General features: G+C 49.0%; 4 protein-coding genes across 12 annotated transcripts; 2 read left to right on the top strand and 2 right to left on the bottom strand.

The window, feature by feature from the left end:
- The first annotated feature begins 2,708 nt into the window (after nucleotides 1–2,708).
- On the top strand, nucleotides 2,709–11,285 carry SIGLEC11 (sialic acid binding Ig like lectin 11). The gene is made up of 9 exons (XM_060083787.1): nucleotides 2,709–2,748; nucleotides 2,836–3,219; nucleotides 3,338–3,667; nucleotides 3,866–3,913; nucleotides 7,841–8,098; nucleotides 8,188–8,472; nucleotides 8,710–8,806; nucleotides 9,284–9,350; nucleotides 11,094–11,285. Exons 1-9 carry the CDS (start codon nucleotides 2,709–2,711, stop codon nucleotides 11,283–11,285), a joined length of 1,701 nt encoding a protein of 566 aa, XP_059939770.1.
- Nucleotides 11,286–16,588: 5,303 nt separating this feature from the next.
- VRK3 (VRK serine/threonine kinase 3) lies at nucleotides 16,589–60,260 on the bottom strand. Of its 6 annotated transcripts, none has more exons than XM_060083067.1 (15): nucleotides 60,157–60,260; nucleotides 58,567–58,629; nucleotides 53,358–53,491; nucleotides 48,237–48,386; nucleotides 46,710–46,904; nucleotides 38,695–38,759; nucleotides 37,311–37,377; nucleotides 35,897–35,981; nucleotides 35,515–35,620; nucleotides 33,713–33,805; nucleotides 31,100–31,232; nucleotides 29,783–29,903; nucleotides 23,179–23,237; nucleotides 19,751–19,899; nucleotides 16,589–16,931 (listed from the first exon to the last, which is right to left on the bottom strand). In XM_060083067.1, the coding sequence occupies exons 3-14, from the start codon at nucleotides 53,488–53,490 to the stop codon at nucleotides 19,751–19,753; spliced, it is 1,356 nt and encodes a 451-aa protein (XP_059939050.1). In that variant the 5' UTR covers nucleotide 53,491; nucleotides 58,567–58,629; nucleotides 60,157–60,260; the 3' UTR covers nucleotides 16,589–16,931. The 6 variants fall into 6 exon arrangements, with proteins under 6 accessions (XP_059939050.1, XP_059939047.1, XP_059939052.1 ...); XM_060083064.1 differs by having other exon boundaries at nucleotides 19,763–19,899; XM_060083069.1 differs by lacking the exon at nucleotides 19,751–19,899.
- Nucleotides 60,261–60,523: 263 nt separating this feature from the next.
- ZNF473 (zinc finger protein 473) lies at nucleotides 60,524–75,724 on the top strand. 4 transcript variants are annotated; one of them, XM_060084640.1, is made up of 5 exons: nucleotides 60,524–60,617; nucleotides 64,500–64,554; nucleotides 66,297–66,423; nucleotides 69,619–69,708; nucleotides 71,207–75,724. In XM_060084640.1, exons 2-5 carry the CDS (start codon nucleotides 64,546–64,548, stop codon nucleotides 73,561–73,563), a joined length of 2,583 nt encoding a protein of 860 aa, XP_059940623.1. In that variant the 5' UTR covers nucleotides 60,524–60,617; nucleotides 64,500–64,545; the 3' UTR covers nucleotides 73,564–75,724. The 4 variants fall into 4 exon arrangements, with proteins under 4 accessions (XP_059940623.1, XP_059940625.1, XP_059940627.1 ...); XM_060084641.1 differs by lacking the exon at nucleotides 60,524–60,617 and adding an exon at nucleotides 60,661–60,786; XM_060084642.1 differs by lacking the exon at nucleotides 64,500–64,554 and having other exon boundaries at nucleotides 60,535–60,617.
- An 8,011-nt stretch (nucleotides 75,725–83,735) lies between these two features.
- On the bottom strand, nucleotides 83,736–114,113 carry LOC132479547 (zinc finger protein 250-like). The gene is given in 13 exon segments (XM_060083094.1): nucleotides 83,736–84,514; nucleotides 84,516–86,182; nucleotides 89,511–89,606; nucleotides 92,586–92,712; nucleotides 93,648–93,722; nucleotides 95,039–95,092; nucleotides 97,951–98,116; nucleotides 105,615–105,741; nucleotides 107,998–108,078; nucleotides 109,242–109,328; nucleotides 113,607–113,649; nucleotides 113,651–113,682; nucleotides 113,882–114,113. Coding segments are annotated over 13 exon segments (2,994 nt in total). The 3' UTR covers nucleotides 83,736–84,307.
- Between the last annotated feature and the right edge of the window lie 894 nt (nucleotides 114,114–115,007).

Genomic DNA, 115,007 nt, shown 5'->3' with positions numbered 1-115,007 from the left:
AGTCGCCCCCACTTAGGTAAATGGTGGCTTTCTGCACCACAGTCTGAGGAGGAGGAGGGAAACAGACTGTTCTGGGGATCCCCAAGACCACCTGAAGTTTGATGATTCATTGGAAGGACTTAAGGAATTCAGAGAAACTGTTATACTCAGGATTTGTTACAACAAAAGGATACAGATTACAATTTGCCAAGGAAGGAATTCCCCAGCCATCCAGTGGTTAGGACTCTGCACTCTCACTGCTGGGGCCCCGGCTTCCATCCCTGGTGGAGGAACAAAGATCCTGTAAGTCACGCTGCATGGCCAAAGAAATTTAGAATAGAATAGAATAAAATAAAATCTGCAAAGTTCACAGGACAGGGTCCAGGGGAGGCCAGGCACAAGGTTCCAGTGGTCTCTCCCAGTGGAGTCATGTGGACAGTGCTTAATTGTCCGAGTGCTATGGACTGAATCCCCCATCCCCAATTCATATGTTGAAGCCCTAACCCCCTCAATGTGACTGTATTTGGAGATAGAAACAAGGGGGTAATTAAGGTTAAATGAGGTCATAAGGGTGGGACCCTTATGCAATAGGATTAGTGCCCTTATAGGAAGAGACACAGAGACACCAGAGTTCTCTCTCTCTCCCTCTGTCTCTGACATGTGAGGGCACAGTGAGAAGGCAGCTATCTGCCAGCCAGGAGGCAGACCCTCGCCAAGCTAACACCTGGATCTTGGACTTCTGGCCTCTAGAACTGTGAGAAAGTGTTGACCAATACACCCAGCAATGATGTATGACAGCATTTGTGGAGTATAACCCTTGGTGTCCAGCGTTTTTATTGGGGGCCTGTTATGGGTTGAATTGTGTCCCCCCAAAAAAGATGTTCAAGACCTAACCCCCAGTACCTGTGAATGTGACCTTATTTGGAAACAGGGTCTTTGCAGGTGATCAAGTTAAGGTGAGGTCATTAGGGTGGGCCTAATCCGATACGACCAGTATTCTTATTAAAAAATAAAAAGGAAATGTGGACACCGAGATACACATGCCAAGGGCTTAGGATTCCCTCCCAGGAGCTGGGTAAAGCCCATGCCTCTCTTTGGATGAGGTTAATTCTTTACTACATGTATTGCCAGTCACTTGAGAAGTTGGGTTGGATGCCAGCAGAGTGGTCCCAGATATGTGTCCTTCATTCCTATGTTGTCCCAACCCTCAGGAGAGGGACAGATGCTCATCAACCCAGCCCCTGGGCAGTGCTGACCACGCTCTCCTCTTAGGGCAGGTCTGAGTCTGGAAGCTTCTTACAAGTGCTGCCTAAATCCTTTGCAGGCCCCTGAGCAAAATGAAAATGTGAGGTCCCTTTGACCAAAAAAAAAAAAAAAAAAAAAAAAAAGCAGGAAAAACCTTTATTCCTTTTTTCCATGGACTCTCTCTCAATCAGTCATGTTTTGTTTTTCTCTTAACATTAAAAAAAATTGTCTTAAAATACCCATAACATAAAATTTACCATTTTAACCATTTTTAAAATAGATTTATTATTTAGTTATTTAATTTATTTTTGGCTGCAATGGGTCTTAGCTGTGGCATGCGGGATCTTTCATTGCAGCGCACGGGTTTCTCTCTAGTCGTGGCGTGGGCTCCAGAGCGCGTGGGTTCTGTAGTTGCAGCACTTGGGCTCTCTAGTTGCAGTGCACGAGCTTAGTTGCCCCAAGGCACATGGGATCTTAGTTCCCCGACCAGGAATCGAACTGGCATCCCGTGCATTGCAAGATGGATTCTTATCCACTGGGCCACCAGGGAAGTCCCTGTTCATAGTGTTTATATTTGCTAGTTAATGTCCAATCCCTTGGGCTTGACTGGGGGGATGGGCAGTGCAGACCTTCACAGGCACCCACTCAACTCAGCACACTCCAGACCCTCTCTGTGCCCAAGTGGTGGGATGGGGGTGCGAGGGTGGGCCCAGAAGCTGTCTCCAGATCCAGGACGTCCCCGGATGGACCGCATGTGATTCAAAGTTCCAATCCCCCTGGCATGTGGTCCTTATCACATTAGACTTCACTTACAAAATGCAAACTTATTAGGAATTTCAAGATGGCAACCTCAGAGCATCAAAGCCCAGGCGGGAAGCCCTTCTGAGCATGAAGCCCTGTGCAAATAGTCCACTTCTTACTGTGGAGCTGGGATCCTTGTGTGGACACATACATGGCCCCAAGACAGGTAGGGAGGTGAGTAGAGTTTGGAGAGCCTGGGTGGGGGCACTGGGTTTGGGGTCACGCAAAAGTGAGGCAGGATTTGTGAGGTCATGCCCTCCTCTGCCTACAGGCCCTGCGTGCAGTAGATGTTTGTCTGGCAAATGAATGAATGAACGAATAAATGAATGAATGAATGAATCCCTGCCTCCAGCACCTCACCTGGAGCCTTCCCCCGCCTGTTTCCTGGGAGAGCCCCACTCCCGGCACTGCCCTCCCCCTGGGCTGACCCAGGGTGGCTGCTTCCTGGGGTCAGGGTTTAGAGCAGCCCTGCATCCTATCTCTGCTCTGGTGCTTCCATCTATGAAAGGAGAAGTCAGAAGAGATGTCTTCCAGACATTTGCAGTTCCAAGCTTCCTCTTTTACTCGTCTGTGGATGGTCACTGCCCCCTTCTCCCCCAGAAGCTTCCTGTTGGGGCTTCCTTCCCGGACAGACAGGCAGGTCCAGAAACTGGACAGTCCTGGGAACTCCTGGCCCCTTGGACATGGACAGGTTGCTGCTGCTGCTGCCCCTGCTACGGGAGGGTGAGTGAGTGGATGGTGGGGAGAGCAGGGTCCCGGCCGGGACGGGGCTGGGGCTGGAGCTGCAGCTGAGCCTCTGTGTCCCCCCAGGGTCCCTGCAGCAGGATCCGTGGTACCAGCTGCAAGTGCAGGAATCGGTGACAGTGCAGGAGGGTTTGTGTGTCCTTGTGCCCTGCACCGTCTCCTATCCCTCACTTGGCCCGACCGACTCTACACCCATTTATGGTGAATGGTTCCGGAAAGGGGATAGACCATCCCAAATGGATCTTGCCATGGCCACAAACAACCCAGGCAGGGGAGTAAAAAAGAAGAGAAAAATCCCATTCCACCTCCTCGGGGACCCTGGGGCAAACAACTGCTCCCTGGGCATCACAGACGCCCGGAAGGGGGACAGTGGAAACTATTATTTTCAGCTGATGAGAGGTGATGTGAAACATAGTTACAAAAATAACCTGTTCGTTGTGAACGTGACAGGTACGGAGGGGTCCCCAGGAACAGATAACAGGGATGGGGGGGAAGGCCGGACCCCCCTGTCCCTCCACCTCTAAGGGGGACACTGGCGCGTGGTCACATCAGGGCTGGGCACACACAGGGGGCCCCTCTGGGGTCTGGCTTCTCCCTCTCTCCTCTCCAGCGCTGACACAGACCCCCGATATCTACATCAAGGAGCCCCTGGAATCCGGCTCTAGCAGCCACGTGACGTGCTCCGTGCCAGGGGCCTGTGACCTGGCCACGCCGCCCACCATCTCCTGGACCGGGGCTGCCCTCCGCCCCCCGGGACTGGACTCGAAGGGGGCCTATAACTCCTCGGAGATCCTGCTCACTCCCGGCCCGCAGGACCACGGCACCAACCTCACCTGCCGGGTGACCTTCCGCAGGGCTGGCGTGAGCACGGAGAGGACCGTCACGCTCAACGTGTCCTGTGAGTGCGGAATCAGGATGGCGGGTGCTCGTGGGGCAGGGTATGGGCGCTGGTGACCCGGAGGCCAGGGGCTGGGAGGGTCTGCAGGAAGGATGTAGGCCCTGCTCTGCTGTGCTTCCATTTCTGTGCCTCCTGGGGGGTGGGGGGCGCGGAAGGGTCAGCTCTGACTCTCTTCCTCACTGCGTCTCTCTGCCCTAGACGCCCCCCAGAACCTGACCATCAGCATCTCCCGAGGAAATGGCACAGGTAGGAAGGGAGGGCCGTGGGGATATAGCGGGGATGGGAGAGACGGGAGAGCCCCCATTCACTCCTAGACAGATTGTTTTTTACTTACTATTCATTTCGTCGAAGACGATTTGTCAAACATATGCAAATTTTGAGGAAACACCATAAAAGGAAGACCCGGGTGGTACTTAGCACGCTGGGTAAGAACTAGAAGCTCATCCCCACCTTTGGAGCACCCGATTTTAGCCCCTCCCTTCTGGCCTCAGAGAAAGCCACTACACTGAATTTGTGTGATTCTTCTTTTATTGATTTCATTTTATTTAAAAAATATGTATTTATTTATTTTTGGCTGCCTTGGGTCTTTGCTGCTGCACGCGGGCTTTCTCTAGTTGTGGCAAGAGGGGGCTACTCTTCGTTTCGGTGCACAGGCTTCTCTTGCTGCGGAGCATGGGCTCTAGGCGCGCAGGCTTCAGTAGTTGTGGCACGTGGGCTCAGTAATTGTGGCTGGCGTGCTCCAGAGCGCAGGCTTGTTAGTTGCGGTGCATGGGCTTAGTTGCTCCGCGGTACTTGGGATCTTCCTGGACCAGGGCTTGAACCCATGTCCCCTGCATTGGCAGGCGGATTCTTAACCACTGGCCACCTTTATTTTTGGCCACACTGAGGGGCTTGTGGGATCACAGTTCCCCAACCAGGGATGGAACACAGGTCCTTGGCAGTGAAAGTGCGGAGGCCTAACCACTGGACCGCCAGGGAGTTCCCATAATTTTACTTTATTTTTGATTGCAGTGTAATTGATAAGTAAATTGTATATATTTAAAGTGTACCACGTGATGGTTCGATATACATATATGCTGTGAAAGGATTACCACAGTCAAGTTAATTAATACATCCACATTCCTTCTGTTTTAATTTTACCAAATATGTTTAAATCTCTGCACGATGTATAGTTTACTGTATTTTTAAAAGCTTTATGTGAGTAGGAGTAAGACGTGTTCCTGTTTGACTTTTTATTTCTTTAGTTGAAATTAAATTCATGTAACATAAAATTAGCCATTTTATTTATTCCCCTTTATTTTTAAATTAAGCAGAGCTGATTTACAATGTTGTGTTAGTTTCAGGTGTACAGCAAAGTGATTCAGTTATACATATATATAAATGTATCCTTTTTCAGATTCTTTTCCATTATAGGTTATTGCAAGACACTGAATATAGTTAAAATTAGCCATTTTATTTTATTTTATTATTTTTGGCTGCACTGCACAGCTTGTGGGATCTTAGTTCCCTGACTAGGGATGGGACCCGAGCTCTCACCCGAGCAGTGAAAGCGCCGAGTCCTAACCACTGGACCGCCAGGGAATTCCCAAAATAAGCCATTTTAAAGGAAACAATTCAATGGCATTGAGGACGTACCTATTAGGTAGTCATGTCTTTTTTTTTTTAATATTTATTTATTTATTTATTTATTTTGCTGCACCAGGTCTTAGTTGTGGCATGTGGGATCTAGTTCCCTGCCAGCGATCAAACCCAGGCCCCCTGTATTGGGAGACCAGAGTATTAACCACTGGACCACCAGGGAAGTCCCAAAATGAGCCATTTTAAAGGGAACAATTCAGTGGCATTAGGACATTCACAATGTGGTGCAACTGCCCACCTCAAACTAATTCCAAAACTTTCCCATCACCCAGAAAGAAAGCCCTGTACCTGTTAAGTATTCAGGTCCTATTCTCCCCTCTTTCCAGCCCCAGGCAACTACTCATCTACTTTCTGTCTCTGTGAAATTTGCTATGAATTCTGGATATTTACAGAAATGGAATTATACCATCTGTGGACGTTCGTGTCTGGCTTCTTTCACTTAACGTGATGTTTTCAAGGTTCATCCACATTGTGGCATCGATCAGAACTTCCCTCCTTTTTACGGCTGAATAATATTCCACTGTGTGGATGGACCACCATCTGTTTCTCCATCCATTTGTTGATGGGCATTTGGGTTGTTTCTACCTTGTGGCCGTTGTGAATGGTGCTGCTCTGAACATTCCTGTACAAGTAACTGTTTGAGTCCCTGATGTCAATTCTTTTGAGTCTGTACCTGGGAGTGAATTTTCCGTGTCAGAACTGCCTTGACTTTGGTGTGGCAGCATCTCATGATCTTGACCTTCACCTGCAGTGCTTGGAGCTGTAATTACCATGTCTCCTTGTCGACAGACCACTCCACTGCAGAACTTAGTTTTCCATTCCATTTTTGTTTTTTTCTCTTTTCCATTCTACTTTTTTTTGTGTGTGTGTGGTATGCAGGCCTCTCACTGCTGTGGCCTCTCCCGCTGCGGAGCACAGGCTCCAGACGTGCAGGCCCAGCAGCCATGGCTCACGGGCCCAGCCGCTCCGCGGCATGTGGGATCTTCCCGGACCGGAGCACGAACCCGCGTCCCCTGCATTGGCAGGCGGACTCTCAACCACTGCACCACCAGGGAAGCCCCCATTCTACTTTTGACAAGCGTTTGAGTTCACTGATTTTAGTTTTCCTGGGAATGTCCCTTCAAACATTCCCCATTCCCTGGGCGAACAGAAAAGCCTTTCTTTTGGGCAATACTTCTAAAGCTTGATTGAGCACACACATTTCTCAAGGATCTTGTGACAGTGAAGATTCTTACTCTGGAGGCCCAGGGAGGCCTGCAAATCTCCATCTCTAACCAGGTCCTGAAGTGTGCTGATCTACTGGGTCACAGTCCCTACTCTGAGTTATGAGATTATAAGTTTTAGGGCCAGGAGCATAATTGTGGGGCCTCAGGGATGTATGTATGTGTGTGTGTGTATATATATATATATTTTTTGTTTGTTTGTTTGTTTTGTTTTGTTTTTTGTTTTTATTATTTTTAAATTAATTAATTTGGCTGTGCTGGGTCTTAGTTGCGGCATGCAAGATTTTTTGTTTTTTTTTAGTTGTGGCATGCGGGCTTTAGTTCCCTGACCAGGGATCGAACCTGGGCCCCCTGCCTTGGGAGCGTGGAGTCTTAACCTCTGGATCACCAGGGAGGTCCCTCAGGGATGTCTATTATCGATGCCACTAGATAAGGCTATGACAGAATAGCTCTGGACTGGCCACATGAGAAACTGGCAATGAATGTTGCCTGGGACAAGAGGAATTTGTCACTTGGGGAGTCAGTGTGGGAGGGACTTCATTCTGGACGCCCCTTCCTTCCTCTGTGAATTTTAGAATGTGAGATGTGAACGCCCTATTTATCCTGAGATAACCGGGGCAAAGGAGGTGAGGAGGTAGAGACCAGGTCCTGAAGAGCCTTGAAGGATGTGGGACTTGAATTTTGGATACTTGAATGGCGGATGGTGACAGTTCAGGAAGGAAGGAGAGAAACGTGGATGAGGACAAATGCTTCAGAGAAGTTAAGGGGCAACCCGTGTCCATCCACAGATGGACAGACGAACAAAACATCGTCTGTTCAGACAATGGATGAGATTCAGCCACGAAAAGGAATGAGGCACTGATACACGTAGAAGAACCTTGGAAACATCATGCTGAGGGGAAGAAGCTGGATATTTACACACCATGGCCAGGAGAGACAAATCCATAGAGACAGAGATTAGTGGTTGCTTAGGGCTGGGGTGATGAGAGGATTGGGGGGGGGTGGCTAAGGGGTACAGAGTGTTGTGGGGGGTCATGAAAATGTTCTAAAATTGATTGTGGTGATGGTTATCGCATGACTTTTAGGTGGTATGTAAATGGAGTTGCGTGGTATGTGAATTATATCTCAATAAAACTGCTTAAAAAACTATTTGTGGGATTCCTTCCCAACTTAAAAAAAAAAAAGTAGAAAGGAGAGAGAAATAGAAACAGCGCCTCATAGCCTGGGCTCAGCTCTCTGTCTCTGTCTCTGTCTCTGTCTGTCTCTCTCTGTGTCTCTGTCTCTGTCTTTGTCTCTGTCTCTCTCTCTCCAGAGCTGAAATACCTGGGGAATGGCTCATCTCTTCCCATCCTGGAAGGAGAATCTCTGCGCCTGGCCTGTGTCGCCGACAGCAACCCCCCAGCCACACTGAGCTGGTCCCAGGGGAGCCGGACCCTGAGCCCCTCACATCCCTTGAACCCCGGGGTCCTGCAGGTGCCCCGGGTGGTGTCGGGCCATGAAGGCGAATTCACCTGCCGAGCTCAGCATCCTCAGGGCTCCCTGTGGACCTCCGTGCATCTCTCCGTGCAGAGTGAGCTGGGAGGAGGGAAAACACTCAGGGACAGGATACTCAGGTCCAGGGGAGGGGAGAGGCACGCTGATACTTCTCCTTCCCCACAGACGCACCGCAGCTGCTGGGACCCTCCTGCTCCCAGGAGGATGAGGGCCTGCACTGCGACTGTTCCTCCCGAGCTCAGCCGGCCCCCTCCCTGCGCTGGCGGCTGGGGGAGGGGCTGCTGGAGGGGAATTTCAGCAACGCCTCCTTCAAGGTCACCTCCAACTCGGCTGGGCCCTGGGCCAACAGCTCCCTGAGCCTCCGCGAGGGGCTAAGCTCTGGCCTCAGACTCAGCTGCGAGGCCCTGAACGTCCACGGGGCCCAGAGCGCCACTGTCCTGCTGCTGCCAGGTCAGGGGGCCTGTTGTGGGCGGAGGCTTAGTGGGAAAGGAGTCTCCATCCTTTGAAGATGGAGCTTGTGGGGAGAGGGGCCTGGACGGGAGGGGATGAGAGACAGGGGTGGGGGCAGAGCCCTGTTCTTTGGCTGATTGGGGGCTGAGAAGAGGAGAGCTTCAGTTCTGTGGGAGGAAGGGGCACGAGGGTGCTGGGGCTTGGAGGGGAGTCACCCCACACCCCGATCATCTGCAGGGAAGCCCAAGCTTGGAGGAGAATTCGTTCTGGGGGCCGTGGGAGGAGCCGGCATCGCTGGCCTGCTCAGTCTGTGTTCCTGCCTCATCTTCTTCACGTGAGTGTCATCTCCTGGGGGAGGGAGGCGAGTGCAGGGGGCGGGAAGGGGTCTGAGCCCTGGAATCCCAGGCAGCCCCCACTGGAGGAATCTGGATGGTGCAGAGCTTTGGAGAACTGGGCCTTGGGTCAGGGAATCAGAGCAGGGTCTGTCCCCAGCCATCCATGAAGGGCGCCCGTTCTCATTATGAAGGTCAGTAAGATGAGGTGCACCCCCTACCTCCTGGCCTCAGCCCTTCTAGCCTTTTTTTTTTTTTTTAATTTTTCTTATTTTTTGGCCACGCCATGTGGCACTTGGGATCTTAGTTCCCCGACCAGGGATAGAACCCATGCCCCCTGCAGTGGAAGCTTGGAGTCTTAACCATTGGGCTGCCAGGGAAGTCCCAGCCCTTCTAGCCTCTTAAGGAGGGAGGACAGTAGTTGCCCTCCAAGCTCTGAGCCAGCTGGGCTGTTGAAAGGTCCTGGCTTCCCCTTTCAGAGTGAAGACCTTCAGGAAGGTACCCGGTGAGAAGGATGAGCCCTCCATGCTGGGTCTTACCTCCCAGGTGAGTGACGAGCTGTCCCTCGGGATCCCATCTGGCTATCTCCCCAGCATGGCCATGGCTGCAGTACTCTCGATGACTTAGACGCTCACCATGACCCACACAGGCTTTTCCTCTGGACCCTATCAACACAGTCACCCAGCCCAGTGACCTGGGAGTCACCCTCTCCTCTGCTCTCTGTCTCCTCTCTCAGAGCCAAGGACCACCCAGCCATCTTACTGATTGTATTCAGTTCCAACTGGGCCCTCCCTGCCCCCACCTCCTCCTTTCTCTCTGGACCGCTGGCCCACTTTCCCCCCACTTCCTACCTCACCTCCCCAAGACAGGATGCCACAAGGCTCTCCCCAAAATAATTATTGTCTACTATCAAGTTTGGGGGTCCCCAAGACAAGCTCAATTTCAATAACTCACCAGAAGGACTCACAAAACTCACTGAAAGCTTTTATACTCATGGTTATAGTATATTACAGGACAAGGATAGAGATTAAAATCAACTAAGGGAAAAGGCACATGGGGCAGAGTCCGGGGGAAACCAGGCATGAGTACCCAGTTGCCTCTTTCAAGTGGAATTGTGCAGAAAGTGCTTAATTCTCCCAGCAATGATGTGTGATAACATGTATGGGCTATTGCCAGACAGGGAAGCACACCTGAGCCTTCACATCCAGAGTTTTTTTTTCTTTTTTTTGGCCACACTGAGCAGCTTGTGGGATCTTAGTTCCCCGACCAGGCATCAAACTCATGTCCCTGCAGTGGAAATGAGGAGCCCTAACCACTGGATGGCCAAGGAATTCTCCCATACCCATCATTTTTATTGGGAGTTGGTTACGTTGGCATGGCTGACTGCCCACATGGCTTAACTTAGTGTCCAGTCTCTGCAGAGGTGTGATACTGTGTGACCCAAGGCCCCCACCATCTGTCACATTGTTACACCATCTAGTGTGGGCCAAGACTCGGGTGAACAAAGATACTCTAATCAGTCAAGACATTTCAAGGGTTTAGAGGTTCCCTCCCAGGTGCTGGGGCACAGGGTCAAATTTCCTTTGGGCAAGGTTAACCCTTTCTGGCACAACAAGATCCTTTGATTTTAGGGTTCATAATGCAATTGGGTGATTGTGTTTGCCTGAACCTCTGAAATGCTGAGTGGTCCCTGAAGGGCCATCCAGGTCTGAGCAAATCCCTGTCCTCACACCACCCATCCCATTTTTGTCCCATCTTAATTTGCAATTATATAGTAATATAATTGACTACTGCTTTAACGCCTGCTCCCCGCCGTCCCCACCCCCCGCCCCGCCCCAACCACCGGAAGTTGCAGGAGGTCAGGAATGGTGTCTTCTTTGTTCCTCACTGAATATCCAGAGCCTGGCACCAGGGGAGCTCTACCATAAGGCAGCACTGGAGTCAGAAAGATCTAGCATAAATCTTGGCCTTACCAATGACTGTATGTGTGATTTGGGGATATTTACTTAGCTTCGATTTCTCCACCTGATAAATGGGGATAATAGTGTCTCCCAAGTAGATTGTTGTGAGGAATCTAGGAGACTGGCAACTAACTACCAAGGGCCAGGCATTATTACTCTCAAGCATTTGTTGAATGAGTGAATGAATGAATGAATGGGGGCCTCAGCCAATGTCTGGAATGAATAGATGGAAGACTGAATGTTCAGTTTTCAGGTTTACGTACGGACCCCCCTTGCTCTCTCCCAGCCCTGTTATCCTAATATGACCCCCCTCTTTCCCTCCACTCAGGGTTACCAGCATGAGTGTCCTCCAGGCAGCCCCCGGGACCTCCCCCCACCAGTGGTGGCCGCCCCCACCTCTGGGGAGGAACAGGAGCTCCATTACGCCTCCCTCGGTTTCTACACACTGAGGCCCTGGGAGCCTCAGGACCAGGAGGCTGCCAGCACCACCGAATATGCTGAGATCAAGATCCATAAATGACGACCCCCAGCTCTGGAGACCTCCCCCCACCAGAGCTCCCCAAAGACTCTCGGCTGAGGCTGTCGTTGGGCTGCATCGCATCCCTCTGCCCCACCTGCCCCCTCCGTCTCCCCTCCACAGGGACTCACCCCTGGGGCACTTCCTCCTCCCAACACATTGCATACTGGCCTCTCTCTGAGCCTGCTTCCTGGAAACTCAATTTGTGTATTTCCTCAGACAAAAACAATCATTCACTGATTATCTGAAATCAATGATTCAAGGGTACCTCTTGAATTTTGTGTCCTCGATATTTTGGTTCTCCTTAAGTTTCTTGTTTTGCAGAATCTGCTTATAAACTTCCTTGCAGTTCCAGTCTGTGTCCATTTACATTGTAATACAGCTTTTACAGGGGTCACATCCAACTGATTTTGTTCTTTTTTCCATTGAGCGTCCATTGAATTTTTTCCATTGTTTCCATTCATGAGGAAACACGCCCAACAAGAGCATTATGAGCCGAGATGGGGAATGTGTTTTTGGCATAAAGTTAATAACTTCATGCTGATAGCTGTTCTTCATATTGGAGGTGTTGAAGCATGTAATTCCATCTTTCATAGCAGATTTTGTTTTGCCATTTTTCAGGATCATGTTGCATCTCTTGATCAATGACCTTTAAAAAAGGTGTCCACCGGGCTTCCCTGGTGGCGCAGTGGTTGAGAGTCCGCCTGCTGATGCAGGGGATGTGGGTTCGTGCCCTGGTCCGGGAAGATCCCACATGCCACAGAGCGGCTAGGCCCGTGAGCCATGGCCGCTGAGCCTGCACGTCCGGAGCCTGTGCTCCGCAATGGGAGAGGCCACAACAGTGAGAGGCCCGCGTACCGCAAAAAAAAAAAAAAAAAAAATGGTGTCCACCAACAAAACAAGAGCATGGTTGCCACTTTTTACCCCCTTCCTCAACATGACACAAGATGGTTCCATGTGCTCTCATGCTGGCAGAGTATTTGGTAACATCTGTGTAAAAGAATCACATTCTCCAAGGGAAGAAATCTTTTTGAAAATATCATCATGGGAATGCCACAGTAATTACCCACTTCAAGTCAGAATTTCTTCTCACAGACATTGAAAACAAACAGATGGTTACCAAAGAGGAAAGGAGGCAGGGAGGGATAAATTAGGAGTTTGGGATTAACAGAGACACACTACTATATATAAAAGAGATAAACAACAAGGACCTACTGCATAGTTCAGGGAACCATATTAATTATCTTGTAATAACTAATAAGGGAAAAAATTCTGAAAAAGAATCTATATGTATATATGTATAACTGAATTACTTTGCTGTACACCTGAAACTAACACAACATTCTAAATCAACTATACTTCAAATTTAAAAAAAAATTTTTTCCTGTTCTAAGTCATGTCTCTTTTAAGAATAGCCTTGACACTTGAAGAAATTTTCCATCAATTCTTTTTTTTTTTTTTTTTTTTTTTTGCGGTATGCGGGCCTCTCACTGCTGTGGCCTCCCCCGTTGCGGAGCACAGGCTCCGGACGCGCAGGCTCCGGACGCGCAGGCTCAGCGGCCATGGCTCACGGGCCCAGCCGCTCCGCGGCATATGGGATCCTCCCAGACCGGGGCACGAACCCGCATCCCCTGCATCGGCAGGCGGACTCTCAACCACTTGCGCCACCAGGGAGGCCCTTCCATCAATTCTTACACATTCAACAAGTTCTTATAAACAACAGAGCACTTAACATTTGTTTTCTGTTCTTTTTATATATTTATTTATTTTTGGCTGCCTTGGGTCTTGGTTGCTGCGTGCAGGCTTTCTCTAGTTGCGGCGAGCGGGGGCTACTCTTCATTGTGGTGCGACAGCTTCTCATTGCAGTGTCTTCTCCTGTTGCGGAGCATGGGCTCTAGGCACGCAGGCTTCAGTAGTTGTGGCATGCGGGCTCAGTAGTTTTGGCTTGCGTGCTCTAGAGCACAGGCTCAGTAGTTGTGGTGCACGGGCTTAGTTGCTTCGTGGCATGTGGGATCTTCCTGGGCCAGGGCTCGAACCCGTGTCCCCCGCATTGGCAGGCGGATTCTTAACCGCTGGGCCACTAGGGAAGTCCTCTGTTCTTTTAATTTGCATAATTCTATGGCTAAACAGACCCTGGAAATTATAAGTAAGCAATGAAATATGCTTTCCCCGCCATGGATTATTTTATTATTTAAATTTTTATTTTGGCCGTGCCGTGTGGCTTGTGGGATCTTAGTTCCCCAACCAGGGATTGAACCTGCACTCTCAACAGTGAAAGCGCCGATTCCTAACTGGACTGCCAGGGAATTCCCATGGATTATTATTATCTTCTTCTATATAAGTTATTTATTTATTTATTTATTTATTAATTATTTTTGGCTGCACTGGGTCTTTGTTGCTGCGCACAGGTTTTCTCTAGTTGCGGCGAGAGGGGGCTACTCTTTGCTGTGGTGCGTGGGCTTCTCATTGCGGTGGCTTCTCTTGTTGCGGAGCACGGGCTCTAGGCGCAGAGCTCCAGTAGTTGCAGCACATGGACTCAGTAGTCGCCGAAACTAGAGAAAGCCCACCCGTCAACGAAAACCCAATGCAGCCAAAAATAAATAAATAAAACAAATTTTAAAAATAAATAAATAGCAATTCAATTTAAAAAATATCTACGTTTCACAACGTAGATGTGAAACATTTCACAAACACCCATCATAATTTGCATTTGTAGACTCTCCACCAAAGCAGTAAAAATTTCCCCATTAACTTCCAACTGGGTGTTAAAAATAAGGCAACAGGCCCAAAATGGAGTTGCTTATGCTAAGCCCCACGTCACCAGAGACTCCATGACAGTGTCGGCTCTTCCAGAAATGGCATCTTAAACCATCAATCAGGAATCATCTGATCAGAATTAGTTAAGCAATGTGCCTGACAGACCCCTGTCGTCCCCTGAAGAAAAGCAAGTTTGCAGTAAGCAACCTGCTTTTTTTTGCCTAGTAGAACTTTCTTGCTCCTGCTTCCTTCTGCCTCTAAAAGTCTTTCAAGGTCCGTTCTATCTGCTCGACAGGATGCTGCTCAGTTCAGGAATCACTGAACAGAGCCAATTAGATCTGTAAAAGGTACTCAGCTGAATTTTGTTTAACATCCATAAGAAAGTCTCTGCAAACATTTGCTATAGTTTCTGAGGTCTCATCCGGAAGGAATTTTACTTGCAACAGCCTTAGAAGCAATCCTTTTTCAGGAGAAAAATATTTCACAAGGGAAGGGAAGTGATTTGTCCTTCCCAGCTGCCTACTGGGCGGCCCCTCTCGGAGATGAAACCCCACACCTTGTTAGAGAACCAATGACCGAAACTGCCCGCCTTGGTCAAGCACGTTAATAACCGCTTGCATAAGTTGTCTCATGACAGGAGGTCCTGATAAACAACACGGTGCTCGCGGGAGAATTCAGGAGGGGCCAAAACGAGGGAGGAGACGCCAGTCGGTAATATGTCCTGCCAACCTCCCACAAATCCTCATGCTAGAAGCCACCCTGGCGGAGAGATGCGTGCACCACCAGGAATGACCCAGAGTCAGACCAAATATGCGTACAAGCAAGATGCTTGGCCAGAAACAACCCGGAAACTAACCCCATCACCATAAACCTTGAGACTAAGAGCCACGTGGCAGAGCCGTTCTCCTGGGTTCCCTCACCCTGATGCTCTCCGCCGGGGCGCCCCCTCCCAACAAAGTCTCTTGCTTTGTCAGCACATGTGTCCCCTTGGACAATTCATTTCTGAGTGTTAGACCTCACTCTCGGGCCCTGGAAGGGGACCCCTTCCAGGAACAACTTGAGTTTACTCAAGGCTCAGAAGTGCCCTGCAGTAAAAATTATTTAAAAACCCACACCCCCAGCACCACAAATGTCTGATTAACATTGAGCCAGGGTTTCATTTTGGGGCAGAGGACAGGTTCCAGCCACTGTCGGCCGCACGGTGGCCTGTGAGTTACTTCCACTCCCCTGGGCCCTGTGATTCTCATCTAATGCCTATGACCACACCCTCCTCTTTCAGAGGTTGGGGGATGAGCTGCCAAAACCTGGGCTCTGGAGACAGAGGAAAGTGGGCTCATCGACAGGGAGGGAAGTTGCCCACATTCTCGCTGCTCTGCCCGGACGTGGGATTCTCCCATTGTCTGAGCAGCTCTGGGTCTCGCTGCCTTTGCTCGCTCAGAGAGAAGGGTGGAGGACAGGGGGCTGCCGGACTTTGACGCTGGACTGGCCAAGTGCACCGAGGGCAGGATGACGGGAGGGGCAGGTGTCGACTATGACCGTCCCTCTTGCCTGATCTGGGACCCTGAAGGGTGGCTGACGTCCCTCTTCTTTTGTGGACTCATAAACACAGAGGGGCTGTAAGTAGGAGATTTTCTGATGGGTTTTCTCTCTCCTTAAGGAATACCTCTTTCTGGAAAGGATTATACACACTTCCTTTCAGCCAGAAAATGATCATCAGTCTGCTCATCTCCTTTCCTCTCCTGAGCAGGGAGAGAATCAGGGCGTCTCAGAGCAGTTTCTTCCCCCATCCAGCCTCTGATTCTCCCCATCTCAAAGCAGGGTGGATGGTGTAAGATATCCAAAGTCAAATTCGGGGAGGCGGGTTTATCCCCTCCTCCTCCTTAGCCTCTCCCAGTCTAATCACTTGCCACATGCCGCTGGCCAGCCTGCCTTTGATATCTCTCCCCAGGCCCTCCTTTCCTCTAACTACCCTCCCGCAGCTTCCTCCCTGGTCCCTCTGAGTCCAGGCTCTCCCCAAAGGCACCCTCCTGTCCCGAGGCCTCTCCCTCTCCATCACAGCCCGAGCTCTGTCTTCAGAGTACCGATCACCACTTGAAGTCGTCTCCTTGAACACCGTCTCTTCCCGCTCGACTGTAGGCTCCACCAGCTCAAGGACCTTGGCAGGTGTATTTGGTTCATAGGGATCCTTTGTGCAGCATGATGCATGTCATATAGCGTGTGCTCAAGAAATGCCTGCTGAATGTTTCTCGAAGGAAAGGAAGGGTGAATGTATGGAAGAGAAGAAGGGTAAGTGGATGGGAGAGTGAGTAGTAAATGAATGGATGGATAAAGGGTGAATGGATGGAGGGATGGATAGACAAGTATATGGAGGGGTGGATGGATAGATAAGTGAAAGAATGGATGGATGAGTGTCTGCCTGAAAGTGTGAATAGATGTGTGAAAGAGTAGATGGCTGGGTGAAAGGTTGAAGGGATGGGTGGGTGGGAGAAAAAAAATGAGCTAAATTTTTCCAAAAGGAACTTCTTTTGCAGACACTCAACCCTCCAAGCTCCAATGAAACAATTTATTGCTAAAGCACAGTGGTGCCAACAGCAGTGTCCTTACTGAGAGGACCAGCCCAACCCCCGTCTGTGAATTGGGGGTCTTCTCCATCCAAAATGCCAGTGGCTGGCGGGAGACAATGGCTGAAGGGAGGGATGGTTGAAGGAGGGAGTTCACAGTATCTGAGCCTAACTTCCGGGTTCCCTGAGGCTGATCTAGACGGATGATCTAAAGAAGGGGCAGGAATGCACATTTGAGGGATCTTTCTAGAAGCTTGTCTGTGATTCTACAGCAGGCCTTGAGTCACATATCTTCTTTTTTTTTTCTATTTCAAACTGCAGGCTGAAAGTTCTAGAAGACGATAAAAATGGCTGTCAGTGTCATTCATTCAAAGAGCACCCTTTAAGCCTCTACTGTGTGATAGGGACGCGAGATACCACCACGAACAAGAGGAACAAAAAGACTTTGCTGGGCTTACAATGTGGAGGAGAAGCGTGGAGACACGACAGATTAAACACATGCTTCCCTCCAGAAGGCGACAAGGGGAGGCCTCGGCATCTGAGAGGCAGTGATGAGAAGGAGCCGGTCATGCAAAAACGAAGGGCAGGGACCTCCCTGGTGGCACAGTGGTTAAGAAACCGCCTGCCAATGCTGGGGACACGGGTTCGAGCCCTGGTCTGGGAAGATCCCACATGCCACGGAGCAACTAAGCCCGTGCGCCACAACTACTGAGCCTGTGCTCTAGAGCCCACGTGCCACAACTACTGAGCCCGTGTGCCACAACTACTGAAGCCCGTGCGCCTAGAGCTTGTGCCCCGCAACGAGAGAAGTCACCACAATGAGAAGCCTGCGCACCGCGAGGAAGAGTAGCCCCCGCTCACCGCAACTAGAGAAAGCCCGCGCACAGCAATGAAGACCCAACGCAGCCAAAGATAATAAATAAATAAATAAATAAATAAATTTAAAAAGGGGAAAATCGTCACAGACCATGCAAATGGCAAGTGCAAAGGTCCTGAGGTAGGACTGAGCTTGGCCTGGCCTAGGATCTGAGGGGTGGTTGGGCGCTCGGGCCAAGGCAGAGGCAAGATGATCCTCAAGTTACTCCAAAGTCCCTGGGCTCCTTAAGGAGCATCTCTTCGTTAAGTTCCTAACCAAGGGACAAACTTGGCACTGAGTAAGTGGTCCCCAGAGAGTGAGCTGTAATGATCCTGAAAGGGGCCGTTCGGTCTTTAGCTTTTAAATTTGCATGGTACTGGGGGTGGGGGACAGGGAGGTACTGTAAGACAGGCCAGCACTGACGGGAAGGCTGGACTCACCCACTCGGTAAATATGGGTGGAATATTCATGAGCCAGGCTAGTGATGTGAGTGGGAAACACAGAGATGCAGAAACACGTGACCCGGCCCTCCCCGCCAGCAGGTGAGCACACTCTGGGGGGCCCGGGCAGAGGCAGAGCCCCGGAGGAGAGGGCTAGGGGAGACTTCGCAACCGCCTGGAGGGGCAGGGCTGGGGGCAGGGAGGGGTGTGGGAGGGCCCAGAGGTCTCTCAGGACAGCTGGGGGTTGGGGGGACAGAGACTGGGAGGGTGGCAAGCTGGGTGGAGGTCACGCCTTCACTTTTGGAGAGTGTCTGTGATTGAGGCAGGGAGCCTGCTAGGTTACTGAACAAACAAACAAACAAACAAACAACCTCGCATTTTTGGAGCGCTCTGCACCCAGGCACTGTGTGAAGAGCTGGACACACATGTTATCTCGTGGTTTCAGCTCTGGGATGTCAGTTGCAGGGCTGAAGAAGCACCTGTCGTCAAGGTGCCAATGGAAGAAGACCACTGTGGGAGACAGGCTGCCACCCACAAGGATGCTCCTCAAGACGCACGTGGGCCTGCTTCCCCAGCCATGGCACTGCTGATAGCAGGGCAGCCTCTGTGTCGCACGACAGGGAGGAGCATCCCCGGCCTCGACCCCTGAGATGCCAGCGGCACCTCTCCCCAGGCGTGACCACCAAAAATGTCTCCAGACGCTGCCAAGTGGCCCCCAGGGGAACACTGCCTCTGTCTGAGAACCGCTGAGTTGGACAGACACTGAGCTTTGAATCCAGACAGACATGTGAGAGAAATGACAACCCCACGGACAGGGGAGGGCCTTGGGGAAGCTTCTCCTCAGAACCCATCCATGCCGCCTCGCCAAAATGAACCGTCAAGTGAACGGAGTTTATAATTTTGACCTTCCACAGATTCCTGTACGCTCTCACTCAGCGCTAAGGGGAGTGTAAAGGAGTGAGTACAGCCCCCGGGCAGAGCAATCTGCTTATCGCCTTCAAGAGAAATCCATCCTCAGGCCTGTGTGCACACGGGTGTTCAAGGTGTTTTGTCTGGAAAACAAAACCCTGGCAAAGCAAGCAAACACCCAGCCACTGGCGTTATAAAGAGCATCCTTCACCTCCACCATGGAAGAGCTGCAAGACTGTGGGGGAAGGAACCAAACAGTATGAATTGCCCTTCCCCATTATCCCAAGGAATGGCCATATGGGCTCAGTGGAACAGCAACAAAAAAGGACCAATACAGCCCCTTTTATAAAGATGTGGAATGTTTTGTCAATGTGTTCGTCCACGCGTTGTACTGTGTGGCCTTTCTAGTCCCTGGGCGTTAGCTCCCCTACTTCCCGTATGTGTGTGCTTACTGTAGTCAAACATTAGAGTACACACACACACACAAGCAAGGTGAGGCACTGGACACAGAGCCAGGGGTTTTGGTGGGGGAGAGATGGGGTTTTGGGGGGGGTGACCCAAAGGAAAGCAGAGACTGCAGGTGGATGGGTAGAGGGATGGAGGGATGAGAAAAGGGACAGAGAAAGACAGAGAGAGACTGACAACATCTCGGTGCTAACTTCCAGGCCCCGAATCCAGTCACACCTAAAGCTTCCCCCTCGGAATATTCTAGTGACAAGGGCCAATCGACTGCTCTTTTCCTTAAAGCCAGTTTGAGTCGAGTTCCTGCTACTTGTGCTACTTGTGATGCCCGGGGGCTGGAAGGTTCAAGAATCCTGTGGAAAAAGGCAGCAGCTCACTGGGAAGTTGGCCCCTGGAGTATAAACATCAAATGGCATCGGTGGAAACAGCGGTGGTAGCTGGGGAGAGGGTTAAGCCTCACGAACTCTTCCCACTGGGACGCACCTAGGGTACCACCTGGAGGTCCAAGGGGTCGTAGGCCGACACCCGCAGATCCTGCAGCAGGGCTTTCAGATTGTTCCTCAGGGCGGTGTAGGGCGGCTTCTCCTCGTACTTGAGGGCCATCACCACCTTCAGGTACTCCTGCAGGGTCTCTGTGGTCAAGACACGGGAGGAGCCTGAGAGGGGTACCCAACCCAGAGCCTGAGGGGCTCTGCCTAGAGGGTCTCAGCCGTGGTGCCCATTTGCTCAGTGCTTCCTCTGTGCCCGGCACTGCCACGACCACTTAAGAGTTAAATTGGTTTTTTTGAAAAACATCAAACATAAGCAACAGGAGAGCGGTACCATGAACAGCAGCGTACCCGTCACCCAGTCTCATCAGCTGTCAACTCATGCCCATCTTGTTTCATCAAAACCCCTACCCCTTCCCCCTCCTGTATTGTTTTAAAGCAAATCCAGGCTGATTATACGATTTTATCTCTATTTGGTGGGTATCTCTAAATGGGAGCCAGTAAGCTTTTACTGTAAAGTGCCAGAGAATAAATATTTTTGGCTTTGTACGCCGGGAATCTCTGTGGTCAGGACCCAATTCAGCTGTTCTCCCACAAAAGGCCCACGGAAGGCAGGAAGCCAATGGGCATAGCTATGCACCAAGACTACTTTATTTATGGACTCTGCAGCTTGAACTTCAGACAGGTTTCACGTGTCACAAAGTGTTCTTCTCTTGACTTTTTCCCCCAGCCATTTCAAAATGTAAAACAATTCTTAGGGGAATTCCCTTGCCGTCCTGTGGTTATGACTCCGCGCTTCCACTGCAGGGGGCACGGGTTGGATCCCTGGTCAGGGAACTAAGATCCCGCAAGTCAGTGTATGTGGCCAAAAAACCCCCACAAAAACTTAGTTCAGTGGCTTACAAAACCAGGCTGGCTGCAAGGCTGGGGCTTCCCTGGTGGCGCAGTGGTTGAGAGTCCGCCTGCCGATGCAGGGGACACGGGTTTGTGCCCTGGTCTGGGAGGATCCCACATGCCGCGGAGCGGCTGGGCCCGTGAGCCATGGCCGCTGAGCCTGCGCGTCCGGAGCCTGTGCTCCGCAATGGGAGAGGCCACAACAGTGAGAGGTCCGTGTACCGCAAAAGAAAAAAAAAAAAGATAGAGGCTGTTTTAAAAGATAAAGCCTTTTTGTTGTTTGTTTCCCCTCAATAGCACAATGCCATCATTACACTTTTTAAAAGTGCCAATTATGAAACCAATAATCATAATGGCTCCCGCTTGAGCAACGTCTGTCTCAGGCTGGCTCTGAGCACGTTTAACAAGGGCCGCGGCAGAAACTAAGGCAGTAACCCTGGGCCCAGTTCTACACTGAATTCTCGGGACAAACCTCGGGAGGTGAGGGCTATTATTGGCCCCATTTTACACGTGGGGAAGCGGAGGCTCAGAGAGGCTGGTAAACCTGGGGCTGAACGTCCTTCCGGCCCGGCCCACCCCAAGCCCGGCCCCACCAGCCCCACTGGAGCCACCAGCTCCACCGCCCTGGAACTGGCTTAGAATCAGCAAAGCTGCAATAAACTAACCGTGGGGCGCCTTGGTTTTTTTTTTGTTTTTTGTTTTTTTGGCCATGCTGGCGGGCGCCGCTTGCATAATCTCAGTTCCCCAACCAGGGATTGAACCTGGCCGGGCCCTCGGCAGTAAAAGCCTGGCATCCTAACCACTAGACCACCAGGGAACTGCCAATGGGGCTCATTCTTACGGAGCAAGAGCCCGAGGCTGGAGGGGAGAGTGACTTGAGCAGCAGAGACGTGATCTGAATCCAGGGATTTCAGGTAATTTAAAAATGAGTCCTTACAGAGCTGGAGGGGATAAACTATCCTTTCCCGGCTGTCTTTCTGCCTCATGTTTGGAGAGCAATGTAGACGTCGTATAGCAGGGACGCTGGAAAAAACCACTCCCCCAAACAAAACAAAAACAGCCTCAATCTCCAGTAATAGGGGTTGGCTTTAAAAATGATGGTTTACATGAAAAGATGCTCAACATCGCTAATTATTAGAGAAATGCAAATCAAAACTACAATGAGGTTATCACCTCACTCCGGTCAGAATGGCCATCAGCAAAAAGTCTACAAATAATAAATTCTGGAAAGGGTGTGGAGAAAAGGGAGCCCTCCTACACTGTTGGTGGGAATGTAAAGTGGTGCAGCCACTATGGAGAACAGTATGGAGGTTCCTCAGAAAACTAAAAATAGAGCTACCCTGTGAACCAGCAATCCCACTTCTGGGCATATATCTGGAGAAACCTCTAATTCAAAGTCATACACACACCCCAGTATCCATAGCATCACTATTTAAAGTAGGCAAGACAGGGGAGCAACGTAAATGACCATTGACAGATGAATGAATAAAGAAGACGTGGCATATATATATATATACAATGGAATATTACTCAGCCAAAAAAAGAATGAGACAATGCCATTTGCAGCAACATGGATTATCAAACTAAGTGAAGTAAGCCAGACAGAGAAAGACAAATATCATATGATATTGCTTATATGTGGAATCTAAAAATAAACCAAAAAACAAATGAAATGGTAAAACAGAAATAGAGATATAATTAGAAATACATTTTATAATATAAAATATAAATATAAGATGTATTTCTAATTATAACCCATTACTCACATACATATATATGAGTATAAATATGTATCACTGAAGATATGGCATTTCCTTAACTTCTGTAAGGCATTCATATTTTTTGTCTGTTTTTTAATTTTTTTTTTTTTTTTTTTTCTGCGGTACGCGGGCCTCTCACTGTTGTGGCCTCTCCTGTTGCGGAGCACAGGCTCTAGACACGCAGGCTCAGCGGCCATGGCTCACAGGCCCAGCCGCTCCGCGGCATGTGGGATCTTCTCGGACCGGGGCACGAACCCACGTCCCCTGCATCGGCAGGCGGACTCTCAACCACTGCGCCACCAGAGAAGCCCTGTTTTTTAATTTTTAAAAATCCTGTTTTTGACCCGTTAAACGGATTTCAGGACTAATGAGTCAGAACTGTAGTTTTAACTGACATTAAGTGTATTATACCACAATTAAAGAGAAATACTCATAAAATTCTACAAGTATTGACACAGAAATCTCTAAGGTATCATCTTAAATGAAAAAGTACATCAGAGACCAATATACGTAATATGATTCCATTAAAAACCCCCACACATTATGTGTGTGTGGTTGCATGTGTGTGTGTGTTGCTGTTATTATTGTTCAGACACACTTCTGAAATTTGGGGGAAGATTTCTGTTTTTCTACAAGGGGCACAAATACATGTGTGATTTGGAAAACTCAAAGAAGGAAAATAGAAGGGTGTAAAGAGAGGCATCCCCGGGATGCGCCTGAGCCCCGGTCCCTCCATGGCCCCCGCCTGCTCCCTCCCCTTGGGACATACCTGAGGTATTGATCCAGCGACTGCACTGTCCCACGAGGCCTTCTGGGTGGTCAAGAAACCTGAGAGAACAGAGGTACATGTGAAAGGCCTTTTAGGGAAGGAGAGCAACCTTCTGAAACAAGATGTCTGGTAGATGTGCCCTAGTTCTCATTATTCACGGTAGTTATGCCTTGGACACTGAAGGAGTGAATTCTGAGCCAGGAGTTTACCAGAAGCACAGCTTCCAATCACAACATTTTTACCAGCTGATCAATACATCACCTGGTTTTACCTGTGTGCCTAAAGACATCTTATTTAATATAATGTTGATTCATTCACATGGATCTCTTGTCCAACAGCACTATAGTTCACACCTGAAGGATGCTCATCTCACACACGTATTTCCTTGCGCTTAGCACTTCATCACTATGCTTGGGGCCATTTTAAACAGCAAAATCCCCCCCCAAAAGCATAAAAGTGTGGAAAATGTGGCACTAAGCAGACCACATGAAGGACACTTGTGAGCTGAAACAAGAAGGCAGAGTGTCGCCTTGTTCAGCCTCGGCTAGGATCACGTGCATCGGGCCACTCAATTTTCTCCGCTCTGCGTGTCTGAGAATGACTTTGAAAGCCATTCAAAGTATTGATTTTGGGGTTACAAATACATTTCAGTGAAGAGGTCAATTCACAAACACAGAATCTGTGAACAATGAGGATCAACTATCTATCTGTCTATCCACACACATATTTGTATACATATACATGTATAAATACACAGACACAGACACACACACACACACACCCTCTTGGACCACTCAAGAAAAATTGAAGTTAGGGGGGAGGGATAAACTAGGAGGTTGGGATTAACATATACACACTACTATATATAAAATAGATAACCAACAAGGACCTACTGTATAGCACAGGAAACTCTACTCAATATTTTGTAATCATCTATAAGGGAAAAGAATCTGAAACAGAATATATATATTTTCACGTATATATGCATACATATCCATATACATATAACTGAATTACTGTGCTGTATAATGAAACTAACATGCTGGGGACTTTCCTGGTGGCACAGTGGTTAAGAACCTGCCTGCTAATGCAGGAGACATGGGTTTGATCCCTGGTCCGGGAAGATCCCACATGCCGGGGAGCAACTAAGCCCATGCGCCACAACTATTGAGCCTGCGCTCTAGAGCCTGTGAGCCATGACAACTGAGCCCTCGTGCCACAACTACTGAAGCCCGCGTGCCTAGAGTCCATGCTCCGCGACAAGAGAAGCCACCGCAATGAGAAGCCCGCACACCGCAACGAGGAGTAGCCCTGCTCTCTGCAACTAGAAAAAGCCCGCACGCGGCCACAAAGACCCAACACAGTCAAAAATAAATAAATAAAATAAAATTATTTAAAAAAAACCTAACATGCTATTGTAAACCTACCTCAATTAAAAAAAAAAAAGCAAGAAAGAGAAATGAAAGTTCATCCACTTCCTTGGCTCCATCCTCAGAGTCCTGGCCTCTTGCATCTTCCTCTGGCCTGGACCACTGGGCTGGCTCCCCACTGTCCACCCAGGCATGGGGTGCTGTCCTCCCCTTCCCCGCCCCACAGCCCACAAGTCCCCAAGCCCCACCCTCCTGCTCCCCAGCACTCTCTGCCCCATCCCCCACTCTGTCCATGGCTCTAAGCCCAGCTCAGGCCTCACCCTTTCTCCCTGGACCCCAGCCTCCTCCCCAGCTTTCCATGCACCGCCCCCCACAGCCCCAGAGAGTCTTTCTATGCCCAGAGTGGACCCTGCCCCTCCCTGATCGCAGCCCTCCTGTGGTTCCCCAGTGCCCTGTTGGGAAACCTCTGGCAGCAAAGCCACCAGCCCCTGTGGCTTTGCCTCCCAGACTTCCTCCCTCCATCTCATACTCCAGTCACACCAAACTCCTTCTAGCCCAACCAGGTCACACATCCACCCACATCCCCTGGCCTCTGTACATATGGCTCCTCTGCCTTTGGCAGCCTTTCCCCACCTTGACCCCCAGTGAGTGGCTGCTCTCCCTTCTGGACATTGCTTGAGGGCTGGTCCCCTGGAAGCTTCCCCTGGACCCCTGCAGGTGGAGGAAACGGATCCCTGCCGAGTGTCTGCACACCCTGCGCATAGGTCCACGGATCCCCTACAGCAACTTTCATATGTGCACAAGGAGGGCTGGGTCTGACCCTTGTCTCTCTCCAGCAGCCTCAGGATGTATGTGGTAAATGACAGAGCGAGCGAGCGAGTGAGGGCAGAAAAGGGCTGTGCCAGTCTTAGGACACTAAATGGTGTGAGCAATTCTCCCATCACAGGCTGTCACTGTGTTCGTGGGACCTCCCCGCCCAGGGGCAGCCTTGAGAGCAGGGACCAACTCTGACCGGAGTGTGTGCTTTCCCTGCTGGGGGCCTTGCACAACAGAAAGCCATGGGGAATCAAATTGCCTCTCCTCTTTCTTTTATTCATTCATTCTGTCATGAGCTAGAACTTAAAAAAAAAGAATATATATTTGCTAAGTGAATGGAAGAAAGCCACGCACACCAGTAAGACGTCGGAGAGGACAGGTTAGGGCTCCAGAAAACGTGCATGTGGCAACACTGCCCCCTTGTGGGCCCTTTGGTTACTGCCTGAAGTCAACCGACAGAGGCTGGGCTGGGGGTGTCTAGAATGAGTCCCACATCACCACTGATGCTCCCTGTGGAGCATCTTCATGTTCCCCGCCCTCCCTCTGTGATCGTGGCTGGGATCTGGGGTTCTGGAAGGAACTCTTACTTATTCTGAAGTCACTGATATGAAAGTGTTTACTAAGACTTATTTTATTTACTCTGTGTCCGACTTGGCAAGGGCAGAGCCTCTTAGTGAAGCACATCACAGTCACATTTGTTTAACTCCTATTAAGGGGAAGGTGGGAGAGAGGTGAAAAGGGAGATACGACTCTTCTTAGGAGTTAGAGGAGGTAGGGGGAGGGAGGATCCAACCCAGTGGAGCCTCAGGAAGCAGGTTCAGAATGTACGAATGAACGAACAGGGAGTTCACCCATGTGACATGCTGCCTACCCAGAAATCCTGCCTCCCCTTTGTCTGCCTGGGAAACTCCTCGGCAGACCGAGTCAGGCGTCTCTTGGGTAAGGGCTCCCAGGGGCCCGAGGCCAGGTCACGTGCCTCCCCTCTGCTCCCAAAATGCCCCGGGGCTGCCTCCACCCTCACAGGCACCGCTCACCTCCTGCCCGCGTGTCTCCTCCCGGCCTGGGAACCTCCAAGGCTGGGGCTGCCTCTGCCTGACCCATGTGCCCACATGGAAGCCCAGGCCTGGGTGTGAAGAAGGTTCACGCCTCCTTTCCTTAGTCGTTCATCCATCCTGCAACTATCTCATGAGCACCCACAACGTGCCAAGCGCTGTACTGAGAACAACACGGTGACAAGAGAGCTGACGCGGTCCCTGCCTTCAGAGAAATCTGACTAGAGGGGGCACTGCGGAGGAGTCCGCTACCTGGTGCCCAGTGTCACTTCTCCCCTGTGATGGCAGAATCCCAGGGGTCGGCAGCCACAGGCTGGAGACATTTCCCAGCCCCCACTGCAGCTTGGAGTGGCCACGTGACCAAGAGACATGTCAGTTCCGGTCCTGCCCTCTAAAAGCAACGGGTGTCAGTAGCACTAGACCTTGCACCCAGTATGAGGGGGGCTGAGGTACCCCACAACACTTGGTCTCCTACCTTGGGGCTGTTAGTGAGAAGGAAGTAAAGATCTACCTCGTTTGAGCCGCAGTCTTTTGGGGTCTCCTCGTAAGAGCAACTCAGCCTCGTCACTAACACAGCAGAGTGCTTCAAGGAGCAGTTCACAAAGTTCAGCCTCACTTAACCGCTTTAGCGGCTAGGCCGTGGGCTCCGACTACTTGTGTTGCTAATTCTGTGACTCGTTTTCACCTGGCTTCAATGCAAAAATGGATAACTACTGGAAAACCAGAAAATAAGTGCAGAAAGAAATTAAGAAAGCAGGGAGGGCTTCCCTGGTGGCGCAGTGGTTGACAGTCTGCCTGCCGATGCAGGAGACAAGGGTTCATGCCCCGGTCTGGGAAGATCCCACATGCCGCGGAGCGGCTGGGCCCGTGAGCCATGGCCGCTGAGCCTGCGCGTCCGGAGCCTGTGCTCCGCAACGGGAGAGGCCGCAACAGTGAGAGGCCCGCGTACCGCAAAAGAAAAAAAAAAAAGGGAAATGGGCGGAAATGGGCTCATGTTCTGGCAGGTTCTGGTGCAGAGGAAACGTGGGAGCTGAAGGCTGCTCTCTCTTTCTCTGTCTCTTCGTCCTTCAGCAGAGATGTTGGGGCATATTAGCACCAAAGTGGGACCTCCTACTTGCCTCACTGCCTTTCTGGAGGTGATTCATCTGTCACCACTACCATTAGACCTGCCCTGGTCTTTAAATCTAAAAGAGCAGGCATGCCCACACCCTGACAGCCCCCCTGACGGCCCCCACCGTCTGACCTCTGCCATGCTGTGTGTTTCACTACCTCTGTACTGTCTATCTCCCCCATTAGAACGCGAGCTCCCTGAGGGCAGGGATGTTTGTCCTAGTTACTCCTGTATCCCCAGGCCCTGGAACAGAGCCTGGTGCATGGGAGGTGCTCAATGAGTATTTGGTGACTGGAGGATGGTAGCATCCAAACACCACCAATCCACGTGCGATAAGCCTCCCATACTTGGGAGATACTAGCTTCCAGGTGAAAGGGCCTCCTCTGGAGTCAAATGACCTGGGAGCAACTCTAATCAGCTGTGTGACCTGGTCTGATCACCTAAGCTCTCTGTGCTTTCAGATCATGAGAGCCCTTACCTCAGAGCTGCTCTGAGGATGACACAGGGGAGCACTGGGCGCACTGCCCGGCACACGAAAGTATACGATAAAGGTCAGCCGTGAACAGGTCATCACGGGCGGGCCCACGTGACGGGCGTCCCCTCCTCTGAGCGTGAACAAGCAGGAGACCTGACGCAGTGGGGGTGAGGGAAGGGCTCCCCGGGGAGTGACGGCTAAGCTGAAACCTGAAGGAGGGTGAGATTTGGGGCATGGCATCTGGGTGTGCGTTCGATCGGCATAAATTAAACATAACATATTTCAAACACAACATATTTTTCAAGGACACAGCTACATCTAAAATTAATTGAGGAGAAGCACTGAGCTTCTTTAACAATGTAAAGTTTAAAAAATACAGCATTGAGTGAAAGAAAGAAAGAGAATGAAATTTAGAGCACAGTACCATTTATGCAAGTTAAATACACTCATCACATGTTGTTTAAGGACATAGACGTGTCTATACAAACTTATTTGAAAGCAGTAGTCAGAAGCAGTAAAGTTGATGCACGTGTAATAATGGGGTTAAAGTGTTGAGTGAAAAAAGCCAGAAAGAGGTGAGATTCAGAACAGAATACCAGTTATGCGAGTCAGATACACACAGTGCCACCACCATCATGCAAGTGTAAGGATACAAGTACATTTACACAAGCATATCGGTAGGACATATATTCAGCAAGTATGTGTGTCCACAGTTGAGAGAAGGAAGTTGGGGGGTAATAAAGGGGGCAAAAGAAAACGAGAGAGAGGCTCAGCACGAACCAACAACACAGCACGCTGAGAGCTGAAAAGTACGACGGACTCAACGCTGTTCCCTGGGGAGTTCTCCCTCTTCCCACTCTGCTCGCTTTTCCTGCATAATCTCTCATCCTCTCCCAGGGCTTCTGCTGACAATTCCTGAGACACTGCTGGGGTCTAAGGCTCCGCTTGGACTTCAATCCTGCACTTCAGGTGGGAGAGCCAACCATCTCCTGGATGGCCCCTCCTGGATGACTCCTCCTGGGGCAACTCTCATGGCCCAAGCCTATACCAGATCTTGAATCCCAACGTGTGGACCTGCACAGCTTCCCTGTGTCTAGCCACCTACTGTCCTTGGTGCTGAAGACCAAAGCCCCTGTGCTGGCTTCCCTCCGCGCCCAGCTGCCCTCTGTCCTTGGTGCTGAACCACACACTCAGCAGCACCTCCCTTGGCACCGAGGCGCCCTGTGTCCTTGGTGCTGGGCATCTAAAACAGAACCAGCAGGACCGGGCGCTTTTACATGCACAGGTGAGGGAAGCATGTAAAAGAGGCCAGCGTTGCCAGACGCCGAGGCAGGGCCCAGGCCAAAGTGCTCAGGTTGCCTGTGTGTCCCCGTGGGAGCGAATGACTCACGGTGTCCTGTACACTGTAAGCATTTTCTACAGGCCAGGCTCTGTGCTGAGTGCTGTGTACCTGACTCCCCCGAATCCTTCCACAGCCCCCTGAGGTGGGTGCTACTAGGATCCCACCTGATGGAGGACACTGAGGCTTGTGGAGGTTAAGCTGCCCACCCAACACCCTGCAGCAGTGGGGCTGAAGTCTGACCCCAGGCAGTGTGGCCCCAGAACCGACGCCCCTGTCTGCTGGAATGGACGGAAGAGCAGATTCCAGAGAACTGCAGAGGCCTTGCCTCTGCCCGATGCCGCCTCCCCCTCTTTTCTGTTCCCTGTTGGGTTCTGAGCTTCAGTTCCCCCCTGCAGGGGTGCTGGGCCAGTGCCGGGCTCTGCTGACCCCCAGACTCACTTCTGTTTCAGCCTCATGATATCCTCGGTGTTGGGAAGGCAGTTTGTCCATGGCAGGGTCCCATAGAGCCACTTCAGCAGACAGTAGCCCAGGGTCTGGAGGTCACTGCGGCGGGAGGGCGCTGGGGAGGGAGGGGAGGAGGTGGCGGCTCAGTCCAGATGTCCCGCTCACTGACACGCCCCCCCTTCCTTTCTCTCACAGACTCAAGCGTGGGCTCACACACTCGGCCACCCAAACATTCAGGCTCCCGTCTGTTCATTCACTTCTCACTCGCTGACTCTCAGTCCCTCGTGGGTCTCTCAATTACTCATTCACTCCCGCAGCCATCCCTTCATCCCTGCTTTCACTAGCTCACTCCCTCATCTACTTGTCTTTCATTCATGCACCTATTTGTTCAATGAGTCCTCAGAGCCCTGTGTGCCAGGCCCCTTCCCACATTCTTAAAACACAGGTAAGAGTTTGGTTGGGTCCCAGCCCTTGACAGTCCAGTGGAGAGACAGTCATAGCGTGGCATCACCTGGGTTATAGCGGAGACAGAACAGGGCATGAGGGAACGCAGAAGGATGGGCACTGAGCTCAGCCTCACTCAGCAGGGGTGGGCAAAGGAGACAGCGGGCTTTGATTTTTCTTATGCTTTTTCCTAAATCACATGATGTAGACAACACTCCATGTAAGCATTCAACAAACACTGAGAGTTGACTGTGCCAGACCTTCGCCCTCTGGTGCTGGAGGCACAGGTACCGTCGCTTCCCTGGGGGAGCTCAGTGTAGTGGGAGGATGCGGGCAGGCACATGGATGGTCATGATATCAAGGGGTTTGGGAAGGAGAGGCCGAGACCTCCTCAAGGAATCTTCTCCTCAAAGTGCTCTCTTCTCTCCCCATACACCTTCCTTGGATAATTTCATTCCCATCCCTGGGCTTCAACTGACAACTCCTGAGATACTGCTGACATCTGAGTCTCCATCCAGACCTCGCTCCTGTGCTGCTGACGGGGACAGCCAACTGCTTACTCAACAGCCCCTCCTAGATGACTCCTGGGCAACTCGCACGTTCCAAGTCTACACAGATCCTAACGTGAACCTCTGGAGCTGCAGGGCTTCCCTGCAGTCAACTGCTCACTGCCCTTGGCGCTGTACTGCCCCACGACGCCCTCATGCGTGTGGGCGCTATCCATGGTTCTGAATCCCTACGGTAGCTCCCTGGCTCAGCCCGACTCCTGTGTTTGGCCATCTGCTGTCCGTGGCTGTGAAAACCTACAACTGCCCTTGTCCGAGAAGCATGTCTCCATGGTCCCGAACCCCTTCTCTGGCCTCTTACCACAGCCCTTGTGCAGGTCCATGCTAATGAACTCAAGGTCCCCCTCATGTGGGCTCCTGCTGCCTTCGGTGTACGCCACGTGTCTGCCACCTGGCGAATAGCGGAAGGTGAAGCCGTAGCCTGCCAGGGTCACCTGTGTGGACGTGGGGAGAAGCCATACAGTTTGAAGGTTAGGAGCTTGGATTCTGGAGTCAGAGATTTCGATCGTGGGTGCAACTTGAAACATAATGCCAAACAGTACACAAGGGTGTGAAAAGAACACAAACCACTGTCCCCATCACTGCTCAGCCCCCCTAAACCCACTGTCCAGAAGTAACCACTAAATAGATTCTTATGTGTTATTTCAAATCATTTTCTTTAAATAATCAGTAAACACATGTGGTCCGGGAGGGGGCTCTAGTTTCCCACACATGGATCACACTCTACCTCCTGCTGGGCACACAGCTTACTGCACTTTAACAGTGTATTAACTCTAGAGCCAGACAGACCAGGTTCCAATGCCAGCTTGGCCCTTTACTGGCCATACAACTTTGGGCAAATTATGAAACTTCTCTGTGCTTTCATTTCTCCATTTGTAACATGAAGATAATGATAGTCCTCACCTTGCAGGGTTGTTAGGAGGCTTGACTGAGTTTAAACCCAGAAGTCCTTATCTACTAGACACACAAAGTTAGCCACATCAGCTTCTTAATGGCTGCATTAAAAAAAATTGAATTAATTAATGTCTGCGTTGGGTCTTTGTTGCTGCGCACAGGCTTTCTCTCGTTGTGGCGAGCGGGGGCTACTCTTCACTGCAGTGCACGGCTTCTCACTGCAGTGGCTTCTCTTGTTGCAGAGCATGGGCCCTAGGCACGCAGGCTCAGTAGTTGTGGCGCACGGGCTTAATTGCTCCGCAGCATGTGGGATCTTCCCGGACCAGGGCTCAAACCCGTGTCCCCTGCATCGGCAGGAGCATTCTTAACCACTATGCCACCAGGGAAGTCCCTAATGGCTGCATCTTATTCTGCCGAATGGAGAGTAGACAACTGCTGGCTTTGTCCACGTGAGACCTACATCTTTTTCTTCTGGTCACAGTTTGTGATGGTTAACTTTATGTGTCAGCCTGACTGGGCCACAGGGTACCCAGACATGTAGCCAAAGGTTATTCTGGGTGTGTCTGTGAGGGTGTATCTGGATGAGATGAATATTTAAATCAGCAGACTGAATAAAACAGACTGCCCCCTCTAGTGTGCATGGGCCTCATCCAATCAGTTGAACAGAACACAGAGGCTGAGCGAAAGGAAATGCCTCCTGCCTGACCACTTGAGCTGAACATCAGCCTTTTCCTGCCTTTAGATTTGAACAGAAATATTGGCTCTTCTTGGGTCTCAAGCCTGCCAGCTTTCAGACTGGAAATCATACAATCAACTCTTCTAGTTTTCAGGCCTTTGGACTCTGACTAGCCCACATTATCAGCTCTCCTGGTGTCCAGCTTGCCGACTGCAGATCTAGGTCCCTAGATCAGCTTCCATAATTGTTTGAGTCAACTCCCTATAATAAATCTCTTTCTCTCTCTCTCTTATATATATACGCACACACACACGCACATAGACATTCTATTGGTTTTGTCTCTTTAGAGAGCTCTGACTAATATGGTTCCAGGATTTTTCTCTGGGATCACCCGTCTCCAATTCCAGTCCATGTGTCTGAGGTGGGGCTCACCTGATCTATTTCCACTGGGGTTGCTAAACTGAGAGGATTTGAGCCTCATTTGCTGGTGGTTATTTTGTCACCACAGGGAGGACAGTTTGCCTGATTATGAGCAATGCAAACACAAGAAGAGCCCAGAAATGGAAGAGCCAGCTTCCCAATGACAGGGTCTGAGTTCTTAGATTCAGCCATGCTTGAAGCCAGTGAAGTCCTAGATTTTTCCACTCCATGGAGCAATAAATTGCACTTGGCCCTTTAAAAAATTTTTTTTTCTTTTTCTTTTTTGCTTAAGGCATGTTAAATTGGGTTTCTGTCATTAGCAGGAGTAATTACAATTTACTTTAAAATACTAATTAGTACTCTACTGGGAGTATATATTTGAGGTTTTCCAATTTTACTGTCACAATCAATGTTGTCAAGAACATTCTGTACATGTATCTTCGAATATATGGATAAGATACGTTCCTAAAAGAGGACCCGGTGGATCAAAAAACATAGGCATTTAAATTTTGACTGCTATATTCAAATTAGGTTGCCCATTTCATACTTCCAACAGTATATAAAGAATTCCTAGTTCCTTACATCCTTATCAGCAGGAGATATTATTTTTCTTTTTAATTTTGTTCACCCAAAGGGTAAAAATAGTGTATTTTAAGGGTAATTGCTATGACTATTAGGGAGGTTGAGCATCTTTTCATACATTTAACTAACCTGTGGATTACTTTTTCTACGAACTGCTTTTCCTATCCTTTGTCTATTTTTCTAAGTTACGTATCTCTTCTTATTTATTTGAAGGAACTCTTTATACATGATGGATAGCAATTCTTTGTCTGCAATAAGCACTGTGAAATAAATGCAGGTTTTGAGACAGGCGAGATCCTGAGCCCAGAGAGCCCCCAGGATGGGGGAGGACCTGGTTATTACCTGGCAAAAGTCCTCTGGATTCACAAAGATATTCTCAGCTGTCACATTGCCGTGAACATACTCATTCCCATGGAGGAACTCCAGGGCATCCAGCTGGGGGGAAGAAAGCAAGCATCTCCATGAGCAGCAGGCTAACACGAAGAGGCTCTGATGCAAAGCTCCGGAGGGAGCCCCCAACTGTTGGGCCTGGGGTCACGTGGTGCTGCTTGTGATGGGGCTGGGGGTGGTGGTGGCGGTGGTCCAAGCCTGACTACTCCTAAGTGAAGCATCAGGAAGCCCACCCTGACAGCACACCTAAGCATGTCTTCTAATTAGGCTTTTGAAAAATTCAGCATTAAAGCTGATATTTGGTTTTCCATTGACCTCTTATGTCTATCTCTTAGCTGATCTCAGGAGGGGAAGAAGCTGGTTACTTATTGACCCCCCGCAAGAAAGAAAACCCAGCACTCATGTACATCAAAGAGGTTTTTTCTCATTTGCCCTAGGGAGCAGAAATACATTTATTTACATTAAATGAAATACAGTATATTTATATTACAGAAATACAGTAATTTACATTCTGATCTCTAGCTCTGACTTTTCCATTGAGCTCATATATTGAACTGCCCCGGTATTCCTTACATCTTGATTACAACCCAAGCCCCCGTCGACTCCAAGGCTCTACTGCCCACCAAGTTCTGCTTGTTCAAACTCTCCATCCCCACAGCCCAGCTCCTCCTCAGGCCTGGTCCTCTCTGTGCTGACCTCACCCAGCCTCCATCTCACCCCTCCAGCCCGTCCCCACATGGCCCACAGGGTCTTTCTACACCCAGAGCTGACCCTGCCTTTCCCCTATTCCCAATCCTCGCGTGGCTCCCCAGCGCCCTCAGGACAGAGTCCCGGTCCCCCAGGTTGGTGTTCAAGGTCCTGCGTGATCTGGTCACTGCTGAGCTCTCCACACCAACCTCAGCTGTTACCTTTGCCCTCTACACGTCACACTGCAGACACTCTGAGCGTAATGACCTTCAGGACTCACCTGATGTGTCACTCCCTTGCCACTTCCATCCCTCCAGCAATTGACACTGGGTCCTCTTATTCCCCGTCACTTCTAGTCAAAGCACTTTTCACAATCTGTGCAGCTGTGATTTCATATCATCCTCTCCCACTAGACGTAAAAACCATGACCGTGCTGCCCCCCATGGTACTCTCAGCCCCTGGGACAGTGTCTGATTCCCAGCAGGGACCTGATAAATACTTAATGAAACGATGGATGAAGGAAGGAATGAATGAACAAAAGTCTTGTGCTCTCTCTCCCACACCAGCCTTTGCCTAAGCTATATCCTTGGCCTGGAATGTTCTCCCCATGCATCGCCACTCCTACTCTACCCGGCACCTTGCTATTTCCCACTCTTGACTTAGAAATGACCTCTACCAGGAAGTTCAACTGAGCCCCTCAGTTTAGGCTGGGCCCCTTCCTCCAACTGCTACGGTCTCCTCACGATACTTATCACTCTGGTTTTGTGTTTTTTGTTTTTTGTTTTTGGCCGCGTTGCATGGCATGCAGGGTCTTAGTTCCCCAACCAGGGATTGAACCCGCGCCCCCTGCACTGGAAGTGTGGAGTCTTAACCACTGGACCGCCAGGGAAGTCCCACTTATCACTCTGGTTCTAACAGCCTGGTGTTCAGCTGTCTCGGTCACCGTGCTCGCCCCAGTGCCCAGCAGAAGGAGGTGTGGGCTGAACGAGTCAATGAGCAAACAGACCGATAAACTAGGACCCGGGGGGCTTCCTCTGGATGGGAGCCTGCAACTCTCAGGGACTTACCAGCCGGCAGGCCATCTGGAACACAGACCTCACTGACATCACGTGCTTCGGGCAGTCATCCAGGATCGACTGAAGGCTCCTCCCCAGGATGGGGAACACCAAGAACCTGGAAGACATGAGTGTCCCAACAAGTGGGAGAGATGACCAGGGGAGGGGATGGAATACAGGCCACCAAGGATGGGGTGTGGCTGGGGGCTACCAGATCCCGGTCCTGGGTGAGATGAAGGGTTCGGATTGGTGGGGGACCAGCCTGGCTCAAGGCTGGGGGAAGGAAGGAAGCAACTATCCGGCCAATGGCTCCAGGGTCCCAGCCATGCCTGGGCATGTGAGAGGGAGAGAAAGGAAGGGGCCAGTGAGGCGAGTGGCAAGTGAAGTGACTCACCTGTACTTGTTCTGGTGAACGCCAAAACCGACGCAGGTGGGGATGGCCAGCTGGGGGGTCGAGTGCAGCTTTTTCCACTTGTTCACTGTGGGAGGCAGGGGCCTGAGAGGTTAGGGCCCACCTGGCCCTGCACCCACAATGGACAGCAGCCCGTTCTCAGACCAGAAGCAGAGCGCGCCCGAGCCCAGGCCACACACTGGGTCTCCTGGTTGGTGATGTCGCCTCTGTGGGTGTGTGACAGCGAGGGGGGTGACGACAGGGGGTGTGAACATGGGAGAAAGCCCTGACAAATCTGGAGTGAGTGGAAGGGGTAAGAGTGACAGTGTAACCTCTGAATTCCCATGTAGAGCTAATGAGATCGGGGAGTGTCTAAACTGGTCAAGGGGTCACTACGTGTCCGCCCACCTTCCAGGATCTCAGTTGGATGGTACAGAGCAGCGGTGTGCTGATCAAAGTTTAACAGCTGGTTGTCTGGGGAAAGATAGCCCTGACTTATCGTGTTTGCTGATTTCTGTGGTCTAAATACTTCCCAGTATGGCCGGTTTCAAGCTACCAATGTGGTATCATGGAAGACTGAGTTGGACAGAGAGGCAGTAACGTGCCCTTACGTGGTATTCCCACCACACAGGTACAGTGACCGCAAACAACCCCAAGAACATAGATAGCAGGGGCTTCCCCGGCGGTCCAGTGGTTAGGACTCCGCGCTTCCGCTGCAGGGGGCATGGGTTCAATTCCTGGTCGGGGAACTAAGATCCCACACGCCAAGAGGAATGGCCCCAAAAAAAAAGTCTAGATGATAGAAAATGTAGACAAATAATTAGGAAGGGATGAGCTTTGAATATTTATTACCCTTGCTCTTAATTTGGCTGTAAATTGATAAAATTAATTTATGATGGCTATGTTTTATTTATTTATTTATTTATTTATTTAAGATGGCTATGACTGAAAGCTTGGAGGGCAAGTTTATTATTTTTAAAAATCTTTATTTATTTATTTGGCTGTGCTGGGTCTTAGTTGCAGCACGCAGGATCTTCATTGTGGCATGTGGGATCTTTAGTTGTGGCATGCAGGATCTAGTTCTCTGACCAGGGACTGAACCCAGGCCCCCTGCATTGGGAGCACAGAGTCTTAACCACTGGGCCACCAGGGAAGTCTGATGGCTATGTTTTAATAACTGGCTTGCAGTATTTGTGAAAATTTGATACTTGGCGCTCAAGAGCTGGTATGACGAGCCAGCCTCAGCCCACTGTCCGCTGTCTGTCCTCTGGGGCCTGAGGCCTGAGGGGTGATGGGAGCAAACCTGGGCCTTTAATTTAATCCCCACCCTTCCCACACCTTCAGGGAGAAGCCAGTTGTTTTGACCAAGCTGGTACCCCCAATTCTTCTCCAACTTGCCCACTTCCCTGAGGAATACCTTGCAAAGGCTTGGCGGCCCGCTGGAAGAAGTTCTGCTCGTTGAACAAGCGCCCATCCTTGGCATCCTAGTGGAGGACAGGGGAAAAGGCTGTCACACTGGAATCTCTCAGGCAAGGGCTCCAAGGTCATCACTGGCCATGGATTACCCCAGGGTAATGCCAGCAATAACCCAGGTTCCCGAAGTCCTGAACATCAAAACCAAATTCCCTAGGGTGCTCCATGTGAACACATATCAGAGACTTTGAGTCACTGCCCAGGTTCCTTTTCTTTTACAGTAGGATCTACAAGTTTTCCCTGGACACACGCCCTTCAGCTAAAAACTACATTTCGCAGTCTCCCTTGCAGTGAGGAATGCCCACATGACCAAGTTCTGGCCAACGGGGACGTGAGCAGAAGAGATATGGGCAACTTCCAGGTTACGCCCTTAAAGGGCTAGGGCAGGCTCTCCCCTTCCTCTTTTCCTGTTCCAATTGGCTGGAATGCAGATGAGATGGTAGGAGGTGGAGCAGCCATCTCAGCCCATGAGACGAACGTTATAGATTGAGGGGCCTGGAGCAACAAGATAGAAGGAAAGTAAGCCCCTGGTTTATGGAACCATCATATCAGCCCCGGACCACTGCCCCAGACTGTTAAATGGAAAAGCAATAAAACATACTTGTTTAAGCCATAACTAACATTGGGTCATTTTTTCCAAGCAGTCAAACCAAATATTTTAATTAAACACAACTAGTACAGCTGGGTTCTTCAGAGCACAGGGTCAAAGAGAACTGGGTTCAAATCTCAGCTCTGTCATTCACTCATTCTTTCTATAAAGCACCTATTATGTGCCTAGTATTGTTCTGGGCATTGTCAATACAGTAGTGAACAAAGCAACTTGCATAATGGGCATCCTGGGCAAGCGACCGAGCCTTTATTTCCTCATCTATTAAATGGGAAACACAGTAACCACCCCACAGGTTTGATTATGAAACTCTTAGCCCAGGGTTGGGCACAGGACAGGCTCTCAACAAGCAGGTGCTATCACTCATCTGCGAGCCTGGTTCAGGAGCACTCGCTCTGAACCACTCACACGGCCTCCATCTAGGGCCAAGGGAGGGCACCGACCCAGCCGTCCCAGGTTTCGGGCTCCTGCCCAGACACACAGCCAGAAAGCGTCAGAGCCAGGGCTCGTGGGTGGACCCAACTGCGGTTTCTGAGGGGCCCCATGTAGAAGAACCCAAGGCCCAGAGGGAAACGTGCCCCACCCAAGGCCCCACTGCTCCTTGCAGGCCAAGGCCGTGCTCTCCGGCTTGCCCAGCCCACAGAGGGGCTTGGAGGTCAGTGGTGCACTTGCTAAAGCCCCAGGCCCTCCCCTCAGTGCTGCTCCCCCGGGGGCCACTCACTAGTTTAAGTGAGAATCTTTGTTTCTGGGGACTTGACTCGCAGGCAAAGGTGGCGTTGGGCTCAGCTGTGGATGGACAAAATGAGCAAGGTTATTATCTAGAGGGAAGGTGAGGGTCAGTGTCCTCAGAGCAACGAGCAGCAGTTGCGGTTAATGGAGTCCCACAGGGTCAAGTGCATTCTCGACTTTCATGACCTGCTCCTTCCTACTTTCAAACAGCTTCTTTCTTTCTCTCTCTGTTAACACACAGCTGTGCACAAAAGGTAATTAACCGCAAGACTGCTCTCCTCGGAAAGGCCTGCGCGCAAGGCTGAACCTCGGCTGGTGTCTGCCAATCAGCTGGGAAGCTTCTAGGATCCCTAACCAATAAAAGGGGCTCCCGGCGCCCAAACCATTATGCTGAACACCTGCTTTCCTTCTGAGAGTAGAATTTTGGTACCTGCCAAGCAGAGGGTGCCTGTGGGACCAGCATCCAATAAAAACCCTGGGCACTGAGTCTCTAATGAGCGTCCCTCCAATGAGCATTTCATGTGTGATGTCACACCTTGTTATGCATCCCGTGTGACTCCAAGGGGAGGGGACTCTGGAAGCTGGCGCTGGTTCCCCGGACTTACCCCATGTGCCTTATCCCTTTGCTGACTGTGCTGTGTCCTTCTGCTGTAATCAATTATGACATGAGTATGACTAGAGGCAGATGCCTGTGGGTCCCCCCAGTGAATCACTGAACCCGGGGGTGGTCCTGGGGCCCCTGACTCGGCAGCATACTGCATTTGTCTGCATATATGGGTGTGTGGCTGAACCACAGTGACTCCATCTTGTCTGGGTCATCTTAGGCCCACTGTCCTACCCCCTCCCCTTTCTGCGTGGCAGAGCTCTAGCCTACTCATGAGGAACGCACCCAAGCCAGATAACTTCCTGATTAACTTTAAGCTTTCCTCTGAAAACTGGAAGAATGACTTTTGCCGACACAGACGGTTCACGGTCCACGAGGAATAATGGTTATGAGACCCCCCAGGGGAAGGAAAAACCCGGTTCCTGTTGGCGCAGACATGCTTCTCCCTTAGAAGTCAGATTCTATCTTTAGCTTTGGCCCCTTTAAATCCCCCTGTACCCCTTCTGGCAGCACAGAGTGCAGTTGCAAATGCTTCCAGATCGCTGTCCGCAGGATCCTACCCGTATGTAAGGTACCCACAAAAAACTTCGTAACTGTACTTTATGGAGCTGTCCACTTCGTTTTCTTCGATCTCAAAGTTCCTTTTCAGCTCAGGGGATACTATTCAATATCCCCGTCTTTGAACAATGCATAAGTACCGTGTGATGGACACAGATCCCCTTGGAGGAGGACCTGTTCCCCTAGCCCCACGCAACCAGGGGAGGCCACTGCAGCAGCCTTCAGCCCCTCAGGGATGCCCTCAGCTGCAAGTCCCAGGGCGGCCCATAGCCAAAGGCTGATGGAGGGGGATATAAAGGCCCAGCCGTGTTGGCCTAACTCAGAACCACATTGAAGGACCGCTTCTGCCCCAGAGCCCCCACGGGGCCAGCCGAGGCGATCCCTGGGCTGCACCACCGCCTATTTCTGCCCCCTGCCCCACCACTTCCTTCCCCTCCCCGCTGCAGGAGTTGGTCCCTGGGGCACTTCCTCATCAACTCCCTACATGCTTGCCCCATCCTGCTTAATTACAAACCCTGCAAAGTCTACTGCACGCGCTAAGGGTGGGCTTTACACACATTGTTTCCTCTAGTGCTCAGGACAGCCCTAGGAAGGTCTAATACCATGTTATTGTTATTACTATTATGGTGGCTGTCGTTGTTAGCTCCATTTTTTTTTTTTTTTTTTTTTCGGTACGCGGGCCTCTCACTGCTGTGGCCTCTCCCGTTGCGGAGCACAGGCTCCGGACGCACAGGCTCAGCGGCCATGGCTCACGGGCCCAGCCGCTCCGCGGCGTGTGGGATCCTCCCGGACCGGGGCACGAACCCGCATCCCCTGCATCTGCAGGCGGACTCTCAACCACTGCGCCACCAGGGAAGCCCCCCCCTTTTTTTTTTAAAGAGAGAAATGGTAAATTTTATTTGAGCCAAATTTGAGGATTATAACCTGGGAAAAGCATCTCAGAAAGCTCTGAGAACTGTTCCCTGTTAGCTCCACTTGACGGACGAGACGAGAAAGCCGAAGCTTAGTGAGGCCAAGTGACACGGGAGGCTTTGTGCCACGTAGATCTGGTCTCAAGCCCAGCCCCTCCATCAACTCCGTGACTTGGTGTGAGGTGCTAAACCTGTCTGGGCCTCCGCCCCATGTCAGTAAAGTAGGACTAATGAAGCCCACCCCTGAGACTGGATGCAAGGATTCAGAGGGGTCAGTAGGAATAACAATAGTACCAGCTGAGCAGGAATCATAGCCAGCTTCACCCGTTTTTGTTTTTGGCCATGCTGCATGGCGTGTGGGATCTTAGTTCCCTGACCAGTGACTGAACCTGGGCCCTTGGCAGTAAAAGCATGGAGTCCTAACCACTGGACCGCCAGGGAACACCCCAGCTTCACCCTTTGTAATAGCTGCTCAATGACGCCCCCACCACAGCCCAGCATCACACTGGGCACCCCGGGAGCGCTCAGTGTGTGGCAGCTTTTAAAATATAATCAGCCGCGGGCCCACAGCTGGTGAGTGGCAGAGCGGCTCTGGCCTCGGTCTAGCTCACTCCCAGGAGCTCATGAACCGAGCCATCGCCATCCGTCCCAGCCGGCTCTCGGCGTCCTCCTCCCTTTTCTCTCCTTTCCCACCCTTCCTAACCATCCAGGTTGGTGTTGTCTGAGACACTGAGCTAAGGGGCAGGGAGGTGACAAAGTTACCTAGAAGCCACCCTTGCCTTCAAGAAGCTCCAGCTGGAGCCGGGCAGGAACCAGGGCTTACAGATTTAAGGCCAAAGGTGACCTAAGCCCAGCCTAAAGGAGGGAGATGTGGAAAGATCATGGATCCTGGGGGAGAGAGGCATCCTTCCCACCTGTGGGGAGGGGGTTTGGGGGGCATCTTTGAGGGGCATGCAGGAAATGGCCGGGGCACCTCTCAGGCATAAGAACAGTACCTGCCTCAGAGTTACCTCAAGGTCCGAGGAAAAGCCCCACTCAACGAACCACATGCCTGACACTCAGAAGCAGGCAGAACAGCTGGCAATTTAAATACGCTTTTCCTGCACTGCTCTGCAGATCATGAAGGGCTTTTCCCCTCCACCCTTCTCACTGGCCCTCCCGCCGACTGCTGGGGAGTCAGCTGGGCGATTCCCATTACAGAGAGGAATCGACGACGGAGGAGCAAGGGCAGTGGGCTTGGCCGAGGGCCTCAGCCGAGGGCCTCAGCAGAGCCGGGCTGTAAACCTGGCTCCAGACCCTGCGACCTGGGAGACCCCTGCTTGATGCAAACCTGATACGTGTATGGAAAGTCCCTACATGTGACAAATGCAGACGGGTGTGGCAGGCAGGCAGGTGGGAGCCTCTGATGGCCAAGAGACAGGCGACATTGAACTTGGAGCAACAATGCTGTGCTGGAATCCATCATAACTAGAATTACAACAGGAAGCGTTTATACGGTGCTTTTGCTATATTCCTGCTCATCGTTCTACTCGTTTAACTCTCACAACGACAACCCCGTGAGGTCGGTGTTACTACACTCTTCATTTTGCAGGTGAGGAAACTGAGGCGCAAGGTCATGACATCCCTCGAGGACGATCAGACAACGAGCAGCTGGCAGAGGAAGAAGGCTAACTCAGCTGGTCTGCCTGTCCTTTCCCACCTCCCCAAACCTGGCTGGGGACTCCGGGCATCCCATGCCCCACCGTCAGCAACACCAGGATCCTGACGCTTCCTGCGCGGGTTTCCAGCCTCCCAGTCTTTGCCTGTGCCGTGCCTCTGCCTGGCCTGCCCTTCTCTGGCCCAACCTTTGTTGTGGGCACAGCTGAAAGGTGCTTAATAAAGGAACAGTGATTCCACCTGACAGTTACCAGCTGACAGGGTCTCTCTGTCTTTGGAGGGCACGTCTGGGACGGCCTGACTCAGTGGTTCTCAACCGTGGGCGGTTCTGCCCCCCAGAGGGCGTCTGGCCATGTCTGGAGACAGTTTTGGTTGTCACGACTGGGAGAGGGGATGGGTAAAGATCGAGGACGCTGCCAAACACCCTATCGTGCACAGGACAGGCCCCCACAATGAACGCCAAGGGTGCCGGGGCTGAGAGTTAACTGCGTACTTAAAACAAGCCCTAAAGGACCCCTGGGGGACCCCTCGAAAAGGGAGGCAACCATTCTCCCGGAGCAGCTGAAACCGAGGACCAGGGAGAGGCTCAGGGCTGCCACTGGGAGAAATACGTCGTGTTAAGGGGCTGCAGGTGGAGAGAACCAATGGCGAGTCTTTGTAGGTGTGATTAAATTAAGGGTCCTGTGCTGTGGGGACTGTCTTGGATGATCCAGGGGGCCCGAATGTAATCCTACAAGGGTCCTTATAAAGAGGGAGGCAGAGGGAGATTTGACCACAGAAGAGGAGAAGGCGATGTGATGGTGGAAGCAGAGCCTGGGGTGACGTGCTTTGAGGATGGAGGAAGGGGCCACAAGCCGAGGGATGCAGGCGGCCTCTGGGAGCTGAACAGGCAAGGAAACGGATTTGCCTCTGGAGCCTCTTGGAAGGACTAGCCCTACCCGTATCTTTTTTTTTTAATTTTATTTTTTTGGCCGTGCCACGCAGCATGCAGGTTCTTAGTTCCCTGACCAGGGATCAAACCCGTGCCCCCTGCAGTGGAAGTGCGGAGTCTTAACCACTGGACGACCAGGGAAGTCCCTTCGCCCGTATCTTAACTTTAGCTCCGTGAGACTGATTTCAGTCTTGTGACCTCCACAACTAGAAGAGAGTAAATGTGTGCTGTCTTCAGCCACTAAGTTTGTGGTGATTTGTGATGGTGGCCACAGGAAATGAATACAAGCCCTGAACCTCCATCCACAGGGGGGCAGGCCGGGACTTGAATCCCAGTTGCTTCTCAGAAACAACTCTCCACACATACCGCAGCTGCAGGGATTTACATGGTTGCCTTGGTGATAGGTCTCCCAAGCTGGGCCAGGGAGACCAGGGAGGATGACGTTATAATTCAGTGTTTCACAGAGTAAGAGAGAGTGCCAACTCACAGGGCTGTTATGGGAATCAGGTGAGTTAACAGACATAAAGAACTTAGCGGGGGGGTGGGGGGGCCCAGAGTGGGCTGGAAGTGTCAGCTTCTATAATAAAAATCACCATTCTGGTTGCTGCTGTTGTTTTACTCTCGCTGTTTTCAACTACATCTTCCCGACTGGTGCAAACTGGCAGAAGCCAAAGGCAACCTATCCTGGGGTAATGCCACTCTGAGGCACATCCACATGCAGCCCCCTCCCCACTGTGCCCGAGCCAGCACCCGGGCCTCACACCGGGCAGGTATCTGCGGGAGAATGAATGATGCTGGCGGGCTGGGAAGGGGTCTGATCAAACAACCCGAGACACAAAAGGTGAAGACACACGGCCCAGAGCATTTCCTTCCTAACCTTCCCCTGTGGGTTTCTGATGTGAGGACACAGCTGGTTTCTTCCCTTCAGATGCCTCCTGCCTTGTTGGTCTTTCCTCTCCCTCTTGCTTCCCGGCCCTCTGGGCCTCTCCCCAGCCTTCTCTCTCCCCAGCCTTTCTTGTTGTTGGTTCTGCCCCTCTATCCTTTCTCTTCCTCTCGTTCCTTCTCACCCCGATTCCCTCCTCCTCCCTCCTCCCCTCCCTCCCTCTCTTGTGGTGTAATGGTTACGAATTACACCTAGGTTCAAATCCCAGCTCTGTCACTTTGAGGCTGTGTGACCTTGGGCGAGTGGCTTCCCCTCTCTGTGCTCCCGCTGTAAGATGAAGTAACACGAGTGCCTCCCTCCTAGCGTGGCTGGGAGCATTAAATGGGCCCCGGAACCGCGCCTGGCATGGAGTGAGTGCTCCCTCATGTCCCTTTATGCTCTCCTCTCTCCCTCCCTCGCCCTGTCCCTCCATGACTAATGCTACCTGCCTCCGCCTGAGAAGACGCCTTTACCGTTTTCCAAGCTCACTGCCTCTGTCCCTTCTCACCACTTGGGACCAACAGCCCCAGGAGGTGGGCAGGACACCATCTCTCACTTTCCCAACTGGGACATCAAGGCAGAGCTGCTTGCCCAGGATCACTCAGTGTGCCAGAGCCAAGTCACGACCCCACCTGGGTCTGTTTCTTTTCTTTTTTTTGGCCTTACCGCACGGCACGTGGGATCTTACCTCCCTGTCCAGGGATCGAACCCAGGTCCTCTGCAGTGGAAGCGCAGAGTCCTAACCACTGGACCACCAAGGAAGTCCCCACCTGGGTCTGTCTCAAATGTGGCTGCCCTGTCCTCCTGCCCAGGCTCTGAGGCAGGATGGCCAACCTGAGGCTCGAAATTGCCGGCACCCGTGTCTGGCCAGCCGGTGCTTCCAAATCAGAGATTTCCTCTCAAAATCCCGATCTCTGGCTTTTCCTGCAAGCTTGGAAGCTCTCCGGAGCCAGACCTCTGTCTAGTCATTAACACCCCTGGGCTTCATTTTCCTTATCTAGAAAATGGGGATAATGACCTTGCTGACGTCATGAGGCTGTCGTGAGAATTAAACGGTTTAAGAAGTATAAAGCAAACGTATGTCCACGTGAAGACCTGTACATGCACGATCACAGCAGCATTATTCATCATGGCCTGGAGTGGACACAGTCCAAACATCCACCAGCTGATAAACAGATCAACCAGATGTGATATATACACACCCTGGAATCTTATTCGGCCATAAAACAGAAGGAAGTTCTGACGAAGGTGTCAACGTGGATGGACCTTGAAAACATCGTGCTGAGGGGAAGAAGCCAGACACAAAAGGCCACAGAGGGTATCACTCCATTTATCTGAAATGTGCAGAACAGGCAAATCCGTAGAGACAAGGTAGATTAGTGGTTGCCAGGGGCTGGCGAGGGGAGGAGGATGAGAGTAACTGGTAAAGGTACAGGGTTTCCTTTTGGGGTGACAGAAATACTCTGGAACTAGATGGTGGTGACGGATGCGCACCATCGTGAATCTACTAAAACCCACTGAACTGTAGACTTTAAAATGGTGAAGCTTTATGTTATATGGATTTTATCTCAATTTTAAAAAATGCAAAAACCCTCATAAAACCACATAAAGTGCTTAGAACAAGGCCTGGCCTGGAGTAAGCACTCAGTTAATGCTAGGCTGATTAATACTAACATTTCCAGTGCAGTTATTTTGTCCTTCATTGTAACACGTTGTCTTGCTGGCATTTTTTGTTTAACTATTGTTTTGTTTAACTTTTAAGCCCAGCCCTGCTTCTTCCCGTCCCACGGATAAGAAAGCCTGGAGCTCCCTCTTCTGGTGACGGCACAGATTCAAACCACATGAGGCCCTGGCCCGGGCAGAACCCTCACCCCAGCCCTGTCCCTTAACCACAGTAAAAACCGGGGCTAGGTGCTCTTCCTTGTTCTCACAGAGCTTCTCCCCCCACCAGAGATCTCAATTACACAAGCAGTAAACCTTTCATATCCTCATCAGTCTCAACATTCAAACCAAATTTGGAGGAAGGGTCCATCCTATCTCTGCAGGACAGACAAAACAGTGATCACTGTCCTTATCTTCCGGCCACCCTGGGCCTGCACTCCCACGTGACAACAGTAGGTCGCGGTGGAGAAGAGTGTCCTCTTTATCCAGGGCACATGCGCTTTGGTTGGCCACAGTCCCCACCACTCCCAATCGCCTGACTCCCAGCCTCCTGCACTCATTTACTCTACCTTCCCAGCCGCTGTAGGTGCATAGGTTTGCAGTCCCAGCTCTAAGAGAAAGCTGCCTCGAGGCAGGTCTGCAGCTGGGATACGGCTCCATCTCCATTCTCAGAAAGTGGTTCCCTCCCCTTTGCCTTGGCTCCAAGATGGCCCGACCCAGCCCAGCCCAGCCCAGCACCTGCCCACCTGTGGACAGAGTGTACCTTCATAGAGAATGCCCTGGCCATCCCTGCTCTGGAGGCATCTCAGCTTCCAGTGCCAGCCACTCTTGTCTATCAGCACCGTCCCCTCTGGCAAAGCCTTGAGCGAGGTGGTCACCCGGCTCCGCTTCAGTGTCTGAGGGCTCTGCCTGGTTGTCTGAGGGCTGCTCCGGGAGGTTGGGGATCTGCTCCAGCACCCTGCAGGAGGATGGTGAGGATAAAGAAAAGGCGGCATCCGGGAGAGAAAAGTTGGGTGGGTAATCAGACGGCGCTCATAATACTGTTCATTTATTCATTTGTCCATTCAACAAAAGCTTCCTCGGACCTTTCACGGATCCTGTGTGCTGAAGCTGGGGACCCTTCCCTCGGGAGCCTCTAATTTGGTGGGGGAGACTGACCTGGACACAGCTGGTCAGAACCGAGTCTGAGACAGGGCAGTACAGAGGAATATGAGAAAGAGACTGACTGTGCCTGCAAAAGTCAGGAGAGGCTTCGTGGAGGAGGGGACATTTGAGTTGGGTCCTATTGGATGAGTAGAAGTTTGCCAGAGAGGAAAAAAAAAAAACATGCTAGACATTCAACCCAAAACATCCTAAAACAGGACCTGGCTTTGTGCTGAGCATGAAGAGGGGCCAGACATTTGTTAGACTGAGGCCCTGCCCTTGAGGGGCTCCTAGACTGGCAAGACAATGCGGGCGGTGTGGTGAGATAGGGACACAGGAAAAGATATTCCCTGCTTCACTCCTCCCAGCCGCCATCCACCCAAGGTACAGATGGGAAGAGGCCGTGGGGCCCAGAGAATAACAAGGGAGAAAGAGGAGACACCAAAGGGCTGTGACTTGAGGTCCGAAGACCCAGTGGGAAGGAGACGGGCATATGGTCCTCACCCTTCCCTGCTCACTGGCTGGCACAGGGCTTACACAAATGAGTCCACCCAGTCCCTGTCCACAGGGGACTCTCAGTCCAGCAAGCGAGGCAGAAAGGGACATGGAGCCTGGAGGAGACGAACTCAAATGAGGACATCACTGGCACCGTGGGAGCCCAGACAAAGAGGACAAAGAGAGGGTCTGGAGGGAGATAAGGTGGACTTGATCCAGCCTATGGCATTCAGGAAAGGCTTCCTAGAGATCTGACCCTGAGTGCTGGAAGGAAGAGAGGCCCCTGGGCTGAAGGAACAGACATAGCCAAGACCAGAAGCTGAAAACCCTAAAAAGTTATTTCCAAAAGTGAGTTTTCTGTGTACAGGGTTGTGGTGAGAGCTAAAGGAGGAACCAGACCATAGTCTCAGAGGTCAGGCTGAAGAGCCCAAACAGTGGGGCGATGGGGACGGTAGGAGGCTGTGAGCAGGGAGGGGTGAGGTCACCTCTGGCCATGTAGAGATGGACTGGAGGGGGAGCCTGTGGGCTGAAAGGTGGGGGAGGATCCTGGGAGGAGGGTCCAAGCAGGCATATGTGATGCCTGAGCAGAGGCATGATGCCTCAAACATTGTCAGATGACCCTCCTTTTCCCCATATTGAGCATAACTCTCACCTTTGGGTTTCTCACAGGTACTCAAGGTATCTTCAGATTTAGAACTGTCACCTTCTGAGAGAAGGGATGATGGGGGAGAGGAAGCACAGATGAGCCATTTCACTTTCTTGGGAGATATTTCAGAACTGGTGTTGCTCCTTCTCCTTGAGCCTAGAGAAAGGAAGACCGAATGCAGACTGGAGTTACAGAAGTCCTTTCCAGGAACCATTAAACCAGAAACCCTGAGGTCATATTCAACACTCTTCCCTTTGACCCTCACAGCCAAGTTTTACTCCTATCACCTAAATAATGTAAACAAACTTTCCTTTGTTTTAGTTATTCTTTCCTAAGAGAGGTTTGGCCTCTCTTTTATATCCTCAAGCACTTTATCACAGTATGGTCTCCTTTAGGTAATTTCTTCAGATCTGTATCCCAGTTCACTGTTCTCCTTCAGAGAGTGTCTAGTCTGGAGTTTAAACCATCCAATGAGTTTCTGATTGCCATGATGATATTTATTTTTATCATCAAAGATTTTATTTGGTTCTTTTAAAATCTGCCTAATCGTTTCTAACTAGCTTTTGTTCCTTCACTGTACCTTCAATTACTTCTTTTATTTCCATAAACATAATAAATGTGCTTTGTACATATTCTCATCTGTTAATTCCAAGGTCTCTGGTCATTGCAGGTCTGATTCTATAGTTTGTGTTTCTCCTGGCAGTGGCTTGTTTCCTGGTATCTTTGTTAATTGGTTGGGAGTCGATGTGCCTGTTGGAAGTCAAAGGTCTGTCTTTAAAGGATGTTCCACAAGAAAAGATTTGCCTCTGCTGGGGCGGGGGGCACCCACTACTCATCACTTTATACTAACTTTTCTGCTTGGAGTTTTGGGGGGCCACACAGATCAGTATGAATTCTGGCCCCAAACCGGTAAGGATGTGAGTTCTTGGTTAGGAGTTCTCAGAGAGGACATTTTTCACTCACAATCAAGGCTGAGACAGACAAATGTCTCCACATATTTCCTCTGTGGAGCAATTTTTTTTACCACTGAAAAGTCCCAGATTTTAGAGGAGGTTTCCAATCTCACCCCTGTGCCGCTCAGGCCCTATGCTTTGTCTCCTGTACCCCATTAAAACCCAGGCTCAAGGCCACCAATGACCAGTACACAGCCCAGGACCAATACCCCCTATAGCATTTGCTCAGCCCTGTGTGTCTGTGTTCTTTCTTTTCTTTTTTCTTTTCTTTTCTTTTCTTTCCTTCCTCCCCTCCTTCCTTTTCCTTTTTTCTTTCCTTCCTTCCTTTCTTTCCTTTTCTTTCTTTCTTTCCTTCCTCTATCTCTCTCTCTCTCCCTCCCTCCCTATCTATTTATTTATTTATTGCCTGCACTGGGTCTTAGTTGTGGCAAGCAGGATCTTTTGTTGCAGCACGCAGCCTCTTTGTTGCAGCGCGCGGGCTTCTCTCTAGTTGTGATGCATGGGCTCCAGAGCAAGCGGGCTCTCTAGGTGTGGCATGAGGGCTCCAGAGCACATGGGTTCTGCAGTTGGGGTGCATGGGCTTAGTTGCCCCGTGGCATGTGAGATCTTAGTTCCCTGACCAGGGATCGAACCAGCGTCCCCTGCATTGCAAGACGGATTGTTAACCACTAGACCACCAGGGAAGTCCCTGTGTTATCTTATTGTTGCTCACTTCCATGTAATTACCTTACTTTCCTACCATTCAGCCCTATGAATATAAAGATATTCTTTATATTTTATCCAGCATTTTGTGGTGTGCTGAGCCATAAGGGACTCTTCCTTATCATCTAGTCTGCCGTATTACTAAAACCAGAAGTCTTCTTTCAGTTGACACTACCTCAGCCAGCATACTTGGTCTCTGGACTCCTGGAATGGCCTCCTAACTGGTTTCCATGCCTCCAATCTCCTTTCCACACGTAGCATTCAGAGAGGTCTCTTCAAAATGCACATCATACTGTGTCTCCCATTTGGCGGAAATTCTTCCATGGCTCCTCACCACATCAATGATTACTAAACTCCTTACCCACGGTCTACAAGGCCCCACGTGTCTGCCCCCAGTACAGCTGTCCTTCTTTACTTCTCCAACATGTATGGCTCTTCCCCATACCATGCCTCGATGCCTGAATTCCTGTTCCGACCCCCTCACCTTGCCCCCAGTCTTCACTTGGCTAACTCTTATCATCCCTAGATCTCGGCTCAAACATTACCCACCTAGGGAGGCCTTCCCTGACCCTCCCAGAAACACATCTTCCTTATGTGTGTTCTGTGGTCCATCCATTGCCCTTCTGTTATCATGCACTCAACTAATAATTGTTTATTCAATGTCTGTTTGCCTTACCAGCCACCAAAATCTCTGAGAGAGCAGAAACCAGGTCCATCTCACCTGTTACTACATCCCTGGGGACAAAGACAGCACCTAAGTACACAATAGGCAGTCCAAGTATGTTTGTTGCCTGATGACTGGGTGAATGAACAATGAATGAGGCCCAAGGCTGGCATTAGGGAAGGCTGGGGGTTAAGGACTCAGGATCTGATGGATGGACCTAGAGATTATCATACTAAATGAAGTAAGTCAAACAGAGCAAAACAAATATCATATGATATCACACATGTGGAATCTAAAAAAAAATGATACAGGACTTCCCTGGTGGCGCAGCGGTTAAGAATCCACCTGCCAATGCAGGGGACACGGGTTTGAGCCCTGGTCCGGGAAGATCCCACATGCCGTGGAGCAACTAAGCCCGTGTGCCACAACTACTGAGCCTGCGCTCTAGAGCCCGTGAGCCACAACTACTGAGCCGTGTGCCACAACTACCGAAGCCTGCACGCCTAGAGCCCGAGTTCCATAAGACAAGCCAATGAGAAGCCCGCACACCACAGGAAGAGCAGCCCCCGCTCACTGCAACTAGAGAAAGCCCGTGTGCAGCAACGAAGACCCAACACAGCCAAAAATAAATAAATTTATATAAAAAAATGATACAAATGAACTTATTTACAAACAGAAACAGACTCACAGTCTTCAAAAACAAACTTATGGTTACCAAAGGGGAAATGTGTGTGGGAGGGATAAATTAGGAGTTTGGGATTAACATACACACCACTATATATAAAATAGATAATCAGCAAGGACCTACTGTACAGCACAAGGAATGCTACTCAATATTCTGTAATAACCTATATGGGAAAAGAATCTGAAAAAGAATGGATATATGTATATGTATAACTGAATCACTTTGCTGTACACCTGAAACTAACACAACATTGTAAATCAACTATACTCCAATATAAAATGAAAATGGGAACCAAAACCATACACTAAGGATGAGGAGAAAGACAGGAGGAGCCTGGGTCCCTTACGGCATCATGGGGAGACCATCCCTACACTGGACTGTCCCCTCCCGACTTTTTGTTAGAAAGAAAAACAAACCCATTCATTTGTTTAAACTCTTGAAGTAGTGTTTTCTGTTACTTGCAGCCAAACACACTCCCAAATGATAAAACAAATGTTGCTGAACTTTCTGCCACGTATGCCAACTTCCTTCTGTGGCCTTCAGATAAGCAAATCCACTTCGATTTACCAATGTAGGATCTGTGCTTGGGCTTTCCATTGGCCGGGACCTACTGCTGATATTTCATTCATTCAGTCAACCAATCAATAAGATTTCTCAGCATCCAACTCTGTGTCAGGCACAGTCCTGGATGCTATGCAAACAACAGGTTACAAACCACAATCAACAGAGCTTACAAACCACGATAAACTCCTATCCTTACAGAGCTTAAAGATGAGGAGCAATATAAATGAGTAAAATAACATATTTAATACGGTTGATACAAGTACTGAAAGGCAAGATAAAGCAGGGGCAGGGGACAGGGGCTGTCACATGTAGGAGGATGCAATTTAATTAGAGGTGTCAGGGAAGGCCTCTCTGAGCAGGCAACAATTGCATAAAGACCTGAAGAAAGTGAGAGAGGGGGTCATGCACCAGATGAGGGAAGAACCACCCAGAGAGAGAGAACAGCAAGTGCAACAGCTTAGAGGTCCAGGATTAGGAGATGAGCTCAGGGACCTGATCATGTCAGGCTTAACCTGGGAAGGTCGTGAGCAGGGGAATGACAGGGTCTGACTTTGTTTTAACAGGGTCCATCAGGCTGCCACTTGAAGAGAGCTGCAGGGAACAGAGAAGCAGCAGGGAGACCGGGGAAGAAAGCTTCTACAATATTGGTGAGGTGAGGGTGAGATGGATCAGGGTGGTGGCAGGAAGTGGTCCAATTCGGCATTGAGATTTTTTTTAAAATAAATTTATTTATTTATTTTTGGCTGCACTGGGTCTTCGCTGCTGCTCACGGCTTTCTCTAGTTGAGGTGAGTGGGGGCTACTCTTCATTGTGGTGCACGGGCTTCTCATTGTGGTGGCTCCTCTTGTTGCGGAGCACGGGGCTCTAGGCGCAAAGGCTTCAGTAGTTGTGGCACATGGGCTCAGTAGTTGTGGCTTGTGGGATCTAGAGGGCAGGCTCAGTAGTTGTGGCGCACGGGCTTACCTGCTCCGCGGCATGTGGGACCTTCCCGGACCAGGGATCGAACTTGTGTCCCCTGCATTGGCAGGTGGATTCTTAACCACTGTGCAATCAGGGAAGTCCTTGGCATTGACTTTTAAAGGGAGGGCTGATGAGATCTGCTGGAGGACTGCAGTCATGGGGTGGGAGAGAAAGAAGACTTGAGGATGACTCCATGGTCTGAGAAACCAAATAAGCTGAACTGCTGTTACCTTGATGGGATAGTCTATGGAAGGGGCAGGCGGGGGGTGGCAGTCATATCAGGAGCTTAGTTCTGAGCATGCGGAGACACTTATGGGACATCCAATAGATGTCAAGCAGGGAGTCTGATATATATGAATGTAGATTTCAGGGGAGGAGTCCAAGCTGGAGACAGAAATGCATGAGTTGTCAACTTCAGAGCCGCGAGCCTGATAAAATGCCAAGCAACTCTATAGGGAGAGCCTGAGCTCTGGGCTTCTCCGGTATCCATGCAGGGTCAGGCAGACTGCAAAGGTGTCTGTCCTTCCTTCCGAAACGCACACACGCACGCACACACGTCACCCCTCCTAAAGGGAGAAGCATAAAGCCCTGGTTCTTACCTTGGGAGGATGACATAGACGGCTTGACAAAGGTCTGGGACCCCTCGTGCTCCTCTGTAGGCAGAGGTTTTCCGCAGTAGGGGCAGAATTTGAAAGTTGCTTCAACACCTTTGCCACAGTCTGGACAGATCATGCTAGAAAACAGAAGTGGGGTCGGGGGACAGGAAGCTGAAAGAAAACTTAATCCACTGCTGACGAGTAGTCACCTGAGTTCCCCATGATGATGAGATTACAGAAAGAAGAAAAGTTATCATACCTGGAATACCCTCTCCCAGAAAGTGGCCACTTCTTTTTTTTTCTTTTTTGGCTGCACTGCATGGCATGTGTGATCTTAGTTCCCTGGCCAGGGATCGAACCCGTGCCCCCTGCAGTGGAAGTGCAGCATCTTAACCACTGGACCACCAGGGAATTCCCAGAAAGTGGCCACTGGTAAAATGAGTTCTCAGGGACTTCCTGGTGGTCCAGAGGTTAAGACTCTGCACTTCCACTGCAGGGGGCGTGGGTCTGATCTCTGGTCAGGGAACTTAGATCCCGCGTGCCGCATGCCGTGGCCAAGGGGGAAAAAAAAAAAAAAAGAGTTCTCACCCCATGTCCAGCCTCTAGCCACCTGTCTCTCCCTAATGGCCCAGGGCAGGTACAAAGCAGAACAAATGCAGAGTGAAACTGCAGAGCTCACAAAAGATATGAGAATGCCTTGAGGTCAATAAAAGTTCTGCAGATCAGCTCCAATCATGGAAGCATTGAGGGTCTTCAACTGTAATTGTGATGCTCATTTCTTGAACCATGTTATGGGGAAGGTAGAGACCGTTAGTGCTCACCAGATATCCACATCCTCCCCTTCACTTCCCAGGATCTTTTGCAGTGAGATTGGGGCCACTAGTTCTGGCTACTTCTGGCCAATGGGGTGTGAATGGAAGTCACTTCCTGGCTGAGGCAGTTAAGGGCCCAAGTACCTCCTCTGTCCACCCGTCCTCTGCAGATATGGCCCAGAGGGTCCATACTCCAGATGGCATAGGTACAAGATGAAGCAGGGCTGCCTGGTCCACGTCGCAATCTCATGATGGGCAAACAAACTTACATTGTATTAAGCCACTAAAATTTCAGGGTTTACTTGCTACTGCAGCACATCCTACCCTATCCTGATTAACTTAGAGGGATAACGGGTGTTCACTACATTATCCTCTAAGCCTTGTGTATTTCTGGAATACTTCCTAATACCTTAAAAAATCAAAGGCAAAATCACACATAGAGCCTACAACAAATGAGGATACAGCAGGTGTATTCATTTGCTTGGGCAGCCACAACTCAATACCATGGACTAGGTGGCTTAAACAACAGGAATTTATTTTCTCACAATTTTGGAGGCTAGAAGTCTGAGATTGAGGTATCAGCAACTTTGGCTTCTTCTGAGGCCTCTCTCCTTGACTTGCAGATGGCTGCCTTCTCACTGTGTCCTCACACGGTTGTCCCTCTGTCTGTGTTCTAATCCCCTCTTCTTATTGGATTAGGGCCTATGGTAGTCTGTTTGAGTGGCTATAATAAAATATCACAGACTACTGGGTGGCTTACAATCAACAGAAATTTATTTCTCACAGTTCTGGAGACCGGGATGTCCAAGATCAAGGTGCCACCGTGGCTGGGTTATGGTAAAGGCCCTCTTCTGGGCTACAGACTGACAACTTCACCCTGTGTCTTCACATGGAGGAAGGGGCTGGGGAGCTCTCTGGGTCTCTTTTATAAGGGCACTAATCCCATTAATGAGAGCTCCACCCTTACGACCTACCCACCTCCCAAAGGCCCCACCTCCTAATACCATCACATTGGGCATTTCATTTCAACATATGAATTTTTGGGGGGGACACAAACGTTCAGACCACAGCAGGCCCACCCTAAAGACCTCACTTTAATTACCTCTTTAAAGGCCCTATCTCCAAATACAGATGCATTCTGAGATACTCAGGGTTAGAGTTTCCTAAAAATACGAATTTTTGTGGGATACAACTTAGCCCATAAGAGCAGGATGAAACTAGTTCATAAATGAAGCAGAGAAACTCAACAGGGATGACAGTGCAATAGGCATTTCCAATGAATATATTTTAAACAGCAGAAAAAAGCAAAATTATTTTATTTGTTTTTTATTCTAAGATTCAGTGTACAGTCCCAGTTATAAGCTGGGATATCAAAATCGAAGTCAAAATAAACTTGTGCTTGTGACTTCATTTTGCCTTGCAAGACAAAGTTCTTTTCCTTTTACTTCCATTTATTTACCTTTGACAAATAACAACTGTCTATATTTAAAGTGTACAACTTGTTTATATATGTGTGTGTATATATATATATAAATAATTCTAATTTGCCATGTATGTATATATGACAAATTAAAATTATAACAGAGTGATCATAGTTCAGACATACAAAAATGGAACTGGGCAGCCATTGAGGATCTGGTCTCAGGACTTCCCTGCAACACCGAGAACTTGAACTTTCTGTGAACTATACCTAACCCAAGGACACCAGCCATTTTTAAAACATCTGCTACCTGGAACCTTGTGTCTCAGGGTTGTTCCCCCTTGTAAAGATGCAACCATTCTGACCCCAACCAATCCTTGCTTAACAAACACCCTACTTCTTGCCAGCTTGATTTTTTTAAACATCTTTATTGGAATATAATTGCTTTACAATGGTGTGTTAGTTTCTGCTTTATAACAAAGTGAATCAGCTATACATATACATATATTCCCGTATCTCCTCCCTCTTGCGTCTCCCTCCCATCCTCCCTATCCCACCCCTCTAGGTGATCACAAAGCTGATATCCCTGTGCTATGAGGCTGCTTCCCACTACCTATCTGTTTTACATTTGGTAGTGTATATATGTCCATGCCACTCTCTTCGTCCCAGCTTACCCTTCCCACTCCCCGTGTCCTCAATTTCATTCTCTACGTCTGCATCTTTATTCTTGTCCTGCCCCTTCAGAACCATTTTTTTTTAGATTCCATATAAATGCGTTAGCAGATGGTATTTATTTTTCTCTTTCTGACTTACTTCACTCTGTATGACAGACTCTAGGTCCATCCACCTCACTACAAATAACTCAATTTTGTTTCTTTTTATGGCTGAGTAATATTCCATTGCATATATGTGCCACATCTTCTTTATCCATTCATCTGACGATGGAAACTTAGGTTGCTTCCATATCCTAGCTATTGTAAATAGTGCTGCAATGAACATTGTGATACATGACTCTTTTTGAATTATGGTTTTCTCAGGGTATATGCCCAGTAGTGGGATTGCTGGGTCGTATGGTAGTTCTGTTTTTAGTTTTTTAAGGAACCTCCATGCTGTTCTCCACAGTGGCTGTATCATCTAATTATAATTCTTGATGAACAACTAATGTAACTAATTGTGGCTTTGCAGTTTTTGCCTTTAGAAGCTTCCTTCATTTGTAGTCCAGTGGAACACAATTCAAGTTGCTTCTTTTTTTTAAATTTTTTTAAATTGTAATACGTATATATGTATTTCTTTATTAGGATGCCCTCAAGTACTTCTTGAATCTGGGTCTCCTGGGCTGCAGTCCTAACAAACCCCAAATAAATGCCTCTTTATTTCAGTCAGTCTCCGTTTCTGAAAGTCTGGTTAACAGTATACATTATGAAACGATCACCACAATCAAACTAATTAACATATCCATCACCTCTTATAGTTCCAATTTGTGTGTGTGTGGGGGGGGGTAAGGACACTTGAGATCTACTCTCTCAGCAAATTTCAAGTATACAATTAGTTATTATTTACTATAGCTGCCATGCTATACATTAGGTCTCTAGAATTTATTCATCTTATAATGGGAAGTTTATACCCTTTGATCAATATCTCTTTTTCCCCACAGCCTCTGGTAAGCACCGTTCCACTCACTGTTACTATGCGTTTGACAATTTTTTTTTAGATTCCACATATATGTGAGATCATGCCATATTTATCTTTCTGTGTCTGGCTCAGTCTAATTAAAACCTTTTCCTTTTTTCACTGTAAAGACTGGTTTCTGTTGCGAATGCAAACAGTGGAGTCCATAAAATCACAGGCTCTGGTCCCAGGCTGCCTGGATTTGAATTCCAGATGTGCTCCTTGCTGGGCATGTTAGTTAACCTCTCTGTGCCTCAGTCCGCCCAATGGTAAAATGGGGCTTTTAACAATTCCTGTCTGACAGAGTGGCTGGTGGCCTAAATGCAATACATTTCTATCAGTTGCTAAGAACAGGGGCCCGGCCCACAGAAAACCTTTTATGTTAGTGGTTGTTATTACCCTATCATGCCCTGTATCCCACTTATCATCTTCCATTTGTTAATGTTTCTATTCCTCCCTTTTCTCTTTCCATATCCTAAGTTCTGAGCCTCTCAGGTCTCTCCATTTCCTCTTGGTGCTAACTCATGGAATTCCAGTGCTTGCCCTTGAAACACACAGGCCCAAACAGCCCATGAAAGAAATCTCAACCAGAGGAGAAAAGGGTTCCTCTTCCCCTTGGCCTGCAGAAGAGCACAAACCACGCTGTGGCATAAAACTGCCTTTCTGTTATTTTACACAAGTTGTGTAAGACATATGATTTCAAAACTGCCGCCAAGTGTTCTTTAGCCTCTAAGAAGGTTGTAATCCTGATTGGTCATGTGACTTAATCATTTGCTTTCCTGGTAATAACATTTAAATGGACATCTCTAGCTTTTCGAAGATATAAATACTGGCGAGCATTTTTTTAAGCTAGAAGAGTCACCACCATCACTTCTCCCTTCAGGCCATGACAAACCAGAAACCCTTGTGTGATGTTGGAGCCACAAGATCAAAACTGTCTAGAGGACAGCTACCCTGGAGAGTTGCTCCAGACCTTGTAATAGTGAGAAACTGCTGTCTGGGTTTGGGTGTCAATTGTTACTGCAGCATGGTCTAGCCTAGTCTGACTAATACACTCAAGACTGTGCTAGGTTACTTATGTAAATAAAAGTTTGAAAATTTGAGGCGGTTTCAGTGGAATTTCCCCAGGTGCCAAGTGCCGTCGGATAAAGACGGCTTTTAGGAATGGGTAAGTGCCTGGACCACTGCCACGCCGCTGATAACCTTTCTCCTGGGAGTGAAGTCTGTGAGCAGTAACACACAGGAGATGGAGCAGGAGCAGGCTGTTGGTGGGGAATGGGACTTAAGGGGCATATGCCCCAGGGGATGGTACCTTTATGGGGTCACGGTCTGGCCCTCAGACTCACTGGGATGGAAACTCCATCTTAACTGTGTCCTGTAAGTGAAAACAGGTGGAGAGGCTGACTCAGGTTTGCTGCACATGTAAGTAAAAGACAACGGTTGGGACTTCCCTGGTGGCACAGTGGTTAAGAATCCGCCTGCCAATTCAGGGGACATGGGTTCGAGCCCTGGTCCGTGAAGATCCCACATGCCACGGAGCAACTAAGCCCATGCGTTGCAACTACGGAGACTGCGCTCTAGAGCCCACAAACCACAACTACTGAGCCCACGCGCCACAACTACTGAAGCCCGTGCGCCTAGAGCCTCTGATCCGCAACAAGAGAAGTCACCCAATGAGAAGCCCGCGCACCTCAAAAAAGAGTAGTCCCTGCTCGCCACAACTAGAGAAAGCCTGCGCGCAGCAACGAAGACCCAACGCAGGCAAATAAATAAATAAATATTTATTTTAAAAAAACATAATGGTTGGGCTTCCCTGGTGGTGCAGTGGTTGAGAGTCCGCCTGCCGATGCAGGGGACACGGGTTCGTGCCCCGGTCCGGGAAGATCCCACATGCCACGGAGCGGCTAGGCCCGTGAGCCATGGCCGCTGAGCCTGCGTGTCCGGAGCCTGTGCTCCGCAATGGGAGAGGCCACAACAGTGAGAGGCCCGCGTACCGCAAAAAAAAAAAAAAAAAAAAGAGAGAATGGTTAATGTTTATTGAGCATTGGCTATGCAGCCAACATGTGCTAAGTCTGTTTATTCACTCATTCGCTCAATAATTATTCACTGAACTCCTAATATGTGCCTGCTACTGGGGATACAGCAGCAAAGGAAACAAACAAGGCTCCTGACCCGACAAAGCTCATTCTAGTGGGGGAAGACAAGTTTAATAAACAAATAAGCAAGAAACTGTTTAATATGTCACGTGGAAGTAGAGCTATACTAAACTCTCAATAAATATGTATGGAAGAAACAAGGGAGTCTCAGTGTTGAAGTCACCGGTCCAAGGTCATATGGCTAGCTCAGGACTCAGGGCCAAGGCTCCAACACTCAGGCCAGTCTTTATCATTCATTCACCTATTTTCTTTATTTACTCAACAAACATTTACTGAACATCTGCTATGTGTTAAATACTGTGCCCCTCCTGGAAGAGCTAAAGATTAGACTCTAACTTAGGGCAGGAGGGCTAATCATCTAGGTGACGGGATTCCCCTCGGCCCCGTCCTCCGCGGAAACCAGGGTGGGGCGTCGGTCGAACTCCCCATTAGCTCCGCCCGTCTCCGTCGTAGCCACGCCTATCACCAAGAGCCCGAAGAAGCTGGGGGCACTTGGAGCCGGCAGGTTATTTCGGAGACCAGAAGCTTCTCTCATCCCGAACCCCGACCCCCACTCCCAGGGGCTCCGCCTCCCACAAACAGTCGCGCTGACGTCACAGGCACCACGACCGAACTCTGGCTACGGTATCAGGAGACCTCCCCCTGCTCCGCTTCTCCTTCCCCTCACCTCTAGATTTGGTGAGCGGAGTGGGGACACACATATTTGCAGCCAGACCCTCGGACCCTCCAGGTGAACTGGGACTCACCTTCTCAGTTGCCCCGCGAAAACTTCCGCTTGGGCGGAAGGCGCTGCGCGCGCACCCTCTCCGTTGCGGGAGGACTGCGCCCGCGCAGCCTACGCAGACCTCCGGACTGCCCGCGGGCTGTGCCTTCCTGAGAACTCCGTTTCCCAGGCACCTTCGCGGCAGACCAGCCCTCTGACTCAGGGCTGGGGGGGGATTATTCCCTCATCGCCCAATCCCATTCCAGATTCTGTGGAACGCTTCCTGGTTCTACTGCGCATATGCCAACGGGGAGCCAATCGTAAGGAGGGATGAACTACGGAGACTGACTAGTTCGCCCATTAAAAGCTGGACTACAATACCCAGATGCCACCTGATGCCGAATCCCTTTCTACTTTATTTCCCAGTGTGCTCAGCGGGGCCTCTAAGGACGAAGAAGCGGGTGGCGATGGGAAGACAAAAAAAGGCGTCCGCATAGCTCTCTGGTAAACGGGGTCCTGGGGGTGGCGCGGAGGATCCTGGGTGGGGAGTAGCTCTGAAAAGATTCTCCCGGTAACGGAAGTGGCTGCGGGGAGGCGCGTGTCAGAGGGGTTGGGTCTCCGGCTCCCACCCGTTGGGGTCGAGTCTTTTAACCCGGCTGACCGCTGTTTCGAGGTGAGGAGACGCCGGGGCTGGGGTCGCTGAAGACGAGAGGTGACGGAATGCTTTTGGGGCGACTTCGGCACTGGGCGAGTCGCCTTGGGCTGTGGGTATCTAGGTGGAGTCTTGAGCCCTTGTTCAGAGTTACGAGCCAGGATCTTGCTGAAGTGGTTTCCACCTCTCACCGGCAGCCCTGAGAGGATCGATTCTATTTTATTTTATTCTTGGGGGAGGAAACTGAGGCTGAAGGAGGGGGTGAGTTGCCTGAAGTCTTTGGCAGAGCTGGGTCGGATCTTGAGGGATGAATGAATGGGAGTTCCTTAGAAAGTCAAGATATTTTACCATTTATTTGGGCGCTTTCTGTGTGCCAGGCGCCACTGTGTCCTCGCATTTTCTCTTGTCAGCTCCGCAGCCACCAGGATCATCTCGGGAATCAGAATTTCTCAGAATTTAGAGAGTTAGTAGGGTGCATGTTTCATAATTAGGCAACACCCCCAAGCGAGATCTGGGGCAATTCTTGGAAATCGAGTATTTCTGCCGGAAAAGGCATGAATATTCACACTAAAGGGGAATAAAGAATATACATAGCCTGTGGCAATTCGGGTTCAGATTGGCTGCCAATTTTTGAATAAAGTTCTGGTTTTCAGAGCCTTACGTTTTCAGAATTGTAGACAAGAGATGGTGGATGAGTTGTATCTGCCCCATTTTGTACATGTAGAAACAGGCACGGAAAACGTGAATGATCTGGCCATGGTCCCACACCAGGAACAGGCAAGATTCCCTGACTCCAGGGCCTAAGGTTTTCCAGTTCTATTTGTCTCAAGTTATTATGACAGGCCGGGTGACCTTGAGCTTCGCATCAGGGCTCCAGTTTCTTCCCTCCCAGGGCTGAGAGTGTATGAGATGTGGACAGAACGGAATCTGGAAACTGTACGTAGAGTTCTCAAACTCAGATGTCTGTGAGCGCCAGGCAGATAAGGAAAAGGAGAGAAGAGGTCTGGGTGAGGGCTGTGGGGCATCTGTGAGGGCTCACCCCATCTAAAGCGGGGTGCGGGAGTAGCTCTAAACGGCCTCCAACAAACTAGCTTTATGGGAATGCAGACCCCAGGTGGCCAAATCCTAGGATTTTTCAGAAGCTAGAAATCAAGTTTTTAGGTGAAATCTCCCAGCTTTTAAGTTTGGGATTATTTAAAAGAATTTCCTGTCAAAACACTCAGTGCCAACTCAGGCCAGATAAAACATCTGTGGGGCTTCCCTGGTGGTGCAGTGGTTGAGAGTCCGCCTGCCAATGCAGGGGACACGGGTTCGTGCCCCGGTCCAGGAAGATCCCACATGCCGCGGAGCGGCTGGGCCCGTGAGCCATGGCTGCTGAGCCTGCGCGTCCGGAGCCTGTGCTCCAAAACGGGAGAGGCCACAACAGTGAGAGGCCCGCGTACCACAAAAATCAAAAAACATCTGTTGGGGCCTCCCTGGTGGCGCAGTGGTTAAGAGTCCGCCTGCCGATTCAGGGGATACGGGTTCGTGCCCCGGTCTGGGAGGATCCCATATGCCGCGGAGCGGCTGGGCCTGTGAGCCATGGCCGCTGGGCCTGCGCGTCCGGAGCCTGTGCTCCGCAACGGGAGAGGCCACAACAGTGAGAGGCCCACATACCGCAAAAAGAAAAAAAAAAAAAAAATCTGTTGATTGGACATAGGGAACAGACTTCTGGTTGCCAAGCGGGAGGGGGCTGTGGGAGGGACAGATTGGGAGTTTGGGATTAGCAGATGCAAACTATTATATATAGACTGGATAAACAACAAGGTCCTACTATGTAGCACAGGGAACTACATTCAATATCCTGTAGTAAACCATAATAAAAAAGAATATGAAAAAGAATATATATATATATACACACACATATACTGTATGTACATATATATATAAATAACTGAATCACTTTGCTGTATACCAGAAACTAACACAACATTGTAAATCAACTTTACTTCAATAAAATAAAAATTAAAAAATCTGTGGATCAAATTATACTAAAAAGTCACGGCTTAACCTCTGTCATGAGGGAAATCCTCGTTGGGTAAAATGTTAGCACTTATTATAGGTCTACCACATTCCCTTATCTGCAGTCACAAAATCTAGAAAGCTCTGAAAACCAAACATTTTTTTCCATGGATTTGGTGCCCGCAACTGATTAGAACTGCTGTGATTTATTACTTTTAATTATCCTACCTAGAGTGAATATTGATACCTCTGTTCTAGAAATATCAAAGTATTCAATTATGAAATGCTCCCGCCAGCGCCCTCCCCCCGCCCCACTGCATTAGGATTCTAATGAAATACACCATATATATGGTGGATCACCTTTTTTTTTTTTAAGCGTTTTTTTTTTTTTTTTTGACGTGGGCCATTTTTTTAAGTTTTTATTGATTTGTTACCATATTGCTTCCGTTTTATGTTTTGGTTTTTTGGCCATGAGGCATGTGAGATCTTAGCTCCCCAACCAGGTATCGAACCCACACCCCCTGCATTGGAAGGCGAAGTCTTAACCATTGGACCACCAGGGAAGTCCCTGGATCATCTTTTTTTTTTTTTTTTAATTTTTATTTATTTATTTATGGCTGTGTTGGGTCTTTGTTTCTGTGCGAGGGCTTTCTCCAGTTGTGGCAAGTGGGGGCCACTCCTCATCGCGGTGCGCGGGCCTCTCACTATCGCGGCCTCCCTTGTTGCGGAGCACAGGCTCCAGATGCACAGGCTCAGTAATTGTGGCTCACGGGGCCAGCTGCTCCCTGGCATGTGGGATCTTCCCAGACCAGGGCTTGAACCCGTGTGTCCTGCATTGGCAGGCGGATTCTCAACCACTGCGCCACCAGGGAAGCCCCTGGATCATCTTTTTAAAGTCTGAAAATTTCTGAATTCAAAGCATACCTGGCCCCAGAGACTTAAGAATTGGGGACCTGTGTCGTTGCTGATTCATGTTATGGAATGCCTTCAACACCCCATAGGTATATGCCACTTAGGAAATACACAGTGGCCGCACCAGTGGTACAGTGTTTTGCATACTATGGGTCATGAAAATAACTCGAGGGGCAGTGACCATAATTTTTTTTAATGAAGTAAAATAAAAGCAACAAGAATGGTAAACATCCCAGTCCATCCTACTTTGTAAGATGAAGTATTATTTCATGAAGCTTTTGTTCAGTTATGTATACAAATGAGTAGTCATGGTATATATTGTCTGTGTTACTGTGGGTCATGGTTTAAAAAAAAAAGGTTGAAGAAACATCAACAGTCTTGGAGGCTCACCTGGACTCAAGTCTTAGAGATGATAATCAGAAATATCAGAAGCATCGTCCCAGGGGTTCAGTTAGAGACACATGTGTTCTGTCAACAGATATTTTAAAAATCCCTACTGTGTGCCAGGCACTGTGCACACAGTGGGGAGCAAGACAGAAGGCTCCACCAAGGTGATAGATCTGAATCTCCACCTCTCCCAAGTGGGTATTTACTGGCTGTATTTACTGACTGTGAGTGCCAAGAAGGGTTGTGAAGTGGCCTGGTGGGCTCTGAAGCACAGGAGAAACGTGGGGCTGGGTGGTTTCAGTAAATAGAATTGTGATTCGTGCAGAGAGACTTATGTTTTGACTCCTCCTCCTGCTCCTGGACGTTTTGGGGGCTCCTCCAGCATGGCCAGAGTCAGCCCTGGCTGACTCTGAGGAAGGGACCCTTTCTTCCAGGAGGGGGAGCTTAAAGGAGGACTCGGCTGCTGGGCCCCCATTGGCTATGACTGAGGTGAGTCGAGGGTCCCTCCCTATCCTAACCCATCATCCCCAAAGGCTGCACAGCTGGCCTGCCTTGTTCTGACTCACTGTCTTATCATGGTCCCTAACTCGATCTTTTTCTTTTAAATTAATTAATTAGTTTATTTATATTTGGCTGCATTGGGTCTTTGTTGCTGTGCTCAGACTTTCTCTAGTTGCAGCAAGCGGGGCCTACTCTTCAATGCGGTGCGCAGGCTTCTCATTGCGGTGGCTTCTCTTTGTTGCAGAGCACGGGCTCTAGGCATGCAAGGCTTCAGTAGTTGTGGCTCGCGGGCTCCGCGGCATGTGGGATCTTCCCACACCAGGGCTTGAACCCGTGTCCCCTGCATTGGCAGGTGGATTCTTAACCACTGCACCACCAGGGAAGTCCCCCAACTCGATCTTCTTAAAGGAAAGCCCTCACACTGTCGCTCTCCTGCTCAGTATCCTTCCAGGAATCCTTATTGCCTATAGGATAAAATCCAGGTTTCTGAGCCCATCCCTGCATGACCTGGGTCCTGCCCCCCTCCACCCTGTCTTCTCCGTGTCCCCACACACGCCGTACTCCCTCCTTGGCCTGGTGGTAAAATGTTACTCTGTACTTTCCAGCTTCCTGCCTTTGGTCAGGCTCCTCCCTCTGCTAGAATATACCCCGCCCACCATCTTTGGCTGGTGAGTCTTCCACAGCCTTCAAGACCCAGCTCATTCCCCCCACTTTCCCTGGGCAGCGTTGGCTCCTCCCCGCTCTGCTCTCCCATATCACCCCTGCTGCCTCCGCTGTAGCACAGGTCCACCGGGATGGGGTGTCCCTGACCATATCTGTCAGCCCCACCAGACTGGGCACTCCACGGGGACAAGTACTGATTGGGACTCATCTCTGGGTCCCCAGGGACCATCACCGGTTTGGCACACAGGAAGCCTCAAGATATTTTTTGTTTGTTTGTTTGTATTTTAATATTTATTTGTTTGCACTGGGTCTGAGTTGTGGCACATGGGCTCCTTAGCTGCTGCTTGGCAGCTCCTTAGTTGTGGCATGCATGTGGGATCTAGTTCCCTGACCAGGGATGGAACCTGGGCCCCCTGCACTGGGAGCGTGGAGTCTTATCCACTGCGCCACCAGGGAAGTTCCTCGAGGTGTTTGTGGAATGAGTAAATGAAGCAGAAACAGGCTCACAGACACAGAACAGACTTGTGGTTGCCAAGTGGGAGGGGGTGGGGGAGGGAAGGATTGGAAGTTTGGGATTAGCAGATGCAAACTACTATATATAGAATGGATAAACAACAAGGCCCTACAGGGAACTATATTCAGTATCCTGTGATAAACCATAAGGGAAAAGAATGTGAAAAAGAATGTATATGTATAACTGAATCACTTTGCTGTACAGCAGAAATTAACATAACATTGTAAATCAACTATAATTTAAAAAATTTTTTTTAATTTAAAAAACTTAAAATCTTGAACAAACACTGAAAAAAACAAAAGCCAAGGTAGATGGATGTCAGGATCAGGCAGACCCACCTCTGTGACCTTGAGGGAACCTCACGCCTCCTCTTCAAGACTCCTTGTCCTTGCCTAGAAAATACGGGGATGCCCAGTGTCTTACATCTGAAGGTTCTCACAAGACGACTTTTGCCAAAGGCCTGGTGCATGGGGGGCTGGGGGTGCTGAGTGAGCCGTTGGCCCCTCCCTGACCCCAGCCCCGCAGTCATCACTGACAGTGTGTTGCATTCCAGGAATTTGCGACCCTCGAGGACATAGCCATGGACTTCACCTTGGAGGACTGGGAGCAGCTGGGGCTGGACCAGGGGGACCTGTTCTGGGACACGGCACTGGACAACTACCAGGACCTCTTCCTGCTGAGTGAGTGTCCACCTCAGCCCCAGGGGCCTGTCACTGCCCTGCTCGGTGATCACCCCTGGCTCTCTCGTCACCCATGGAAGGAGCCCCTGCCTCCTGAGTGCCTCAGACCAGGGTACTCAGCTGGCCAATTCTGCAACATTGGCAATGCCTGGTGACCTTTTTGATTGTCACCAGTTGGCAGTGGTGGGTGTGCTCCTGGAATCCAGTAGGTGGAGCCCAGAGGTGCTGCCACATATCCCAGAATGCAGGGATTATCCGACCCCAAATGGCAGTAGTGCCCAGGTTGAGAAACCCTGATCCGGCCCCTGCCTTTCCTCTTATCATGGTAGAGGAATTCCTCCAGCTGACACTTAGGGATCTTTGCATTTGCTCTCCTCTGTCCCCTCCCTGACTCAGGGCTTCCCCTTTTTTCTTTTTTCCCTTAAAGAAAGTAAAAATTTTATTTATTTCTGGCTGCGTTGGGACTTTGTTGCTGTGCGCGGGCTTTCTCTAGTTGCAGTGAGCGGGGGCTACTCTTCGTTGCGGTGCACAGGCTTCTCATTATGGTGACTTCTCTTGTGGAGCACGGGCTCTAGGTGTGTGGGCTTCAGTAGTTGTGGCACGTGGGCTCAGCAGTTGTGTCTCGTGGGCTCAGTAGTTGTGGTGCACAGGCTCAGTTGCTCCGTGGCATGTGGGATCTTCCCAGACCAGGTTTGATCCCTGGTCCGGGAAGAGCCGACATCGGGATCCCACTTTGGCAGGCGGATTCTTAACCACTGCACCACCATGGGGGCGTCCCTTTTTTAAGACAAACTGCAACCCCATGAGCACTCCCTGCTTTTCTCCTGCCCGGCATGCCCACCGCTCCTTCACGTTCTGACAGCTCATTTTATGGTCTGTCTCCCTCTGCCAGGATGGGAGCTTCCTGCGGACAGGGACTCGTGCTGCTCCCTGGTGGAGCCCCCGTGTCCGGAACGGACAGTACCCGCTCTGGGGGCTCAACGAATAGATGAGTGAGCAGCAAGAGCTGCTGTGTCAGGAGCTGGGTCTTGTGCTGGGCAAGCGCTTACAATGCTCTCCTCCCATCTTCCAGTCACCCTGCAAGGAAGTCTGACTCCCTGTTTTCTTGATCCTCCTGAAATCGAGGTTCAAAGAAGGGAAGTCACCTTCCCAGCTCTGTGGGAGTCCCTAGGAGCACCCCGACATTTGGTGATTGACTAGGAGGACTCTCGGGACTCAGTGCATGGTCCTACTCACGGCCATGACTTACCACGGTGAAGGGCTGCGAGCACAGCCAGCAAAAGGGGAAGGCTCGGGGGGCCAAGTACAGGGGGCCCGGCGCCAGCTTCCAGAGTCCTCGCCCCATGGAGTCACAGGGGACATGCTTAATTCCCCCAGCGACCAGGTGCGTCAACACATATGAAATGTCTATGAGGATGCTCATTAGAGACCCAGCACCCAGGTTCTTTACCGGGGGCTGGTCGCGTAGGCACTCTCTGCCTGCCACGTACCCAAATCCTAGACTCCCCGAAGGGAAGCAGGCGTTTGGGCACAGGGAGCCCCTCTTATTGGTTAGGGAATGCTGGAATCCCCCACCCCCGAAATCCAGGTTCCCAGACACCAGCCAAGGGCCAGCCTTGCGAGCAGGCCTTTCCAAGGAGAGCAGGCAGCCTGCGGCGCTAACCGTTCTCCCTGGGCTGTGAACAGCAGTGTCCCACAGGGAGGGAACGGCAGGGCTGAGACACTAGGTGGAGCCTGTGCTGCTCCTCATCCGTGTCACCTCATCCTGATCAGCTCATTTCCCCTTCTCAAGTTCCTTCTTTCTTTTCCAAAAGCAGAAAAAATAATTTATTCCAAAAGATTTTTAAAAAGGAAAAAAAGGATTACACACTGAAAACTATCATTTCATGTAATTTTATTGCATTGGGGCAGATTTTCTCTAAACTGCTCAATGTGTGCTACAGAAGCAGCTTGTGGGAGGTCAAATCTCAGTGTCTGCGATTTTTAAATTACAATCCATGGTAGAAATGTGTTTCCCTTGACTCCCTGGCACACGTTTGTGTGTCTATATATATGAGTGGTGTAATCGTTTGCTATGGCTGCTCTTGCAGATGCCACAAATGTGGCTGAAAACAGCACACACTGACTCTGATGGTTCTGGAGGTCAGAAGTTTTTTGTTTTTTGTGGTTGTTTTTAATTTATTTGTTTTATTTTATTTTGGGATGAGTTGGGTCTTCGTTGCTGAGCACGGGCTTTCTCTAGTTGCAGCGAGCAGGGCTACTCTTCGTTGTGGTGCGCAGACTTCTCATTGCAGTGGCTTCTCTTGTTGCAGAGCACGGGCTCTAGGCACGTGGGCTTCAGTAGTTGTGGCACGTGGGCTCAGTAGTTGTGCCTTGTGGGCTCTAAAGCGCAGGCTCAGTAGTTGTGGCGCACGGGCTTAGTTGCTCCATGGCATGTGGGATCTTCCCGGACCAGGGCTCGAACCTGTGTCCCCTGCATTGGCAGGCGGATTCTTAACCACTGCGCCACCAGGGAAGCCCCATGGAGGTCAGAAGTTTGAAGTGGGTCTGCCTTGGCTGAAATCCAGGTGTGGGCACGGCTGGTTCCTTCTGGAGGCTGTAGGGGAGAATCTCTTTCCTTGCCCTCTTTCAGCTAAAAGATGAAGCCTACTTGCTGGGTTCATGGCCTCTCATCTTTGAAGTTAGCAGTGGCTTTCTCCCCACTGTAGCACATTTCCCCAGGGATTACAACTCTGTGCTCCCTTCCTTGAGGAAGTTTGCAGGGGGTAGAGTGCGTGATTGAGTTCTGGGACCCCAACACACTTCATCATGGGGCCTGGCCCATGGAGGCCTCTGGCCGTGTGTGGTCCATGGGTGAATGAACAAATCTCAGATGGCCGAAGAAGAACCTGCCTCTCCCCGGCCACTCTGCTCATTCCTCAAGAGCTGTTACAGATCCTTTGTGTTCCCAGGCCCAGTTGTCACAGCTCTGATCACTCTGGATTGTGACTGTCCAGGTCCCTCTCCTCCACTGGACTGGGAACCCTGTAGGGCAGGCGTCCCTGGAGTCACCCAGTGCTGCATCTGGCCCTTGGGAGCCGTGCGCTGGATGAGGTGCTGAATAGTCAGGAGAGCTGGGAGGTTCCCACTCAGCGGCCAGATGGCCCTCCATGCTGCTGTCATCTGGTTGGTGACAATGCTCTTCTCTCCCTTCAGATCCCCCCAGACCCAACCTGACCTCCCATCCAGATGATGGGGAAGAGCTGGCGGCCCCGGCGAAAGGAAGCCCAGAGTCAACAGGCCCTGGTGAGTGGGCAGAGAGGGCCCACCAGCACCCAGCGAGCGGGAGGGTGGAGGGGTCGTGGGGTGTGGCCCTTTGTGGGCCCTCCACCTTTGGGACCTCCATCCCACCCAGTTTGTCTACCCAGACAGCTTGATTCCCTGCTTCCGGGCTTCACCCTGCCTCGCACTGGCTTCAGGTCCAGGACCCTCACCCTGCACGCCTTATCTCCACCTGCCTCTGTGTTCAGCACGTGGTTGTCCTGGTGCCCTTCCTCTGTCCCCTCCACATCCTTCCAGACTCAGCAGGGGTCGGCCTTCCATTCCCTGAGTCGGTCTCTCCACCTTCCTGCCTTGTGCCCCTTGAGCACTGTGGACCCGCTGTCTACCTGTTTCACCCCCATTTTCGTTCAGGCCCATCCTTCCTTCCTGGTCCACAGGGCCTAGCAAATGGCCCATCTGTTAGTAACTCAAGCCCGGGCTTAAATGCGGCCAAGAGCCTTCAGTCTGCCCTCTTCCAGGCCACGGTTTCTCCAGGGGATCCAGTCAAGCAGTGAGGATTCCCGGGTGTTAACACTGGTTGAGACATCCCCAGGAGGAAAAAGCAGAGGCAGGGCCCTGCCTGGGGCACTGGAGGCTTTTCTCATTGTTAGGCTGTTAACATGAGGAGAAGGACCCCTGAACCAGAGGCCACGGAGTGGAGGCTGCATGGCTTAGTCTCAGTGTGCACCCCAGCCGTCAGCCTGGAGCTCCATTCTCCGCTCACCTCTCGTGAGCTTGTGAACATGGACCTTCTGTAGCCTCCCGTTGAGTGCACAGGTGTTTTCACATAGGCCCAGGCTCCTGCAACCGTGGATTTCTGTTTCTGCCACCTTAACATCCAGGCTGGTTCCAAGCATGTGTAACCACGTGCAAACCACCTTTGGATGTGGTTACAATAACCACGTGGTAACAATTGTATTGCATTGTTATCGTTTATACCTCTTTTCCATTGAGTGCACTTCTCTAGGAAGTGGGCCTTAGCTGATGGGGGTGATGGTGGAGAGTATCCACTGAGAGCCTCCACTTCTGTGTGGAACCCTCGAGGTTGCCCAGCTTCCCTCTTTTTTTTTTTTGTGCGGTACGCGGGCCTCTCACTGTTGTGGCCTCTCCCGTTGCGGAGCACAGGCTCCGGACACACAGGCTCAGCGGCCATGGCTCACGGGCCCAGCCGCTCTGCGGCATGTGGGATCTTCCCGGACTGGGGCACGAACCCATGTCCCCTGCATCGGCAGGCGGACTCTCAACCACTGCGCCACCAGGGAAGCCCCCGGCTTCCCTCTTAATCCTCCTGGAAATGGGCTCTGTTTCCTGTGATGCCAGTTCCAGCTGGATCACCACTCTGGCCCCGTCTCCTTCATCCCCTTGCCAGATAGGCCTGACCCAGGACCCATCACCTGTTCTCCCTTTTGTCTGCTCTCAGCGTGCAGCTCCTGTCTTCAACCCCCAGGGCACAGGAGACATTTGCACTTGCCCTCTCTTTCAGACACTGCTGAGGCCAAGACCTCTCCTCTGCCACAGGACTTCTTGGAAGAAGGACTCTCCCAGGAGATTACCGAGATGTTTTCCAAGGATGGCCTCTGGAACTCCCATCTGGAAAAAACCTGCATAGGTCAGAGCTGGTTAGATAGTTTGCTAGGAGATCCGGAAAGTCTTCTGAAGTCCGATATTGTTACCAGCAAGGAAAGTCCCACAGAATGCAAGAGCCGCGAACTCGAGAGCCACAAACTCAAGAGAGGCCTTGGTCCCAAGTCCCCCCTTTTCCCAGGAGCGGGTTCTGTGACTCTTGATCTTCCTGAAAGGAGCCTGACACCAGCTAAGTCTCAGGAAAGTGGGAATGACTTTGGGTGCTACTCAGACCAGAGCCAGCAAGATAACATCCAGGGAGGGGAGAAACCATATAAATGTAGTGAGTGTGAGAAGAGCTTCAGCCAGAGCTACCATCTGATCCAGCACTGGATTCTTCACACTAGGGAGGACCCCACTGTGCTTCAAGAGTGTGAGAAAGATGTCAACCAGAGTTCTTGCCTTTTTGTGCAGTCAGTGACTCACACAAGCTCCAAGTCCTATGTGGGTAACAAGTGCGGGAAGACTTCTAGTCAGAATACATACCTCCTGTGGCATCAGAACATTCACAGTGAAGAAAAAACATGTAAGAGTCAAGACAGTGATGGTCCAGCAGGTCACGACTCACAGCCTGTTGAGCATCACAAACCACCCCCAGGTGGTAAATCCTACAAATGTAATGAATATGGTGAGAGCCAAACCTTTCACCTCACCCGGTATCAGAAAACCCACCCTCGGAAACGCTACGAATGTGCCACATGCAAGGCGGTCTTCAACTTTAAGAAATACCTCCTCCACCATCAGAAAATTCATGCTGCAAAAACGACCGCTGTGTGTCAGGAGTGCGGGAAGGCCTTCAGGCGAAGCTCCTTGCTTGTCAAACACCAGTCTGTTCACACTGGAGAAAAACCTTATAAGTGCGATGAGTGTGGGAAACGCTTCAGCCATATCCTGACCCTAAAGACCCACCAGAGGGTTCACAGGGGCGAGAAGCCTTACGAATGCAACAAATGTGGGAAAGCCTTTTACCGGAACACTCACCTTAATGAACACCAGAGGGTTCACACAGGCTACAGGCCCTACAAGTGCCACAAATGCACCAAGAGTTTCACCCGGCCCTCCCACCTAAATCAACACCTGGCCATTCACGCCACAGAAAAGCCCTACAGCTGTGCTGAATGCAAGGAGACCTTCAGCCACAATGAACACCTTGTTCAGCACCAGAAAATCCACGCTGTGGAAACCCCCTACGAATGTCAGGAGTGTGGTGAGCGCTTCATTTGCCACTCGACCTTAACTTGCCACCAGAGCATTCACACCAGAGAAAAACAAGGACTCGACGAAAGCAGGAAGATCTTGAATGAGAACCCAGAGCACAGAGAGCCTCCAAGGGTCAGCGAGAAGCGCTTTAAGTGTAACAAATGTGAGAAAGCCTTCAGCTGCAAGAAATACCTGACTCAGCACGAGCGGATTCATGCCAGGGTGAAGCCCTTTGAATGTAACCAGTGTGGGAAGGCCTTTGGCCAAAGTTCACAGCTCATCCGCCACCAGAGGATCCACTCTGGAGTGAGGCCGTATGAATGTGGGGACTGCGGGAAGGCCTTCGTTCGTAGTGCCTCCCTTGCCAAACATCAGTCCACTCATAAGAGTGAGCACAGCCAAAGTGCATGTCTCTCAGAACATCAGTTAATCCAAACTGCGGAGAAGCCCTTTGAACCTAACAAGTGTGATGAAGTCTTTGCCTACAGTAACCACCTTGTTCAGCATCAGGGAACTCAGGCAGGAAAGAAGTCCTTTGAGCAAAATGAATGCGGGAAAACATCGCAGCAGAGCTCGTGCCTTTCCAAGCATCAGAGAATTCACACAGGTGAGAAGCCCTATGAATGTGGTGACTGTGGGAAAACCTTCAACCTGCGCGCTCGACTCATCCAACACCAGAGAGTTCACACTGGAGAAAAGCCTTACGTTTGTCAGGAATGTGGGAAAGCCTTCAGCCAGAGCTCATGCCTTTCTACGCATCGGAGAGTTCACAGTGGGGAGAAGCCTTTTGTGTGTGCCGAATGTGGGAAAGCCTTCACCCAGAAAGCAAATCTGATGCAGCATCAGAGAACTCACACTGGTGAGAAGCCTTATGCTTGTGATGTGTGTGGGAAAGCCTTTGGCCTTAGAGCCCATCTCAGTCAGCATCAGAGAATTCACACCAAGGAGAAACCACATCAGTGTCCACATTGTCAGAAAGCCTTGTGCTGCTGCTCAGGTCTTAGCCGACATCAGTGAGTTCACACTCCAAAGAAGCAGGTAGCAATTCTGCCCATGGCTGCTGGGTGGCAGCAGGATCCCAGACATCTGAGAATGTGTTCATCCGAGGCCCAAAGTTGAAACCATCCCAGTGTAAGCCCCTCTCCTCCAAGAGTAATAAATCTCTTTATTAATAAAGATTGATTAGAAAATTTGCACACATGAGTTTCATTAAGACAATGAAAACACAAACATTGAGAAGCTGTGGAGCTTTGGAAGTCAGAGGTAGACTGGAGCCAGTCTGCTGAGTTAAATCCCAGCTCTGCCATCTGCCACCTAAGTGACCTAGGGAAAGTCATGGAACCTTTCAGGGCTTCAGTGTCCTCATCTGTAAGACGGGCAAAATAATAGCTACCTACTTCATAGGGCTGTTGTGAGGATAAAGAGATGTAAAGCACTTTAGAACTAAGTGCCCAGCACACAGTAAGTACTCACCAAGTGTGAGCTACAAACACGCATCAGATATAACAAATATACTCTTTTACATTAAAAGGAAGAGAAAATTAAGCAACCCTCTATCTTTATTTCACTGCAGTCAACGTTATTACTAATAATGTGCGTGGCTTTTATTTTTAAAGTTTTCCACCAAAATATCCTTGGCTTCGTTGGATCCAAAAACCCAGCACTTTGCTCTTAAAAAAAAAAAAAAAAAAAGCCTAGCCTTTTTCTTCCCTCCATCTCTCAGCTCTGTCCTAGTACTTTCTTTCTTTCTTTTTTTAAAATTAATTATTTATTTTTTTGGCTGCGTTGGGTCTTCATTGCTGCACACGGGCTCTTCTGTGGTTGCGGCGAGTGGAGGCTACTCCTTGTTGCGATGCACAGGCTTCTCACTGTGGTGACTTCTCTTGTTGCGGAGCATGGGCTCTAGGCACATGGGCTTCAGTAGTTGTGGCACACAGGCTCAGTAGTTGTGGCTTGCAGGCTCTAGAGTGCAGGCTCAGTAGTTGTGGGGCACGGGCTTAGTTGCTTCACAGCATGTGGGATCTTCCTGGACCAGGGCTTGAACCCACGTCCCCTGCATTGGCAGGCAGATTCTTAGCCACTGCACCACCAGGGAAGCCCTGTCCTAGTAATTTCTCAACCCGCAAACAGCCAAGAAGAACACGTAAGCTAACATTGCATGGCAAGAACTTTCCACTCCTAACCTCCCAAACCTCTCACTCAAAAGGACCCCCTCCCATATCCACATACCACCCCTTCCCATAATCTCCTCCCATTTAAAGTTGTTGGTTAAATGATGAGACCCAATTTATCATGAGAGTTAATACCGTAAACAGCTGGATTCAGTTAGGAAAGCTGCATTGGATGTTGCTGTCTCCACATGGTTCACACCATTTATACAGAAGATGTGCTTGGTAGCAAAAACTGTGATGCAGAGAAACGACTGCTGGAATGTTCCTCCTTTACCAGTTGTCCAAGTTGGCCACTCACCAGGCACTTCCCTAGGCTCCAGGGTGGGGAACACCAATACGGTAATCCCCGCCCTTGCCTTGAAGCTTCTAGAATCAGAGGGAAATGGATGGCCTCGTTTCCATTGCCAAGTGACGTCTTAAAATACCACATTCTCTCATGTCACAGCAAGTCCCCTGAGGATTGTTGGCGAGCCCAGTGAGGACACAGTCCTTCCTGTTGGAGCCCCAGAGTTCACTGCTCACCTTGGCCAGGCTTGTTCTACAGCTGAGTCTCACCTCAGGGAACCACACCACCAGCTCTCTTGATGGCACCTCCTCGGCCCTGAGCTTTTGTGTCCCACCAGCTAAGTGACCCAGTCACCTCTTTGCTGAAGCACAATCTTACAAAGACATTGGACTCTTGACACTTTTAATATTCTTTCATATTTTTGGTGCTAAAGAAAGTTCAGGAGTCTGTGCTCTGAGCCCTTAGGATTTTCAAACCTTGCACCTTGAGTTGTGCTGGTCGCTGAAACTGGGACCTTATTGGCTGACCGTTCACACCACAGTGGGGAGTGTACTGGTTTTCAAATGGCGGAAACGTCCAATTCCCCACCTGTTGTATCTGGGCAACAGGCCTGATATATACCTGAGGGGCAGGGCAGGGCAGGGGCGGAAACTCAACTTGATCAGTGTGTTCAACCAAGAGTTTTGACACCACAGATAGAGGTCAGAGGCCTTGTAGAAAGTTGGCAGCCATTGTGGGGGGGGGCGGAGGGGGGTGAAATCTATGTAACTAATGACCTGTGTTCTGTGGGCCAGTGTAGAAACACCCGACCTCATGTTTGCGTGTTGGTTCTCTGATTAAAGTTTTGAGTTTCTAAGTGTTGGTTGCTTTTCTCAGCTCAGTGCCACACACCCGGGCAGGGGCTGGGCATGCACAGTCACTGCCTGCCAAGTGCTCACATTCTAGGATGGAAGGGCTCCTAATGGTGAAAACCACCCCACGATGAGATGGTTAAATCTGTTTTCCCAAAGTCTGGGAGGGGCAAGGACCACCAGGGAACCACTCAGTTTCAGTTGGTCCTCATCACGTCATCAACCGGCATTTTCCATTCTCATGCAATCCTACTTGATCAAGGAGGAAGCGTGGATGGCATGTTTATTCCTCTCTAGTTACAAAGACACAGTAGGCCTCAGGCTCAGGCAAGAGTTGTTGCTAGAATTTAATATTGTTTTGCTCTCCTGGTACTTAGTTTACTTCCCCTCTCCCCCTTTTTCCTCTACTGACAAGAGATACCAGTCTCCCACTCATGGTAGTGGTAGGAAGTCCTCTTTAAAAATAAATTGATTTGTTTTGTTTTGTTTTTAAGCTGATTTAAAGGAAAATGCATGGCACACAACTACAGCAAAACAAATTGACAGTGGTATGTCATCGAATGAGGTTGGGGAACACTCGGCTAAGGCCTAGCATCCTGCCAATGGACTCTTAATTGTATCCATCAGGATGAACTAGATTATGCTATGGCCACACAGTTGGGTGTCAGACTTGGGTGGCTGTTTATTTCCCTCATGTCATGCTACATGTCCACTGTGGGTTGGCAGGGGTGGGGAATGGGGTGGGGCTGGCATCTTACTCTATCCAACCCGAGAGACCAGTGTTCCCTTTTTGAGTCTGTTGGTCCCTCTTGGTCACCCCAATGAGAAAGTAGCTTTAACACTTAGCCTCTCCCCAGGACCCCAAACTCTGCACTTTGGGTGGGCAATGCTATCCACTGAAAATGGGCAAATAGTAGTTTTCGTTGCATTTACTTTTACAGCAAACTTCCATTCATGGCAAGTGATACAGATTGTTCAGTCACAGTCGCGGTTGAAAGTTTCAAAGGGCATGGATTGAAATAAATAGAATCTTGGGACAGGCAGTGGCATCTTAGGAGGATGGAAAGGGGCCGCTCTGCATAAACCAAGGAGGTGGGATGTGGATGCCTGTACAGTAGTATCTTATCTGTTGTGGCACCAAAAGAGGTCACAGCCAGGCTTTCCAATCTGCTTCCCCAGATGTGGGACACGGGAAAAGGGAGGGGTGAGGCTCAATGCTTTCAGCAAACATTGAAAAAAACGGAGTTGGGAATTCCCTGGCAGTCCAGTGGTTAGGACTTGGTGCATTCACTGCCTATGGTCCTAGGTTCAGTCCCTGGTCGGGGAGCTAAGATCCCGCAAGCTGCGTGGTGTGGGCAAAAAATACACACACACACAAAAAAAAAAAAGAAAAAAAAGAAAGGAAGAAAGAAAAAAGGGACCTCCCTGGCAGTCCAGTGGTTAAGACTTTGCCTTCCAATGCACGGAGTGAGGGTTTGATCCCTAGTCGGGGAGCTAAGATCCCACGTGCCTTGTGGCCAAAAAACCAAAACATAAAACAGAAGCAATATTGTAACAAATCCACTAAAGACTTTAAAAAAAATGGTCCACATCAAAAAAACCTTAAAAAGAAAAAGTAAAAAAAAATAATGGAGTCACTCTTTATTACATGAGGACTTTTTGTGTTGTCTAATAGCATTTCGTTGCTTGGCTTTGAAAATTATGGGTAGGCCTACCTATCTGCTGGTGAAAGAAATCCCAACAAGATAGAAAAGAGTTGTTCCCTTTGTACCATAAGCTGCATAAAAGCAGATCTCCACTGAGTCAGAAAACTTCCGTGCTTGATAAATTTCAGCTGTTACAGAGGGACAGAAAGACCTGATAAACTCACCAGGAAAACACGGCGTCACAAGGCTTGGGCCATTCCATTCCTGAGAGATCATTTACACCCGTTGCGACAAGGAGTGAGAGCCAAAAAGTGACACATGCTTCAGTCTTGTATTACTCATAAAACAATAATAACGATAAATTTCTTATTACAGAACATTTACTAATTACCTTCCTTAGAAAGTTAGCTTAGAAACTGAACTGGTTCAACACCACTTAATTCAGCCAATGAGTCCCTAAACCAAGAATGAAAGATCAGTGAACAGCCCTGGACGAATCTCCACTCTTCTCTGAGCCTCACTTTCGCCCGTGGACTCAAGAAGGATATTGGATAGGAGGATTCTCAGGACAGTCAGCGAGTTCCGCCTACTACAGCTTCATTGGCTCAATCCCACCTGAGGTCCCGCCCCTTTTCCAGGGTCGCCCTCCCGTCCACGCCCATTCCAGCCAATTCCCGCTCTAGTCCTGCTCATAACCACGCCCCATAACCCCGCCCCCACAACCGCCTCGCCTCAAAGCCCGCCCCCCGTCCAGCCTCAGGCTCCTTGACGGCATGCCCCAGTCTCGCCCAGCTTCTCCTTCCTCTCTGTCCTCTAGATCAGCGGTCCCTAACCTTTTTGGCACCAGGGACCGGTTTCGTGGAAGACAAGTTTTCTACTGACCTGTAGCGGGCGGTGGGGTATGGTCCAGGCGGTAATGAGAGCAGTGGGGACCCCCAGATGAAGCTTTGCTCGCTCGCCGTTCACCTCCTGTTGTGCCGCCCGGTTCCTAACAGGCCATGGACTGGTGGGTACACCGGCCAGAGGGTTGGGGACCCCTGCTCTAGATGGCCTAAGACTCCGAGACCGCTCCGAGCCTCTCTTCTGGCCAAAGACAGGGAGGACACAATGAGTGTCACGAACACTCGTATCCTTAAGTACCTGGCAATTGGGTCTTGGACTTCGAGTGGGTCCCCCACAGACAGTCCGCACGAAGGCGGCGCCGCGGAGTGCGCAGCCCCTGTGCCATGAATGCCTCTGCGCCTGCGCAGGCTAACTACATTTCCCAGGTCCCCGCGGGATTCCGGCTCCTCAGGGCGTCCGTCCTCTGAGGGCAAAGGCGGAGGAAACCCTGGAGTTCCGGGGCGGCCTCCGCTTTGAGTACAGCGGTGTCAAAGGCTTCTTCTATCTTCCGTAGGCGGAGTGGTGAAGAAGGTGGTTACACAGTTTGTTTCCTCTCGACCAATCACAGGCTGCGTTCTGAAAGCTAACCACCGCGCGTCCGTTGTCAGGGCAACCGTCAATTCCGGAAGCCTGTCTCCATGGCAACTGTCTAAGCACTGACGCTATGCGAGGGGCCCTCTTTATTTATTTTATAAAATAAATAAATAAATTTATTTATTTTTGGTTACGTTGGGTCTTCGTTGCTGCGCAGGCTTTCTCTAGTTGCGGCGAGTGGAGGCTACTCTTCCTTGCCGTGCGCGGGCTTCTCTTTGCGGTGGCTTCTCTTGTTGCAGAGCTTGGGCTCTAGGCGCATGGGCTGCAGTAGTTGTGGCACGCGGGCTCAGTAGTTGTGGCTCGCGGGCTCTAGAGCGCAGGCTCAGTAGTTGTTGCGCACGAGCTCCGTGGCATGTGGGATCTTCCCAGACCAGGGCTCGAACCCGTGTCCTCTGCATTTGCAGGCGGATTCTTAAACACTGCACCACCAAGGAAGTCCCAAGGGGTCCTCTTTAAAGGCGTTTCTAAGTAGTAGGGATGCTCAACAAAACAGCGTGCTTTGCTCATAAAACTTAATGAAAAACGTGTTACAGCACAAAGAAGGGAGAAAAACTGGGTAGGGCGGGACTGAAAGAGTTGATGTGAGGAAGGTTTCTCAGGGGAGGGGTCTTGAATAAGGCTTTGAGGGATGTGTAGGAGAGCGCCAGGAAGAGAAAAAGGAAAAATGCTATCTTTATTTATATATCTGGCCAAATTTTAAAGCTGTATGATATACTTACCTTGAGGAAGTGGGGAAACTAACATTCTCTTACCGTGCAAGTGGGGATGGGAATGGCTCAGCCTTGAAATAAATCAATCAGTCAGTGACTATTTTCCAAGAACCTACCACGTTCCAGGCACTGCTCTAGGCGCTGGAGATATAGTGGTGACAGACACAAAGACTCCTTCAGGGAGTCAGAGCAGGCAGTAAATAGGGGACCTATAATAGGAAATTATGGTAAGTACCGTGAAGTAAACAGGGAAGGGGCTGAGATACAAATGAAAAGGTGATCGGGCAATATAATTATTTGAGAAGATAATTGTGACATAAAACCATATAAATCTCAAGTGAATTGTAGGGAAATATTAATGTAGAGCAGGTGGAGCTTGCCTTACCTGTAGATTTCTTCTTCCTGGTGTTTGTGAGGTTGAGTTGCGGTTTTCTCTTACTTGCCACTGAAGGCATCCTGAAGTACTAGGATAAACAAGATGAATGCCTTGTTTTGGTCCTTTCGGCTACTTGAGCTAGTAAACTGTCTTTCTTGTTTGAACTCTTTTAAGTTTTCTGTTATTTGAAACCTAAAACATCTTTTGTAATATAGCTTATTATTCTCATTTAAAATATGAAGAAACTGGATCAGACAGCAAGGCAATGGCAAAGGCAAGATTCAAAATTAGGTTCTCTTAGACTAAGAATTCAATTATTCTACGTCAGTATGTTAGTACAGAAGGGGTGAATCTTCGAGAAAGGAGTGGACCAAGTGTGCTGAGAAATTTACATATATGGTGGAATATATTAGGATGAGTGATTTAAAGATGCTACACTGCTGGCTTTGAGGATGAAGGGGCCAAAAGCCAAGGAATGCAGGTGGCCTCTAGGAACTGAAATTTTATACCATAAGCCATAAAAATGCAGAATGAATAAAAATTTACTTGTTAAAAAATCGTAACAGGGGCTTCCCTGGTGGTGCAGTGGTTGAGAGTCTGCCTGCCGATGCAGGGGACACGGGTTCGTGCCCCGGTCCAGGAAGATCCCACATGCCGTGGAGCGGCTGGGCCCGTGAGCCATGGCTGCTGAGCCTGCGCATCTGGAGCCTGTGCTCTGCAACGGGAGAGGCCACAACGGTGAGAGGCCCGCATATCGTCAAAAAAAAAAAATCATAACAGTACTAAAATAAAATATAGGAGAACTTTCTTCATAATCCTGGGGGGGTGAGGCAGGTTTTTCTTAGTGTGAAGCTGGTCCAAGAACTATAAAAGAAAATACAGATAGAGTTGAATACCTAACAAGTTTAAAATTCTGTAGAGCAAAATACACCAAAAACAAAACTGAAAAGAAATAATAAACTGGGAGAAAATATTAGTAATATATATAGCAAAGAGTTAGTACATGTAATACATAGACTTGCTCCTATAAATCAGTACAAAAAGGCAGCCCAATTAAAAATGGGCAAAATATACAAATAAGCAATTTAAAGAAGGCAAAACATCAATAAAGGCATAAGAAGATCATTACTCTCCCTGCCAACAGGACATTTTTACTTATTAGATAAGAAATGTTAAAAATAATAAAAGACTAATACCGAGTATTTGTGAAGGAAGTGGAGAGAAATAGGCACTCATGTACACTTTCAGGAGCTTTGTAAATTGGGTCATCCTTTTTTGGAGGATTATTTAGCAATAACTATCAAAATTTTAAACATGGACATTCTATGATCCCACAAGCTTACTTCTAGGAATTCATCTTATGGAGATAATTTGCACAAGTGTCAAATAATATATGTCCGATGATGGAAAAGAAAATAAAACAGCCCAAATGCCCATTAATAGAATTTGGTTAAATAAATTCAAGAAACTCTAGCATGAACTATTATGCAGCTGTTAAAAGCGGCAAATGATGATACATATATATATACATATATACATGTGTATATATTTTTGTACCATATGTACTATATATATATTTTGGATTGAGTGTCATGGGAAAATATTCATATTATATCAAGTGAAAAAAGTTACTTAAAATCACGTCTGTAATTATGCCATATAAATAATATTTTATGTACATATATATTTCATACCAACAGAAAGGGAGAAACAACAGAAAAAGTCTAGAATCTTTGAAAAGAGTCTAGAATCTTTGGGATGAAGATTTATAGAGAGCCATAGTGTTCTTCATTTTTCTGTTGTTTGAATTATTCACAATAAACGAGTATTTCATCAACCATGAAGGAAGTCACAGAAGAAGAAATACCTGAGCAAAGACTTTTAAACATGGTAACTACCAGTGATGATGTTGGTGAGATGCAGTCCCATCCACTGCCAATCAGATGCAGAAATTTCAGGAAGCCATTAGCTATGTGCACGGGGTCATTAAAATGTTCTCTCTTTGACCCCACAGACTCCCTGCCAGGATTCTACTTGGGAGCTGGTCGGGTGCTCAGCCTAAGACTTCAGTAGAAGGGATATTTATAAAAGTCAAAAACTGGAAGCAACCAAAGTATCCAACAGGGGACTGGCTACTACTAAACACAAACTATGCAAAGCCCCCAAACATCAGGTTGTTAAAGATTATTTAATGAAGTGGGTATTTAATGATATCGGTAAATCATATTTAATGATAGGGGCCTGTGATATAAAGTTAAGTAAACACAGAAGTATGCTAAACTGTATATTCTATGTCCCAGATTTATTAAAGCATTATAATACTGTGATTAAGTTTTTAAAATAGCAGAGGTATGCCAAAATGTTAACAGTTATCTCTGGGTAGCACGGGCCTTTGTGTAAAATCTTACGGATTTCTTGGATCTTGTAAATTTTTTATAAAAAGCATGTATTGGTTTTTATAATAGGATAATAAACATTATTTTAAGAAGGAAATGTTATATGTGAAATGTGTTCAATCCCAATAGAAGTTCAGTGCATAGCTCCTGGAGCTTGACTACTTGAACTTGAGTTCAGGCTCCATGACCTCATAGCTGTGGGGCTTTGTCTACATCATCAGCATGCCTCAGTGTCCTCATCTATGAAATGGGATAATACAGCCCTGAACATATGTGGTTGTTTGAAGAATGAAAGGAGTTCACATGTACCAAGGACTTAGCACAAAATTGGCACACAGTAAGTTACTGAAATCACTAGCCATTTTATATGTTTGACATGGGAAAACATTATATGATTGATGTTCAGTGCTGGTTATAATGTAACAGAACTGTAGTCCTCACCTCCCAGCTTGCTCCAGGTAGATTAGGTCCAGCCCCTTTAGAAAGCAATTTAACAATATGTTCCAGGAACCAAGAAAATGGTTAAAGTCTTGATTCTGTTATTCCCATCCTGGGAATTTGACTTAGAGAAATAATCCTCCCAAAAGGAGAGAGGAAGTTAGCATGGAAATGCTCATTATTACATGATTCATAATTGGGAAAATTGGTGAATAACCTGTGTCAATTGGGGGCTTAGAGCAAAGTCTAAATGGGGGCATGGATTTATAGATTATTCTACGCCCACCAATGAAACATCATTAGCCCTAATAATGATGAGGATGGCGTTTACTTGGTGACAAAGGACAATGTCATGGTATAACGAGGGCAAAACAGAGAGGCCAAAATTGTTTCTGATTACAATTAAATAAAGTAACACTTACTTAAAAATGATATTCAGAAGGAAAGATGAAAAAAATCAAAACAACCTGACTTCTGAGGGTGGCCAAGTTGTAGGTGAGTATATAGCTTTTTGTTTTATGATCCAAAATTTTCAACATTAAAAAATATGGATATGGAATACAGAGTGAAACGAAACCAGAAAGACATACACCCAAAAATGACTAGTGGGTATCTCTGGCCTGTGGAATTATGGGGAATTGGTATTTTAGTTCATACTTCTCTACACTTTTCAAATTATCCTTTAAAATAAGCTTATCTTATTCTACTTAACAATTTTTCCTGTTATAAAAGTGTGTGTATTATTTTTCTAATAGAAAATACTATGTTTTAAAAATATAAGGAAATAAAAACCTCCTTTTGGGCATGACTAAAATCAGAAAATGATGTCTAACAGGGCAATTACTTTGTAAAGCACAATTCCTGGAAGTGGAAAAGACAGAAACAATAGGACATAAAAAATGGCTGGAAATATGTGAAACATATTCCATGTTTAAGCCAACTGCAGATTTTTCAGTGAAATTTGTAGCTTAAAGTTTTAAAGGAAACTAAAATCGCCTGGCATTTATCTTTAGTTACATATATTTGTGACTTTTACTCTAACAGGTGAATATTTCCAGCTGTGTTTGTTTTTTCTTGAATTTCCAGGCTCCAATTTAACACATGATGAATAAATTTAAAAAGCTCAGAGAGACCTTATTAAAGATCCCAGATGAAGTTTCATCCTATGTAGACCACCCTATAGCTACCACCATCCAGGGACGTTGTAGGGTTGAGAAATGGGGGGGGAAGCTTAGATTTTAGGGGGGAGCCCTTTAAATGATCAGAAGCTGTCTCTGCTGGTGATAAACAGTGCCATCCTCCTTCTAGGAGGCAAGAAAGGAAACAACTCTCTCAATATATAGTGTTATGGCTCCTCTCTGGGAAGAAGCTTCTACTGCTGATGAAGGCTGAATGGAACCCAGCAGCAGAATCACCAGTTTGTTTCATTCTCAGGCTCTCTAGTCAGCATGAGTTCTCTGATGATCACTAAGCTGCATGTTCCAAGCAAAGGCTTTCTCAAAATTACTGCGGATGTAGCCATCGTGCACAGTGTGAAGTCTCTGATGTTTGGCCAGGTGTGAGCCCCAGCTGAAATCCTCTCTGCATTCTTTACACGCATAGCGCTTGCCACCCATATGAACTTTCTGGTGTTGAATGAGGTGTGAAATCTGGGCATAGGTTTTCCCACAGTTCTTACATTTGTAGGGCCTCTCCCCGGTATGAATCCTCTGATGCTGAATGAGGTGGATACTTTGATTGAAGGCTTTCCCGCATTCGTTACAGCTGTAGGGTTTCTCGCCGGTGTGAATCCTCTGATGTTGAGTTAGGGATGAGTTGTGACTGAATGTTTTCCCACACTCCTTACACTTAAAGGGTTTCTCGCCCGTGTGGATCTTCTGATGCTCGATGAGATGGGCGCTCCGGCTGAAGGCTTTCCCACACTCACTGCACTCATAAGGTTTCTCTCCGGTGTGAGTCCTCTGGTGTTGGATGAGGTGGGAAATCTGGGTGTAGGCTTTCCCGCAAACTGTACACTCATAGGGCTTCTCCCCGGTGTGAATTCTCTGGTGGCGCATAAGCGAGGAGTTCTGGCTGAAGGTTTTCCCGCATTCCTTACACTTGTAGGGTTTCTCACCGGTGTGGATCGTCTGGTGTTGACTAAAGGAGGAGGTGTGACTGAAAGCCTTTCCACACTCATTACATATATAGGGTTTCTCCCCCACGTGAACGCTCTGGTGCCTCATGAGGTGGGAGATCTGCGTGTAAGCCTTCCCGCACTCATGACACTCATAGGGCTTCTCACCAGTATGAACTCTCTGATGCTGAGTCAGGGACGAACTGTGGCTGAAGGCTTTGCCACACTTGGGGCACTCGTAAGGTTTCTCTCCAGTGTGGACTCGCTGGTGCTGGGTCAGTGACGAGCTGTGGCTGAAGGTTTTCCCACACTCGTTACACTTGTAGGGTTTCTCACCAGTGTGGATTGTCTGGTGCTGAGTCAGAGAGGAGGTGTGACAGAAAGCCTTGCCACACTCACTGCATTTGTAGGGCTTCTCTCCTGTGTGGATTTTCTGGTGGCGGGTGAGGTGGGACACCTGGGAGTAGACCTTCCCACACTGGTTGCATTTATAGGGTTTCTCCCCGGTATGGCATCGCTGGTGTTTGATGAGGGAGGAGCTCTGGGTGAAGGCTTTCCCACATTCCTTGCATTTGTAGGGTTTCTCTCCAGTGTGGATCCTCTGATGCTCAGTGAGCGATGAGCTCTGGGTAAAGGTCTTGCCGCATTCGTTGCAGGCATAGGGCTTCTCTCCTGTGTGGATGATGTGGTGCTGGATGAAATATGAGCTGTTGCTGAATGCTTTCCCGCACTCGTTACACTTGTAGGGCTTATCTCCGGTGTGAATTCTCTGGTGTAGGACATAGTCCGAATGGTAGATGAAGGCTTTCCCACATTCCGTGCAGTTAAATGGTTTCCTTTGGTGTTTCAGGCTCTTTCTTGACCTGGTCCACTTCTGAGGATCCTCTCCCCCAGGCACTCTTTGCTTCCCAACGAAAGCTGAGGTCTGCCTGAAGTGTCTCAACTCGCCATGGGTGTTTTCCTCGGGAGTAGCAAACAACCTCCTCAAACGCCTCTCCTGCTTTCCCTGGTCTTCCAGTTGATGGCTGCATGTCCAGGAGTCCCCCAACTTGGTGTCTCCAAGCACTGCCCTTAAAATGCCCTCCATCTTTCCCATTGGGGAAGCCACCTCTTCGGAAATACTCTTTTTTGGAAGTGTCTCCTGAGTAGTTTCAGAGCTTGTCTCCAAGTCTGAAAGAAATGGAAAATATGAACTTCATCTGTCCCAGGACAAAAGAAGCTGGTTATTTAGATCTGGCATTGTAATCTTTTTTTTTTTTTTTTTTTTGGCTGTGTGGCTTGTGAGATCTTAGTTCCCCAACCAGGGATGGAACCCGTGTCCCCTGCAGTGGAAGCGCAGGGTCCTAACCACTGGATCGCCAGGGAATTCCCTGACATTGTAATCTTAAAAAGAAAGATTTCAAAGTTTATATTGCTAGTTCTAAAGGCATGAGGTAGATAGATTCATGTTGTGACACGGAAGAATGGTCTCAGTATATTCTAAACATGCAAAAAAATGAGTTGCGGGCTTCCCTGGTGGCGCAGTGGTTGGGAGTACTCCTGCCAATGCAGGGGACGCAGGTTCGTGCCCCGGTCCGGGAGGATCCCACGTGCCGCCGAGTGGCTGGGCCCGTGAGCCATGGCCGCTGAGCCTGCGCGTCCAGAGCCTGTGCTCTGCAACGGGAGAGGCCACAACGGGAGAGGCCTGCGTACCAAAAAAAAAAAAAAAAGAGTTGCAAAGCAGTTTATATGCACAGTGGTTTCTTAGCCATATCTGTAATACATTTTCACAAATCGATAAGAAAAAGAGAAACAATCTAATGAAATAGTGAAGCAGGAATGTGAATAGACATTTTGCAGGAGAAAAACAAGTGGCTGATAAATATGTGAAAAAGATGCTCAACATCAGTAATAAGTCTAAAAAGTCAAATTTCTCAGATGCCATTTGACACTTTTTACATTGGAAAATATTAAAAATATCCAATGTTGGCAAACGAGCATGGTAGAAGCATTCTCACACTATGTTGGTGGACATGTGCAGGGAAAGAGTTAACACAGAAGGTCCACTTTACTCAGTTTTTATCTCTGTAACCATGGCAATGACCCTTCGCTAAGCTCTGAGAATTGAATTCCTGGTATTTTACATAATTACTGGTTAATGATCTTTTTCTGTGTGCTCAACACCATGGGTCAAAACGTACTAGGCTGTCAGCATTGTTTACTGTATAATTTGCTGGGGTTTAAAAAAGAAAATCAATATTTTCTTGGCCACGTGGCATATGCGATCTTAGCTCCCCGAGCAGGGATTGAACCCACATCCCTTGCATTGGAAGTGCGGAGTCTTAACCAGTGCACTGCCCGAGAAGTCCCAGCATTGTTTACTGTAAATGGAAGATTCATGATGCCCATCTGGTGCCTGATTTGGGGTCTTCACCACGGCTGGTCATGTAGCAGGTATGTGCTAATGATATTGAGCATCTTTTCATATGCTTACTGATCATTTGTGTGTCTTTGAAGAAACGGCTATTGAGATCTTCGGCCCATTTTTAACTGGATTATTTGTCTTTTTATTACTGAGTTGTAAGAAGGATCAGTCCCTTATCAGACATATAATTTATAAAATTTTTCTTGCTTTCTGTGGGTTGTCTTTTCATTTTCTTTATAGTGTCTTTTGAAGCACAAAAGTTTTAAATTTTGATGATGTCCAATTTATTTTTTCTTTTCTTGCTTGTTCCTTTGATGTCACATCTAAGAGACCATTGCCTAATCCAATGACAACAGGATTATTTTCAAAATCCCTCAGAGCATTTAGTTGCTATGTCTCTGTTTGGGGTGATCCCACAACCATCCACTAGTTTGGTGATTTTTCTGGAAGGATTTACATGACTCAACAACAAGTTGTACACACAGCTAAAATTTCTTACAGCAAAGTATGTAACAAATATGTGTGTAGGTGAAGGCTAGAGAGATCATGTGTGGGCTTCCATGTCAGCCTCTCTCTGCAAGGGTCACTTGGATGTGCTTTTCTCTACTGATGTGAACTTCGGAGACACATGGGAGAGGTCTTCACCCAGGGAAATCCACTTGAGTCTTAGAGTCCAGAGTTCTCTAATTCAGTCCCCAAAAGAAATTCAGTGAAGTGGGTACTATCAGTGTCCCCAATGTCCCCACTTGACAGATAAGCACCAAGAGCTTAAGTCACTTACCCACAGTCACATGGCCTGACAGTGGCAGAGCTGGGATCTGAACTCAGAGAGTCTGGCTCCAGAGCCCACACTCTTAACTGCCACATGAACAAGAGCACGAATAGCAGCTCAAGCAAGGAGCTGTGAAAGCAACGAGAAGGGGCAGGTCACTCAGCCTGGAAGTCAGGGAAGGCCTCCTGGAAGAGGTGACCTGCAGCCTTGAGGGTCATGAAGGTGTCTGCCAGGCAGACAAAGCAGGGAAGGGTGTTCCAGGCAGAGGGAGCAGCATGTGCACAAGCCCAAAGGTGGGAACACACATTCAAGTTCAGGGAGGAACAGGCACTGCAGAGAGTGAGGTCAGGGCGTGGGGTACCAACACGGGTGGATGGTGATGAGAGAGGAGGCCAGAGACAGAGCAGGCTGGATCACGCAGGGGCTTGGGTGCCGGGTGTGCGGCTAGGACTTTGTCTCAGGGGCACTGGGGAGACACAGGAGGGCTATGAGCAGGGGAGGGACGGGATCTGGGGCTGTGTGTGAGATGAACCAGAAGGCTGGAGGCTGGGAGGCCAGGGAGGAGGCTGGGGTGAGGGTCCAGGTGAGGGTCGCTGAGGGCTGAGCCAGGGCTGTTGCTGGTGGTGGGGGGGGGAATGGGCAAAGAGAGCGGGCAGGAGGGACAAGACTGGGGCCTGATGGGCTATGGTGAGTGAGGGGGTAGGAAGGGGTAAGTACTGGCCCCACAGCAAGATGGACAAGTGATGGAAAAAAGGATGCTTCAATTCCCTCCTCTGATGAGGTCACGGGCCAGTAGGGGCAGAAATCTGGCCTCTTCCTGTGCCCCAACACGTCAGGCCAGATCCCACTTCTGGGTCTCTTACACAAGTGATTTCCAATAAATAATCATAATGATAACCATTGTAGCCTCTTCTTTTTTTTTTTTGGCCATGTTGCGCGGCTTGTGGGATCTCAGTTACCCGACCAGGGATTGAATCTGGGCCCACAGCAGTGAAAGCCCAGAGTCTGCCAGGGAACTCCCCATCGTAGCCTATTCTGAGCAGGGGGTTCTGGGTGCCCTCTGTATGTATTAACTCACTTATTCTTCCCAACCCCAGGTGCTATTATTGACCCCATTTTGCAGATGAGGAAATTGAGGCACAGAGGAGCTAAATGACTTGCCTGAAGGTCACACAGCCAGGAAGCAGTGGAGCTGGGATTTGAACCCAGCACCCACAGTGATGGCCTGTATGGTACACTCCCTCACTCTCAAACGACCATCACTGATCATGACAGATGGAGGGTAGGAAGACAGCTCGCATCTGCTGGACATCCTCACCCACCTGAACCGGTAACTCGCCGGGCTTCTCTCCTCTCCATCCTGGGCTCTTCCCCTCGCTCCAAACGGGAGATCACGTCGGGTTTGGACCCAGGAAGCCCTGCCCCAGAACAAAATGTGAGACTTGGCCATGGGTGCTACAGTCACAGGGAGGCCCCAGGGCTGGGCCCCAAGCCCTGGGTCTGCAGGGGAGATGCATACATTGGACACCTAATGATTAGAACATCTGCAAGACTCGTTTATTGAGTGCCTACTACATTCCAGAGAGAACCTGAGCCCTGACCTCACTGTTGAAGGCTCCAGCTCTCTGTTCAAGTTGAGTGAAAAATACACATAGCATTTCAAAGACTTGATATGGAGAAAAAAGGAAACAATCTCATTAATGATTCATAGATTGATTATGATGTCAACATGTGCCTAAATGATCATATTTTGGCTAGGCTGGGTGCAACAGAACAGATTATTAAAATTCATCTCATCTGTTTCTTTTGACTTTTTCAGGCCTGCTGTCTTTGAGATCATTAATTCCTCTCTTCCTGCAGTGGGGGAATATTATGCCCCCAGGAACCTCAGCATGCGGCCTGATTTGGAAAGAGGGGCTTTGCAGATGTAAATGGTTAAGATGGGGTCCTACTGGATTCGGGTAGGCCCTAAATCCAATGACTGGTGTCCTTATAAGAAGAGGAGAGACACACAGACACAGTTGGAGGGCAAAAGGCCAGGTGAAGATGGAGGCAAAGATTGGGGTGATGCAGGTACAGGGCAAAGAACGCCAAGAATGCCACGAGTCTTCAGACGCTGGAGAAAGCCAGGAAGGACTCTCCCCAGGAGTCTTCAGAAGGAGCCCGGCCCTGCCTGCACCTTGGTTTTGCGCTCCTGGCCTCCTGAACTGTGAGAGAATACATTTCTGCTGTTGTGAGTCCCCAGGTTTGTGATAATTTGGTACAGCCGCCCTAGGAAACAAACATAGTCCCTAATGATCATTCCTGTGAGCAAACATGCTGAAAAATCACTCCCACCTTAAATGGAGAAGCGGGAGGAGGAAGAGAATGGAAGGGGATAACACTGAGGAGGTGGGCAGGGGCCAGGTCACATAAGGGTATGAAGGAGTGGGTACAGGCCACGCCCAGGACTGGCCTGGTGACTGGATGGGCGGAAACTGTCCCTGAGATGCGGGAACAGGAGGAGGAGTGGGTCCGGGGGATATGGGGAGCTCAGTGGGGACAGGGAGCATGGGATCTCCCCAGGGAGGTATTCTGCAGGCCACCAGCTGCACAGATTGAAGCTCAGGGGGCAGACTGAGGGGACCTCACCTGTATGTGCAGAAAAGGGTTTAACACAGCAGGCTGACTGCTCTCCTTGGCAAGGCCTGCTTGCAAGATTGCCCTTGCTGGCATCTGGGAGCCTGGGTTTCAGGAGGGTTCCAGAACTCTCTAACTGGTAAGAGGCGCTCCCTGTGCCTGAACTGTTTGTTCAAAACAATGTGGTTTCTCTCCTGGGCATATATCCAGAGAAAACGCTAATTCAAAAAGATACACGCATACCCTACTATGTATAAAATAGATAACTAACGAGAACCTATTGTTTAGCACAGGGAACTCTACCCAGTGCTCTGTGGTGACCTAAATGGGAAGGAAATCTAAAAAAGAGTAGATGTATGTATACGTATAACTGATTCACTTTGCTGTACAGCAGAAACGAACACAACATTGTAAAGCAGTTATACTCCAATAAAAATAATAAAAAAAAAAGATGCACCCGTATGTGCATAGCAGCACTATTCACAATAGCCAAGACGTGGAAGCAACCTAAATGTCCATCAATAGATGAATGGATAAAGAAGATGTGGTACATATATACAATGGAATATTACTCGGCCATAAAAAAGAATGAAATAATGCCGTCTGCAGCAACATGGATGGACCTAGAGTTTTTTTTTGTTTTGTTTTGTTTTTTGCGGTGCACGGGCCTCTCATTGTTGGGGCCTCTCCCGTTGTGGAGCACAGGCTCCGGACGTGCAGGCTCAGCAGCCATGGCTCACGGGCCCAGCCGCTCCACAGCATGTGGGATCTTCCCAGACTGGGGCACGAACCCATGTCCTCTGCATCGGCAGGCGGACTCTCAACCACTGCGCCACCAGGGAAGCCCCTAGAGTTTTTCATACTAAGCGAAGTAAGCCAGAAAGAGAAAGACAAATACCGTATGATATCACTTATATGTGGAATCTAAAATATGACACAAATCAACATATCTACGAAACAGAAACAGACTCACAGACATTGAGAACAGACTTGTGGTTGCCAAGGGGGAGGGGTGGGGGAGGGACGGATTGGGAGCTTGGGATTAGCAGAGGCGAACTATTACATATAGGATGGTTAAACAAGGTCCTACTGTATAGCACAGGGAAATACATTTAATAATATATTTATATCCTGTGATAAATCATAATGGAAAAGAACATGAAAAAGAATATATATGTATGTATACCTGAGTTACTTTGCTGTACAGAAGAAATTAACACCACATTGTAAATCAACTATACTTCAATAAAATTTAAAAAAAAAAGAAAAGAAGGGCTTCCTTGGTGGCGCAGTGGTTGAGAGTCTGCCTGCTGATGCAGGGGACACGGGTTCGTGCCCCGGTCCGGGAGGATCCCACATGCCGCGGAGCGGCTGGGCCCCTGAGCCATGGCTGCTGAGCCTGCGTGTCCGGAGCTTGTGCTCCACAACGGGAGAGGCCACAACAGTGAGAGGCCCGCGTACTGCAAAAAAAAAAAAAAACAAAGAAAAAACCGAAACAAAAAAAAAATTTTTTTTTTTTAAAAAGGAGAGGGCAGGGGCACAGGCTGAAGATTTTGTGGGACAGGCAGAGGACTTGGGGCCCTCGGGGATGCTGGGACTCTGGGAGAAGCCAGCGGAGAGACAGAGAGATGGACAGGGGTGGCCCAGGAGGGTCTGGTGAGAGGAGCAGACAGGACCCCCGTGAATGCCCACAGTTAAGCAGTGGGTGGGCATGGAGGAGATGAGGGCTGAAGGGGGCATCCTGCCTCTTCCTGGGAGGGCAGGGGGCAGGGCCTCACCCAGCGAGAGAAGGTTCTGGTAGTTCTCCAGCATCACATCCCGATACAGCTCCTTCTGGCCAGGCCCCAGCTGGCCCCACTCCTCCAGGGTGAAGTCCACAGCCACATCTTTGAAGGTCACCGATTCCTGCAAGGGCCAATTTTATATCATGGACAGGCACGTCTTTCCAGAACTCTGGGGTGGGACAGGTCATGGGTCAAGAGGCTACCACTTGTTCCCTGCACTGGAACGTTCTGACTTGGCAGATTTGGGACGACTGAATTAAACCGGCTCATGGGAATGTAAAATGTCTAGGTAGGGCAGCCGTTAGCCCACAGGCACCTTGGTAGAAAGTAGAACAAGGCCCCCCGCATTCACATGACTCTTTACTGCCATCTGTTGGAAAATTGTTACAATACACCAATTATTTCTAGCATGTGACAGTTGACTGCCATCTGCGTGTAAACTGCTATAATCAATATACGGATGTAGGAGGTGGAAGATGCAAATCATGCCACTGAGATGAGGCACCCTTGTGCAGTATGTAACCTACACACCTGTACATGACAGCCCTGAGAAACACTTTGAAAAAACTACCGGACTTCCCTGGTGGTCCAGTGGTTAAGACTCCACTTTCCGAGTGCAGGGGGGCACAGGTTCAATCCCTAGTTGGGGAGGTTCTGCATGCTGCGCGGCCAAAAAAACCCCAACAAACTACCAGTCATTGTATGTCGGAGCTACTCCTAAGTCGCACTCCATCCCACACTCCAACTCTGATCCCAACCACCACTCCTGATTCCAAGAATAAGGCTCAGGATGAAGCAAAACCATCCACTGCCCACTTCACCTGGTAACCAAACGGCTGCTGAGCGTTAGATGATTGATTTTTAGACCGTGTCATAATGTCCCATCTCAGAGAATCCTGCCCCCAGACCCCGCACCTCCCAGTCCCAGAGAAACTCCCATCACCGCATCTCTCCCAGTATTGGGAAGGGCAGAAGATCTTGAGGGCACAGGCGGAGACGGAGAAAGCCGTCTGGGGTCCACAAAGTCATCTCGGGGAAGAGGGAGCCCAGACTCACCTGGCCCTTGCCCGTCAGGGTCCTGATGGCCATTGCTGGGTCCCAGGCATGCACCTCCAGAAGAAAGGACCAGGCCTAAGTCTGCAAAGCTACAGGAGGAAGATGGAGCAGAGAGGGGGTCAGTTCTGGCCTAGACAGACAGACACTTTGCCAAAGATGCCTCATGACAGAGGGGGCCCTGGTCTCCTGAGAGCCAAAGCAAAGGCTCAGGGCAGGGTGCCTGAGGCCCCCGTTCTTTTTTTTTTAATATATATCTAAATTTATTTTATTTTATTTATTTTTGGCTGCATTGGGTCTTTGTTGCTGTGCGCGGGCTTTTCTCTAGTTGGGGCGAGCGGGGGCTACTCTTTGTTGCGGTGAGCGGGCTTCTCATTGCGGTGGCTTCTCTTGTTGTGGAGCACGGGCTCTAGGTGCGTGGGCTTCGGTAGTCGAGGCAAGCGGGCTCAGTAGTTGTGGCTCACCGGCTCTAGAGCACAGGCTCAGTAGTTGTGGTGCTGGGGCTTAGCTGCTCCGCAGCATGTGGGATCTTCCCGGACCAGGGCTCGAACCCGTGGCCCCTGCATTAGCGGCGGATTCTTAACCACTGCGCCACTAGGGAAGGCCTGGGATGAACTTTTGATGTGATTAAGTTAAGCATCTTTTTTTCCTTTTTGGGGGGGTGGTGAGTTCCTGAATGCAGCCAGCCTCTCCTGACTCAGAGCAGAGCGGGCTGTGTGCAGACCACACCCACCTGTAACATTTGTAACAGAACCAGGCTGTGAGCTCAGAGCCCCAGCAAGTTCTTAGAAAAACCAAGTTAAATATGTGACCTTTCCACAGGCTGCCTGGAGGGATTGATGTCTGTGGGCTCTGGAAAGCCCCATACACTGCAAGGTAGATAAAAAACACTAGGTTTGAGTCTTTGGGCAGGACTGTAACCCCAGCCTGGAACACTGCCTCTCAAGTTAAGCATCTTGAGATGGGAAGATGATCCTGGATTATCTGGGTGGACTCTAAATGCAATGACAAGTGTCCTTATAAGAGGGAGGCAGAGGGAGATCTGACACGGAGGAGAAGCCCATGTGACAGAAGTAAAGAGGAGCAGTCAGAGAGACAAGGCACTATGCCTCTGGCTTTGAAGCTGAAGGAAGGGGCCACGAGCCAAGGGATGCAGGCAGCCTCTAGAAGCTGCTAAAGGCCAGGAAACGGATTCTCCCCTAGAGCCTCTGAAGGAAGCATGGCTCTGTTGACACCCTGATTGCTGCCCAGTGAAAACCAGTTCAGACTCCTGGCCTCCAGAACTGTAAGAGAATACTACATCTGTATTGTTTGAAGCCACTAAGTTTCTGGTAATTTGTTAGAGCGGAAATGGGAAACTAACAGGGTCCAGAAATAAAGACTCAGAGCCTCACGTGCTTCTCGGCAAACAGCTGCACGTCCACCCAGCTACACAGGAACGCACCCACCTGAGGGATGAAACCAGTGGGTGAAATTTTGATGAGGAACAGAGGCTTCACCACCTCCTCATGAGTCACTTACTACGGTAGGGCCCCCTTATCCGTGGCTTCGCTTTCCACGGTTTCAGTTACCTGAGGTCAACTGTGGTCCAAAAACACTGAATGGAAAGTTCCAGAAAGAAACAATTCACAAGTTTTAAATCACACACCATTCTGAGTATCGTGATAAAATCTTGCGCCGTCCCGCTCTAGCCCACCTGGGGCATGAATCATCCCCTTGTCCAGCATACCTGCCCAATAGTCACTTAGTAGTTGTCTCGATGGACTGTCGCGGTATCACAGTGCTTGTGTTTAAGTAACCCTTATTTTACTTAGTGATGGCCCCAAAGTGCAAGAGTAGTGATGCTGGTAATTCGAATATGCCAAAGAGAAGCTGTAAAGTGCTTCCTTTAAGTGAAAAGGTAAAAGATCTCAATAAAGAAAGAAAAAAATATCAGACTTCCCCGGTGGCGCAGTGGTCAAGAATCTGTCTGCCAATGCAGAGGACACGGGTTCGAGCCCTGGTCCGGGAAGATCCCACATGCCACGGAGCAACTAAGCCCGTGCGCCACAACTACTGAGCCTGCGCTCTAGAGCCCATGCTCCATAACAAGAGAAGCCACCGCAATGAGAAGCCAGCGCACCGCAATGAAGCGTAGCCTCCGCTCGCCGCAACTAGAGAAAGCCTGTGCACAGCAACGAGGACCCAACACAGCCAAAAATAAATAAAATTTAAAAAACAAAAGAAAAAAAATCATATGCTGAGGTTGCTAAGATCAACGGTAAGAATGAATCTTCTATCTGTGAAATTGTGACGCAAGAAAAAGAAATTCAGGACTTTGCTGGCAGTCCAGTGGTTAGGACTCGGCCCTTTCACTGCCATGGCCCCGGATCCAATCCCAGGTCGGGGAAGATCCCACAAGCCGCGTGGCCAAAAAAACAAAAAAACCCCAACAAACTACAAAAGTTACAGCCACAGCGCATAAGCATAAGTGCTTTACAGAAGAGGCATTAAATTTGTACAATGAGATCTTTTGAGAGAGCCCACATTCACAAAACTTTTATTACTGTATATTCTTAAAATTGTTCTATTTTATTATTAGTTATTATTGTTAATCTCTTACTGTGCCTAATTTGTAAATGACATTTTATCATAGGTATGAATGTTTAGAAAAAAACACTGTGAAAATTAATAAAGGCGAACCTCATTTAAAGTGGAGTTGGGGGACTTCCCTGGCGGTCCAGTGGTTAAGACTCCATGCTTCCAATGCAGGGGGCGCGGGTTCGATCCCTGTTCAGGGAAGTAAGATCCCATATGCCGCGTGGCGCAGCCAAAAATTAAATTAAATTAGATTAGATCAAATTATTTAAAAAGTGGAGTTGGGAGGCCAGGACGGGGAGTTCTCAAGTAGCACCACTCCACATCCATCACAGGCCCTAACGGAAGAAGCTTCAGCAGGAAAGAACCAGAAAAGATGTACATTGCATCCCCTACAAGAAATCAACTACCGCAGCAACTAGGCCAATGAGAAACCATCACCACTCTGAATTCTCACTTTTCTCCAATGAACTTTCATTCAAAAGAACTCCTCTCTATTTCCTGTTTTTCTTTTTTTCTCTATAAGACAAAGTTCCTCTCTTGTTTGTTGGACTTCCTATAGCTTTTGCTATAGCCTGCTTGTCCCGAATTGCAATTCTTTGCTGTTCCTGAATAAGCCCATTTTGCTGGTAAAATAACCCGCTGCTTTATTCTTTAGGTTAACACAGTATATAGAGGGTTCAGTACAATCCAAGATTTCAGCCATCCACTGGGGGTCTTGGAATGTACCCTCCGAGGATAATGGGATCTACTGTAATTACAAAACGAAGAGGATAACTTTTTAAAGGGGAGAAACTTGGCAGATGCCACCTTAGCCAAGTGATCGAGGCCAATGTGACCAGTGACGGGCAAGCGGACATCACAGGCTCCTGCTCTGTTAAGGACACAGCATCACTCCTAAGGTATTCCTGCCAAAAGCATGTAGCCTAAATCTAATCACAAGGGAACAACCAACACATCCAAACTGAGGGACATTCTAGAAGTACATGGTCTGCAATCTTCAGAATTGCTAAGATCATGAAGGTCAAAGAAAGACTGAACAACTGTTCCAGGTTAACGGAGACTAAAGCGACGACAACGAACGCAGAGCATGACACGGGATTTTCTTTTGCCATTAAGGACATTATTGGGACAATTAGCAAAATCTGAAAAAGCCCGGCAGATGAGCTAATCAATAGTATTGTATGGATGTTCATTTCCTGATGTGAGCATAGTGCAATGGTTTTGGAAGAAAATGACTGTTTTTAGAAAAAACACTGAGGCTTATGGAGGCTGGGGGCACGCAGAGGCCCAGAGAGAAGGGGACAGACACAGAGAAAGAGAAGCAGAGACCCAGGGAGAGAGAGAGAGAGGCAGAATGGGGGTTGGGGTGGTGGTGGGAGATTAGAGAGGGGAGATGAGACCCAGAGAGAGGGGCTAGGGCTTTCGGGTCAGACATCCCTGGTTTCACACCATGTCGACAACTCATTGGCATTGTGATCTGGAAGAAGCCATGGAATCTCCCTTGCCTGTTCTTCACCTGCTAAGTGAGGAAAAGGTACATTCTCCCTCCTGGGAAATGGCCGCAGATCCGCACTCGGCTAGACTCCTGGAAAACAGCGGGCGCCCAATTCCTGTGCGCTGAGTCGATGGCAGTGGGGCTCTGGGGCAGCTCACAGCGCCCTTCCCCTCCCACCCAGGCAGACTCGGCCCACCTCCTGCGCACCTGTCTCGGTCAGCCCACACCTACCGGCAGCCTCTCGGGTCCGCCAGGTCGAAACTCAACCTGTGAGCCTCCGCCGGTTGTGCGCGGCAGCCAGGCCTTACCGCCCTCCTTCGGGCCCCGGAAAGCGCCTGCGCGGTCGCTGCCTCGGAACCTCAAGTCCTGGTTCTTTAAACTGCGCTCCGCAGCTGGACTGCATTTCCCAGAAACCACTGCGGCTCACGCTCCTCTAGGCCTAAGGTCTCTGTGGGCAGGGGAATGCTGGGAAATGGAGTCCACCAGTAGAACGTGGGGCGGGAGAAAGAATGCTGTAAACAGCTACTTTGCAGCTGGCCGAAACATGGTATTTGGCAACTGTATGGTTGTACTGGCACCGTGAATATTTCCATTATAGCCAGAGTTTTTCACTGCCCTCCACAGGAGGCGACGTCATAGTCCAGTTAACCCATCTAACTCAAATTTCTCCTACCAAAGCAAAAGTTTTCAAGACACCACCTAAACTGATGGTGAATGAACCAAGCCTCTGTTACTTAATTATTAAATTTCCCTGGGCAACCGCCTTCCTGTTTGGCTCAGTTTCATCCATCACCTCTTAAAGGGCAGCGTGGTAAAGGAAACAGACCCCTATAGTGGGAGCTGGAGATGGCCAGGATTGCAAGGATGCATTGGGTTATTATAAATTCGTCTGTTAATATATCAAAATAATAAAATCCTGTTGCCGAAACTCAGACTCTGTTCACCGGTGCTGAATAGAAACGCGGAGTCAGAGTTTTGGGTGAAGTAGAAAAGAGTAGCTTTTATTGTTTTGCCAGGCAAAGGGGCCACACGGGGCTAATGCCCTCAAGACTGTGTGACCCACCCTGGAGGGGGTAGTGAGGAGTTTTATAGTGTTCAAGGAGCAGGGAGTGATCAGCTTGTGGACAATTCTCGGATTGCTTGGCATCAAGGTGAAGTTTCAAGCATCATCAATCTTCTGGTTTCAACCAGTCTAGGGTCTATGTTCTTCTTTTTTTAAAATAAATTTATTTTTGGCTGCGTTGGGTCTTTGTTGCTGTGAGTGGGCTTTCTCTAGGTGCGGTGAGCAGGGGCTACTCTTCCTTGCCGTGTGAGGGCTACTCATTGTGGTGGCTTCTCTTGTTTCCAAGCACCGGCTCTAGGCATGTGGGCTTCAGTAGTTGCAGCAAGCGGGGCTCAGTAGTTGTGGCTCATGGGCCCTAGAGCGCAGACTCAGTAGTTCTGGCGCACGGGCTTAGTTGCTCCGTAGCATGTGGGATCTTCCCGGAGCAGGGATCAAATCCATGTTCCTTGCATTGGCAAGCGGATTCTTACCCACTGCGCCACCAGGGAAGTCTGCTTCTACCTTTATTTTTTTTTAACATCTTTATTGGAGTATAATTACTTTATAATGCTGTGTTAGTTTCTGCTGTATAACAAAGTGAATCAGCTATATGGATACGTATATTCCCATATCCCCTCCCTCTTGCGTCTCCCTCCCACCCTCCTTATGCCACCCCTCTAGGTGGTCACAAAGCACGGAGCTGATCTCCCTGTGCTATGCAGCTGCTTCCCATTAGCTATCTCTTTTACATTTGGTAGTGTATATATGTCAGTGTTACTCTCACTTCATCCTAGCTTACCCTTCCCCCTCCTCGTGTCCTCAAGTCCATTCTCTATGTCTATGTCTTTATTCCTATCCTGCCTCTAGGTTCATCAGAACCTTTTTTTTTTTTTTTTAGATTCCATATATATGTGTAGCATACGGTATTTGTTTTTCTCTTTCTGATTTACTTCACTCTGTATGACAGACTCTAGGTCCATCCACCTCACTACAAATAACTGTTTCATTTCTTTTTATGGCTGAGTAATATTCCATTGTATATATGTGCCACATTTTCTTTATCCATTCATCTGTCAATGGACACTTAGGTTGCTTCCATGTCCTGGCTATTGTAAATAGTGCTGCAATGAACATTGTGGTATATGACTCTTTTTGAATTATGGTTTTCTCAGGGTATATGCCCAGTAGTGGAATTGCTGGGTCATATGGTAGTTCTATTTGTAGTTTTTTAAGGAACCTCCATAATGTTCTCCATAGTGGCTGTATCAATTTACATTCCCACCAACAGGGCAAGAGGGTTCCCTTTTCTCCACACCCTCTCCAGCATTTATTGTTTGTAGATTTTTTGATGATGGCCATTCTGACCAGTGTGAGGTGGTATCTCATTGTAGTTTTGATTTGCATTTCTCTAATGATTAGTGATGTTGAGCAGCTTTTCATATGCTTCTTGGCCATCTGTATGTCTTCTTTGGAGAAATGTCTATTTAGGTCTTCTGCCCATTTTGGGGTGATCTGTCCATTGGTGAAAGTGGAGTGTTAAAGTCTCCTACTATTACTGTGTTACTGTCGATTTCCTCTTTTATGGCTGTTAGCATTTGCCTTATGAATTGAGGTGCTCCTATGTTGGGTGCATAAATATTTACAATTGCTATATCTTCTTCTTGGATTGATCCCTTGATCATTATGTAGTGTCCTTGTCTCTTGTAACAGTCTTTATTTTAAAGTCTATTTTGTCTGATATGAGACTTGCTACTCCAGCTTTCTTTTGAGTTCCATTTGCATGGAATGTTTTTTTCTATCACCTCACTTTCAGTCTGTATGTGTCCCTAGGTCTGAAGTAGGTCTCTTGTAGACAGCATATGTACAGGTCTTGTTTTTGTATCCATTCAGCCAGTCTATGTCTTTTGGTTGGAGCATTTAATCCATTTACATTTAAGGTAATTACCAATATGTATGTTCCTATTACCATTTTCTTAATTGTTTTGGGTTTGTTTTTGTAGGTCTTTTCCTTCTCTTGTGTTTCCTGCCTAGAGAAGTTCCTTTAGCATTTGTTGTAAAGCTGGTTTGGTGGTGCTGAATTCTCTTAACTTTTGCTTATCTGTAAAGGTTTTAATTTCTCCATCGAATATGAATGAGATCCTTGCTAGGTAATCTTGGTTGTAGCTTTTTCCCTTTCATCACTTTAAATAGGTCTTGCCACTCCCTTCTGGCTTGCAGACTTTCTGCTGAAAAATCAGCTGTTAACCTTATGGGGTTAACATATAACCTTGTATGTTATTTGTTGCTTTTCCCTTGCTGCTTTTAGTATTTTTTCTTTGTATTTAATTTTTGATAGTTTGATTAATATGTGCCTTGGTGTGTTTCTCTTTGGGTTTATTGTGTATGGTACTCTCTGTGCTTCCTGGATTTGATTAACTATTTCCTTTCCCATGTTAGGGAAGTTTTCGACTATAATCTCTTCAAATATATTCTCAGACCCTTTCTTTTTCTCTTCTTCTTCTGGACTCCTGTAATTCGAATGTTGGTGTGTTTAATGTTGTCCCAGAGGTCTCTGAGACTGTCCTCAATACTTTCCATTCTTTTTTCTTTATTCTGCTCCCTGGCAGTTATTTCCACCATTTTATCTTCCAGCTCACTTATCCGTTCTTCTGCCTCAGTTATTCTGCTATTCATTCCTTCTAGAGTATTTTTAATTTCAGTAATCATGCTGTTCATCAGTTTGTTTGCTCTTTAGTTCTTCTAGATCCTTGTTGAATATTTCTTGTATTTTCTCCATTCTGTTTCTGAGACTTTGGATCATCTTTACTATCATTACTCTGAATTCCTTTTCAGGTAGGTTGCCTATTTCATCTTCATTTATTTGGTCTTGTAGGTTTTTACCTTGCTCCTTTGTCTGTAACATATTTTTTTGTCATTTCACTTTTTTTTTTTTTTTTGATGGATGATGCTGTATTCCTGTCTTAATGGTTGTTTGGCCTGAGACATCCAGCACTGGAGTTTGCAGGCAGTTGGATAGAGCCGGGTCTTGGTGTTGAGATGGGGACCTCTGGGAGGCCTCACTCTGATTAATATTCCCTGGGGTTTGAGATTCTCTGTTAGTCCAGCGGTTTGGACTCAGAGCTCCCACCACAGGAGCTTGGCCCAACCTCCAGCCTGGGAACCAAGAACTTGCAATCCTGTAAGCTTCGTGGCACAGTTAAAACAAAAAAAGAAAAGAAAAAAGAAAGAAAGAAAAAAGGAGCAATACAATATCAAAGAATAAAAAACAAAATAAAATTAGAAAGATAAAAAATATATTAGGAAAAATAAAACTATAAATGAAACAACCAGTCGCTGGAGGTTCCTCCCATCCCCTTAGGTGTCTGTGGTCCCCAACCAGTGCCTGGTAGATGTCCTAGTTGTGAGGAGACACGAATTCCGTGTCCTCCTAGTATGCCATCTTCACTCCGCCCCTCTAAAATTCTATGCTTTTTTTTTTTTTTTTTTTTTTTGCAGTACGCAGGCCTCTCACTGTTGTGGCCTCTCCCGTTGTGGAGCACAGGCTCCAGACGTGCAGGCTCAGTGGCCATGGCTCACGGGCCCAGCTGCTCCATGGCATGTGGGATCTTCCCAGACCAGGGCATGAACCCGTGTCCCCTGCATCGGCAGGCGGACTCTCAACCACCGCGCCACCAGGGAAGCCCCTCTATGTCTTTTTTTTTTTTTCCTTTTTGCGTTATGTGGGCCTCTCACTGTTGTGGCCTCTCCCGTTGCGGAGCACAGGCTCCGGATGCGCAGGCCCAGCGGCCATGGCTCACGGGCCCAGCCGCTCCGCGGCATATGGGATCCTCCCAGACCTGGGCACGAACCCGTATCCCCTGCATCGGCAGGCGGACTCTCAACCACCGCGCCACCAGGGAGGCCCCCCTCTATGTCTTTTAATTGAAACTTTTTCAAGTATTTTCAAGAGTATAAAGTTTTATAAGATTGTCTTTTTAAAGTTTTCAAATATAAGTCTTCACATAGGATTAAAAACTTGCTGTTAAGGAGAAACATAAAGCATTACCAGGAGAAGGTGTCTTCAAGGCTGTGCTTCCAGGCTTAAGGATGTTGGTAGGGGCCTTAAGCCCACTTTGTTTTAGCATACTCATTGTCCTTAGTATGTCAGAGATGTTTTTCCTTTGCCTGTTGCCACTATATTTCCCCAGTCATTGATAGAACTGTGGGTGTTTCTACAGTGAAGTCAGTCTCTGGGTTAAATCGCTCACTGCCACCTCTGTCGCCGCCAGTCACCGCCACCTGCCCCACTGCAGCAGCAGCCGCCACGCGGCCCCCGCCTCCCACCTCCTGGCTCGTCAGCGACTTCTACTTTTTAATTAGGGTATTTGGAATCTACAGATGAGTAAGACGTGGTCCCAACCCTTGAGCACCACCCAGTCAGGTGTCCAGAGTGGGACACCAATTGGGGCAGGGTCCTCCAGAAACTGATGCAGACATTGAGGAATTTGTCACAGACTTTATTAAACTTCTTTTCCTTTCCCCTTACAAACCTCAAAACCAGAGCCCTACTGAAGCAGGAGTTTTCGGTTTCGCCGATATGTAATAGCCCTGGTCAGAGAGAAAAAGCCTGCAGATTAGAAAAAGAACTTCAGACCCCTCCAGGTCAACTGACGACCCAAAACCTTCCCTCCAATCATTGGCTTTATTTGACTCAGGCAGTGACATCATGGGTCTCTGGGCAGATCTCCAGGGTTCTCAGCCAATCAGAACATAAGGAGGGAGGAGAGAAAAGTTGGGACTGGGACTGAGGGTATGAAATGTGGAAACAGAAAGAATGGAAAAAGACAGGAGACTCTGAGAGACACAGACACGGGGAGAGAGACTCAAAGAGATGAGAAAGACAGAGAAATGAGGAAAAGAGAGAAGCAGGTGTACTGGGTTGAACTGTGTCCCCCCACTCCAAAGATATATCCAAGTCCTAATCCCCAGTGTCTGTGAATGTGACCTTACTTGCAAATAGGGTCTTTGCAGACATAATTATGTTAAGGTAAAAATGAGATTATTCTGGATTTAGGCTGGCCCTTACATTCAAAGACTGGTGTCCTTACAAGAGAAAGGGGAGGGAGGTTTGGGACACAGATACTGAGGACAAAGTCATTGAAGACAGAGGCAGAGACTGGAAGGAAGCCACGAGCCAAGGGATACCAAGGATGCCAGCCGCCACCAGAAGGTAGGAGACAGGTATGGAATGGACTCTCTCTCAGAACCTCCAAAAGGAACTCACCCTGCCAGTGCGTGGATGTTGGACTTCTGGCCTCCAGAACTCTGGAGAGTTAAAATTATTAACTAGGAAAATTTCCTAGTTAAATTTATTCTCTCTGGAGAGAATACATTTCTGTTGCCTTGAGCTGCCCAGTTCTGTTGCCTCTGCCCAGCAAGAGGAAACTAATACACTGGGAGACAGTGGGGAGAGAGTTCTGCTCTAGAGAGATCAAGACGGGAGACAGAGCCTGTGGGAGAGAGAAACAGAAATCAAGATGGGGAAGGGAAATCCAGAGATAGGAGAGGGGAAGACAGACAGAGACAGAAATGAAGACCAGAAGATGGAGAGGGAACGGTGGGAAGGTGGGAGGGGAAAGAGGGGAGTCACAGAGGGAGAGATTTAAAGAAGCAGAGAGGGGTTGACAGATAGGGACAGAGTCTGCGGAGTGGGAGGGATGGGAGTCAGAAACAGAGACCCAGAGATGGGGAGAGACATTCAGAGACTGAGAGACACAGATTCAACATGGCAGGCAGGAAAGGGGAAGAGGGAGATGGCAGAATTGGAACTGGGACAGAGGAAAGGAGGAGAAAGTCCAGTGGGAGAGGCTGAGGGGGCAAGAGAGTTTCAGGGAGGGAGAGAGAAGGGGAGATTCCTTAGGCTAAGGGCTGATTTACGGCTCACCACCACCCTTAAGTGGGAGGTACTGGGATTATCCCCAGTTGAATATGAAGAAACCAAGGCATTTGGGAAAGGAGGGTGAGGGGCAGATAGGGGAGGCAGAGAGAAGAGGAGAGGGGCTGAGAGGGGGCTGGACCAGAGGCAAGCAGACAGGGGCAGGGGGAGCACTCAAGGTGGAGAAAGGAGGGTGGGGGTGACTTCTCCCCTCGTGGGAGCATCATGGGCTCAGTGCTTGGGGCCCTGGAGATGTTTTCATTTTAAATACTTTGACTATACTCAATATTTTGTAATAACATATAAGTGAAAAGAATCTGAAAAAGTATATATATATATATATGTGTGTGTGTGTGTGTATGTGTGTGTGTGTGTGTGTGTGTATCTGAATCACTTTACTGTACACCTGAAACTAACACAACATTGTAAATCAACTATACTTCAATTAAAATAAGTAAATAAATAAACACTTTGAAAATCAGGAGAAAACAAATTAATATAACAATGATGAGGATGATGGATATATAATAACGAGTCCAGACTGGATTATATCTGTCTTGATACATGAAATATAATTGTTAGTGTTTTCTCAGTGGAGGAAGAGACCCATGAAGGCCAAAGTGATGAGGACCCAGGAAAGACATAACGTGGCCCAGGGGGTGGGGGGAAAAGGAGATGAGAGTGAGAGATGGACAGAGAGACATGAGAGAGAGAGAGAGAGAGAGAGAGAGAGAGAGAAAAGAGATGGCAAGAGGGAAGGAGAGACCAAGAAAAAAGGAGAAAGAAAGAGAGACAGAGGGAAACAGAGAGAGAGGGAGAGGCATAAAGTGACCGGGGAGGAGACTCCCAGACGACACAGTGATGGACCCACGGCAATGCTATTTTTGAGGGGCCCAGGGGGGCATTTGGGGACCTCAGGAGGGGGCAGGGATGACTCACGAAGCCACGATGACACCGAAGGCCAAGACAGCCAGACACACGGAAATGGTGCTGCCAAACAGGACCCAATTCCGCGGGGATCCGCTATCCTTCTGGTACTGCAGGTCCATGCGGGGCTGCCTGTCGACTGGGTTAGAGGACAGTGGGGGTGGGAGACAGCCCGACTTCCAAGTCAGCACCCTTTCCCGGGCTTGTACCCACACCCACCTGCTCACTCGGCAGCCCGGCCGGGGTCGGGCCTCTCTCTCCCTTCTCTCTACTCGGCCCCTGCCCTCTCCTGGGTCTGACTTTTCCTTCATCGGTTCCTCAAATTCTGTGTCCCAGGCACCGTTCTAGGTGCTTGGGATACTGCTGAGAATTCCGCTGGCAAACCTTCCTGCCCTGAAGGAGCAGTCTACATAGCACAGCACAGTGACAGCAAAGGGCCCAGCGCCAAATGCATCTCATTGGATGGGGATTGGAGCGGGGGCGGCGGGGATGGAGGGGAGGACTTGGTAACTACCCACAAACATGAGAGGGGGGGTGCAAAATGATGACAATCACAGGTTGCATCTTAGCTGGTGACCTGGAAGGTGGCCTGGGGAGTCCCATTCTGCAACTTCGATTTGCTCCCTCCCCTAACTCTTTCATTCTGTCAGCCAGGCCTCTTGGCTGGACCTTCAAAACCAGCATCTGATCCACCTCCTGGGTTACAGACCTGGTCCAGCTCTCATCACCGCTCCTTTCAAAGGAAGGGGCTCCCTGCTTCTCCTACAGTTCCCCATCTGGCCACCAGAGGGCGTCGATAACACCCAAGTCTGCTCACGTCCCTCTTCCGCTCAAAGCCTTCCAGGGGCTCTCGTTTCATTTAGAATCAAAGCCCAAGTCCTCACCATGGTCCACCAGGCCCTGCACGATCTGGTCACCATGTGGCCACCCTACTACCCTCCTCTTCATTCAATCGCCTCTGGCCACACTAGCTTCCCTCTTATTACTCAACCATGTTGGATCTTCACACCTGCTGTTCCCTTTGTCGTTCACACTGTTCCTCACGCCTTCACTTCCTCTAGATCTCAAACATCACTTCTTCAGAGAGGTCCCCCCACCCGCACTCTCTAGAGTAGCACCGCCCCTCCCCCAGGCACTTTTTTATCAAATTGTTCTGTTTTGTTTTCATTAGAACACTATCGCTATCTGGAATTAGTCCATTTATTTGTTCATGTAATTATCATCTAACAGTGGTTCTCAGCTGGGGACAACTTTACCTCCCAGGGGACATTTGGAAATGTCTGGAGGCTGGAAATGATTGTCATAACTTTGGTTGGAGGGCACTAACTGGCACTGAGCGGGTAGAGGCTAGGGGGGCTGCTAAAATTCCTATAACACGTAGGAGAGCCTCAGAACAAAGAATTATCCAGCCACAATGTCAATAGTGCCAAGGTTGAGAAAACCTAGGCTAACCCTTCACGCTATTAAAATGTGGGCTGGGGCTTCCCTGGTGGCGCGGTGGTTGAGAGTCCGCCTGCTGATGCAGGGGACGCGGGTACGAGCCCTGGTCCGGGAAGATCCCACATGCTGCAGAGCAACTAAGCCCATGTGCCACAACTACGGAGCCTGTGCTCTAGAGCCCGTGAGCCACAACTACTGAAGCCCCTGTGCCACAACTACTGAAGCCCGCGCGCCTAGAGCCCGTATTCCGCAACAACAACAACTAACATCCCTTCCCTTCCCAGAAAAGGGAAGCCACTGCGATGAGAAGCCCGCGCACCACAATGAAGAGTAGTCCCCTCTCGCCGTAACTAGAGAAAGCCCGCACACTGTAACAAAGACTCAACGCAGTCAAAAATAAATAAATAAATTTATAAAAGAAAAAAGAAAAAGGAAATGATACTTTAGAAAGTATGATCAGGGAGTTCTCTCTGAGGAGGGGGACTTGAAGACTTTACTGAAGTAAGGGAGTAAGAGGAACAGTGTGACAGAGAGAGGGAACAGTATGTGAAAAGGGTCAGCATGACTATTCAATCTTGATGGATATATAGGGGTTCACTGTATTATTCTCTGTGCAATAAAGATGTATGTTTTTTAAAACCTCTGAATGAATGAGCGAATTCAGTACATCCTTCCAGACTCCCCTGGCATGGGACTGGCTTAACATAAAATGTTTTTCTAGCACCTGCCATTCTGGCCTTAGAAGCATTGTAAAGTTACAGAGGGGTCTTCCAGTTAGTAGGGGGAAAGTGAATTTCAGAATGTGGAAGCAACTTCTGGGCCACTGTGTAATCAAATGGAAAGGGCAGGGTTTAAGGCTGCACGGGGGAGACCTCAAAAGTCATATCCACTGGGATATGGCTGTCTTCACCTCTCGTGCACCTGTCCCATGCCTTCCCCCACGCCAGGAGCTTACCGAAACAGTACTTTTCTTTGATGCATTTGGGACTGATCCTCTGGCAGTGTAAACAATCCAAGACTTCTTCTTTTAGCAAGCCTGGACAAGAGGAAAGGGAGAAGTGGGATGAGGGCATATATCAGAGGACTGGCAAGGGGGAGGAAGGCAGAAGGGGAAAGAGGAGAGGGAGTCCCTTGGCCCTCTTGAATTTGGAGGTCCCACGTGCAGCAGAGCTAGCTGAGCAAAATGCACTGATGATTCATGTTAAAAATAATTTGTATATAATCACTGAAAAGTGGAATTCAGTTGTGCAGTTGACCCAACATTTCGCTGGTAGACATGTGATTACATTAAATTAATTTTAAATTTAATGTCTACCAACAGAATGTTCGCACTTCTCTATTCCCATTTTGCTGCCCCTTGTGGCATAGACTGGCTGCCTGCTCACTCATCTGTCTCCCAGGCTTCCTGCCACACGGGAAGACTACATTTCCCAGGCTCCTTTGTAGTTGGTTGTACCCATGTGACCAAGTCTGGCCAATAGAAGGTGGACAGAACGATGTATGTCACTCCCAGGCCAGCTACAAAAGGCCCTGTAGGATTGCCTATTCACTTTCCCTTCTGAAGTTAGCTTAGCAGCCACCACACAGGTGCAGCCTGGATCCTGGAGTCACCACTTGGAAGATCTGTTCAACTCCCAGTGGAATTTTGGCAAGAGAGAAATAAACCTTTCGTTGTTAAACAACTGAGATGCGGGGGGTTATTTGTCACTGCAACATAGCCTATCCTAGCCTGACTAACATCCCCCCAAAATCTTTTTTTGCAGGTTGAAATCACTTTCATAAGCCCTCAAAAATCAGATATCCCTCGGTGCCATAGCTTTGGGGTGGGGGAACCACCAGATGGAGTAGGTGTGACAACAGGGCTTGATTTGGGGGAGACAAGGTAAAAAGGGGTAGGAGGGTAGCAAAGGGAAGAACAGACAATAAACCCAGGACTCACGGCAAATTTTGGGATTGCAGGCTGCAAGAGAAAAGAGTGGAGGTGAGTTAAGTTGGGCCAGCAATTTGAGAATTTAATGGGAAGGGACCGGGAGAGGGAGGAAAGAGTCTGGGAAAGGAGAGAAGGGAATTCTGGGGAGAGGCAGAGAGGGCTGAGTCATAGGGGAGGTGAGAGAGGAGTTTGGAAGAAAGGGTGGGAGAAGGGGATCAAGTGATAATGGGGAAGGGGAGAAGGGCGCTTGGTGGAGAGAGATGACACACCTTTTAATTCATATGATCTTAAAACTTTCTTGGGTTCCTTGATCACCCTCTCCCTAAGAGTCACCAGTTCATCCAGCAGAGGCCCATCTGAGGAGAAAAAGGGATCCTCCTGGGGTGGGAGGCACCCAACAAGCCCACCCCACCAGCAGCTTCAAAGAGAAGGGATGAGGGGCAATTCCCTGGTGGTCCAGTGGTTAGGACTCCATGCTTTCATTGCAGAGGGCGTGGGTTCAATCCCTGGTTGCGGTGCAGCCAAAAAATAAGAAAAGAGAAGTGATGAGGAAAGTCCTTTTCTAAGCAAGACTGGCTATTCCTCGGGGTCCACTAGGCGAATCTATGGCAGGGAGGTCCTACATCTACCTTCTGATCCACTGCAGGGACCCAGGCTAAACCACCAGCCTTTGGCCTCAGTTTCCTCATCTGGTAAGTGGTAGAAAGGTACACCGATCACCTCTCCTCTCCTTTTCCCTGATCTGTTCTCCTCTTTTCTTCTATTCTGTCTACACTCACTCCATGATTTCACCCAGCCTCATGGCTTTGTATATTACCTAAAAGGGCGCTGTCCAATATGGCAGCCACTAGCCACACATGGCAATTGAACACTGGAAATGGGCTAGTCTGAATTGAGATCAGCTGTTAGTATAAAATGTATGCTGGATTTCAAAGACATGGTATGAAAAAATAACTGTACAATGTCTCAATAATTTTTATTTTGACCTCTTGTTGAAACGGTAATATTTTAGGTATTAGGTTAAATAAAATCTATTAAAATTAATTTCATCTGCTTCTGTTTACCTTTTTAAAAATGTGACTGCCAGAAAATTTTAAATTACATATGTGACTATTTGTGCCCCACATATTTCCACTGGACAGCACTGTTCTATACACACTGATGCCTCCTGTATTGGCATCACTAACCTAGACCACTCACTGAAGTCCAGATGCATATATCCAACTATCTGTTCAGGATCTCCACTTGGATGTCTAATAAGCATCTGAAACTCAGTGAGTCCAAGAATGAACCTTGATATCCTCCTCCAAACTCACTTCCTACAAAAGTGAAGTCTTCTCCATCTTCATAGATGGAGGCGCCATGTTTCTAGTTCCTCAAGCCAAAATCCTTGGTGCTTTGATTCTTTTTTCCTTACATCTCACATGCAACTTGTCAACATGCATGTGAATAAATCCTGTCTGTGAATAGTCAAGAGAGATCCAGGAATCTAACATTTCTTACCCCCTCCACTCCCTGGTGCCAGCCCATCATCATCTCTTGCCTGGGCCATTGTTACAACCTACTCATTGGTCCCCCAGCCTTCCCTGTTGCCCTGCTAAATCGGTTCTCCACAGCCAGAGGAATTCCAATAAAACCTCAGGCATCTCACTAGCATCACACTTCTGCTCAGAACCCTCCCATGTGACCCAGAGCAGAAGCCAAAAGTCCTTACCATTATAAGTCCCTTCCAGTTGATGGGTACCAACCTACACCCATCCCCTCCCCCTTACCTCTAGGACCTCAGCTTCTACATCTCTCCCTCTCTCTCCACTCCAGCCTCCCTGGCCTCTTCGAGGTTCTGTGAATATGCCAATCATAGTCCCATCTCAGGCATTGCAGTCGCTGTCCTTTCTGCCTACAGCCCTCTAGCCTAGACTTCTACCCTTTCATAGCTGCTTCCCCCTCTCCTCCACATCTTTTCTCACGTGCTGACCTTTCAGTGATATCCTTCTTGGCTGTCCTATTTTAACCTGCAAGCCCTGCCCCTATTCCCAGTACTCCCCATCCCCTGGTTCCTGCTCTATTATTTTTCTCCATAGCATTTGTCGCCATTTGACATGTTATACTGTACAGTAAAGGGTTAACTCAGCAGGTCTGAGTTTCCCAAATCCTGCACATTCAAAAAAAAAAAAAAAAAAAAAGGCTTGGTTCTTGCCTGGCCCCTGGGAGGTAACCTCTAAGTCCTTGGAATATCCTGCCTGTTAAGTGTGTCTTTCTTTACTTGGAAGCCTTGGATCACACCACACAGTCTGTGCTAACAATGTGATTCATGGTGGCGGCCTTGGGCCAACACGGTAGCAGCTTGACCTCTGGTGGGGCTGGAGACAGAATAACTGAGAAAAGCCACTTGGGTGCTCCTTGCCTATGTAACCAACCCCAGTAATATAATAATAGTTGGTAAAATCATTGGCCTGGACTCTTCAAAAATGTCCTCGGCATAAAAGACAACTGAATGCAATGCGTGATCCCAGGACAGATCCAGGACTGAGAGAAAACTAGCCATGAGGGGCATGACTGAGACAGTTGGGGACATTTTAATGAGGTTTGAATATGAGAGGACAGTATGGAATTGATTAACTTCCTAGGTACACTCACTGTGTAAGAGAATGTCTTTCCTTGTTTTTAGGAGGCTGCCTGATTGCCTGCTGAAGACTTTAGGGTTGAAGTGTCACTAAGTCTCAAATGGTACACACACACACACACACACACAGCAAGTGTGGCAACAGGTTACCATATAGTGAAATGTTAAGAATGGTGTATAGGTGTTAATTGTACTACTGTTACCGCTTTTCTATCCATTTGAATTTTTTCAAAATATAAAAATCACTTTTTTTAAAAGGTGAGAGTTTAAAAATTACCGATGTTCAGGCCCCGCCCCCTGATATTTTGATTTAATTGGCATGGGCTGCTGCCTGGGCTCCTGGATTGTCTTCAAAGTTCCCCAGGGGATTCCAACCTGCAGCCTGAGTTGAGACCTCCTGCTCTAAGCTTTTTCTGTGAAGGTCCAGACAGTCGATATTTTCAGCTTTGAGGGCCATATGGTCATTGTCCCTACTCAGCTCTGCCTTGGAGAGCAAAAGCAACATAGACAGTACATACATGAATGGGTGTGGCTGTGTTCCAATAAAACTTTATTTGCAGATTTGGCACCCAGGCTATATTTTGCCAATTCCTGCTCTAGACAGAGACGCAAGATGCAGCATAATCATCTTAATAACTAACATTTATTGAGCACTTACTGTGTGCTAAATGCACCTTCACAAACCTCTTTATGGTTCTCAGTGACTATGGGGTGAGTGCTATTATTCCCATTTTACAGATGAGGAAACCGAGGCACAAAGATGTTAAATAGCTTGCTGAAGGTTAGCCAGGCTTTGATTCCAGGGCAGTCTACCCTCAGGACCTCCACTGTAATTTCTACACCTCCCTCAAAGGTCTGGAATGAGAACCCAAACTCCCTCCCTGTCTGCCAGCTGAGAACAGAACTTCCAGTGTTTAAAGTTCCCAGGAAGGGGCCTGGTCAAAGGAGACTATATACATTTGGATTTTTTTTTTGGACAGCTTTACTGAGACATAACTCACATACTATACAATTCACCCATTTAAAGTTCACAATTTAACGGCTTTTAGATTATTCCCAGAGTTATGTGACCATCGCCACAATTTTAGAATATTCATTACCTCTCCCTGCCCACGCAAAAGCCCTGCACTCCTTAGTATGCATTGTTTTTTAAAGTTTCATATTCACTAAATGGTAGGGCAATTCTAAAAATTGAGATAAAATTTAATTTTTTAATGTAATTAAAATGATTATTTCCTGATTCTATGACTACTGCATATTCGTTATTAAAAAGGGGAGGGAGGGAAAAAGAAAAGGAACTTGAAATCCACAGCAATTTGACAAGCATAGGCAAGAAAAGCATACATCACCTTCTGTTCCCCTATCCTAGGACAACCAACATCAGTATTCTGGTAATCTACCCACCTCCCCACCCCCATTCCTCTTTCAGGGCTCGCTTTATACAAACCACACACACACAAACGTTTCATATCTTTTAAAAAAAATGGTGGGCTCTTCCGTGGTGCCCTTCTCCCTGCTCCATCCCTCAAAGTGGGGTGAGGTTCCTGGGGCTTAGATCCGTCCTCCCACCCCAGTCCACAGGGCCCTCTACTGCCCTCCCGTCAGGAACTGTCTTAATGATCACAATGATTTCCAAGGACCAACCCTGAGAGTGGCGTCCCAGAAGCCGCTGAATACAAAACCAGGAGACACCTCATGGGGCGATGGTTAGGAATATGATGGTCTAAGGTGGATGTCCCAGGTTCAGATCCTCAGCTCTGTTATTCCTAGCTGTGTGACTTTGGACACGTCGCCTAACTTCTCTGAGCCTCAGCCTCCCCCTCTGTAAAGGGCAGATCACAGTACCGCCCACCTTGATGACCTGTCCTAGACTTTTCTAGAACTCTGACACACAGTAAAGGCTGTACAGCGTATTTGCTTTTATTTTTACATCAAGAGAAGGCGTGGTGAACCGGTGGAAAGGGAGGAAGGGAAAGGGGGCTGGAAAAAGGCTTTCCCTCTTAGCTCCTACCTCTAAGAGAATTAACCATTAAGTTGTTCGTTTGATTCTTGATTAAAGGATGCCACAAGGTCCAGGTGCTCTATCCCTGGGGGCGAGAGGGGAGGAAATTCCAGTGGGTCCCAGCGAGAGCCAAGTGATCCCCTCCAGCTCCCTCCGAGATGGGCCCCGCCCTCCCCCTCTTGGGGGCGTGGTCACCAAAGGGTCGGTCTCCCGGCCCAGCCTCGGGCTGCCCCACTGGTCCCTTTCTCCACCGTGCTAGGCACCCTCCCCTCCCCAGCACTCACCCACTCTCCCCACAAAGGCATTCAGCGCGTAGTCCCGGAAGAAAGGCCCCTCCATGCCCAGCAGCAGGGCCTGAGCGCGGGCCTGCAGCTGCTCTTGACGGAAGCGGTCGGGGATGAGGGCGACGCGCAGCTGGCTCAGGGCCTCCCGCACCGAGTGGTCACACTGCAGGCAGCCCCAGCCTAGTCGGGCGCTCAGGTCCAAGAGCAGCAGAAGGGCAAAGGTCAGAGGCATGGCACGGCCTTTGTGACCTCACAGAGAACCCGGTCGGCCCCGCCCCCCAGCCAGGGGCGGAGTCAAGGAGGCTCGGGGAGAAACGCTCCGTGAGTGCGTGAGTGCGCAGGCGCGTGTTTGCTGAGCACCTACTTTGTGCCAGGCGTGGAGCTGGGAGCTAAGGAGAGAATCTCTAAAACCAGGTCTGCCCTGCCTTCTTGGATGTTACATTCATTCTTTGAACTTATGTGTATTGAGCACCTACTATGTGCCAGGTCTGCTCCAGGAGCTAGGGTTAGAGCTGAGAAAAACAGGAGATCCCTGCTCTTTTCAGAACTTACATTTTTTAATCCAACAAATATTTATTGAACACCTACTGTGTACCGGGCCCTGTTCTAGGCGCCTGATGGAGCACTGAGGCAAACAGACCCAGTCTCTGCTCACGTGGAGTTTACAGTTCAAGAGCTGTCAATGGAGCACCCACTATCTCCAGCGGAGCGCTGGAGATAGACTGAATAAGATGGACACAGTTCCTGCTCATGGGGTTCCTTCTAGCAGGAGTGGAAGGATGTGCACTGGAGAGAAATGTAAAACCTAGTAAACAGATTAGTAAATAAGATCATGACAAACTGCATTAAGTGCTGGGAAGTAAATAAACCATGTGATATATCATGAGTTCCCTGTATGCTAGTGCCCGGAGGTCAGGGTTTGTGTTCCCTGCCCTTGTCCAATGCCTGACATGTCCTAGGTGCTCAGTAAATATTTATTGAATTCAATGAATCCACAGAAGAGGAAAACGCACCCTGTTTTTTCCCTGGATTTTTTGGGTTTTTTTGGAAAAATCTTCAAACCTAGAGAAAAGCTTCAGGAACAGTACAATAAACACTTGAATATGCCTTAGTAACACTTGCATCC

Source organism: Mesoplodon densirostris, chromosome 19 (assembly GCF_025265405.1).
Source record: "Mesoplodon densirostris isolate mMesDen1 chromosome 19, mMesDen1 primary haplotype, whole genome shotgun sequence".
Classification (NCBI taxonomy): Eukaryota; Metazoa; Chordata; class Mammalia; order Artiodactyla; family Ziphiidae; genus Mesoplodon; species Mesoplodon densirostris.
The sequence above is the reverse complement of the archived record's forward strand: the minus strand, read 5'-3'. Positions and strand labels throughout refer to the sequence as shown.

Bases quoted from the DNA above. Each gene is read 5' to 3' on its own strand.
- SIGLEC11 (XM_060083787.1), top strand. From the start codon at position 2,709: ATGGACAGGTTGCTGCTGCTGCTGCCCCTGCTACGGGAGG. The intron at 2,749-2,835 runs GTGAGTGAGTGG...GTGTCCCCCCAG, and splicing joins GCTGCCCCTGCTACGGGAGG to GGTCCCTGCAGCAGGATCCG. The intron at 3,914-7,840 runs GTAGGAAGGGAG...CTCTCTCTCCAG, and splicing joins CTCCCGAGGAAATGGCACAG to AGCTGAAATACCTGGGGAAT.
- VRK3 (XM_060083064.1), bottom strand. From the start codon at position 53,490: ATGATCTGTCCAGACTGTGGCAAAGGTGTTGAAGCAACTTTCAAATTC. The intron at 29,904-31,099 runs GTAAGAGGCCAG...CTCCCTCCCCAG, and splicing joins GGACCTGCACAAGGGCTGTG to CGCCCTCCCGCCGCAGTGAC. The intron at 23,238-29,782 runs GTGAGTCTGGGG...CTGTTCTCTCAG, and splicing joins ATCATGAGGCTGAAACAGAA to GTTTCTTGACCACCCAGAAG.
- ZNF473 (XM_060084640.1), top strand. The intron at 66,424-69,618 runs GTGAGTGTCCAC...CTCTCCCTTCAG, and splicing joins CCAGGACCTCTTCCTGCTGA to ATCCCCCCAGACCCAACCTG. The intron at 69,709-71,206 runs GTGAGTGGGCAG...CCTCTCTTTCAG, and splicing joins CCCAGAGTCAACAGGCCCTG to ACACTGCTGAGGCCAAGACC.